Source organism: Tachypleus tridentatus, chromosome 4 (assembly GCF_004210375.1).
Source record: "Tachypleus tridentatus isolate NWPU-2018 chromosome 4, ASM421037v1, whole genome shotgun sequence".
NCBI lineage: Eukaryota > Metazoa > Arthropoda > Merostomata > Xiphosura > Limulidae > Tachypleus > Tachypleus tridentatus.
Genome location: NC_134828.1, coordinates 53,944,568 through 54,088,669, shown reverse-complemented (window position 1 = coordinate 54,088,669; position 144,102 = coordinate 53,944,568). Strand labels below are relative to the sequence as shown.

The following is a 144,102-nucleotide window of genomic DNA, read 5'->3' as shown; positions in this document are numbered from 1 at the left end:
GTTGAAGTGAACGTTATGCAAAAGAAAGATAATTCTTTAATTATCATTATTACAAATGCACCTTATATATAAATGTGAAACATATAACTTTTCTTTTGTATGCTTGTTTTTGAATTTCGCGAAAGCTACACGAGGGCTATCTACGCTATCTATTATAAGACTAGAGAGAAAGCAGCAAGTCATCACGGTCAACTCTTGGGCTACTTTTTTTACCAACGAACAGTGGGACTGACTAGCACATAATAATGATCTCACAGCTGAAAGGACGAGCAAAGGAATTCGAACCCGCGACCATCAGCTTACGAGTCGTGTGCACTAACCACCTGGCTGTACTGGGCTCGTTTAACTTTTCATTGTGTAACGAGAAATACGTATTAAACTCTTGATAGCCATTATTCGATCAATCAATAATAATTCTGTTGTAGAATGGGGAGACAGTCATTTCCTCGAGATAAAATGATAATAATCATTGATTTAAATAGTGTGAGGTGCATCTTTTTGTGTAGTAATAGAAAATAAGTTTAATCTACTGTAGTTAGAGATACATATTTATCTAGGGTTAAGAGAAAATATATTTATTTAAAGTAGTGTGAGATATGGCTAGTCGACTTTAAATTCATCTTGGAAAATGCATTTTCCAAAGGGATTTTGCTTTAACTATTGTAGGGGAAGATCTCTATCTACTGTAGTAGAAACCGTTTCTTCATCTATTGCAGTAGCAGACTTTTCTTCATCTAACGTATTATATCTTTACCTTCTGTAATAGAAGACTTTTATACACTGTAGTAAAACGTATTTGTTTATCTATATATTGTAATGTGAGACCTTTCCTCATCTACTGGTATAGAAAGCCTTTGTCTACTGCAGTAGGAAATATTTCCTTACCTACTGCAGAAAATACGTCTTTACCCACGAGATAAGGAAATACATGTTCGTCAACCGAGTAGGGAGAAAGATATGTCCTTCCTCTATGAAATTGAGATATATATCTTTATTTGTAGAATAGAAAGTGTTCTGAGCTTTATTTAATGAGAGATTCGTGATAGATATAATTCTACGACTTACAGCCAAATGTATCGCTAAAAGCTAAGCGAGCTGTATCCAACTTATGAAACAGTACATTCTAAGCTTTATAAGTAAGAACATGCGAAAAGATGTTTAATTAGGTATAATTATTAAATGGTTAATTTTAATTTTACTCCGAGTAGGTAGCTTACTCTGATCTAAAGTTAATATTAATTAAAGGGAGAGATAAGTTTGGCTTATGAGGTTTCAAGACGCATCTGTAATGTTACTAATGGTAGATAGCTCATTGCCTGCAGCAGTGGAAGACACAAAGGTATAGTAATGTGTACTAGGATGTGAGTTATTGTTTAATTTTCTTTTTCTTGAAAAACATTGCTTAAACCAGTTTTTGAAAAATTTTTTTGCTCGATCATGTATTTGAATTAGTAAAAGTTGTGTTCATACGGATAATAGCTGTAATATAACAGTTCTATATATTAATTACGTTGGTTGGCAAAAATAGCTCTAAGTCGAGTAGATAAAGTTATATAAACCTCACAAAATTAATATATGGTTCAATAAAGTCTCTGACCTCTATTATCAAGCCGTTTATCACGAAATTTTAAAACATTTGTAAATATATGTCTCCCGGTAGAATAAGGGAACAAACGTACGTATAGCACTCTTGCTGATATAGAGAATATTATAGACAAACAGCGCTAACTTATGCTGTTGTTTAGCATTCTCTATCCTGGAGCAAACTCTTACAGCTTGAATAATTTGTATTTAGTTTTGAAATATAAGAGTTCAGTCTGTACAAATCTATTTTCAAATGGTCTCAGTATTATATTAGACTTTATACATATTGTATGGTCTCAGTATCATATAAGACTTTATATATATTGTATGGTTTCATTATTATATAAGACTTTATATATATTGTAAGATACAGTTGTTTACATGTACAGGACAATATAAATCAAAGAATGTGACAGTTATTCGCGAAATGATGAAGCTGCAGCTGTAGTCGCCTAGTTGAACACAAAGTAACACAATAAGCTGTCTGTGTTATGCGTGCAACGGGTATTTAAACGCGATTTTTCGCGTTGTAATACTTCAGTGTTATTACTCAGCCGCTGGCAGAATGGGGGAACCTGGTGACAATCAAGCGAAAATACGATTCATCAGTTGCAAACATAATTACTTTTAATTACATATTGTAAGATTTTCTTCTGAAATCACTTCGTAAGGTGACATGAACATCGGTATATTTACTGCCTGTTTTCCTGTCATCATCCGTTTTTGATTTCTGATCCATGTAAGTTAATAAAAAGTAATGACCAAAAGAACCATGGCTTTCATTTAGTATGTCATTTGTTCAGTTTTTTTTTTAATTTTAATATTGTACGCTCTACTTAAGAAACGACACACACTAATATCGCCATTTTCAATCAGTAAGATACATCACTACGAAGGGCGTGACTTGCCCACATCCCATCGCCTACGATTTGTATTAGGCGGCCAATGAAAAACCTTTTTAGTCATGTGAACTAGAGCGCTGGCGTGTAATCTTTATGGCAAGTATAAAAGTGGAAAACAATAGCGATTTGAAGAACATCGTCAGAGCCTGGAAGAAGAACTCATAACACATTACCGTTGCTCGTTCCTTATTCAGGTAAGATAAAGTGTATTGAATTTATCATCAGTGTTTGATCTGAAATCTTAGTGTATATCACAGTATTGTATGGTCTATTCAGTCAGTTGATTATGTTTAGTTTAACGGAAAAGATGGTCGCGATTCTAATGAAAAACAATCTGTTAACAGCAGCTATCATGCTGAAAAAGAACTGAATTGTCACACATCTTTTTACACGTCGTGAAAAAAGTCACAAAAGTTAAACCCTTCTTTCAAACCCCGAGCAAAACTCGGATACAACTATAAAAAAATGAACAAATTGGATATGTTTACGTAATAAAACAACGTTTACTAAATTTCCCTTAATTAAACACTATTAATAACTTAACACTTAATGATTCATTTGTTGAAAAGTTGTGCATAAGTGTGCTACCCTTTTTCGCTTTTAAACACGAATAATGTACGTTCTGAAACGTTTAATTTCACATTTCAATCATTGCAAGAATTATGCTACAATTATTGATTACCTGAGGATACCCACTTTGTACAGTCGTTGAAACTATATGATATACATAACTATTGATGTGAAGCTTCCTAAAACTTTCTTATTAAAGCATACTATTAGTCTGAGCCTGCATTAACAAGGAATCTTGATGTTTGAACAATTAAAAGAAAGCCCAGGTAAAAATTCAGGGAATGAAGATTATCGAAAAAAGTACATTTAAATAATAATGTGAAAATTAATAAGTTATTTAATTCAGAATAAAATCTCGAAGGCGATGCAAAAAAGCAGTAACTGCTAGGAAAAATAATAATCATTGAAAGAATGGGAAAAATATTTGTGAATTGATTGATAGAAGTAAAAGGAAAAATTTAAGAACTGGAAATTGAAGTAATCTGCTAAGAAGTATGAAAATCAAGAACTTTAAATATATAACTATTACATAAAATTATATCCATATTGGTAACTAGAAGCTTAGATCCCAAGGACTGTAATTACGCGGGCCCAACGTGTCCAGATAGTTCGGGCGCTCGACTTGTAATCTGAGGGTCACGGGTTCGAATCCCTGTCACACCAAACTTACTCGCCCAATCAGTCGTGAGAGCGTTATAACGTGACGTTCAATCCCAATATTTATTGGTAAAAGAGTAGCTCAAGAGTTAGCGTTGGATGGGGAAGATTAGCTGTCTTCCCTCCAGTCTTACATTTCTAAAATATGGACGATTAGCGCAAATAGTCATCGTGTAGTTTTGCGCGAAATTGAAAACGAAAGAAGAAACAAAACTCTAGCTACGCAATAACAATTTTCTTTATTCAGCATAGCTAAATGGTATTATCATTTACTTTATTACGTTTAAGTTAATAATAAAGATTCAGAGTTTGATTTGCTTATTAACAAGAATCTAAAAATGTTAGAAACTCCTGGTTAGCCTGAATTCATAATAACTTAATGACATTTTGAATACTTTTACTGTTTTATTATGACCTGTTGAATTTTAATCCACTGAACTGATGTTTTTTACATTCGGTTCATCAAACAAGCGCCTTTAAAACGTCTTCATTACATGACGTCATTGCAATGTGAAATCGCCAACTTAACATTTTGCCATTGGAGATAAATTATTTGTAACAAACAGTAAATCTTTACTTACATTTAGTGCGTTAATTCATAGTAATTTAATGTTGTTCTAAAAATATTAAATAATGTCCCTAATTATCACGTGTATTTTGGTAGTTTGTATCGAATGTTCAGCAGAAAAATAAGTAACAAATAACTTAATAACATGCACATTTTTGTCTTGTCACATTTTGTTTCTGATAAAAATGTTAAAATATTAAAACTTTCATGAAAACTAGTATCACGCGCCTTAGAACTAATTAAAGTTTAATTACTACTATATTAGATAGATATTTTTTACCTGCTGCTTTCCATGCATTAATCAATATTTCCAAGATATTAACATATATAGTAATAAGCGTTTTAATTAATAATTACAAATTACTTAGTTCCATCAACATTTTGCATGTTTTTCGTGCTTTCTCTTAAGAACCTCTACTTTACCTATTTTAAATACATATAATAATATGTAAGTAAGTACTATGGTATAATCACCGATTTTTTTTTACATTGTTATTCTTACTGGAAATAAAAGACAAAACTGTTTTTTCATTCAACAAACTCTTTTTGTAAAAAAAAGCGTAACATTACATTTCAGTTTTGGAGCCACTGCTTTTTGAGAATAGGAAATTTTAACATGCTATTGTTTACATTTGTGTTAGATACAATAATTAAATACAGAGTTATAGAAATTACATTAGAAAAGAGTACTTGTTTTAGGCCTATTTTTAATAGTAATCACTTGTTTTTTCAAGAGATGTGCACACTTTAACTGCTTTTTGCTCTCTTTTATATTTTTCTAGACCTGGGTATCAGATGAAGTCATAGTAATTACTTATATTGAAGAATATTAAATATACAAGATGCCTAAAGTGAAATATGTGAGATGATAAAAGCATCCATAGTTCAATCGCCTCTGATTAATTTTTCTCCACGCAACGTAACTTGGACACAGCCTCAAGAGATCACTTTCGTCGTTGTAGCATGTGTTTTGAAACCACATATATTTGGAATACTTTTCTAATATCTTATATTTCAGAAATGTCTGATGTTCTCTAAGATTTTTTTTCCTCGCCCAGAGATATGGAGAATCATTTATCACAATCATTTTGATGCTTAATAGTACATATTAAAAATATAATTTTAATAAAATGTAATATGATTAAATCTTTTTAATTATAATAATTCCCTAGTAAGGATTTCGTTAACTAAAAGGATCTGTAGAACATATTTAAAATTGGAGGGTTGACAAAATGTTTATACACATATTGAACTACGTTGTTTTTAATACGTATGAAATATTTAGGCAAAATATTATAAAACTTTTCTAATAGGCTACTCTGCAATAAACTCAACATTATTTTTAACATGTGGTAAAAAGTACTGTGTTTGTTATAATTACATTGACTTTATTTTAGTGATTATCTGAATATTCTCATAAAATATTAAAATGAGAGAAGTTGCTTATATCTTCACCATATGTCTATATGTTAAACTAACCAGTTGTCAGTTTTGTAATATCGTATATTTCGAAACCCAATCTTAATAACGCTTATAAATAAAATGTTTTATAAGAATGTTCTAATTTTCAGAATGTCCCCTAAAAGAGCACGATTTGTTGCTCTGATCTTGCTTGCTGTTGCAGTATGTACTCTGTTCATGAGAGTTCGAGGCCAGCAATTCTACCCTAATGGACGATACGGGCGTCGAGATTCTATACCTCCACTTTCAGGTGAGTCTCAGTCCTTAAATAGTTGTGTGCCCACCTCATGACAATGTGTGAAAATATAATAAGTAGATATTATTTATGTATATAAACGCTGTCTTTAGAAAAAAAAATCAATATAATAGTTTCTGGGCCACATTGAAACATACAACAAAAGTTTTTTCATCCTAAAGAATAATATTTATGAAATATGATTTTTAATTAATAAAAATTAATATGAGTACATTAGTATACTCTAATTGTGAAGAGCAAAACAAATGACTTTATATTATAGACATATTTCTGGAGATCAGTTACATTGGGTTTATGTATTACTATAACATGAAAGATTCGAAATAATTCTGGTGGGTTTATATGCTTGAATAATATACAAGATACGGATCGATATTTCTGGGTTAATATAATAGTAAATAATACACAGTACGGATTAAACTTACTAGTTTTATACTCTGGTATAATGTACCAGGTACTCATCAATATGCCTCTCAGTGGTAAGTCGGCTTAAAATGATATTATCAGGTTTGATACCTGTGGTGGGGCAGTACAGCTTGCTAACCTCAAACAAAGTGGTGTTTTGCACTTGGGTAATACACACAGTATGGTTTAATATTACTAGCTTTATGTGACGGTATAATATATATAATACGGATCAGTTTTACTAGGTTTATACACTAGTATAATATATACGGTACAGTTCAATCTTACTAGGTTTATACACTAGTATAATATATACGGTACAGTTCAATCTTACTAGGTTTATACACTAGTATAACATATACGGTACAGTTCAATCTTACTAGGTTTATACACTAGTATAACATATACGGTACAGTTCAATCTTACTAGGTTTATACACTAGCATAATATATACGGTACAGTTCAATCTTACTAGGTTTATACACTAGTATAATATGTACGGTACAGTTCAATCTTACTAGGTTTATACACTAGCATAATATATACGATAAGGATTTACTGGATTTACAGGCTAGTAAAATACTTCAGCTTCAACTCGCTTGTGTATTTGTATAAACGCTAAGCCTGCAGGCGCGTGCCTGCTGAAGAAAGCGAACTCTGCACGAACTTCTTCAACTCCCCCTTTATCCACCACTTAACGCTTACATATGTAAATATCAGTAATAAATAAAGAATACACAAAAACTGCAAGAAAACATTTCAAAGTATTTCTGTAATAGTTCCCATGTAAACAGTCTAAAATATTAGTTTAGACTGAAACTGGAGGAATGTAATAAAACTTGTAGGCTTTTAGACCAATATGTACTTTACTGAACATCTTCGTTTAAAAGTTATTACATTTTAAAATGTCTACAACTTTTTTTTGTAGGTATTTTTTACTTAAAACACATTTAATCTCATTGGGTATATATATATATATTATGAAGTGGTATAACTTTTATTGTAAGCTTCACTTATATACGGGTGTAGCTATTAAATATTGTTTTAAGTTAACTTTGTATAGCGTTAAAATATTCTAGAATATCAAACCAAAAGGACTCAGGTTCAGTTATACGCAAACAATGCTATGTTTTTCATATCCTACAGAATGTGTCCTTTTCCGGATGCATCATGATATAACTTCTACGCAGGAAATTGTATTATCTTCAACTGCTACTTTGAAAATCTTAACTCGGAATGAGCTTCAGAAGTTGTCCATTCTTTCTGCTTCATGAACGATTCTGTTACTAAAGGCATGTAACTTGTGAGTGCTTGGGTTAATCCCAGTTTTTCAGTCAGTATTTTCCTTTATTTTTCGTGCAAACAATTAGTCTGGATTCAGTGATGTCGAGAAAACCCACTTGTAGAGAAACATATATGTAGAAAGGGCTCGTTTGGGTTAAGAAAATATTTTACGTAAAGGAGCAAACAACGTTTCGACCTTCTTCGGTCATCGTCAGGTTCACAAATGACGATGACCAAAGGTCGAAACGTTGTTCGCTCCTTTACGTAAAATATTTTTTTAACCCAAACGAGCCCTTTTTACATATATAGTTTGGATTGTTAAAGTACTTCTTTTTTTTTTCCCTGAAATTACATACATTGGATAATCTTCATGTTAATCTCACCGCTAATGAACAATATTCGTAAAACTGATCCACAGTAAAACATCAGCCGAAACGTAGCACGGCTAATAATACAAATTTACGACGTCAACCCCTCTAACACACGGTGATGAAGATAGATCTGCCAAATTACTTTCCCAACAGCAAAGATTAAAAAGTGTGTTCTTATTGTAGAAATGTAACCACCGATACTGAGTGAAGGACTCTTTTCAAAAGAACGTAAACCTTTCATTCAATTCAGAGAAATTAAGTGGTTTACATGAATGTCAGTTGTTCATTTTTACAAAATCAAAAACAGCGGACCTTTTAGACTTTTTAGGACACTGGAATGATCGTTTGACCCTCTTTCTTCTGTGGTTATGTTTTTTCGTAGTGTTTATGATAAAATTACATCTATTCCTGAGAGAATCATTGGGTTCCATTGATATATGAATTTGTTCATATGTTCGTGACCCTGCAAGCTCTGACATAGCGTCAACTAGAAACTATGTGCTAAAGCCCATATTACTATAACGTCTTGTATTTTTAAATAAATAAATAAAAACGTCAGAAATCTCGTGCGAATGTCAGTATTCTACGGTGAATTAGTTTTGGATTTTTTCACTGCCTTCAGTCGTGAAATTTGGTTATGACCTTTCACTCCTTATTAATTTAATACAAAACACTTTTTTGAAGCTTTCGTACTTTTAAGTGATTTAACACGTTCCCTGAGTGTTTCTGAACCATTTTGCATTCGACTGTTCTTCAAACGATGAATACCACGTTTGTCAGCATAGCTTTTCCAAACCCTTTGTCTCTGCTTTAAAAGAATATAACATTTAAGTCTTGACAAACCCTTTTGCCTTCGTCTCTGTGTTAGAGAACAATAGCGTTTATCTCCATAACTTTTCTTAACCCTTTTATCTTCGTTTGTGTCTTCAAAAGATACAACACGTTTGTCACCAGTCAGTCAGTGATAAACTGTATAAAAAGTGATCAAATATTTTTAAAAAAGAACAAGAAAATACAACTAGTTGTCTTTGTATTTGACCAGTACAGTTACAATTAAATGAGAGCACAGTTCTAACACTGTGACTCTTCCTAATAGTTCCTGTTATAAAAGCTCATTTGCCGTTTAGCAATGATCATGAATAAGGATATCAAAGTTGTAAAACGTCACGTAGGCTACTGAACTGTGTTGACTTACTAAACCTAATATTTACTATGATATGGTAGTTGCATTATTAGTGTACCTTCCCTTAATATACATCCCATACCCGTTGCTTAGTACAGGTTTTAACCTGAACTAAATAACGTCGTAAACTGACTGCTAATTTAATGCAACTGTAACAGTTTCTGCCCACGACGTGTTTCTGTAATTTAGACGCTCTGTTGTCCCGTTGATACACCTTCTAAAGAGATCTGTAATATTTGCAGTAGACAAACCGTAACTTATCATAAAGATTTGAAAGTGTATTTCGTATTTATGAAAAACTAAGGTTGTCTGTTGCCTTTCCGAGTTGTATCTACCATCAACTACGCACACGAAGAGATTGATTGACAGTTATACTTGTAACATATCCACAGCTGTAAAGTACAGGAAGATTTCGTGATATCACATAAATTAGAACCAGGTTTGCCAGTTCTGTAATTTATAACTCTGCTACAATGTTATGTCTGCAAGGTTTACTCGACTCGTTTCTATGATCTATCAGCTTTTAAACTCGGCCGGAGAGTAAAATTCAATACAATATGTAATATGTTTCTGAAATTATTTCACATGAATGTAGTTTTAATAACTTAATACAAGTTGTGCTATAGGTGACTTTGCTATGTTGACGTTTGCTGTATTTCGAATCCTGTATGCCTGCCTTGAATGTTTATTTTATATCATCAAAACAAACATGTTTAGAACATGTTTAGTTCTCTAAAGGTTCTTGCATCTCCCAGGTGGTCAGTTGTATATGTTTTCCCACATATTACTGGCAGGACAAACAGAAGAATGAACTTACTGTGTGTGTGTGTGAAAAAAAGGACCGAATGAACTTCACTCTCACGAGTCTACAAAGACCAAAATCTCGATAATGCAAGAATACCTCTTTTTAATAAAAGCCAGTGCCCGCTGTTATTATTGGTTCGATCTCCGCGTTAAGCGTAGTGAAAATAGACCATTGTTTAGGTTTTCATTTGACAACAACACAAAACAATTGTGATATTAATTAAAATTATAAATTATGTATAAAAATTAATTTTACGACGACTGTAAAAACAAAACACAGATTATGATTAGACGTAAACTGTCCGTTGTTCATGCAGTATACTCAATGGGCTTTAATAAAAATAGTTAGTATTTCTCTTTAAAGCGTTGAATCTGAGCTTTATTCCAAGGTACTATGTAACATGTATATAAATAGTATGAATGATGGGTTACTACATAATATTATTCTCAAGGTACTGTGTAATATGTATATAAATAGCATGAATGATGGGTTACTACATAATATTATTTTCAAGGTACTGTGTAATATGTATATAAATAGCATGAATGATGGGTTACTACATAATATTATTTTCAAGGTACTGTGTAATATGTATATAAATAGCATGAATGATGGGTTACTACATAATATTATTTTCAAGGTACTGTGTAATATGTATATAAATAGCATGAATGATGGGTTACTACATAATATTATTTTCAAGGTACTGTGTAATATGTATATAATTGGCATGAATGATGGGTTAGTACATAATAGATGGTTGATTGAATAAGATGGATAAATATTGTTTTAATATGATAAGGTGTATTTTCCTCAAATGCCTTAAACTACGAACGAAAGAAACCCTCAATATTTTCGTTTTACGAATTGGATGAATCTGATACAGAGGTAAGATAAGTTAATAACTAATGAATGTCCGCTCAGTTGAGTTAGTTCAGTACAAGGCTGAGAATAGTTGCTTACTAATGAATATTGATTATGAAATTAATTTAAAGCTGCTACGACATTGAAACCAGTGATTACTGATTATCAGAAACAAATTTACAAATCTTTTTTCTTCTTCTAAATTACAATATTTCAAAACACAGATATACCGATAGTCATTAAGAGAAATTTCACCGAAATGAGAAAATTATAATCAACATAATTTGCATTAAAAAAAAAGCATTGTAAATACGCTAATCTGTCGAATCCAGTTTACCACTTGTTGTTGACTGGAAGCTCAAAAAATATTATTATTATTTGTTAATAAGCTCGCTGGGGAAAATATAGAAAAATTAAAATGGGTTGAATTTCGCGCAAAACTACACGAGGGCTATCTCTGCTAGTCTCCCTAATTTAGCAGTGTAAGACTAGAGGGAGTGCAGTTAGTCATCGCCACCCACCGCTAACTCTTGGGGCTACTCTTTTGCCATCGAATAGTGGGATTGACCGTCACTTATAACGCCCCCACGGCTGAAAGGGCGAGCATGTATGGTATGACGGGGATTCGAACCCGTAACACTTGGATTACGAATCGAATGCCTTAACCACCTGGCCATGCTGGGCCTATTAAAATAAAACGAAAGCCTAAAGTTCTTTTAAAAAACATGATTTTTCCAAATAGGTGGTGCTGTGTTATAAAACATGAATCATAGCTAATTTTAATTCTGTGTCTAACTAGGTTCATATCGTTATGATGAAACTAGCAGTTTACTTTCCTTGTAACTCGACATTGCCAAACGATAACACTTACATTCAGCACAGTTGTATTGTGGAAACGTTTGTTTAAAATCCTAGTATTAAGGGCTACTTCCAGTCTCTAAACTATACATATTTGATTATATATAGCATATATGAAACTATAAGCAGTGGTATGTGACGGATGATTATTTTTTAATGCAGTGTTACATGAACTTTTGTTTGTTTAAAGTTAAGTTTAATTAAGCTCTATGCTTAGCTAATGAAGAATAAATCCAGGTTTTATAAGTTGTTTTTAAAGTGCGTGTAGTCGGCAGAGCAATTATCTGTGTTTTGTTTGGTACTTTGAGTTTTGAAACAGTCTCTCGGAAGTCTCAGTAAACTAGTTGATTATTATACCTGTGAAAGTAATGTAGCCATTTATAAGTGTTTCCTTTGGTATCCACATAATATCAGATCCACAACGGGTATTTCAAGCCACCTTATTCTGCTTAACATGTTGCAGATTGTGTCTGAAGAACTTTAAGTAATCACTCCTGTGTTGGAGGAAGTTTTTAACCCTAACCGTATCTCTTGGTAATTTGTTGGGGTTAAGCTTTTATACCCTACAAATGAGAGTTTAAACTAATAAACTTTTAAGTGCTATAACAAGGGTGGCGTTTTTACTGCTTCCGTTTAGTCTCTTTTGCATTTGTAGTATGCTTATACCTCTATAACTCTATTGTTACTAGCGCCTGACAAAAAAATGAACCAGCTGATTTAATATATGGAAGATATTAGAGAAATACGGGAATAATTCCTATCCGACCTCACATTTTCCATTCTTTGAATAATTCAGAAATGGCAAACAACTACACTGCAGTATTACTAGCTGAATTGGTTTTTAAGATAATTTCTTGCCTTAAAATATTCGGGGCTAATTACTATTCTAGATAGATAACTGAAGATCAGGATGATACTAAAGAACATACGCATAATTAGGATAGACTTGGGTTTGAATCTGAATAATACAACTTTCAGCAACGAAAGATGGAGAAATTCTGGGTTCAGCTGATTGGTCCCACGTGGATAAATTTATAAACAAAAGTGTACTGCCTGAAGATGTGCGGGTTCCAATGAGTGCTAAGTGCTAATAAACTGAATAGATTTAACTGATGCTACTCAGTACTGCGATCTTTAACTAATCGTAAACTGCGTATTTTGGCATAATGTGACCTAAATTGTTTCTTATTACAATCTAGAATTAATAACTAGATTTAGCTGAAAATCTGGATACCCCGAATCATTATTTTACGGACAAAGGGCTCTAAATAAGTCATAAGGCCTACGGATGTATAAGGAAAAATCTGACGAAAAAATGTTATCAACAATTGAAGTTAAATCTGAACTGATGACAATGAAAATAATAGTTTTCTCCTACTCGTGGTATAAGAGAAGCTGTAGTTAACATCTTATATGACAGTTGAATATATGTGAAAAAGTGACACAATACATCAGGTACGAATATTTGTTTTTGATTTTCACGCAAAGCTACACGAGGGCTATCTGCTCTAGCCATCCCTACTTAGAAGTGTAAGACTAGAGGGAAGGCAACTAGTTATCACCACCCACCGCCAACTCTTGCGCTACTCTTTTACAAACGAATAGTTGGATTGATTGTAACATTATAACACTCCCACGGGTGAAAGGGCGAGCATGTTTGATGTAACGGAGATTCGAATACGCGATCTTCGGATTACGAGTCGATTGCCTTAACCACCTTGCCATGCCAGCCCCGTATGAAAGTTTAATAATATTTAATGAAAGATTTAAAATATTCAGTAGCACGACTAAAAACGAAGGAAACATCTACTTACACGCTGTAACGTTAACAGCTTAGGGTCATAATCATTAATTACATCTCGTTAGGAATAAAGCTCTTTTTTGGTGATTTTAGATTTTTATTTGAAAAATGTAATTTAAATTCAAGATTTGTTGAAGAATTTACACTATATTCTTTTTCAGTTTTGACTCTGTAGGCAATTTACAAAAATGATTGTTCATAAAACTAAAATTCGAGGCTCAGTCCCTAAAACGAACAAAACAGAAGTAATTTCACTGTATTTTTTACGCTAAAGCAAAAGAAAAAAAAACATATGGCTACAGCTAATATCGCCCTGTAAACTATTTCTACGAGTATTTCACTGCTTTTACATTTCGGATACAGATTGGATTTCTAAACGTGCAAAGCCTTGAGATTTTACATTTTCTAGAAACCCTGAAAGTTAAAAGACTGACAGTCATTCATTGAAATTTTTTATACCGAAATTAAAATAAAGACAACTTATTTTAAATATCTTATTCTCATAAGATTATTGTACACTTGTAAATTTCGTTAAAATGTTCTTGTTATAAAATATAATTTATTAAATGAGTAAGGAAGACATTGCATTTCTATAGTAGCTAACACAACTATTTTGCTTAGTGTACAACTATTTACAGAACCGAGTCAATGCGCAATTAAACAAAATCACTACACACTCCCCAAGAATTAGGAAACAGTCGAAAAGTCTTCTTTGATTAATGAAAAATCTTAAATGTTGCCTAAACAAATATTATATATGCTAATTAAACGAAGTTTTGGGAGAAATTTTAAAAATATGAAGTTATAAATCCGAAAGATTTTTTGTTTTATATAACTAGGATTGTTGTGTTTTCTTCTTTTATCTGGTGACACTTAATTCAGTATATTCTAATCTGAAGAAATATACTTAATATAAATGTAAGGAGAAATTACGAAACGAAAAAAGTGTTTGTTAAACGCATTGTGAAAGAGTTAGGAGACAAAAATATAGTCTGGATTCTGACTCTTTTGACAACCAAAGTGGAAATATCATTGCTTTATTTGACTAGTAAGTTGATTAATGGCTGGATTTAATTAAAGAGCATCAAATAATGACATTTTACTTCACTTTTGAGCCAGCAGTTTTTGCTTAGTTTCTGGCTACTGTTTACTGTAAATAGTTTATAATTTCATAAGATTTTTTTCGTTTCCCTAGGTGGCACGAGAGAAATGATCCTGTCGTATTTTGGAGACGGCAGTGTTCGTTGTGTGTACACAGGCTATGCTGATTATTATAGATGTGGAAGGTAAAAATATTTATAAACAACATTTTTACTGTTATAAACACATATACAAAAAAAAGATAGAAATATTTGTAATTTTTAGTTTAAATCTTTATTTTAATTACAACAATATGATAATGAATTACTATTTAATTGTACTTTGTAATATTTTTAATTTTACGATACGTTTCATCATTAGTTACAAACAACCTGAGACAGAATGCAATGATTACTTATGTAGAATGTAGTTTTTTATGACAGTTCTTAGTTATAAATGCACTTTTTTAGAACAATTACTTAAAAGATCTTTGTTTTCTTCCTTGATATTTTATACCAAATTCAATGGATATATAGATTGATATCCTTTGAGGACTTCGTTTATCGTTCTGCACTATACAAGCACTTTTTATTGTTAGAGTTTCAAAACTAGTTAAAGTGGGTATTGGTCTACGTTTATTAACTACTCTTGTAGGAATTGTAATTGTATCGTGTCTTATCTTCCTTTCCGTGAGTTGATTAATGAAGCAATGCTTACAGTTAAGTACTCAGAGAAATGTTCCACAGTATATATATGAAAAAAATCAAAACGGTGTAATTTATATTCGTCTGTATTTATGTTAGTTAGGTATCCAAGTCTAATTTGACAAGTAGTTACTAATTTATGTCACTGTAGATGGTTGAGTGCTATCCAGTATTTGTTATCTATCTAACCATATAGGTTTTCATGTGCTAGTTACCAGTTTACGCATCTGTAAATGGTTGAGTGCTATCCAATTAGAAGTGTTTATTTATCTAACTATATAGATTGACAGCCGTTAGACAGATATCAAATTATAGGTCGTTAACTGTTGGGCAAAAATCCAAATATAAGTTGTCAGATGCTAGTAGTGTTTATAGGTTGATATATTTAAGATAACTTTTCATGGCTGTTACGTAGTTACACAAATTCGTAGACTGGTAAGTGTATAAGTAAAAAATTATCGGTAGGAAAACATAAATAGTTTCTAAAAACATACTAGTAATATTCAGGTTACCACCCAAATTTAAATTAATAAATGTTATACATCTACCCGGATATATGCTGTTATTTATTTTTATGAGTAAACATTTATCTAGGCATAAAGAGCATGACATGTTTCGAGATATTTATGCAGGAAACTATTAATTGATAGAAAATAGGAATTAGATAGTTGTCAAAACTTTACCAGATATAAGTAATACGACCGTTCTCAGATCATAGATAAACTCATACTCAGCAATCGTCCAATCAAAATGGTAGATGTTAGGCAATTACCCAATAGGAATAATTATGTTGATTCTAGTGATCTCAAGATATTCTAGATTCACAAACTCATCAGTACCAGACAGTCATCTAGGGCTGAAGTCAGTTAGCTATTTATTCACAAAGATGCAGATATCAGTCTAATAACCAATAAAAAAAAAAACTGATCAAATCGCACATCCATACAATTATAAGGTAGATAATACAAAGCAGTTATTATTTAATAACATCAGCTGGCAATCCCATAACCAGTTCAGTCTACACTGGTTAACGTCAAACAACTATTTTGTATTTGAGTAAATGTTAAGTACATAGAATATTTTTGTGTTAAGCAAGCACCCGTATATATCTAGTTGTTGTTAGGTAACCACTTATGTATAATTCGGTTGGTGCTAAGTAATTATTGATATTGGTAATTAGTGCTAAGTACATATTCATGTACAGCTAGCTGGTGATAAGTAATCATTCATGTATAGTACGTTAGTGTTTAGTAGTCACCTGTATATAGATGGTTGATGTTAAGTAGGCACCCGGATATTGCTGTTTGGTGCTAAATAGCCATTTGTGTGTTGTTTAATGGGTGTAACGCAGAAGTCTGTATATAGCCGGTTGTTGTTAATTAGCTGTCAGTTCATAGTTTGGTATGTTTTATTCAGTTATAGGTTTACATTTTAGTCGGTGTTGTCAAATATAAGTGGACTAACTTCGGTTTTTGGAGGAAGTTAAGCATGTTTTAACCTATAGTTTCTTAGGTATTTACAACAATGTAACATGGTTGTTTAATTCTAATAGATCAAGAGATGCAATACATAAACATATATATATATATATAATATTATTCCGACTCATTTTGCTTTATAATGTTTGGAATAGAACTATGGGATTATGTTTTTAATTTAGTGTGGCCTGGAATGGCCAAATGGTTAGGGCGTTCGACTTGCAATCTGTAGAACGCTTGTTCGAGTTCCATCACTGAACATACTTGCTCTTTCAACCGTGGGTCATTATTACATGAGGGTCAATCCCACTATTCAATTAGTGTGATCCAAACTTTGACGGTGGGTAGTATTGACTAGTTACCTTCAGTGTTTAACCTACCACGGGTCTTGAAACCCGATTTATAGCGTTATAAAACCACAGACCTCTAACCCACCAGAAGGCGAATAAAGGAAAATGTTTCTGCCGTAAATAAATGGAATATAGATATTATATGTTAGGTTTAAGATAGACATAACATTTGAAAGATTTGTTTCAAGCTGAATATGTGGGCTGTTTTTAATAGGAGTTTGATAGAGGATCGAAATGTAAATATAATATCTTTATCAACTTTATCCATCTGTTTGAGTATTCTTAATGATTACCTGTCCATATTGCAAGCGCAGGTTTCTTATCAGTAAATACCCACATGATTAATAATTTGGTTATATCTGTAGTCTAGTGGAGAAAAATTTGTACTTTAAAAGACGGCACACCTCTCTTATATCAGGTGATTATTACACATATTTGATATAGTTAAGGAGCTTACTTTAGATAAGCTCTCTTCCAATGGCTCAGCTCTAAGCCTTAAAACTTATAATGTTAAAAACAGGGTTTCGATACCTGTGATAGGAACGGCACAAATAGCACAAAACTAACAATATGCTTAACTACAAACAAATCTTTAGGTATAGCTAATGTTGGGTTTACACTTAAGGTAATGGTGTATTACCAGTTCTTCTATGTATTTATTAATATTATTCTTGAAATAAAAGGATTTGCATGTGTAATGCGAGTTTACAAATGCAAATATATTGCATATAAACTACTGTGATTCTTCATCTAGTGAATCCTTCTTCCTACATATTCAGATATTTATTGTGGTATTTCTATTCAGTCTTCTGATGACTAAATTTTTAATGCTATCTGCTGTTGCTGCAATTCTTATCAACCCAAAATTTTCCAAGTTTTTCAAGCAAAACTACACACTATTGCACTATATGTATGCTAATATCCATAGATCAATGAAAAAGTACCACAATCTCAGAAAATATCCAAACCCACTCCTTCCGTGCCTTCGCAACAGTAGAATATATGGGGGGGGGATGTATAATTGGATTTGTTCATGGAGACCTACTTTTCTCGTTCATCATATCTGTTTTTTCCTTTGTCTTATATTGACAGTCAAGGGAAATTTTTAACAAACTATGAAGCAAATTTACATATCAGTTAAAAACGTTCTCCGCTTCCTTAGACATAATAGTTTTAATTGTTAAGAATGATTTGCAAATTGCGGGTCGCTCCCTCTCGCATTTACTGTTGTCTTAATTCTGCCGTTTCGGAAATGCAAACTAAATTCGATCTAATTTTTAATATTTTACATTTACAAATATGTTTTGCAGCTTTCATAACTTCAGAATGTTTGACTTAGTTTTATAGACTAAAATATTCACTGAATTCATAACCATCTTTGCAACTGTTTGTCTTTTTTAAGTGTGTTCTGATATCTCGTGATTATATTCTATTTTTGTTCGACATTAAATCAAAGCGCTTTACTATTCGTAACCAGCATTAAATTTTGTTTTGTAAGTTTGTTGTTCAGTGCAAGGCCACTCAATGGGGTATCTGTACTCTGCCCACCGCAGTTACCGAAACATAATATTTAGCATTATAAGTTCTCAGACTCACCGATGAGCCATTAGGGTGTAGAAATATTAAATATTCTGCTTTTATTCTTTTATAATCCATTCATTCCCTATGCTATTTTGTATACACAATTAGTTTATAATTACTAGCAAAAAGTGTCTTTGATTTCTTTATGATAAAACTTTGATTAAACACCACAATGCTTCTGTGATTGTCACCGTCACATAAGAAATAAAAATATTCAACATAACAAGTTAAAATGCCCGCTACAAGGATTTGTTGTAACAGCTTAATTTTATCACAACATGAGTAATGGTGTCTGCTTATTAAGGTTTAGCACGAACGATACGAAGCGCTTAAAAATTCTCACTACAGCTAAGTATGTTATACTTAGTATAAATGTGTACCGTAAAATACTTCGTAGTGTTAATACCAAATAGTACTAAGTACGCAGGGGTTCTCATTACGGCTTATAACAGTAGAATATGATGTACGATGTCTGCCACGGGGATTCTTATTGCAGCTTAACACGACATAATACGAAGTATTGTGTCTGGCTCAGGGATTCTTATCCTATTAGTGCAAAATCAGTGTTATAGGAAATTTTTCTTGGTAGTTTTTTTTTAAACTTAAAACGCCAAATTAACGCTTTCAACTGTTCTTAATGTTTTATGTGCAAAGTAAAATACTTAACTAACGTATATTATACATCACGATAATATATTTACCATTAAAAATCGATAGGTATTTTTTTAGATACGATATTAGATTCAAATGTTTAAACATTCTTTGAAAACATCTACGAAAAATAAATGAATATAAAAAATAAAGAATACATTATTATTATAGTGTATTGTTTCTCAATACTAGATGTTTAGTCGTAATTTGATATAAGACTAAAATTCGATATCTGATAAATGTAATGGCTAAAGCCCGCAAATCTATTCTGAAATTTCTAGCTTAACAACAAACAAACAAGGGCTTTTAATTAAAGGTATTAAAACCAATGTAGAATAGTATTTTAGAAAAATGGTATCCATATTTGAAAATATTTATCGACGTTACGTACTGCAAAAAGTAAACAACAATAAAGCGATTTATATTAAAACTGTCAGAAATTATCTACTTGATTATTGTTCAATCACCAATTATTCAAAACTAATCGCGACCAGCTAAACATTCGCAGTAGCTTTCACGCTCTTTGCTTGAATATTCCTTTTTCTATAATTTTTACGCACACCGTTTAAGCTTCGCTTTCTTGGAGACATTATGTGTCAGATCGATAAATCCTGGTCTGTTTGGATAAAAACACTTTACTCAGTCAGACAAACAAACTCTCGAAGAAGTAACTTTATTTAATAAAACTACAAGTAAAGTATACAATAAAACAAAGTATTGATATTTATGATAGTGTAAAGAGTATGAAATAGCTATGAACATTCAGTGTATGACACGATTTTACGAGTTCAAACGAAGAAACTCACAAAAACGAAAAATAAACCCCGTATTAAAGAAGAATTGGCTAAAAGGTCTTTATAGCATTTTATGAAACAAACCGAAACTAAATTATTGTAATGTAAAGTTGTAATGAAAGCGTACTTTAAAGAAAGCCCGTAATAATTGTGCTAAGTGTAACGTTCATTTTAGTTCAGGACATTACACGCGAGCTAAGTGTTGTTTGTGTTGAAATCGTGATGATAACGACATTGTGCTATCGCGTATTTTATTCGGTGCTCTAAAAAGTTTGGCTAAGCAAAAACTGGTAAGGTAATTCTGAATTGAAAAGCCAACATAGAATGAAACTCTTTGGAAAAAGCCCTTTCTAACAATATGACATTTGTGGTGTTTGATTGAGAAATTTGCAAGTTCTGGAAAGAATCGCAAGCGTATTGTTCATACAGATGGCAATTTAGAATCTTTCAAAAGCTTGTTTGTTTGTTTTTGAATTTTGCACAAAGCTATTCGAGGGCTATCTGTGCTAACCGTCCCTAATTTAGCAGTGTAAGACTAGAGGAAAGGCAGCTAGTCATCATCACCCACCGCCAACTCTTGGGCTACTCTTTTACCAACGAATAGTGGGATTGACCGGCACGTTATAACGCCCCCACGGCTGAAAGGGCGAGCATGTTTGGCGCCACGGGGATGCGAACACGCGACCCTCAGATTACGAGTCGCGCGCCTTAACACGCTTGGCCATGCCGGATTATTTCAAAAGCCGAAAATAATTTAACACTGTTATCTTAGTACTCTGAATTTGTTAATTTAATTAATATTACATTGTTTGTTACAGTTTAATTTAAAATGAATGCATTTTTTTGATAAATTGGTTTTTGATTTTCCTAGGTCTTTCGATAAAACTGACCCTCAGCTGACCGACTAAATCTACTGAGGAAAACTTATCTGACAAGTTTCATGATTTTAACGTCAAAATTACGTGAAATTCTTTAATTACATGAAAAAAAATATTTATTTGATGTAGAAATAAAAGAATAAAACGTAAAGAATTCAGTCTGTCAGTTATGTTTTCTGATTTGTCATGTAATTATTTTTCTTGTTTAAAATCTTGAAAATAAATTTTCTTAATATTTTTGAATGAAATAAGCTACACATTTACTGCTGTTTAATGAGTTATTAAAGAGAATATAACATATTTACTGCAGTTTAATGTGTATTATTTTCGTTACGTACTTCAATTTCGATGTTTGGTAGCTTCTAAAAGAAATCTATTCTTTCAAATTAATTTATAATTCAAACTATTAATCCCGCTAACTCATTATCTTACTACCAAAGCCCGATGTTTTTATTTGTTCTCTAACATGCTATTATGTGTCACAAACTGTGTGTACAGTAAGTTTCAAAATTACAGTTAAAGAATTTGTACGATTAAAGTTATATTAACACTTGAATCGGTTATAGTATTAGCCTATAAAATTTTAGAGCTAGTTCGTTACTACAGAGTACCATGTTAATTTCAGGATACATAAGTAGTTTCTTGCCTTGTAAATTTCTAACTTTTGTGACCTAAATTATGATCGCATTTTTCTCTCACCAGTGTTTTTTTTCTATTTACCAGTTATTAAATGCTAATTCAAATAAACATCCGCTCTCACAACCTCCACTTTATAAATACGTGGCTTTAACGATTCAACTCAAACATATATTAGTTTATTTACATTATATCGAACACGCCTAATCGCTAAATTAATCTCGTAGGTAAAACAACTATTTTACGTTCTGCCTTTGTCAAAGTAACTAATCTGTCATTAATCTCTCTCTCTCTCTCTCTCTCTTTTTAACATTCTGTAAAAGCACTAAACATTATATAAAATGTCTAACATAGCTGTGGTAATTTTAAAAAAGTCCAATTACCGGTTTCATCTTTGGATCCTCTGATGGCTATAATTATATGTTCTATTGTGTTGAAAAACATACGATTTTGATTTTTTTTTAAATATAGAGAAACCAGTTTCTAGCTCTGGCATGTGAACCTTGGCAAAATTAATTATTATATTTTGATTTATAATAATTTTGGTGATTTAAATCATAAATTGCCTTAATAGGAAAGTACACAAATGAACTAAATATCGTATATATACAGATAACGAATATGATTTATTAAAAAATACACTCGTAGAGAACCCTAAAGGAATATTTTGTATTCAGGATGATAAAAATGTTAAGTGTTAGTCAAACTAACATTAAAAATCTTTAATATTTAGACACAATCAGAAAGGTTATATGAGTGTTGTAATTGCAAAGTTAGGTACACCATTTTACGTATCAGCTATCTACAAAATTATACTTATTCTACGAACAAGAGGCTTAGGCTTATAATAAAGCGGTACTGCGTCTGAATATTAGAATATTTTTAAATTTTAATGACATATAAAGAAAAATTATTTTACACAGTTGAGACTGTGTGTGAAAGGAAATTATAGAGTCACTGGAGTCGGAAGTAATTTGATTCTTATATAGCTTATAAAGTACATTTATACATTTATAGTATGGATTCCATAGGTAATTCTAGAGTTTAAAAAATTGGTAATTTTCTTGCTAAGGGTACCCCTGGAATATGTTGTTAGTGGACTAGATCTGTCTAGGAAGATTCGAGCCTCTAGCGTCGGAGTCACAGGTTCCCCTTCTTCGTCAAATATTAAAATACCTCGCCAACATACTATGATTTCTGAAAAATACTATTGAAACCAATGTAATCAATTTTGCTACTACAGTTGAACAAATATTCCTACTACCATAAGACAGGTTCGTGAGCTTAAACGTCGCGAATATGTTCGCCAGTATTCACAACAGTAAAAAGAAGTATCGCTGAAGACATCATCCTAGATCGTCGACCTGTATTCAGTTTTAATTTCATCACAGAGGTATTATTGCATTGCACAAATAATAATTACTTTCAATTTCAAGATGTCTTCTTTTACAAACTTATGGTCTGTATGTGGGTTGCTCTGTCTTATCTACCCAATGCGAAGTCTACTTGGAAGAATTTAAAGTCAGAGAATTAAACCTTTCCTCCAAAACAAACATACTTATAGAAAAGATGCGTTGATAAATATTTGTCATCTAGTCACATAGTTTAGGCTTCTGGAATCTCTCGATTCTACAGACCAGAACATACACTTCACTAAAAAAATTGAAAAAATAACTACCTTCCCTTCTTAGATATTTTCTTCCACAAACAAGATCATTGTCTCACAACTCCACGAAAAACCTTCTACTTCCGACTGTTGACCACAAACTAAAACAAGTACCTGAAATAAGCAGACTCAAGTCAATATGCTCACAGATCAACTAACAAGAAAAACATCGTCAGTCCACCACAGTTTCCAGCTAACCATTAGAAAAAAAGAACGAAAAACATCCAAGCAGTCATTCCAAAAGAACGTAAATCTACACATTCTGAATCCAAAGAAGATGACTGTTTTGTTTGTTTTTCAATTTCGCACAAAGCTACTCGAGGGCTATCTGCGCTAGCCATCCCTAATTTAGCAGTGTAAGACTAGAGGGAAGGCAGCTAGTCATCCCCACCCACCGCCAACTCTTGGGCTACTCTTTTACCAACGAATAGTGGGAGTAATCGTCACATTATAACGCCCCCACGGCTGAAAGGGCGAGCATGTTTGGTGCGAGCAGGATTCGAACCCGCGACCCTCGGATTACGAGTCGAACGCCTTAACACACTTGGCCATGCCGGGCCCCAAAGAAGATGAAGAAATGAAATCACACAATACGTTTATAATTAGCTTTGGATCTCTACAAATGAAATTCGCCAAAAGTTCGTTGATCTCCTGAAGGATATTACTAAAGATGCTCATATCATTAAAGCACTTCGTTTGTTTGTTTTTAATTTCGCACAAAGCTACTCGAGGGCTATCTGTGCTAGCCATCCCTAACTTAGCAGTGTAAGACTAGAGGAAAAGCAGCCAGTCATCACCACCCACCGCCAACTCTTGGGCTACTCTTTTACCAACCAATAGTGGGATTGACCGTCACACTATAACGCCCCGACGGCTGAAAGGGCGAGCATGTTTGGCGCGATGAGGATGCGAACACGCGGACCCTCAGATTACGAGTCGCACGCCTTAACACGCTTGGCCATGCCGGGTCTAAAGCACTTCGAAGCCACTTACCTGTTTTATAGGAACATATGAATTTCCTGACCAACTTGTTAGCTTACTGTCACCTCGCTAATTTCCGATAGGTAATTATCGAGTCATTTCTTTTACGTATATTTTTTCCTAGCGTGAATTTATTTCCAAATGTATATATTAGTCTGGGCAATGTGAATTAAATATCTTTTATCCACTTTTAATTTGGTTACATTCTATGATTCCCGTTTGTCTGTTTTTATAGGATTAGAATTTACTCAGAGTAGAGAAGATTCACATGAAGAACGAAAATTCTTCTCAGCTGTCTGAATTTTTCTAGCAATTGTCTAAATGAGGATGGCTTGGAGAAACGTTTTTCTACATGAAGATCTCTTACAAGATCCTCTACGCCTCGAACATTTTTTGTTTATTTCTTAATACGTCTGGTTTTAATTTCCTGACTATCTGCCACAGTGAATCAAAAAATGAAATTCTGAGCAGTTTTTACTGAAAGTACACAGTGAATAAAAGAAGAAGTAGGTGGTAGACGATATATAAACACTTCTAAACACCGAATTTTCACAGCCAAGTAAGAGGCACCGATTATTCTAATAATTTTGACCTGAGGAAGATTTGCGATAGCAACTCGAGACATCGTTATGAGTTTCTTGGCAGATGCAGTCCAATACTAACGCCTTTCAAACGGATAATTTGGGGACTCTTCCACATTTCATTTACCTTTACACTAAATAACTTTTTACATAAGCATAAAAGTCATCTTACATTTGTATTTCCTAGTGGTATTTTAAGGTACGTTTTGACCAGTAACAAAGTGTAAATATTTGTATCCCTTAGCGACTTCTGTTTAGTTCATGATTTTCGCACAAAGTTAATCAGAAGGTTACCTGCTCATGGCCTTTCTTAAACACTTTGCTAATGGACAAGAAGGGAAAGCAGCCAATCACAAGCACCAACTGCCAACTCTTGAGATTCTTTTCTCTCACTGAGTAGTGGAATTTGGCTGCCACTCTGGTGTTATTTACATCCCCAACATACGAAACGTGTTTATACAACAATGAAACGCAAACCATAAAACCGTGAAGTTACAACTGGACACGCTGACCACAAGACCACATTTGACTTTTCAAAAAGGAATAAAAATAAGCAAAATGCATACAATAAATTCATATTAAATGTGTATACTCTAACGGATTTACTGTTATACGTGTGTTTTCATATATACTTTTATTTCAGTAACGTACATTGTTAAATGTGTATTGCGTAAGTCTCTCCTGTTCTATAAGTTTGTGAAAAATTCTCGAGTGTAAGAATCAACAAGATATATATTTTACGAAAACACTAGCATTTCTTTGAATATTGTTGAACTTTCGAAAATCTCGCCTGATGAGTATAAAAACTTGGCATCGCAAGATGCCAAGAGAGTGTTTTAAAATATTGTTTGGTCGCTACAGTCACTATACTCTAAGCTTCAAAAGCTAAAATTGTGATTAACACTTATTAATCGGAAAACTACAGATATATGACAAGGAATATTTATCAATTTCGAACATTAAAATCCATTTAACTTTAGTGAATTAACTTGAGAAGCTAGTATTTTTACGAGGACATTAAATATCTTCGTAAGTAAAAAGTCAGCTTGTAAGTGGTGTGAGGCCAGCCAAGAAAAAAAAAGTTTCTTTGTTTTGAATTTTGCGCAAAGCAAGAAAAGGGTATCTGTGCTAGCCGTCCCTAATTTAGCAGCGTAAAACTAGAGGGAAGGTAACTGATCATCACTACCCCTACCAGTTCTTGGGCTAATAGTTTACTAACGAATAGTGGGATTGACCATAATTTTATAACCCCTCCACAGCTGACAGGGTGAACATGTTTGATTGCCATTCAAGTGCCTTATCTACCTCGCCATGTCGGGCCTCAGTAAAATAGCTAGCTAACTAGCTTGAGAAAAGGGAATTAATTCGCTCGCGTGGACTCGGACTGTCGATAAAATATTCAGTTCCAGTCTAGATAGAATGCTTAATATTATTTATGAACTTGTAAAAGTTTTGTATATAAATCATAATTATAAATTGTATTGTTTGTTGTATGTTAAAATATATTTGTGCAAAGAAAGAAAATTGTGTGTATCAATCTTGTTGGTAAATATCATAAATTTGATGCATTTCGACATTTAATTAACTTCTAAATTAGAATTCAAATATCTGGTTATTTGAAATATTAATACATAGCGTTTGTAACATAATAAATTGGAGACTAGTCCGAGATAAATTATAATACGTTACAATACTTTTTGTCGTGTATCTTCTCCATCAATACTTCATTTTTTTCTTTAGAATTCTATTACAAAGCAGTATTAGTACAGTTACAAATAGGTACACGGTGAAGTATCTGTGCTCTGTCCACTGCGAGTAATCGAACACATTAATTCTAGTTGTGGATTCTACCTCGTAACAGCATAATTTCGTGTGTCACTTTAATTATAGATGTATACTTCACCTGGTAACACCTTTATGTAGTATCACACATTAATTATAGGTATGTATTATACGTAATATATGCTTAATGTGGTGTGACACGTTAATTATAGATTGTACTCTACTTGGTAAGAATGAATTATAGTGTCACACATTGATTCAAGGCAGGTATGTCGCCCAATAACAATTACGTATAGTCCAGCACATTAATTTGAGATATATTTCACCCGATAATAGCTTTATTTAATATAATAGGTAAATCTAAGACCGTTAATTCATTCGAAATATTGGTTATAAAATAATTTATTCAAAGCAATTTTTCACTTCTAGAACCGAACTGTTCAGAGTAATCTGTCTCTCTGTCGGTGACTTGACTTCACAAATTCTCAATATGTATTGTAATCGTTTATAAAACAAAATCTTCGCATGAACATAATATACAATAGTTGTGAAAAAAACAGACCGGTTGAAAGAGCAGCAATAAAAAAGTCATGTCATGTGTGTGTTTTTAAACTTCACTGCTAACGTTCAAAAGCTACTTTCATTTTGTATAGTTTGTTTTCTTTTTTTTTAATTTGAAATCGGGAATCCTCATTAGTTTAGTTTTGTAACAAAAACATGAACAGTGAATGTTACAGGGCTAGAAACGAGCACAGGGCAACAAAGTCAAGACCGACAGTATGTATAATTCATTATATGTATTGGAAAAACTAACTTTTTATATGATTGAACAAGACATGTAATTCGACTTAAACTTCTGAAGTCTTATAAGCTATATATGTAGTTGACTTGCTTGTAAGTCGGTACAGTTATAAGCTAGAAAAGAGGATCAAGTCAAAACCATTATACTCGTAGAATTTGTTGGGTGTATTTTAACGAAAGGTAAAATTAAATCACCATTTGATATTCAGTTTTATTCTTTTCTTCATTTGTATTTGAATTTTTGTTTCTTCTGTGAACTTTTAGAAAGATAAAAAACTTTCTCAATTGACACGTGAAATTTATTATCGTGCCAGTTAAAATCGTGGATGTCTAATTATAAAAAGTTCTGAATATTAGATTGAATTATTAAGTCTTATGTTATTTTGAACTGTTCTATAAGATTTTCCTTTACTAAACAAATATGAAAATTATTTATTAACAATAACTTAATATAGAGATACACGAATAAATAAGATAATTCTACTTTGCAGAAAAAAAGAAACAAGAATTTCCAAGATTTCTGTTTGTTTTTTCATTCGATATGGCTATTTCTATTTGTTGTTAAGCATAAAACTAGGCTTTTTATGTTATGCATACTATACGTATCGAAGAAATTAAACTTTTATATTGTGTAGACTTATAAGGAAACAAATAATCAAAATTAAATTATTAAGTTATGAACAAAAACATTGATGTGAAATTGGAATAGTTTTTTTTTGTTGTTTACCATACGAATATTATGATATAGTAAGAAATGTTTAATTTCTGTAAATTCAGCATATTTTTCAAAGTTAAGTTTAATCCACACAGTCTGAAAGCAACAATAAAACTTGCACCAACCGGTTTACCGCAATTGGAGAACTTTTAAGTTCTTTTCAGCTAAATCATATCAGAGCTTTAAGATTTTCTAGTCTTTAATTCTGAAAGAGGAAAATAATGGTTTGTAGTAACGGTTTAACTTTTATAAAATTTGAATTAAGTCGAAGGAAAATGACGTTCATTGACTAGAATGCAGCTAGAAGAAAATATATTTAAAGTTGGACTTTAAAAAAACTAGCCAAAAATCGTCAATTACAAATAATAAAATAAGAATTAAAAAAGTAATTAGACCCATTTTTAAGGGAACATCCAGCGAGTTCCTTTTTTCCATAAAATGGGATTTTAAATCGTCTACTCTAGGTATTTTTGAAAGCTCTACCTTACTGGAAATGTTAAATCATTACTCACAGTGATAACACGCATCCTGTCTTACTGGAAATGTTAAATCATTACTCACAGTGATAACACGCATCCTGTCTTACTGTAAAGGTTAAATCATTACTCACAGTGATAACACGCATCCTGTCTTACTGTAAAGGTTAAATCATTACTCACAGTGATAACACGCATCCTGTCTTACTGTAAAGGTTAAATCATTACTCACAGTGATAACACGCATCCTGTCTTACTGTAAAGGTTAAATCATTACTCACAGTGATAACACGCATCCTGTCTTACTGTAAAGATTAAATCATTACTCACAGTGATAACACGCATCCTGTCTTACTGTAAAGGTTAAATCATTACTCACAGTGATAACACGCATCCTGTCTTACTGTAAAGGTTAAATCATTACTCACAGTGATAACACGCATCCTGTCTTACTGGAAATGTTAAATCATTACTCACAGTGATAACACGCATCCTGTCTTACTGTAAATGTTAAATCATTACTCACAGTGATAACACGCATCCTGTCTTACTGTAAGGGTTAAATCATTACTCACAGTGATAACACGCATCCTGTCTTACTGTAAAGGTTAAATCATTACTTACAGTGATAACACGCATCCTGTCTTACTGTAAAGGTTAAATCATTACTCACAGTGATAACACGCATCCTGTCTTACTGTAAAGGTTAAATCATTACTCACAGTGATAACACGCATCCTGTCTTACTGGAAATGTTAAATCATTACTCACAGTGATAACACGCATCCTGTCTTACTGTAAAGGTTAAATCATTACTCACAGTGATAACACGCATCCTGTCTTACTGTAAAGGTTAAATCATTACTCACAGTGATAACACGCATCCTGTCTTACTGTAAAGGTTAAATCATTACTCACAGTGATAACACGCATCCTGTCTTACTGTAAAGGTTAAATCATTACTCACAGTGATAACACGCATCCTGTCTTACTGGAAATGTTAAATCATTACTCACAGTGATAACACGCATCCTGTCTTACTGTAAATGTTAAATCATTACTCACAGTGATAACACGCATCCTGTCTTACTGTAAAGGTTAAATCATTACTCACAGTGATAACACGCATCCTGTCTTACTGTAAATGTTAAATCATTACTCACAGTGATAACACGCATCCTGTCTTACTGTAAATGTTAAATCATTACTCACAGTGATAACACGCATCCTGTCTTACTGTAAATGTTAAATCATTACTCACAGTGATAACACGCATCCTGTCTTACTGTAAATGTTAAATCATTACTCACAGTGATAACACGCATCCTGTCTTACTGTAAAGGTTAAATCATTACTCACAGTGATAACACGCATCCTGTCTTACTGTAAAGGTTAAATCATTACTCACAGTGATAACACGCATCCTGTCTTACTGTAAATGTTAAATCATTACTCACAGTGATAACACGCATCCTGTCTTACTGTAAAGGTTAAATCATTACTCACAGTGATAACACGCATCCTGTCTTACTGTAAAGGTTAAATCATTACTCACAGTGATAACACGCATCCTGTCTTACTGTAAAGGTTAAATTACCTGAGCTTATCATTCAATGATGTTCTTATTATTTGGTTTATTAATTATTACTCATGTCCTAAAATAAACTTATTATGTTTTTGTTTTCTAAAATAATGATATAAATATCTGATTAAATTTGTTTTTTTTTGCAAACACTTTGGTAATTTTAAAGCAAATCAACACTGGTGTGTTTACTGTGGGGTATTGAACCCTGGATTTTAGCAGATGTTCACCAAAGCCCTTACTTTTCAGTTATTGATTGACCAGAATAGAATTAAGGCTCTAATATTTGTATTTATATATTCTTGGGCTTAAGTGAAAAATATAGTTTTGAATTTATATTTGAGGAGAGGGTTCAAGATGCAAATTATTCAAGTTTGTTACAAGTGGGCCCGACGAAATAATGAGATTTTAGATACATGTTCCCCCCCCCACAAAGATTTGTAATTGTAGTGTCAATCTGGGCCATTTTTATGCAGTAGGACAAAGATATGATGGAAGAATAGAAAAAAAATAGTGATGCTAATAAGAAAATAAATATTTTAATGATCAACTTACATCACCTTCTACTTTTTACCTTAAGATCCTTTTTTGTTTTGTTTTCGATTATTTATGTGTATTTATCAAATTGATTTTAAAATATTTATATTATTGTGATGAGTCATTATATTTAGGGCCAAAGTTTCAGTTGTTTAATTAGAGATCTCTTGTCTTAAGATAACGGAGAATACTATGTCTTTCTCTATAGCTTTACAGTGCATTTATCATAATTAACTCGATGAAAATGGCCGTGTAAGACACCCAGATCAGCTGCACCTGAAAACTGTACATATTGTTATACCATACCTTCTAATTTTTTCATAACCTTAAATTAAGTTCTCACATGGATTAACTTCTGATCCAAGTTCGTATTCGATGAGAATAGTTTACGAGTTAGCGGTGATGATGTTGAACTAGCTCTTTTCCCTCTATTTTACCATTGAAAAGTCGCTACGGCTAACACAGATAGCCCTTGAGTAGATCTTCGTGAACTTCAACAAAAACTTATCTTTAAACTTGTTATAAATTTCATTCTTACACAGTCAGAATAGAAGTTTTTATATATTATTGTTTAACTGAAGAGCAAAGGCAATTAAAATGGTGAGTGAAATTTCAATCCAGATACAAGCGAAATAGATGTGGGGATAAGTATGTATAACTAATGAAAATAGATGTGGGGATAAGTACGTATAACTAATGAAAAAAGAAACAATTGTGGGAATCTACCAAAAAATGTAGAAATCTAATCCAGCTTAAAAGAAAACAACTGTAGGAATCTTAACTTCGGTACAAATAATTAACCGTAGAAATCCGACTGAGGTGCGAAGAGTAGTTGTTTGAATACAACTCTGGTACAAAAAACAGGTAAAAGAATCTAATTATGATACAAACAAGTTGGTGTGGAAACCTAACCTAGGTACAAAAAAGCGGAATTTGGAGTCCAATCCATGTACAAAGAAGCAGTTTGGGGAATCTAACCCAGGTGCAAAGAAATAATATGGAAAATCTAATCCAGGTGCAAAGAAATAATATGGAAATATAATCCAGATACAAATAACTAGTTGTGAAAATAGAGTTTATGTACAGAAAAACAAGTTTGAGAATGTTACTCAGCTACTACAGATAATCAAATTAGTGACGTAGCCAAAGTGCAATATATTCAACTTGAAGATTTAACCCAGATATGTAATTAGGGCAAGACCCTGGACACACCTGAGCTGATTAGCTGCCTCATAGTTAGGGGGAAAAAAAAAAAGAAAAAAAGAGTAGAGACGATGACGTCATAGTTTCACTCACACTTTAATTAAAAAGTTACGTTGTAAATAGTAAATGCATTATCACGTGGGTGTTGCTAGACATATGCACGTGCGTACCAGTCAAGGTACAAAGTTTATCAGAAATATAATCTTAACGTGTTTCCTCACAACAATATTTCATACCAGTCATCATAAAGTTAACGTCTGCCTCATAGTTCAGCCTGTAATGCTGAAGTCTTGTAGTATCAGAATACATCATTTCAGGTTTAAATTTTCGAAGCGAAATTCGAAATCAAACCAAAATTCTTTACAAAAATAGAGTTTGTTTTAATTTTATGCAAAGTTACATTGGGGTTATCTGCGCTAGCCATCCTCAGTTTAGTAGTATACGAATCGAGGGAAGGCATAGTTTCACGAGAGCATTGGTAGGATCGCGTTGTAGGCCACCATAACAACTGACAGGTGGAAGTTGTTATGCCGCCATGACAGTTGTCGATGGAATTTGTATATTGACAAAGAACGCGTTGCTAAGAGATGTCATGGATGATGATCGTCCAGAAAGTTGGCGAGTGAGGGTGATATAGATCAACTTATCTGAACATTGTCATTAATATCATAGTAATATGGCCAGCTGGTTAGGGCGCTTACCTCCTAGTCTGAGGGTCGCGGGTTCGAATCATCATCATACCAAACACTTCATGTGGGTGTTTAATGTGACAATCCAACTATTCTTTGGTAAAAGAATAGCTCAAGAGTTAGCTGTGGGTTTATCTAGGTTGCTAGTGTTATTAAATATACTCTTTGAATAAGGAGTGAAGTAATTATAGAGAGATAGTTCAACCGGATGACGAACTTACCGTATAGTGTTTCAATACGTCGTCAACGTCTATATTTTTATAAGCAAATCTAATACATTTTTTTCATTATATTTCGATACATTGTGTATAAAATAAATGAGTTGTTGACAAAATATATCATAGGAAAGTTGAACATTGCGGATAATGCTACTAACGACGATGTTACCATAGTTCGCAGGATGATCCATTTTATTAATAGTATTTTTACCTTATTTGCATAACATGCTTTTTACTAACATCTGTGCAATAATTTAACCTACAATCTTACTGTTTCACTTTATATACATGTTTTATTAGTTTGATTTTATGGATTAAATTTATTCTTATACTGTTCCTCTATTTATGATTTTTATTGTGTACATCTGTAAATGATTACTGACAAAATATTTCATTATACACATGTTCACAGTTGCTTGATAGTTTTCACTTACGTATTAAAAGTAGTTTACAAAGGCTGACAGTGTTTCTATTACAAGATCTTACTGGAGACATTATTAATTTAGGCGGACGGTATTTCTATATACGGACAGTATTATGATACAACCGTAGAACTGCCTAGAGATTTCAGCTCGTCTCGACTAATGCTTATAGTTTTCATTTATATATTGCATGTGTTTTATAAAGATGTATGGTGTTACTAAGGTTCTATGTGCAGGTGGAAACTTGTATTACTAAGGGTGATGCTGCTAAGAAAGATAGTGTTTGTATAGATGAGTATTTCCAAAGGATGATGAAGTCATTGTAGGGTGTCTAAACATGTGATAACGCCATCAATGTCTAGATTTAATTGTTATGTTCTAAAAACTTGCAAGTAAAACTATAATTTTAACATGACATCTATTGTAGCACACTGTACTACGTATGTCAGTTTTTATCACACATACTAAAATAACTTATCCATTACTTGAATGAGACAAATATTTCAGCCAATAATTTACTTTACATACTTTGACAATTATGTCTTGAAAGGATTTTATTATACGTAACGTTTCGTTTTGTGAATATAGAACAAAACAATTACTTTTTATTCTACAGCCGATTGTGTTTTTCATAGTTTAATACACGTTTAACTTTCTGTAGTATAGTTTTCGCTTCTATATTTAATTTACATAAAATAATTTTAAAGCTATTGTTATATTTTAGTAAATAATAAGCAGTTTCTGTTTTTGTCTCACACTGTAATCAGCGCCTTTCGTGGTGAGGTCGAAAATTAATATGAATAGTTAACCCGTAAGAGGTAGCAAGAAGAATATTCATTAAAATCCAAAGTAATTATTAATTTAAAAGTCTATTCAAAACTATTAACAATGAAAACTTTATTAAATAAAGTTACTTATGTTTTTAATCTTTATCGTCTTCCATTCGGTTTACTTAAATCACGAAATCCATCCGTTTTTCTTCATTAGAACTGACAGTTATTAATATTACCTTCTGAATTATAGTGCACGATCCCTTCCTCCTATAAATTTCGTTAAATATCCAGTGGTGTGATCAGTAAAATAGTTTAGAATTCATTTGTTTTTTCTAAATTAGTTCTTGAATTACAAAATTATTTTGACTATTATTAAAAAAAAAAAATTATGTATTTATTTGAAATAGATCCACCAAATAAGTTAAATTGAATTTAAACGCATGTATAAAAACAATTGATTATATTGATGAAAATAGCATTAATTGTAGCATGTAAATCAAATTATTAATTCTTCATTTCTACGTATGCTAAACCGTAATTATGTTTAAAAAGTTTTAAGTTCCGAATAAATGTTAATCAATAAATGGAAGAAACACGAGAAGAATGAAGACTACGTTCAGTTAACTTTACGCGATGCACGTCCAAAGAGAAAATAAAAGTAAAAATTAATAATTTAAACTTCCAGGGGAAAGTTTAAAAATACAGATAATATTTTCACTATCAATGAGGCGTATAAAGAAATATTATGAAACAAAAATGTGAATAGAATTGATAGTAATCTCTACAGAGTTTTCTTAACACCCGCCATTTTTTACAGGCTATATCACTAGTATATATATACATCCTTGTGCAAATTAATTGAAGCAAACAATCATTTTACAATATTTTCAGCATGGCGGCCGTTGTAGGCTCGCTGGACCCGCTGATTTCCTTTAATAGTCATTTTTTCACAAAGACGGTGTCATTAGCTGTGTTTTGCAGTATGGTTGATCTATTTTTGGGATATATGACGAAATTTTGAGGAATATTACGTCATTCGAAATTGCGTTAGAAGGGCAAGGAGACCAGTCAAAAAACAACATCTTACCAACTCAATGAAGAAAAAACGGTATCAATGGGGTCTGAAATACAAGAACTGGACGCAAGAACAATGGAGGAAGGTGTTATTCAGTGACGAGACTTATTTCTTCGTACAGGGTCAAAGAAGTCTGCTTGTTTGCAGATCTCCAGGTGAGAAACTTCGAGAATCTCACATCAATCAGTTCGTAAAACATCCCTTGAAGAATATATTTTGGGGCTTTTTCAGCTACTATGGCGTAGGAGGCTTACATATCGTAGAAGGTATGATGCGAGGACCACAGTACATCGAAGTTTTGCAGAGAAGAGTCGTTCCACAATTGAAAAAGAGATTTACAGATGGATCTGGCATTTTTCAGCAAGATCTGGCTACGTGCCACACATCAAAACTTGTGAAGAATTTTATAACTACAACGCGAATAAAGGTGCCAGACTTAAATCCTATTGAAAATCTTTGGGTGATTTATAAAGAAAGACTTCGGGGAAAAGACTACTACAAAAATAAGCTAATTGAGGCCATAATTGAGGTGTGGTACCGCGATCCAAAAATTAGTAAAGATTGCAGTCAACTCGTGGACTCGATGCCAAATCGGGTTAATGATCTTCTAAAAAATAAAGGCGGTCATATCGTGTATTAATTTGTGAGTAATGTTTGAATTCTCAGAAATAAAACGCAAAAAAAATGAAAAAAATCGTAATTTTCCGTCTTGTTTCAATTAATTTGCACATATAGCATGTTTCACTAGTTATAATATTTGGTTAATAAACTCGGTACTAGATCATTTTGCTACAACTAAGTATGATAAATGAATGGCTTGCTGTTCAACCAATCACTTTAGTATAACAGAAACTATTTATAATAGCAACATTTGTCATTTCTCATAGAACGTTCAAAACATATACAATTAAATTTCATAAAACCTTATAGCTGAAGATGACCGCTTAAAACAAATCTTACTCATGCGTGAGTCAAAAAGATCTGAAACCAAACACCATAAGCTTACTTTAACTATTTCTTATCACCCAGTTGTGTCCCCTCAGATTACCAAAATTATCAGGGACAGTTTCACATTCTTCACACTAATACCAAAACTAAGGGTATTTTACTGAAAAACCTGTTATTCGTTTTAGACACAGTCAACACCTCCAATATACCCTTGTTCATATTAAATTAACGAGTTATATTCATCCCGACACCTCTCCTGCAACAGATCACGTTGCGTAACTTGTCAGTCGAGTTTCAGTGACCTTTCCTAAAATCGTTTTTATATTAGAAATGCTTTGACATGTTTAACAGAATCCATTAAACAGTGCAATGTTTGTAACCTTTATAACTTGCTGTATATTGGTAAAACTGGTTGCGAAATCAGAGAGAGATTTCACGGACACATATGACGCGTATTAAATGTAGTCTCGACTTACCAGTCTCAAGAAGTTTTTCAAACGACAAACACGACTTGGTACATCCCTGAAACGTTGTTCTAAGATCTACACCAATAGACCGTTATTTATATGAACGCAAAATCATCGTCTTATTTATACTTTAGGTACAATTTCTCTACTTTGTTTAAACGAACAATTTTATGTTTTGTAATTTTACTTTGAAATTTCCTGACTTTTTCAACATGATATTGTACTTTATTGGTATCCATGGGGAGATATACATAAATTTTCAGATTTGCATTTTACGGTCTTTATGAGAATTTCTACATTTTCACGGTTTTTACCATTACTTTGCCTCTGTTGATGAGTCTTCACCAAGTTTGGCATGAAAGTTTGTTGAGTCCATCTGAAGGTACATCCAAACTTGAGGGTCACATTTTGTGCTTAGCACTCTATAATTTTATTAGCGTTTTTGCGTTCTTTTACAATTACACATAAGGAATGCTACTTTTCTTGTCCTAAGATAACATTTCATTTACATAACTTCCGTCCATGGGACGAATTCTCCAACTAGTACACGGACGAAGCAGGGGTAAAAAATGTAAAACTGAAATTTTGTATGCATCTCCTCCATGCACACCAATGAATCTTTATACCAAATTTGGTGAATATCCATCCATAGAAGGTGAGGTAGTGGTAAGAAACGCAAAAACACCCATAAAAACAGCAAACTACAAAATGCAAAACTGAAAATTTGTAGGTACCATTACATGGACCAGTTGAACCTTCATATCCATTTGGACATACAACAGACAATAGACAATGTTAATATATTTATATATACTAGCTGGAGCACTCGTCTCCTTCACAGAATTATTTAAATTTGTGATTAATAAAAGACTATCTAAGGACAAGAAATGTTGCTTCCCTTGTAAGTAATTGTAAACAACCCCTATAAAAACTGCAAAACATAAAATATAAAACCATAAGTTTATATTTATCTTCGCATAGACCCAATAAATCTTCATGTCAAAGTTGGTGAAAATCCATTTATAGCAGGCGAAGTAGTGGTGAAAAACGTCCATAAAAACCGTATGCACTTTTCAGGTGCAGCCGATCTAGGTGTGTTCTAAAGAAATATTAACTGAAGTAATAGTGATAAGTGTACTGTAAAATTTATAAAGAACGATATAATATACTCCGTTCACTTAATGCAAGAGAGTTCTAACTAAACCACTGAGAATTAGGCCTTTAATATAGTGACTGGTTGAAAGAACATAAATATTTTGAAACCAGTTTGGTAAATGCACATAAATATTCGAAAACAGAAGAGAAAAAAACGAATCTTAAGGTAAAAAATAAAAAGTGATGTAAGTTGGTCATTAAACCTTTATTTTCTTATCAGCTTCAATATTTTGTTTCTATTCTTCCATCTTAGTCCTACTACATAAGAAAGGCCCAAATTGACACTATGATTACATATATTTGTGGGAGGGGGCATGTACCTAGAATTTTACCCATTTCGTTAGGCACAGCTCAAACAAACGTGAATCACTTGCAATTTGGGCTCCCTTCACAAACGATTCTTTACAAAGCTTTGGTTTTCACTCAAGCACGCGAACATACAAGTGCAATTATTAGGTCCTCAAATATATCCAATTTAATTTATTCAATAGTAAACTAAAAAGTAATGGCTTTGATGAATATGGTTTTAAGTATTTTTAGCTTAAATGGGAGTACTTATTATATACTCGGAAGAACAAAAAATAATGTACGTGATTGTTATATAGTCCATGGGCACATTATAACATCCTTAACTTGAAAACGTATTAGTAGAGAACTGTAATATTTGATAGATGAGTTTTTGTCAATAAGAAAAGTGATTTCAGGGCCAAAACTAATTTTTATAAGGAAAGCAAAAATTAGTAGTAAAATTTGTATACTAAGACTGTATAAAACGTTATTAAATCTGCGAAGTTTTATTACAAACAGTTAAAGAAACCGGTCCTTCTTAAGCCATATAATTGCTGCTACACTTCAGAGAATACTGAATTAAACAGTTTTTCGTGCATGGGTCTAAACCCCACATTTCTCGAATTATCAAATGCTGCCCGGATCGAATAATTAGATAGAAGCATTGTCTTCAAATTTTATTAGTGCTAATGTTTGGGCCTAGAGTCATGACAAATCCTATCACACGGATACACGTGATTGCTACCTTAACAGAAACGTACAAAACATAGAATTTCTTGAGTAAATATTTTCCCACAAAAAATGAAAAGAGACAATTTAGATAAATGAACAAGTTAGCGTAGACGTGTTACAGAGAAGAGTTAAATAATAACATAATATTTAATACATAACCTGTTCTTTATGTTGTACAAAAACCTGAGAGTGTTAGTTCTGTCTCGTCAGAAACATCAACATATCACATTTTTTTTCAACACTAAAGCAGATAAAGATTATGATTTTCATAAAACATAAATAAATGGCAATACACCATATTAATATCTTTATTGATATAAATATTATAACATTTGCATGTTCTCACTATCTGCATGAGAAAAATATTTACAGATATAGTCAACGTCTTTGTTTTGTAATATATCAAACAAAATGCGTTGATTATTGTTTTCATTATTTTATAAATTTTCATGACAATAGAATAGGTTGGTTTTGAAATGGCAGTCATTGACAGCTAATGAACAAAGATCAGAAAGAAATTTTAACAGAGTAGAAAGTATACAAAAATTGTATGAGAACTGAAATGTACTAGACTTGTAAGAAAGTTGATATAATCTTGGTAATCCAAGTCTGTTTGTATTATTCCTAAATATAAAAAATATCGATCTGTCAGCAGAATATGCTCCTTGGATATGCTTGAAGAACACAACCCATCTTGTGAGATAGAATATACCGATATTTATTTACCTGTCTAACCAACTACACTGTAAACAAGTAAGAATATGTATAGATCTTTGTAAGTTATAGTTGAAGACAATGGTACTTTTAAGCTACAAATACATAAGTTTTAGATAGAAAAACAGAAAATTACTTGTTAATATCCTCTCACATCTTTAGAATGTTATGAACATATATTTAACTTCCTGTGTCATTATCTAATGTGGAAAAATACATAAATTATTTCTTTCACTGACTGTCAAGTTAGCAATATACAACTTAATTTGGATTTAAAGTATGTTCTGTAATGATAAACAGTAAATATGGTGTATTTATTAAATGTGAAAGGATCGTCTTTCTTTTTTTCGTGGACCATATCTTTTATTGCAAGAAACAAGAAAATAGAATATCTTGTAAAGAACTTTTACAGATTTAGTTCTGAAAATCTTCAAGAGTGGAATGTGCACTTATTGTTTTTATAAGTTATAGATAAAGTTGTCTTTTTTTAAGTTAAAGTTTTGTTAATAACTGATTAAGTATTGGTGATACTTGTTACGTCTGTGCTTTTACTTACATACATCAATGATAGCTTATTGAACTATGATAAAACGTGGAGACTTGTATTAGTTCTTGAAACATACTGTCAGGACTGATATTCATGAGTGTAATTTATCATTAAAGACCAAGCTAGACATGCGTAGATCAGTATTTTATGAACTAAGATGTTTGAAGTTTTCGTAAATAATATATTAATATATCTTAAAGTTCTGTTAAAAATGTTTCAGTATGTTTAATACTTATTAAGTCTAAGATTTTATTCACACATATATTAATATCTGCTTAAAACATATAGAGCTATGATGAAAAAAAAATGAAACTCACAGAACATTGATTTGGAACTTATAATTATCATATATGTAAATCTTTCTATATAGAATAAGTAAAATACAATATATCACATGTTACAGTATCATCCTTCAAAATCTATGTAAGGAAACATCTGTTTTAAAGTGGACAATAAACTAGTTTTTCTGGGTCTACTAGCTAAACTTTTACAAGTTTGGTTTGCATTGAATCGTTTATTTATTTACTTCTGTAGTTATATGTCTTTAAAATATACTAAAATACCTCGTGATATATTTAGTGTTTGTTTTAACATATTGTTATACAAATGAAAAATATAGACTTTAACCGAAACAGTAATATGAGCATCATGTACAAAATGTGTTTCAAAGCTAATCCTGTATTTGTGATGTCAAGAAAACCCACTTGTTGAGAAATATATATGTAAAAACGGCTCGTTTGGGTTGAGAAAAATATTTTACGTAGAGGAGCGAACAACGTTTCGACCTTCTTCGGTGATCGTCAGGTTTACAAAGAAAAAAAGAGGTAACTGACCGGAAGGTGACCAAATATTTTCTCAACCCAAACGAGCCGTTTTTGCATATACATAATCCTGTATTTGATAAGTTAAGATGCATGTAGTATATTAATGCATCTGGAAATTTTATTAATAGGTGTTTCAGTGTGCAAGTCAAGTCTGTGATTTTACATTGTTGTTATAATAATAAACAGTAAATATGTAGGATTCATAAATTCTGAAAGAATAATCATTTGATTTATAATTAACGGTCATTTTAATATTAAGGTTGTCAGGTTTTATTCGTTTTTCAGTTATAAATTATGTTCATTTGTGAAAACGTATTTGATGTTTTGGGAACTAATAAGATTGAACATTATAATGTAAAATAATTTCTTGTATGTTAACAAATATTTAATATATATGTTTAAACTATCATAAAATGATACAACTTTAGTTCAGTACATATCATTGCAAATTAGGAATAATGTATTTTGTCAAGAACGGTGTAATTTTGTGTGTTACAAAATTTTCTGATTCCTGATTATTACTTTCAATTCAACTGACTTTTTAATCTGCCAGGTTTAAGAGTGGACCGGTTGTTTGGCCATGTGACAACCTCTCCTGCCCTTTGTATTTCCAAAGAGGAAAGTTTATCAATGCTATCTGAGTCGGGCGTCTTAAACAGTATTAGTGTGATTTAGAAATTTGTGCAACACAATCGTTTGTACTTCAAGTGGATGTTTTAAAGAAAGTGGTAAGAGTTACTCTTTTAAATATTTTCTATGCTATTCTAGAAACTGTTTTAAGCGCAAGTCATTCATTTATCATGTTTAGTTGTAAGAAAATGATTTACTATCGAGTTTATTAACCATTTGCTAAAATTAGCGATACAAATTGAAACAGAAAAATATATTCATAGAGAGTTAGCATAAGAATATGTTTTAACCCAAACAGCACAACTAGAAAAAAAAAAATTCATTAACTATGTATATATACTTATATAAGTGAAAGAGTAAGCTTTTGTGCTAAATGAATCTGTGCTAACGAAAGTACTCAGCTTTGCTCAGGTTAGGTTGATATATTATAGTTCACATTATATAACCTATGTAAAAGCCAGCGTGTGTGTGTGTGCTTTACTTCACATCATTCTTGATTTTAAATGTATGTGATATAACTGTAAACAAACTTTTTGATCAATGGAGACATCTAAATTAAAAAATAATTTTCCAATTTTGTAGTTTCTGCATTTTAATTTATGCTTTCAGTAAACAGGTTAACAACAATATCAAGTTATACTTTTGTGGCTAAGTAACATGACATAAAAATCATTGTTGGAATTCATTGTTACCAAAACTCACAGACTTTTCTATGTATTAAATGTTTTTGTTATATAAGAAACCACTTCTTTTCTACGTGATGAGGATTTACAATACTAAAATCAGGGGTTTGATTCCCCTCGGTGGACTCAGCAGATAGATTGATGTGGCTTTGCTAAAAAAAACAAAGAAATCTTTGTGGCGTTTTGCAAACTTGCCTCATTAAAAAACGTGCTCAAAGCAGATAAATAATACTCAAATACTTAATAGTATGAGTGCAAAGTTTCAGATTTTTAAGTTCTTTCCTCTTGGAGCTGCAGTAAAGCGTGTGTATAAACTGGTTTGGTTTGTTTTGAATTTCCCGCAAAGCTACATGAAGGCTATCTGCGCTAGCCGTCCCTAATTGTGTAGTGTAGGACTAGAGGGAAGGCGGCTAGTCATCACCACTCACCGCCACCTCTTGGGCTACTCTTTTACCAACGAATAGTGGGATTGACCGTCACATTATAACACCTCCACGGCTGAAAGGGTAAGCATGTTTGGTGTGACGTGGATTCGAACCCACGACCCTTTGAGTGTATAAAATGAAAGAGTAAGACTGTATATTAATTTCTTGCACAATATTTAGAGATGATATGATGAAAAATCTGTCACTTTCAAAAAATGTATTTGTAAAAGTATGCTATAAAATATGATAAAATACTATTGGTTAATTCACCATTCTACGAACTACGACAACATTGTCCTTAGTAGTATCTTTCGAAATAGTCAACTATCCTATGAGATATTTTGTTAATAACTCATTTATTGTTACGCATAATACATATAGATATAATCAGTAAAAACTAATAGTTTTATTTTAAAATACATATGTTAATGACATATTGAGACACCCTGCTATGGACTCATTATCTCATTGAACCGTCTGCTTATAATAATACCACCCGCCTATACAAAGGTTATACTTAATAATACTATCCGCCTATAGAAACCTCCTTCGTCTTTTAAAAACGTGTGCAATTAAATATGTAAGTTAAAATTATAAAGTTTATAAGATTAAAATTTAAGACTTAATATATTACTTATAATGTGAAACTGTGATTCTGATAAAAAAAACAATTTAGTTCTGATGTGTGTAAACACGTTATGCAAACCAGATATTTTTTTTTTATTTTAAGACTTTCATTCTTACTGCAATATTAATGACAAAGTTGAAACGAGTTGATCTGCATCACCCTTTGATGGTTCGTTTTTAAACTGTCTAGGCAATTATCTTCCGTGACGTCTGCTAGCAACGAAGTCTCTGATAGGAAACAACTTCTTTCGGCATTGTCATGGGGACATAACATCTTCCATCTGAGACAACCAGTCAACATGTGTGTTCAGGTTCTCCCTAACTACTTAAGCTTCAAGTAGAAGGTTTTCTCAATTTAAATCAAGTATAACAAAAATTGTCATGAAAATTCAGGCTAGATACAAAATAAGCTATTTAGAAGTCTAAGTTATGAGTAAAAGAAATAGCTGTGTAATTTTACTAGAGTGGTGAAGAAGCAGCAAGAGAAATCTAACTCAAGTATACCCAAAACAACTAGAGTATAAACAGAGTACATGAAAACAGCCGGACGACCCAGATATATCAAAAGACCTATGAGAATCCCATCTGAGTACAATATGAACATCTTAAAACAAAATCTGTTAGAAAAATAAGCATTGAAAATGCTTGATGGTTTTCGTGTTTTGAAATTATGCAATTGCACTACAACGACCAAAGTTTTATAACCACTACTTCAAACAACACTATACCTTGGAAATATATTTATGGAACTTAGTATTTTGACTTCTTCGTAAAATCCAATTTTCCATATATATATATATCTTCAACTACTTGTCATTTTCAATAGAATATTCCAGTGAAACTGTCTGTTCCAATATTCTGTGTGAACAGAGCCTCTGAATGGTCTACTGAGAGTTTCGTTTTATTTCTAAAAACTGTTTAGAATTGATTCAAGTGATATTTTACTTCAATAGTCTAAATCTACCTTAAACCTCTATTTACGAGGGATGAAGCCTCATGTCAATTGTATGTAAATTAAATAGTTCGAATTGTTCCATTTATATACTTTACTTGGGAGAACTAAAATGCCAGTAATTGAAACATAATTTATAAAAGCGACACATCCAATGTATTGGTTTAGTGCAAACCCATGCCTTACTTTCTTGATACCTTTTCATAAAGGGAAAAAAGTAACTTATTGTACAACTTTTATATCAGTTTCTATATATATATAGTGAAAGAGAGAGAAACGAAATTAAAGTATTTCCGTTTGTAGTACTTTTTTCGATTTTTATAACGTTGTTTGAGCAACTAAATGGATCAGTTACAGGTAGAGAAAATAACCAATTAGGCATAGTTTATCATCTTACAATATTAACTATATTAAACAGTTTTGTTTTGCGTTTGCTTTTTGATTAAGTATGTTTTACTACAAGTTACTGCTTTTACAATAAGTAAGATTTGTATTTAAAACTGTATCAGTTATGTACTTGAGAATGATCGACACGTCGTTCCTGTTCTAAACACAAATTCTAAATACTATACAAGCTGCAACTTATCTATATACATATAACAGTACTGTCTATTGTATATCCGTGTAACTACTTTACATGATGTGGATGGATCTTCACCCAAAACGGTATGGAGGTTCATTGAGATACGTTCAAACTTACGGTTTCATATTTTGTGTTTTGCAGCTTTTATGGGCGTTTGTGCTTTTTTTACAATTACATATAAAGGAAGCAACTTTTCATATTCTAAGCTAACCTTTCATTAATAATAGCTTTACATAACTTTCGTCCACTGGACTGGTATTTCAGCTAGTAATAAAATATATTAAACAGGGATAAATGCTAGGGTAATTCTCATTAGAATGTTCTGTAAAAATCTGAATAATAAAGAACAAAAGTATATAATGCAGCATATAGCGACGCATGATTATTATTGTCAAATGTGTAATTACTTTTTATGGGAAATAAAATGTATTTTACTGTGGAACTTGTTGATGGTTCTAAAATTATTTTGAGTGTTCAGTTAGCTTTTGATACCTATGACCATCTGAGTAAAAAGCACAATAAATTCCCTGTGATTTTAACACACGAAAAATAATATTCCCATTCCTGCTTGCAATGATTTATGACCAGACGGTGATAATTTTCTTCCCTGTTCACATTAAAATAACATTGAAAGTAATGATTACATGGCGCCTTGATCAATCATAATTTTCGGAAAACTTTCTCAGTCTATGCTACCACCAAATTTTTAGCTACAAAACTATCAATAAATCGTTCAAAGCAAAGCTTTATATTTACAGCATATCTTAGTCATTATTTTATCTTTAAACATCTCTGATAATCAATAACAACTATAAAAGGGAGCTTTAAAAAACAACTCTTTAAACTTTTTTGTGCTTTTAATATTAAATAGTTTCTTCTACTCTCTTTATTTCTTATATATTTTATCCCCATGTGGTACGACGAGATACGCGATTTTGAGCCATTGCATGTTAACTTTATTTAATATGTTTTGGTACAAACATGCATCTCAAGCGACTTCACAATCTCTGCCTTGTTAGGTTATGGTATAATGAAGAACAGCGTGATTACATGAACTAAATAACTATAATATTTTTAAACATTTTGAGTAAACTTTAAGTAATTTCCAAGAAGATATTTATTCCATTTTATTTCATTATCTTTATGGAATCTGAGTCTGACAAATACTTACAAATGCTTATCTATTCATCATCTATAAATGTACTCCAAACTAGTATTTAGTTCGTTTCACCAACTTTATAAAACTGTGATACTTTTCGAAGTTGATGTTTTAAATTTCTACCTAAAAGTAAAATTATGGAACAATATTATAAATTTTCTTTAATAGTTTTTGGTTATGATACGTTCCGATAAAAGCCACACGGTTTGAAGATTTAGGATTAACCATTATTTTAATGTATCTTGATTTCAAAAATAATTTCAGCATATTTACCCCAAGGTATCATGCTAGCTATTTTAAGCATAATAATAATGTTTTCTCAGAGATACATTATTTTACCCTTATTTTTTTTCTGTCAAACACTTTTTAATCGATACCATTCCTTCTTTTGTCGGCGGATGTATTTGATAGAAATACACTTTATTAGAATGCGCCAGATACATTTTTTATTTTTTTGGTTTAGGCTTTTTCTTCAAGATTTTTTATGAGGTCATGAGGTCAAAAACCAAACAGTAGAATAATACATTTTGGACTCCTGTTATTCTTAAAGCAATGAAGATAAAAGCGAAAATAACTGTATTTTTTATGCATTCAAGATACTAACATGAAAAAACATTGGATTTGCCCATTTTGTGTTATTTTAAGTGGGTCAGAGCTCACAAAAAAGCTCTATTTTAGGTTTTTTTGACAATTACTCTGCCATATTTCGCCCAATGTACATGATATTTGGTAAAAAGATGTTTATTACAGGCCTCATATAAATGCATACAAAAACACGGGATATTTCCATTTTTAGTTACTTTAAAGATGAGGTCAAAACGTTAAATAAACCAATAATTTAAGGGATTTTGGTCAATTACCTAGCCTCATTTCGACTAATATACGTATAATTTTGTACAAAGATACTCTTCTACAAGCTCTATACATTCACAAATAACAAAGTTCGATGATTTTCTTTATCAAAATTGGCCACATTGCTATTGCGTAACGGAGGCCCCCCAGCGGCACAGCGGTATGTCTGAGGACTTACAACGCTAAAATCCGGGTTTCGATACACGTGGTGGGCAGAGCAGCTTTGTGCTTAATTCAAAACAACAACAACAACATAGCAGAGACATGTTGCATTCGCTCGCGAATGTTGTCCTCTTTGATTAACAATTTGTTTATTTGAAGCGTGTAAAATCTAAGGTCGAATTTAATTTGAATCTCAAATCTTGAATTCAAAAGTTACTTATTATTCTTACTTCATAAATTAAATCTAATAAGCTTAAAATAGTTGGAAAGTAATTCATAAATATTCTCACTTTATTAGCTTTTAAAAAAGAACTACCAAACTTTTCAAAGGATGAAGTGGATGTGGTTTCTACGTTGGCCCATTTTAGTTTCATACTTAAAATTAGTTACTTACAGTATGTCTCTAAATAAAGTGTCTACGTGAGAAAATTCATGTATGTAGTTTGACAAAGAATAAAGATTTGTTAACTTAACAAAGTAGCTTCAATGAAATCAACAAAATTAAAAAACTTAAAATAACTTTTATTATTTTTTTATTTTCACATCCAACAAAAATAACGTTTGTAAACAATAAATAAAATTACACCAAAAACACAACAAAACGACAAAAATTGATTACTTCTATGTAAAATATGGTTCGATTTCACTAAAGTTAATACAATTTTAGAAAAGTCAATAAAAACGCTATAAAATTAGGAGAAAATGTGCGGGTATATTCGGATGATTTTTAAGGATTTCTTTCTGGGTTCTTTCTGCTTCTGTTATACACTTTTGTATATTTTTGTTCCTTGTTAAAGACATATGTATGTTTTTGTTGTTTTCAATACTTCTCTACATCTTGATCAAAATATTTAAGAGAATGTCTGTAATGCTGTAAATAGCTTTTAAATAGTTGATCACTAAAGGAAACACATTATAATAACAACATTTAGTAACACAGTACTAAATATAATCTATAACAAACTGATATTTATCTACGAGTTTCAGAAAATACAAGCTTTAAACTTACAGAGTCTCATTAATATTTGTGTGGGTAATTTTATGCGAATGTCCAACGCCATTACCAGAACATTTAAATGGATATAAATCTACTTCGTTAAATATTGTACTTCTGTATCAAAAACATGTATTTTTTCTTATTTCTTTATATTTTTATGTTGTCTTTTAGGGAGATAACACGATATTAATTCTAAAAGAATCTTTGTTTAGAATTCCCTGGAATCTGTTATGGTTTTTAATAAATGTTTGCTTTAAAACCTTACAAGGAAAAAATGAGACGTCATAAAATAGTCTATTAATGCCTCAAGGAAAGTGAATAGCAAATATTTTAAAGAATAATTTAAAAACAAAATAGATACAGTAAATGTTCTAATTAGATGCGTATTAATTAGAAAACACTAATTCTTTAAAGGATAAAAATTAAAAAGACTCGCATGAAAAGTCAGTTGAAATTCAATTCAACAGATTCTGTTTCAACAGATTATGCGATTTTCTAAAAATATCTGTTATTAGCTCTTGTATTTTTTAAGCCTGAACTTTTTCATTCTGTTTCTCAGATATACGTTTAGAAAACTGTACATAACTCTGTGTGTACATGTGTTTCTACACCATTTTTTAGCGCTTCTCACAACCTAGATTCCTTTTTGTTACCTGAAAATTAAAATTTCACAAAACATAGATGATGTATTCTTGGCAGGTTTTCTTAAGCTGCAGCAATCTCATTTTATACAGTTTTATACAATTTGTTTTGGAAAAAATAGTCTAATTCTTTTTTCAAAATAATAATGAAAAGATATAGGAACAGATAATATATATATTTATTTTACAGAAACAACTATTTTCTGCGATAATCCAATAGCTTAACTTCAACTAATATTCTATAAGACAGTTTTTTAGCAGGGCGATGGAAATGCATAAGGAAATCAAATGATGCCCACATGTAAATATATCTATCATTTCATATCTGTGGTAATTTTTCATCATCATTCCAAAAGTGTATGCAAATACAATGTGTGATAATTAAGCATGAACCTCAGAAAATTTCAAAACACAGCAATTTTTTTATGTTCTCACAGTAAAAAAACCTAAGCACTAGCCTACTGCTACTGAATTTGACATAACATTATGTTATTAACACGAAATTGATTGCTAAGTTCTGGCTTTCTATAAAATAATCAAGACATTTTCAGTAAAAAACATTATGACAAATATATAGAAAAGAACTTAAGAAACTAAATGTTATAAAAACACATAACAGTATTTTTTATCACAAAAAGATGACACAAAAAATGCTAAATGAAAAATCTAGAACACAATGAAAAGAAAAATTTATATATTGTAATGATTATTTGAACACACTTTCAGAACAAGATCAGATTCAAAAACGAAACTGTCCTAACATCTGTTTCGATAACAGTTCCATGTGTCTTGTAAAAATTCTCAACAACAGTTATATTGCCTTGCACTATTTTCTCGTTTTTATATTTATCATAAGACATTTTGATCTCTTTTAGTGCACATTCATTGTGTTGGATAACCAATGCATTGTATCTATAAATTATTTAATCTTAATTTTAAAACGATTTCAAACAACGAAAAAAATTGAACACTCACTAATGTCATAAATGAAATCAGTATGCAAAATATAAATTAGATTTAAAGTGCCATTGTTAAAAATGCTTGTGGACAAACCTGGAGATTATAGTATTTGGTTAATTGTTTCTACATAATACTCTTGTTGTTGTTTCTCAAGCATGTTCCCCACTGGTACCATTGCTGGTGTCACCAAAAGAATGTGGTCCAGCACTTAAAGGGGCACATACGTCTTGATTGGAAAAATCTGCAGAGGGCGTTCCACCACTTGCACCATCTGGTTGGTGTACAAACCCTAATTTCCCGTTACGGTAGTCTTCGATTGCCTAGAATGATTTGAAAAGATATATAATTTTCAGAACATTAATAAATTTAAATATAAGAAATATTACAATACAATAAGTACATCATACCTTAATATATTCGACTGACAACATTTGTGCTTACATTTAATAAAAATCATACTAACGTTTCCAATGGCACAATAATTTTATATGTATAATGCTTAATAAAAAAGGTTTTCCCGCCAGCCTCTCAGCTGGAATAAAGTAATACATAAAAACACGTTTTGTTTTTTTTATTTTTTTAATATTTCGGTGGACAATATTATTTAACATCATCAGAAGACGAAGAAGAACACATGAAACATGTTTATGTACAAGAGTAAATATATATGTACAAATAGCATTTGTACAATGACACCATTTGTAAGATAAAAAATTCAGAAATTCATTTACACGGCGTTAATGCTTAAATCTCTATTCAAAATCAACATTTTGTTTTTAAAATGTTTGAATGCCTCTCTTCTATTTAATTCGTTCTTTAAATCCAACTGTTTAAGTAATTTCACTTTGTCCCAATCATGCCATATGAAGAATTCGCCATATGTTCAGTCGAAGTCGAAACATTTATTTTTATGTTCAAGATGCTATGAAAGTTTATTGCTGGAATTCTAACTTGTAAACTGTGCCATTGAAATAAACATGATAGTTCTACACGTACACCTAGTCTAGTATACAAATGAACCTCGTGTGTCTTTGTCTCCTGAAGATGTTGAAATTGCTGTCCACTGAAACAAAGAGGATGTTTGGTCGTTGTTGTTTACTTTTGACATTATACAAATAAAATTATTGTGTATATGCAAACGTTTATGTTGTGGTTTTCGTTATTATTTTATTACAAGTTACAACTTTCACAGTAAGGGAAATTTATTTCATAACAGGTACGACCTTTCGATAATTTTCAAGTGCACACGTTTTGGTACTTCAGAATAATCATACAAATTATTGAAACGTCGTACTCTTGTAAAAACAAGCCTTTCTTACTGTAAATTGTGTCATTTGTAACAAAGCAATACCTAATTGGTAAGTGAACTCAAAACTTAACTACACACGACATCTGTAAAGAAAACTGCAGACGTACTGTGAAATATTAACTATTTTTCAAACATATAGTAGAGAAAAGACTATTTAATGTTTATGAATATTAAAGAGTAAATAATGTCGTCTATGAAAAGTGGTAATGAAATTAATACCATGGTGTGATTTCTTAACAGAAGATTTTTTTTTCAAACTGAAATAATGTCGTGAAACAAAATTTAAAACGTGAAGAAAATTATGGTTCTTATTTCCACACAACATCCAATATTTCCTCGTTAAGTTATTTCTATATTTCAATCTCTTAATATGTCATGTTTTCTTTCTAAACTCTAACACTTGACCAGACACACGATTAGAATTTTAACTATACGAAGTATTCTGTTTCACATGGAAGAAATCGAAATATCATCAAAATTCTTTCTCATTTTGTTAATTTCGACCTGATTAAAAATTGATTCGAATTCACACAAGCTCACAAGAACAGCAGTCCTGAATGTGATGGAAATTAGGAATTAATGAAATACTCTACTTGTCATTTGATTGTAAAACTCATACATAACGTATTAACTTTACCTTATTCACTGCAAGTACATGATTTTAACAAATTATCCATGATTTCACTGACGATTTAATTTACTAATACTAGTTTTCTCAATTGTTTGAATGTATGAGAATATGGGGAAAGCGCATATTGTGACTTTATTTTAATTTAATTATATGATGAAACTATTTTTTACATTCTACCAAGGACCACGTAAAAATTCCAAAACTCTTACATCTATAATTCTAAATGTCAGGTACACAGAGCACGATGTAGCAGATATTACAACAGAAAATAAACCCAGGAATAATGATTTCAGTCAACATTAGAAGTCGGTACATATAAATATATATATGTTTGTAGTTTTTAACATTAAACAAGAGATATAGATCTTATTTTTCTTTTAATAAAAGTATATCTAACTTACTACAACTTCAGCATTAAATGCATTAGAAACCATTACATGACAAGTATTAACGATAGCTTAATACACCATTAATTACAGATAGAAAAACAAAGCATAGCATAAACACCAACAGTTATTTATTATATACGTTTAATAATATAAATGTTTCTATTCGGTATTGTAAAAGAGGATGAAACTTAAAAATAATATTTAACAAAATATATACATTTTCATTCAACTTTTATATTATTGTTCTGAACCACATCACCAGGTTCAATTAATCAAAGCTTGTTTTGTGTATTTGTGAAAAACTAAAATATGTACGAAAATAAACTGATTAGTAAAGAGAATGGTAAAACACACAGAAAAAGAGACATAAGTAATTAGGTAGACTAGTGTAACACTCAGGCAACCCCATAGACAGTTAATGGATGGCTAAAGGACATAAATAAGAAAAAACAGCATAAATTAACAAGATAAATAGATAAGTAGAAAGACTGGCAAAGCAGATAGAAAAAGGAGACAAAATAATATATTCTGGATTTAATAAAAGATATATCTCTGAAGATAATCCGTATTACATATTAAATAATCAAATCTAGTTTAGGATAAAAAATTAATTTAACTTATAGTTCTAGTTCGTGTTCTGAACGCCAGAATAAATAAATCACATTGAACGTTTCGTTTTCTATATCATAATACTATAAAAATACATTTAATCCTGTCAAGGGAAGATATAGATAGGTAAATATAATCTTTAATCATAAATTATTTCATCAAAATACCTCAAATGTATATATATATGCAACTCAGCATTTCTTCCTAGAAACAGTTTTTATAATACCCAAAAATCATATTTAAAAAAATGCTATCATGCAGTTACAAGTAAAAAAGATTGGATTGAGTTTGAAAGTTATTTTAAAGAACCATAGATTCTTACTGTATGAATTACAAATGAAAAAGGTACAGAAGAAGAAAGACAAGGAATCAATTTAAAAATGGAAAGTCATATATTGTATAATAACGGTCTAAACTTTCATCGAATACAATAAAAGGGAATTGTTCGATATTAAAAAAAAAGATATTTTCATCGATATGAAATGTTAATCAGAATTCTTTTTTATTCCGCATAATTTCGTATTAATATAATTTAATATTATAACCTGAGCATAAGAAGATGAGTGAAATAGATAGTATAAATCTAGACTTTCTTATTGTACTTATTATTTCAAAATAATGAAATAGCAAATCTGATGAATTTGATCCACTGCAGTTTGATAGAAACCAAAATATATTACAGTTCTTACCTGTTGAATTTCTTCGTCTGTGGTCATTACGAAAGGACCATATCGAACAACAGGTTCATCCAAAGGTTGTCCTGCCACCAAGAGGACATTACATTCTGGAAAACAAAATTACTGTAAGAAAACATATATAAACAATTACAACTACATATCGTTCAAAAGATTCATTTAAACTATTTTTAGTCTATATCTCGTCAAAGGCACAGTTAGCTATATTAACGACATTATGTATTATAAAGTATTATTAAGCTTGAAAATTGGTTAACTATTTGGCAGGCATCATACCCTTCATGACGTCACCGCTTTAAAGTTAGAAGTGGTGTAGGTATCGCATCTAAACACACAATAAAACAGAAATCGCAAAATCAAACGGGATTAGCGATATTAGTTAAATGTTGAATTCAAAACATTTATTCTAAGAAAATTGACTTTCTCTGTGCAAAGCGACCAAATAGACTACACTTTGTCCACATTTAAAAAAAGAGGCAGAGGAAGAGGTTAATGTTTTACTCTATTTAAATTTGGAACTAATAAACATACAAAACTGTGATTATGATATAAAGTGTAAATTCTAAAAGATTTTATTGTGACTGAACTAACCTTGAAGATGTCAGATTCAGAAGTTATTAAAAGCAGTCTTACATGCTTTACATTATCTGTACTTAACACATACCCTCATTTTCTTCTGCCTTCATGAGAAACACGCTTCCTTCTTGTGTTAATACTCCAACAGTTCCAGTTTTAGCCAGTTGAAAGTCGTGGCCCAGGTGTCCAGTACCCCTCCAAACGTAAGCAAATCCATTGTAAGATGGCGGGATTTCATGAGTGAATGAACTTCCAGGTTTCAAATGAATATCAAGAAAGAGAATAGGAGAGTGTGTGGTTATAGCCCCTTTGGTTCCTGCAAACAAGTAGAAAAATTAAATCAGAAACGATATGATGTCTATATACAGCCAACTAAGGATTTTTTATTAGTTTATAAGATAAAAAAATGTTGTATAATAAATTATATTTATTTGTCTTGCTCCATTAAATCGTATTCGTTTGAAAAATACAATCACATTAAGTGAATCACTAGATGCTGAAATGAAACACTCCATTACTTCTAGATTGATGAAAAATAAAACCACAATCTCTACTATTTCTAAAGTTGTGCCCCTTTTTTTTTAAATTATTTCAAATAATATGCTAGAATCTGAATATCTCACAGAGAAAAATAAACACCAAACTGTTTAAAATCAGAAAATGAACATAATAACACAATCACTTTGAGAAATCGGACTTTTCTTCATCATTTGCCGTTTGTATCTGAAGAAAACCCTTGGTTGATTAGTTGTTTTTCTAAATCCTTCCTTTTGCTGTTAATCCTGTATGTTTTCCAATATCAAGAAACTGTTTTTACCTCATGACGAAACTTCAATAAGTATCTCAATCTAATGAGGCTTGGTGTGTTTAGCTTCCTTCTTATTGTGGACAAAGAAAGCCTACATTGAGATAAAAATACACAGACCTGCGGTGGTTTTATTGCCTTGAATTTTTTTACACGTTTACACGTTCTACAGTAATTCCTGTACGCTGAATCTGACAGTGATGTCCATTTTTTATCCACCACGCATATTTTTTTCACAAAAGTCATATGTACTTTTACATAAATAAATAATAATTTCCATTAAAATTGGATCACGTTTTAATATCTTTAAAATTTTTGCAACCACTGGCTATGCATTTACCAAACCTATTCGTTACGTAAGAGTCCTACCGATTGTTCTAGAACCCACGATAAATGCACCATTAAAATAGAAACGGTTAACAGACCTCATGACATGTCATTTTGGATAGTATTTGTTTCTACGTGCACTTTGAGATTATATATTTTTCAATGCTATTTATTCGTTACTATAGCAACAAGAGATTTTGTAAATGACTCAAAAATATTAATAAATATTACCTGAAACTAAAACCTATCAATAAGTTACTATGCAAAATATGAGAACACGATGTTTACAAAATAAATAAATGACAATCATGACGAATATTTTGATGGGATGGAATCAAGAATTCGTGTTATTAATAGTGCTTTGTTGTACTTAAGTGTGTTTTAATGACTTGGCATAACCTTAATTTGCAAAATAAAAGTTATGTAACGTCATTACAACACATCACATTTTAACATCACATTTTATAAATAGTCTGTAATGAGACACTGATTTAAGAATAACTAAGGAAACTTATTCTCAAACAATTTTTATGACATAAAATAATTAAGATATTGTACACCTACATCAAAGTAGCCAACTTAATTTTAATTGTCAACGTTTTCACACATTGGAAGATTAATTCAATCACATAACTAAGGACACAACCCGCCAAAGGTTTCGGCTCAAATAATTTCGAACTAATTTCCGTTTTGGGTTGAGAGAACTTGCACAAATAAAAAATGATACTAAAAACGTAATACGACTTAAAATCGATAATATCTTAGTCATGAAGTTTCACTATGCTTTGTTTATTGTTAAGCACAAATTTACGCAATGGGTTACCTGTGGTCTACCCACCGCAGATATCGAAACCTAATTTTTTTAGCGTTATAAGCCGTCAGACAAAGTTTCATTGAGAGTCCACTTCCGTTCAGACAAAGTTTCATTGAGAGTCCACTTCCGTATTTTGAGCGGTCCATCATGGCCAGGTGGTTAGGGCACTCGACTCGTAATTTGAGGGTCACGGATTTGAATCTCCGTTACACCAAACGTGCTCGCCCTTTCAACCGTGGGAGCGTTAAAATGTGACGGACAATCCCACTAGTCGGTGGTAAAAGAGTAGCCCAAAAGTTGGTGGTGGGTGGTGGTGACTAGCTACTTCCTCTCTTCTCTTACACTGCTAAATTAGGGATGGCTAGCGCAGAAAGTTCTCGTGTAGCTTTGAGTTAAAATTGAAAACGAACAAACAAACCTCATTTTGAAATTTTGCTCAAGACTATACAAGGGATGTTAACGTGTAGCTGTCCTTAATTTTGAGCCCATAGACCAGTAGGAAGTATACAATAACTACTTGAATTACCCTTGTCTAACTTAATAGTGGGATTTGACTAACTCACCCTTTTAACGGATCCGCAGCCTCAAAATACGTTTGTTGCTGCAATCGCAAACAATAAATCCTTTGTCTAAGTACAATTTAAATTGTGTATTAATAGAACCTGAATTACCTCATACAAACAAAAGATTTGAATAGACATCGAAATTCATGGTATTACGTTTCCAATGAATTGTTTGTTTGTTTTTCAACAAAACAAACATAAATACTTAAATTAATATATAAATATATGTCAAAAAATTATTACTTCTTGTATTGTGCAATGTATAGTCTTAAGACCAATTGGTTCATTCTAAGAAAATTTCTATCCAGTGGCACAATGGCAAGTCAGCAGACTTAAAATGCTAAAAGCGTTTCAATACTTTGTGCTGAATTACCAACAAACAAATAAAGAAAATAACATGCAAACTACGTAGTAAAAGTAGTGTATAAGGTGGTATATACACATAGTTTTCTCAATTTTTTTCATTAAAAAGTAAGATAATACAAAATAAAATTCAACTTCAAATTTTATTAACAGTAAGTAAGACAGAAAAATAATTCTTACTAAGATGCAGTTTCTGTTGCTTGATGAAAATAAGTTTTCTCATCTTTAATCTAGATCGTCACATACCGTAAAGATAAATGTAACCGAGAGGGGATACTCAATAACCTTAGCACCTGAAAATCTTTTAAGCTGGATTAGAGTAAATTAATCTATGGAACCTTTACTTTTATTGGCTATATTTTTGTATCATCAATAGCGAGCGTGGGGTGCGTATATACCCAATTAGATTCTATAACTTATCAGAATCTCTACTTCCCTATCCTCAAATTAAAATTCTTTAGAAGATTATTAGAGCAGGATTTATTGTTCAGTGCTTAACTTTAAAGCTAATAGGTTTATTATAATAAATAAATTGATTATTTATATTCGTCAGTAAATATAAGCACATCTGCTAACGAACAGCGAGAAATGTTTAATATAGTTATTCATAAGTAGACTTACGTTGCGAGAATTATGTGTAATTAGAATATATAACACTAATTAAGTTATGCATTATAAAACTTGAGAAATATGAGCCAGCCTTAAAGCATGAAATTGTGGAAATCGAATCAGAAATAAATAGATACCCCTCGTACATCGAAACGTTACTTCCCGTTTGCTTTCCACAGTTTATTATTATAATATCGTTTCCTCAGATCTATGACAAAGATTAAAACATTTTATATAGGATAACTATGATGTTCTATAGCGTCGATGATTTGATTATTTTAAGATTCGGAAAACTGTATACTATTCTAATTTATAATAAAACGAATGGATGGTTTAACTAATATGCGTTTGAGATATTTTCAAAATGTACTTTGGTAATTTTTCTTTACAGCACTCATTTGGAGGATTTTTCTCTAATCCATAGCTTAACGGATGTCACTTAAATTCACATAATAGTTCAATATGAGTAAAAAGCTACAAATATTGTGGACGTTGAATTTATGGTATGAATAATGATTTAGATGAAATTATGATAGAGGGTTAGAGAAGATATTTGTGACAGTTTTGTCACCAACACTATAGTCAACAAGATCCGAAAATGAAATATCTCAAATGAGTCTGTTATTAATCGAATATATCTATTTAAAAGTTCAGAGAACATAACTATAATCCCACGCTATATTTTCTTATACTACAAACACATCTAAGATATATATATAGCATGAATACTTTGTATATTAATGATTATAAAGTACTATGAACTTGATAAATATAATTTTTTCTGCTAGGATAGGCTGAATTTTCGTCTTATGTGCGACTAAAGTGCACATATTTCAGGTGAAATTAACGTAGTAGCTTCTATCTCTCTCTCATTTTGTGTTATTACAGGACTGCATGCATATCAGTTAGGTCTTAATTTTTCAAATGTTTGCTACTACTATTCAAAGAATGCCATTTTAATACTTTTAAACAACCGAAAAAATAGAGCTTTCAGTCAAGGAAAAGTAACCGAAAATAATAATAAAAACGAATATTAGATTTCAGTGAAAAAAATTATAATTCCCAGAATTTTGTGTTAAAATACTTTTAATTTATAATACATTTTCTTTATTACAGGATAGCTTTTAATTGGCTCGTTACATATGCTGTAATTTTAAGTTATTCCCACATTATTTTAATAAAGTATAGAAATGTGAATTCATCGTTCCTTTTTTATATCAACATCTGTATTCATTTCTTGGAATCACCAAAAACCAACTTATCAGCTCTCAAATTTGTGTGTGTGTAAAGCATTTCCTGTTGTGACGCTGCGCAAAATATCAAGAATTCGAAAATCTATTGTCAGGAAAAACGTTTCAAATTTTAAAAGACAATAACTTTTTTCTTTAGCTTCGTGAAAACTATAAATACTTATCATCACAATTCCTATATTTCATAAGTGTCACTGAAGTCTTCAGTTTCATCTCTTACATCTCCCTGATTTAGCTTTGTATTTCTTCAGATAAACAAACCATACCTGTTTAAATATATTTTGTTTGGGTTGTTTGGAATTTCACTCAAAATTACACGAGGACTATCTGCGCTAACCATCCCTAATTTGCAACTGTAAGACTAAAGGGAAGGCTAGTCATCAACACCCACCGCTAACTCTTGAGCTACTCTTTCACCAACATATAGTGGGATTGACCGTCTCATTATAATTCCCCACGGCTGAAAAAGTGAGCATGTTTTATGTGAGATGGATTCGAACCTGCGAATATTAAATTATGAGTTCACCACCATAAGCCATCACGCGAGTTTCCAGAACGTTCAACAATGCTCGAACACGCTAGCGTGTTTGTAAAACAAATATTGCTGATTCTTGCTCTCAAGAATCTTTTACAAATTTAGCGAACAGTCGAGACTTGTGCAATACACATTCAACAATATACGTCACATGCATCAAACAGGAACAAACGTAGGTATTAAAATAAACGTACAATGATAAATTAGTTACATCTCCCTTGTTAGAGTATTAGAAATTGGTGTTAGACAATTTTAACTAAATTACTACACACTCACATATGGAAACGTGAATGAATTATACAACTTCAATAATCATGAAAATATATAACACACTCGGTACACATAACCTGATGGTAGTAAAAATCACGTGAAAGTTCTTCAACACAAATGTCATCTTTTTCGGCTTAACATACTCAATAATCACACAACCGAGGCATTCTTGGATAGTTAGAACACGTTTCAAAGGAATAACAGGCGTTTTTGTGGTTAGGTGGTTCAGCCAAGTGTCAAGTATGACAAGATTTAAAAAACTGAAAAATATCTTGCCTAATGTTTGACCAAAACAAATGTCTCGTAATTTTATCACACGTCTTTTTGACACATATGGGGAGTTCATGAGCAATCCTCAAAATTTTGGAATAATATGCTTCCAGAACAACGATTTATTAAGTCACAGCCAAATTTTCTGTAGCTTGTACATTTGGTAGCATCGTGAGCACACCATTTTTAAAGAAGTAACTACTTGGAACTTTCTCTAGTTCATCCTTTGGAATAGCATATTTAAAAGTGATGAGATCAGTGGATTCTTTTCTAGCTCATGCTTCTAGCAAATGAAATTTCACCAGTTAAATTAGATCCCTCGCGTTCATCATTGTCACTCACCAATGAATTGTCAGTAGGATAATTATTCACAAGATCCTTGTCAGGTCAAAAAAATGTCTGAGACCAATTCCATAATATCGTCCTCTGAACAAGTGTCTATTATTTGTTTTTGGCTTAAATTTTTAGCCTGAGCTCGAGTCACAGCATACGAAGAAAACACTTTTGAATTCTCCTCAACAACAACTTCATCCTTAGATGAAACGGTGATCGACTTGCTACTTATTTTAGGCTCAGTAACAGCTTTTACCTCGGCCAAATCATTTCCCATCAATAATGATACACCCTTAACTGGCAGGTTAGGCCTTACTTCAACCACTACTGATCCTGAAACTAGGTCTGATACTAAATAAGTGTTATGAAGAGGAACATTAACAAAGCCACGCTTAATACCCTGAGTAATAACAGACTCACCACTGGCAGAATTCGAATCTAAAGGCAATACACCTTCTAGTAACAATGATTGATTTGCCCCGATATCATGTGAAATACGTATGGGTAGAGAATTAGCAGTGTCAATTGTCAAAGACGCGGAACCAACAGACACAAAAGGTCTAAATTCCTTTCTAACTACATCAGCTTTTTTATCAGTGGCCAAATCAACATTGGGTGATCTGGTAAAACTACGTCCACGTGTGAACACAAACACACTGGATATTGCCTCTTTTTCTTTTTCAAACTCCAACAATTGGCCTTGATGAAGTTTTATTTGTAATATTATTTCAAACTAGAGAAGTTCGATTTCTCAAAAGAATCCTCAACTTTAGTGTATTTAACAGGTACAGGTTTTGCTGGGCTGACAGGAATCTCTTTTTATAAAAAGTGGTTTTATGTGTTAAAGTGTAATCAACGGAAAGAGCAGCTACTTCCTGTAGTGTTTTAACTTTCTTTTTATCCAAGTAAGTTTTGAGGTCATCATTTGCACAACGTTTAAATTTTTAAATTAAACGTAATTGTTTCAGTTTGTCGAAGCTGCGGTCACCATGCATAGAATTATACCATTGATCAAAATAAAACTTTTTTCCATGAGCCAATTCCATATAAGTTTGGCTATCTTGCTTGCGATGAGCTCGAAACTTTTGGAGATAAGCCTCCGGTACTAATTCGTATGCTTTGAAGACAGCTGCATTAATCATACCATAATTGGTACAGTCTTCTAGAAAGAGAGCAGCATGATCTTCTTGTGCTTTACTAGTCAAAACACATTAAAATAATAATGACCATTTGTCGGTGGGCTGTTACATTTTTTGGGCAATTTTCTCAAAATGTTTCAAATATTTATCAACTTCATTTTCATTAAATGGTGGTACTCTAATATGTCAATTGATTTCAAAATTGTCATTTTGCATTGGTCAATCAAAGTCTAAATTTTATTTCTTCCAGCACAATTTCTCTCTCGGGTTCCATACGGGCTTGTTTGTTCTCGAAACATTTATTCCCTTGTTTAGTTTCGATACGGGCTTGCTCTTTCTCTTTTTTAGTTTCAATATGGGCTTGTTCTTTTTCCTTTTCGGCTTTGATACGGGCTTGCTCTTTCTAGGCTTCGATGAGGGTTTGTCCAAGCACAATTTCTTTGGGTTCTAATTAAATTTCTAACTTATCTTTATCATTCAACTCTGACTGGCTAATGGAGACACTAGAGTATTCTCCTAACGCCTCCTCAACAATACACTTTTTTAGTTGATAAAAAAGATTAAACCTACGCTGGGATAGCGGTAAGTCTATGAATTTACAACGCTAAAATCAGGGATTCGATTCCCCTCGGTGGACACAGCAGATAGCCCCATGTGGCTTTGCTATAAGAAAACACACAGCATGTCATTGCGCTATCTGTGTTTTTTGCATATTATACATTCCATGGGTCATTAATTTAAGTCCGATTATCATAAAGTGCAATAACATATATCCTTATAAAAATTAAAACGCTAATTATATTACTTTTTAAATACTAAATATTTTTCAATGTACATTATGATTATTCACAAAAATTAGAACACATGTTAAAGGAACTAGTCCTTCTTTAAACACACTAAAAATATTCAAAATCTTGAGAAATTTATCCATACAGAAGAACCTCGTTTTCAAAAGCGATAAATTCATCAGTCGACGTGAATCAAGTCACTAAAAGATGTATATACGAATCTCTGTAAAGTGGGTCTTAAATAAGAAACTAACACTACCGGAATATTAAGAAGAATTAAAATATAAAATAAAAACAACGAAAGTTGGAAATAGTTACAGAGAAAAAATTAAAAATATGGTATTTTTTGAATTTCGGACAAATCTACTCGAGGGCTATCTGTGCTAGCCGTCCCTCATTTAGTAGTGTAAGACTAGAGGGAAGGCAGCTAGTCATCACCACTCACCGCCAACTCTTGGGCTACACTTTTACCAACGAATAAGGGGATTGACCGTCACATTATAACGACCCCACGGCTGAAAGGGCGAGCATGTTTGACGCGATGGGGATGCGAACCCGCGACCTTTAGATTACGAGTCGCACGCCTCAACACGCTTGGCCATGCCGGGCTGAGAAATAAGTAGGTAGAACAAACTTTCAGGAAGCATAATAGTAATAAAAAGTACGTCCCATTAACTTATTTTTGTACTCGTTGGAATAATTTCTGATACATGATTTCCCTAATGGAGTCAAGTTCCCAGATATCTTGTCATCCATATGTTCATCTATTTATTTAACCAATTATTGTACTATAAGCCTGTTGTACACGGAGAATGCTTGTTGATGCAGAACACAATCGAATCACAATGTATGTATTAAAAATAATGTATCAAATTTACCTTCATTTATAAAATTAAAAGAAATATTGATCATTATTCTTTGTATTGTAACATATGTAACGTTGTTATTTTATTTATTCTTTCGTATTCTCATCATGATTATAATTTCTCTTCTTTTGGTGTATATCTCTATGGCTTTCCATCATTCGTTCCTTTGCTCAAAATATACCTTATCAATCTTTATACGTAAACCTGAATGTCTCTCTCTGTTAGTCTATTTCTTGTGCACCGCTATATCTTTAAAGTTAATAAACTCCAAACCTGGAGTACTGATACAGCGTTGCGCGGGAAGTAACTTAGATTATGTGGCCGATTGATCTCAGAATGAAAAGGTCAGATTTTTTTATGATAATGTGTGATAAAGAAAGCTATTATTTATGTTTCTTCTCTGTGTGAAGACTTCTCATAATCGTTCTATTCACGATCAACTATGTGTTAGAACGATTTAAAAACTTCGCTGAGTCTTCATTTGTACTATTTCCATCTCTCCCTCTTTCTTCTACACTTACATACCTACTCTCTAGTTACCCTTAAATGAAAAAGGCTGGTGCTATCGTTCGAAAATGGGCTCACACTACCACAACTAAATAGTCTTACTTCGGATACATCTTTTGCTTTTATTGCGTGTAATCGCTAGAATCAACTATACGATTACTTCACTGAAACGTTTGGTATCGGCAAATTTTTATTTACCATGAGTTACAACGAGAAACTAATAAACCAATTCTTGAATAAATAGAACGATAGCAAAGTCAGAACACGCTGCAAACAACACTTGACCACGCAATAATAATCAGTACACAAGAAGTTAAGGAAATGTGTTTTTGGAAACTTGAACTATCATAAAAAGCACATACATGAAGCAGGAGCAATATATCCAGTTTTGTTTTTATTAAAATAGCTTTAGCAAATCTTTATTTTTTCGCACGTTTTTATTTTTATTGATTTTAATCAGAATATTTATTTGTCACCGATAGACTCGGTTTTATCCATGGGAAATATGTGAAAGAAACCACAGTAACGATAATGGTAGCAACATGTAGCATTTACATCCGCATTAAACTCTTGATAATCCTACGCAATATTACCTTTCTGTGTCATACCGTTTGAAATATAGCACGTAAAACTGCGAAACTTACTAATTATCCTGTGTATGACCTGTATATATTAATTTTCACATGCTAATTAACATTTTTGTACAGAAACTAGTTTACAAGGTAACCTTCCTTCACAGTTACACATATAATATATTAAGCATATTTGTTTAATAAAGATGTTTGAAGTTAAGCACAAAGCTACACAATGGGCTATTTGTGTTCTGCCCACCACCCATATTGAAACCCGGCTTCTAGCGTTGTAAGTCCGCAGACATTCCGTTGTACCACTAGGGGCATAAGATATTAACGAAGTCAATACTTTTAAAAGTTCTAAAGTATATTTTCACGCACTCTATAAATAAAAATAATTTAACAGAAGCTCAGATGACCGAGAATAGTTCATCTTAACATGCATTTAATCAAACATATCACTATCATGTGGAACATAACTATGGAGACCGTTATTTTGATTTTAAATCCTTCGTAAATCCTTGGGTTTTTAATTTTCCTTGCACGATTTATTAGCCATATATCCTTCTCTCCAAACTTAATAAAATGGAGCTGTCAAAATGAACCATGATATACGTTTTTGGTTAACTTTTTTTTAATATTTCAAAGGAACTAAACTTAGGCTAGCGTTAAAGAATGAAATTTATTAAAATAAATGTGAATTTTTTCGTTGCATGAAAACACGTTGTCTCAAGGGGCATTTGCATCAGCTACGTATTGTATTAAAATCTGAGCGCTTTGGACAATTATAAACAAATAATTACGACTAACATCTCTCTGTCACGTTGACGGCAAGATATTATATGCACGTTGACAACAAGATGTTCTGTACAAACAACATTCGCTTTCAAAAATGATGTTCCTTCAGGGAGATTATTCTAATAAAATATATTATGAATACATATAGTTGTTAAATAATATTATTCCATAAATAAATATTCCAAATTTTTGAAAAGAAACAATGCGAGAATGTTATTTAAATTAAGCTGATTTGTACTATATCTTCCACATATAAAACAAGTTTTTCCCTTCGAAAATAGGACAAAAATATAATTGAAAAGGTACTTATCGCTTTTTACTGTTTTCTCATACTTTGGAGCTTACAAATAATACTGTCGTTGGGTAACTTAACAAAACAATGCGTAAAGTTCAAATTTCAAATAAAGTTTCAACTTGTTGACGAGAAACCTACTTTCTTAACCTGAAAATGATCTAGGAAGGTCGAAACGTTGTTCTCTCCTTATCAATAAAAGTTTAATACCCATATCAGCCGTTTTGAGATACAAAATTTGAACTTGTTTGTTTATTACCAGTTTAATAAACGAATGATAAACAACTTTATTTTGACGTTACAGCTATAAGGTGCTTCCAAATAATGGTTGTTGGTAATATGTAAAACCTGCATAAAAACTGTTAATTTTTCTGAAATTGACCCTTTAAGCTCAAATTTCAGACTATACATTAAATAAATTATCTTGCTGGCATCTTTATCAACGGTTCTTAATGGTGATTCAGTATCGAAAATTTAAATAACAGAAATAATTATGCATTGTCGTGCATTATACACCTAAAAGTAATTAAACATAAATCCACTAAAAAAAAGGTTATATTTGAGAGCAAAAGTTTGTCATTACAGCATTATTCGGAGCTGTGCCAATGCGTGAAAGAATCGTACATTATTGTTTCTTTCGTTCAGCGCCTATACTTCTTTGATGTGAAATCTTCAGGTACCTCTGAGTAACTTCCCTTTCCTAGACCATAATCTCGTTAAATAAAGCTACGGTTGATGCAAAATGAAATATTGAAAATATGTTATGTTCTAGTCGAAACGTTAATTTTTCGCTTCTTTTAACATAATCCAAAATAAAATGTTTGGTACAGTAGCTTCTTTGCGAGGCACTAATTGACTGAATGACGTCTTAAGAACCCGTTATGACAACCTTTTAACGGTACGTTCTCTTAATTACTTCCTATCCAGCTTTCGAATTAAACACTACTGGTTTACTTCAACTACCATCATAAATATCAATTTTCCATTGTATGTGACGTTGTAATAATATCTCATCTCTTCTTTATCTAACATTTACTGAATTTAAAGTACTTAGTTAACTTCAACCGAACGATCAGCTGACTGTTAATCTTTCCCGCAAGAGCAGTGATACGTTGTACTAAAAACAAAAAAAAACCAACTATATATTTACATGGATAATCCAATTACCTTGGAAATGAGACTAATTTAAATGTATAATGAAGTTCGCCAAGTAAACGATATTTTAAACCTCTTGAAGAACAAGAGCTTTAACAGTTCGGGACTAGTTGAAACCTACTAGCTAAAACCTACCAGCAGACACTTCGAGAACTTCGTGATTCTTCTAAAGACAGCAACTGTAATCGTCATTTAATGTACATAAATCCTACTTGAAAATCACGTTCGGCTCTATCTTCCTACTTCATAATTGACTCAACTTGCTCACGGCAATACTCCCTCATAACAGTAGTGATGACGACTTATACAAGAGCCACAAGTCCACTATATATTTTATTTCATACTGTTCCAATAAACCCTTCAGTCCATATTGAAGAGGGGTAATAGCACCAGCACTTCTACTTAAAGTAAATCCAAAAGTCACCTCAAACTGTATTGAAGAAGGATATAAACTCCAGCACTCGTAGTTAAAGTAAATCCAGAGGTCACCTCATTCTGTATTGAAAGATATTAGCACCAGCACTCGTACTTAAAGTAAATCCAAACTTCACCTCAATCTGTACTGAAGAATGATATAAGGGCTAGCACTTCTACTTAAACCCAGGCTTCTTCTCAATCCGTACTGAAGAAGGATTTAAGATCCAGAATTTCTACTTAAAGTAAGTCCATATGTCACCTCAATCCATATAGAAGAATATCATGCCAGCACTCCTACTTAATGTAAACTCAGATTTCACTTCAATCTGTCTTTTAAAAGAACATAAGCCCCAACACTCCAACTTAATGTAAAACTAGGCTTCACTTCAATCCGTATTCAAAGAGAATATATGTGCCAGAACTCTTACATTAGCGTAAACTCAGAGTCCACTTCAATCCGTCTTGAAGAAGGATGCAAGACCCAGCCCTCTTACTTAATGTAAACTTAAACTTAACTTTATTTACAATGTCCGTAACCATTTTACACTAGTTCTGACACTTCCACGCAACAGAATCTCGTATAAAACTATGTGAACTAAGAAAAGTGTGGAAAATGTTGTGTGATGCAATAAACTCTCCACCACTGTACATTTACTCGGAAAAAGGAAAATTTTTCATAGATATAAAACGATTTTATAAAATAGATATTTGCTTGTAGCTTCATTGCATGTAAAAATATTTGATACAATAACCTTTGTATACGTGATAAAATATTACGCTAGACTGTATACGCTCTTCTATCACTGTCCTCTTAATGAAACCATTAGGTATTTAAAATCAACAGTATATAAAAAATGTTTTTATTAGCTACAAGACATTGCTTCGGATGCTTGAGGTTCGAAGAGAAATTTCATTTGTTAGTTTGGGCCTATAGAGACCAAAAATCTCTCTGAAATACTATTTAAATACAGTATCGACAGTTTAATATTAGATGTAAAAGTTCTTTAGGCCGTTAATGGTGCAAAACTTCTTTGTCTTGTCAACCATCTTTTTTCTTTTAAGTAAATTCCAGATGTGTAGACCATTTCCAATTTCAAGTAAGAGGGAATATAAACTTAGTATTCCTGTTCTTTTTTTTCACTACTCGAAATGGTCTTCAGACATCGAAGGTTTACTTAAAACATTGCTAGTGGTTTTAATACATAATTCAATACGTTGCAAATGGTTTGACTCCTCAACATTATCAGAGAAATTCTTTGTCATAACTTATTTTGTTTTTCTCTGTCTATTCAGTAACCGGTATTACGTTGAGAGAAACTTATTTAATATAGATGTAAAAGAACGTAAGAATTTTAAAGAAATATAGTAAACGCCATAGCAGAAAATTAAATATTTTTAAACAAGAATTACTCAGAGCGTTTCATTTTACTGTTCAGTATGGAAGAGTAAGTTGTTTTTTGTTTGTTTTTTTCATTTTTTTGCTGTTATCATTTTGCGTTTCTGATTATATTAATATTACGATCTCAAGCATAGAAACTTCATAACAAAACCTAAAATTACGAAAGATATTCAGCCTTCCAAACAGTTTGAAGAACTTTTCTAATTTCTCTTCACGAGCTTTTCTCATACTCATGAGCTATTCAGAAGAAGATATATTGTATTTGTAGGGTTAATAAGTATTTTAATATTTCATTACGAATCTCATAAAAATATTATTATCTTTTTAATGAATCCATGGAAATTAAAACAAAATTCTGACTCTTTGTTAAATTTGAAATGCTAATCGTTCATGTTCTAGACTCGGCTTTATTGATTTACGTCTAATCCGGTCATAAAAACATACTTTAAATTTCCGAGACTTAAATATTTCACCATAATAAACTGACGGTATAAGCCCGTCTGTTCTGAAATAATTATTAACCTTAAAACTAACCAATTACAGGCAATAATGATTTTGTCGGTTAGCTTCGATAACAGTCATTTTGATCACGTGATCTCATCTCTCAGAAACGGCAAAATCATTGGTTAATAAGAATATATTAAAGTTTTATCATCCCTTTAATTATATCTTGATAGTTGACAGGAATCAATGTTTAATTTCGAAACTTAACAAATAAGTTTAAAAATTTATACAACTGGTACTTGATTCTTTATAAATAATAATATATTTGTCGTTGTATTTAAGAAATATTCTCGCTCTTATACGAATGCTCAAATTATATACATGTACAGTTGGGTATCTGTTTTGTTTTTCTTACGACCCATAAAGAATAACTCAATGTTTTGTAAATGACCGATGTAAACAAAACTTCAACCTAGCTGAACTTTGGCGTTTAAAGAAAGGTCTTGTCGTCAGATTTTAACTTAAATCTTATACACTCTTCTTACTGAGTCTGGCTAACAGAGAAAAATGTGTTTAATACTATTATCAGTGTCATTGTGCTGTAATAACATACTTACTATCACTTGTTTTTGTTTGTTGGAAATAGATTGGTTTAGTAATGATGGTGTGCATTACGTATTATTATATATACATACCGATACATTATTATTATATATATACATACCGATACATTATTATTATATATATAATACCGATACATTATTATTATATATACATACCGATACGTTATTATTATATTTACATACCGATACGTTATTATTATATATATACATACCGATACATTATTATTATATATATACATACCGATACATTATTATTATGTATACATACCGATACGTTATTATTATATATATACATACCGATACATTATTATTATATATATACATACCGATACATTATTATTATATATACATACCAATACGTTATTATTATATATATACATACCGATACGTTATTATTATATATACATACCGATACGTTATTATTATATATACATACCGATACGTTATTTTATAAAGTTATCAAGAATATCGTAGAATTTAAACTTAAATTTGTGATCATTTGAAATATTAAGATTAAAAATATTTAAATGACAAATTTAGTTTATTTTTAATTAAAAATACCACTATATTATATTACAGTTTACAGACTTACCGTAAAAGGAATAACATTTTACCTTTACATTCGCCGGCGATTACTTTCACGGTAGCTCCACCTTGTGGGTCTTCTACTACAGGTATTGACTCAGGCGGAATATCTTTGTAGCTCGGCGGAATCATTTTGTCCTAATTATTAAAAACATTCAACAGAAAGTTCTTTATCAAATGATAGAGTATTCAATTGTAGGAATGCTTATTCATTGTTCAGAAACAACTAAAAAACTATTACCGTCACGATTTTAACTAAAATCGTTATTTACAGAAACATGAAATAATTCATCGCTTCTTCTTTTCAAATTAAACTAAAAAGTGTTTTACTATTAAAAATATAATTAAGAAGTGATAAAAGCCTTATAACCTGAGCGAATTGGAAAGAGTAACTTTTCGAAGTATTTGGGTTATAGAGTTTTATCTCTTTGTGTCAGGACTTCTTGAACCTACGTGTTTTTCTGACATCATGAAAAACGTAATTATGAAATATATATCGCAATTTTCTATCTTGAATTCATAATGAATTAAAACGTTTTGATTTTAATGTCGCTAATCTATGTGAATTATTAAACATATTATTACGAAATCGCCCACTTTTTAAAATATTTATCTATCTTTGTTAACCTTTGAAGGTAGATTAATCCACAGTTGAAATCCCTCCCACGTTCCTCCGTCACGAATCAAATCTTCGGTTGGCATCTCGCTGTGGACCAATCCACTTCCAGCTCTCATCCACTGCACCCATCCACTTCGTAGTTCTCCTTAAGTCGAAAAGAAACACAAGTGTAGTTTTTAAATTGTCCATTATGGGTAAATGGTGCGTTTCACGACAGCAGCATTTTTCGACAAAAAAGGTTGCAAAATGCACAACAATTAGGTCAAATCCATTTACGGTGTTAAAAGATGTACGTCAACGTGTCCGAAAATGGTTTTCAGTTTTCTTTCAATACAACACTGCCTAATAAATATATGTCTGCCAGCTTAATCTCTACCTAAAACCTCTTGAACAAAGATATCTTCTAGTGATGTTTTTGTGACATAAAATATGTTTCCTTTAAACAATGATATATTTCTACAATAATATTGTAACACTTGCATTTTAGAAACTCTTAAAATTATTTTATGATATCTTTGCGTTAAACACATTTCCTCTATATAGTTCAACGTCTTCCGATAAATTAGTTTCACATTACTATTTTCTTCTTGGATTTTAAAAGGCTTGAAGATTTTGATATTATTGTGACGTTTCAACTAGAATGAAAAAACAAATAAAAGGTATTAATTTGTTCCATCGAATATAGCTTCAGTTCATCTTAAATAAATTATTATTCCAAGCTGAAAAGTGCATTATATATACACACCAAGTTTGGCATTCCTGGGTTAAATAAGAACATGTGTAGTTGACAAAGAAAGCTTAAATTAGTACAAACTATTTGCCGTTTTATTTTTAAATGTAATGATAAGGTAGCACAACGTTTGGGCTATTTCTTTTCCATATTTAAAACAGAATACAGAAGAAATATGCGACTTTTCACACCCATTCTAAACGTAAAATAATCATGGTTTTGAAAATCTTAGTGTTATTTCTATGAGGACCGGCATGGCCAGGTGGGTTCAGGCGTTCGACTCATAATCTGAGAATCGCGGGTTCTAATTCCCGTTGCACCAAACATGCTTGCCCTTTCAGCCGTGGGGACGTTATAATGTGACGGTCAGTCCCAGTATTCGTTGATAAAAGAGTAGCCCAAGAGTTGGCGGTGGGCGGTGATGACTAGCTACCTTCCCTCTTGTCTTACACTGCTAAATTAGGGACGGCTAGTGCAGATAGTCCTCGAATAGCTTTGCGCGAAATTCAAAAATAAAAACAAACATTTCTATGATTGAACTCCGTTTATTCTAAATTTTAGAAATTATTTTCCAAATTACCTTTATTTCCAGCTGAATCTTCATGTTTGACTCCTCCTTGAATGACGTATGTGACAGTCTCAAAGCCCCTGTGGGGATGATCGGGAGCTCCTAGAGCTTCTCCAGGCTTGTATGTCACTGGGCCTGAAGAAGAGAATGACTCCCGTTCAAAAACCAACACAAGAAGTCTGATCTTTCTGTTATCTACGTTGTCATAATTATCATTGTTAGCTCTCAAAAGATAAAAAGGTATTAAAATGTGCAAAACTGAAGTATAGCTTGCATATTCTTATTTAGTTATTAAGCACAAAGATATATTTGTGTTCTGTTTATCACGGGTATCCAAACTCGATTTCTAGCGGTTATAAGTCCACAGACATGCTACTGTGCCACGTGTTCTGAAAATGATGAAATAACAATGATAAAAGAATAATTTTCCGATAGAAATTTTTGTTTCGAGATAAAGGAAAAAAAATGTTGTTGTTTTTTTTGTATCTGATTTAGTCAGTGACTAAAAAGTTTCATGAGAGTAACGTCGTCTTTTGTTTTTTACCAGTTACTCACTCAGTGATAAATGTGCCTTAATATATCACAGTAATTTAGATGACATGCACGAAATCTGCTACCAATAGATTCGTTAATCATCTTGTCTGGTCTATAAGGTTTTCTGATAGTTTCTGCCTTCATTTTAGGTGAGAAAAAATCTTATTGCACAACTTGACACTAATTTCCTTTGACTTGAAATCCTCCACACAACATCGGTTGTAAAAAGTTCCGATATTAGTAATTCAGTATTCTCATAGCGAGTATAATTAATTCCAAATAATTACTGTAATATAAAAGTGTATCTGTGATAAAAAGAAATAAAGCTTAAAAGAAACACCATTCATGATAATTAAAATCAGTGGTTTATGTAAGACTTCCTCTTGGCTTTTATTTGGCCATCTTTCTGGTGGCTCAGTGGTAAGTCTGAAGAGTTATAACACTAGAAATCCAGTTTCAGTACTCAAGATTGATAGAGCACATTGCGCAGCTTTGTGCTGAACAACAAACAAATAAAAACTTTTACTTTGCTGAGCTTAACTTTCTTGATAAGACACATTACACCTTTAAAATGTTCTAACTCGGAGGAATGATCCCACATAAAAGACAAGCCCTCTAGGATTTTTTTTAATCTAATTTGAAAATCCTAAAAATCATATCAGCAAATTTACGGCATAAGAAAATGACTAAAAACACTCATATAAAGCAATATCTAATGTCCTTTTTTTCTCCTGCTTCTTTTTACACTAAGCCTAACAACATTTTATAATATTTTTGAAATCTGATCGAGTCCACAAAGTCAACAAAAATAATAGATCACGCCATCAACAACGTCTGTTTCAACAGAAACTATTGAAGCACGTTTTATTGATTAAAACTATGTATAAGATATTCCAAGATAGAATCGCTGTAACATTTCACGAAATTTATTAATTAACTGCTGAAAACGTTACACAACTTTCACTATAACACAATTTATTTTACATTATGGTAATTAAATTCTTGTGTCTTGTAATTTGTTAACAATCGAATATCTATTCTATATGACGTCAAACACAACATCTCTCAGTGCTATAAAATTACTTTTTGTGTTTGTTCCAAGAAACACAAAACAGTATTGGGTTACTTCTTACCAATGTGGTCAAGAAGTAAGAATGGGTCACAACTATCAATGACGCCTCCAATGACCTTTCGGACCAAAAATCCTCCTCCTTCCTTTTGAACACGTAAGGAAGCAGTCCTGGACACTGTACGGTGCACGATGTGTGGCATTGTATTGTAGTTACTAGAACTCAAAAAAAGTCAGCTATTCAGTCTGGAAAACACATAACACACTGTCAGATCTTTACTAGAAGACACCAAAATATTTTATGACAATAAGAAAAAGTGTTAAATAATAATTAAATGGCATGACAAGGTAGCAATATTTTGTTCCATTCAGCATCAGGAAAATAGATTTTAAAAAAATTGAAAGATGTTTCTATGACAAACTTTCATAACAACAAAATTTAAAACCAATACAAATGAGTTTCTGATGCATCTTATACTTAAGGCGGGTTTACAACGCTAGAAACCGATAGTTTATTATGTAGCTTTGTGCTTAAACTAAAAACAAACAAACTTATACATAAGCCGCGATTCCATCTATTCAAACTTGATAAGAATAACTGAATATGATCTATGGAAAATATTGTATTCAAAGATATCTAAGTTAAAACTGGCACTGCTACAAAATATAAGAAAAATATAAGTTCAGTAACGTCCATCCATATCATCGTATAATGTGTTAAAGGGTCTGTGCAAAAAGTACTTTGAATAAGTTTGGTTTTTCCTCAGTTAGTTAGTTAATAACCTTAAAAATATCTCAAAATTGTGAAAAAAATCAATGAAAACTATCGGAGGAAATCAGCTATAATAAGATATTAAAATACAATGGTAAGAGAAGTGTCATATCAAGTTTCTTAGTAGAGCTGTTTACAGACTATTGTTTTAGAACTGAGTAGTTTCTAAAAAGAATGGAAAAAACAGCTACTAAAGCTTACTAGTCCAGTTTGCTGAGAAATAAAAACTAGATGCACATTCTTTGTATCTGAAATATTAATGTTCGACCACCACCCCCAAAAAAAAGTTACTACATAGAACAACGATGCAGATATTGCTACCAATGAAGGTTAAGAGTATTTAAAGATTTGTTGAATCACGACCTATAGTCAGCTTGAGAGTCGATATTCCCATTATAATTACTACAAAATTCATTTTATAGTTTTAAGAAACTGAAACTACAGAGGTTTGGAGTAATTAAGCAGTACTCTCAGTTTAAGTAATACTCAAAACAGACACCAGGGAAAAAAAAGCATACGTATGATCACCATTTAATTAAGGGACTTCAAGCTGTAAGTATAAATGTATTGTACGTAGAAATTCTATACGTTGAAAAGCCTAGAGCCAATAAAACCCTTAATCTGGTCCTGATCAGAAACCACAACTCTAGAATACACAGACCGACAGAGCAGTTGTAAAAAAAAAAATATTTCGACAAATGGCTGATCCTCTGTTCATAAGTACCTTCATTAGGTGTTCCTTGGATAAACGATCGGAGATCAAGTTACAGTAGGTCCAGTATAAGTTCCTCGAACCGGAGCTCGGAGATCAAATTATAGTAGACTCAGTAGACGTTCCTTTGACAAATGATCAGAAATCAAGCTACAGTTGGTTCAGTAACGTTCACTAGACAAATTATTGGAGATCAATTTATATGCAAAAACGGCTCGTTTGGGCTGAGAAAACACTTTACATAGAAGAGCGAACAACGTTTCGACCTTCTTCGGTCATCGTCAGGTTCACAAAGAAAGAGGTAACTGACCGGAAGCTGACCACATGTTTGAAAGGGGGGTTGTGTAACTGTGTGTCGAAATGTAGACGGCGGTATTAGATGTTTGAATATATAATTTTATTTAGTATATTAATATAGGTATAAAGGCGTTCCTTTATATTGGTTTATTTTGGGTTTAAGTTGTTGTATAAGTAAGGCTTCTTTAATTTTACGTTTGTTTATGTTTGTTTCTTTATTTAGTATTTGAGTGTTTTCTATGGTTATGTTGTGTTTATTTGACTTGCAGTGTTCGAAAACGTGTGAAGGTGACTTTTTATGTTCTTTGAATCTGGTTTCCATTTTTCTACTTGTTTCTCCAATATAGAAGTCGTGGCAGTTATCACATTGTATTTTATAAATAATGTTGGTGTGGTGTTTGTCAGTGTAGTTTTTACATAGTATAGACCTCAGTTTTGTGCCGGGTTTTTGAATAAATTTGGTATTAATTGGAATGTCATATTTTGTTACTAATTTTTTGCCAAATGTTGGTTATTTGTTTGCTGATGTCGGGAATATATGGTATACAGCAGTATATGGTTTCGTGGTTTTTTGATTCGTGAGCTGTATTTACTTTAGTTGGTTGATTTTGCTTTCTGTGTAGGTGTGTGCGTATAATGTTTTCTACGGTTTGTGGAGGAAACTTATTGATGTTGGTGAAGTATTGTTTTATTTTGTCTAATTCATCGTTAATTTTATCTGGTGAGCATAGTTTTATGGCTGTGTTTTAAGTAGATTCAGTAAACGTTCTTTGGCCAAGAGCTCGAAAATCAAGTTACATTAGGTTCAGTGGTTGTTCCTTGAACAAGTAATCGAAGATTAAGTTACAGTAGGTTCAGTAGATCTTTCTCGAACAAGTGATCGGAGATCAAGTTATAGTAGGTTCTCATATTAGGTAACAACCCCAAATAATTAAAATAACTCAAATATTTGATAACTTATTTCTAAAAGATACTCTAATACCTGTAGAAATAAAAATCAAAACACTTTAGACAAATATTATCTAGTGTGTGATTATCTGTAACGTGTTCAAACATCGTTAATTATGGCCTGGCATGACCAGATGGTTAGGGTGTTCGACTCATAATCTGAGGGTTGCGGGTCTAAATCCCCGTCGCATGAAACATGTTTGGCCTTTCAGCCGTGAAGGCATTATAAGTGACGGTCAATTCCACTATCCGTTGGTAAAAGAGAAGCCCAAGAGTAAGTGGTGGCTAGCTGTCTTCCCTCTGGTCTTATACTGCTAAATTAGGGACAGCTGGTATAGATAGCCCTCGTGCAGTTTTACGCGAAATTCAAAACCAACCAACCAAACAAACAGTCGTTAATTAAAGTCGCATTTCTGACTAAAGAAAGCGTAAATGTGTATACATACACACACACACACATATATATATATATATACTGCTGTAATGGTCTGTTCATGACATGATGAAGATTGTAACAGTTGACAAAAAATTTGCTTTTAATCCAAATATTTTGTTTTGCATTGAGTTAAAAACAGTTTGGTATGGAAAGATTGCATTTATGGTACCAAGATAATGGAATGCACACATCAAAGTCTACTTTTTAGTAGTTCTATCAGAATGAATACAAATTCTTATGGGCAAAATATGTATTACGGGTGTCTGAATAAATTACGTAGTATGAAGTGGTAGACGTCTATGCACGATATTAGAAAACGCTTGCTAAGACACCATAATCGTTGTTCTTATAAACCAGCAGTATCCATGTGTCACGCTCTTTACAGCAGGCACAGTGGAATGTAGAAAAAATAATTATTAACGACCATTGCTTTTCATGATCTTAGGCACACGCTAAGTTATGGGGAATTGAAGGTAAAAATCTCTCAGTCGTAAGAAATAGACCTGTGATTGTCTAAATTCGTGCTTCATATTGCATTAATTACTTCATGCGCCAGAAAGAAATTGCAATAGAATATTTTTCTGCACGCTAGTAGCTTTGCTATAAATATAAGTTTTTGTTTGTTTTTACAGGATCTGTGACCAAAAGTAATTACGAAGCTACTGAGATTATTGCCTAAATAAAGCAGGCTTTAGCAACCTGAATTACAATTCAGAGAGACACAAAATCAAAGCCACATAGGAACGAATTTATCACGTAATAACGGAAAGAAGAAACTAAAACACACAAAACACAGAAAAGGCACTTGGTCGTTTAAAATAACTACAGTTTCGTCCATTAAGTCTTCTGATCACCTGACCACTAGTGTTATCACAGAGATGTGAAATATTCACATTGGATTTTCCAAGATTTAGAAATAAAATATAACAAAATGGATATTACAATAAGAATAGCATTAGAGGCAGTGAAAGCCCGTAGGTTAATGCGACATACAGCTGATTACTGAATTATGTATATTACGAAATTTTTTATATAACGAATTGCCATTAAACGAAACTAAACTACACGTAACACAACGAATATTTCTTCGTCATTAAGTTCTACTTGTATTCAAAGTGACCAAACTCTTTTCGCATAAACTACAATACACAATGAAAGTCCTTGGTATCTTTACTGGCGTTCGTTACGATTCACCCTTTATAATAATATATTTCATATAATTTAAACTGCAACAGAGGTTTTGCTATCAAATCTCTCATTCTGAATTATGGCCAATTTTATACCGTATGAAGATAGTAACAAAACTGAAGAGTTCAACCTGGTTCTGTCTATCAGATGCAGATTCTGACTGTTTTCATCTTCAATCCTCCACCTTCACTAAATCATGTATAACTTGTGAATACGTTCAGATTCACTTAAGTCACACTTGGCATAGAATAGTTAGTAATTTTGTACTATATTGAGCACTGTATATGTTACTATGATTAGCATAAGTGCAAACTATATACATTGTGAAGTCTTAAATGGTAACCACTAGCCACATTTTTCCTGGAGAGAAGAGACTTAATGATGTGCTTATTAAAAGTGCCCCCTCTCACCTGACAATACAAATTATAATACCACAAATCATTCTTTTAAGACTGAAACTTGGTGTGCTAACAAAAGCAATGGTATTGTCTCCTTGACTCACAAGATAAGTTTTCGTTCATACCACATGCTAGTTTGTTTACAGCCAGATACACCCATGAAAAAGTTTTTTGTTTGTTGCTAAGCACAAAGTTATGCAATGGGCAATCTACGTTACAACCACCATGGGTATCGAAACCCGGTTTTTACGGTTATAAACCCAGTGTCTCATCACGTGAAAAAATAAAAGTTTAAACATTGATAATTATTCAGAAACATTTTTACTTTATTAACCAATATTCGTCTTTGATTTGAGATCTTTATCTCACGAAACATCTAAACTCATACTACAACACATTCGTGTCTTCCAAATCTAATATGATTAGCATAGTGGAAGTCAGGAATTTAATATTTTTTTTATGTTTTGAAGTTGCTTCTAGTATAAGAAACTGGATATCATTAAGACATTGTTTAAATTTAAATAGTTAAAATCTGTATAGGAATCTTGTTTTCTCCTCTTTAGAGTTATCTTATATAACCATAATTTAAATTCCTCACTGAATTTTTTTTCTTATTTAGGAAGAATCCTAGCTCTGGGTCAGAGTTGCAAATTCTTTTTCTTGAAAATATTTCTAATTCGCAATGTTTCATTCTTTAGAAAAAAAAAGGTTTCACCTCTGTTCTCTCTCTCAAATCTTTGTACCCTTTCTTTCAATCTTTTTCAATATCTGATCGATTTCTTTTTGCATGAGGTATGCAAGTTTGACAACCCGATGGTTCAACGGTACGTATGCAAAGTTACAACGCTAAAATCTGGGTTTCGATCCCTTTGGTAGACAGAAGGTAATACATATACTTAGCCTGTTGTGTAGCTTTGAGCTAAATACAAATGCATATTTGTCCTGGGAAATGCTGCTGCTTCCATCTCTTGGCAATATTAAAAACTATTTCATCATAGTCTTCAATTTTTGGACTGGGTGTTTTATCAGCATTTTTATATTTATCATAATTTTTACATGTATGATCTAGATTTCGCAAAGAGTATGTTTATCGCAATTTTAAACATTTTTTTAAAATGGAAATGAACTAAAACATGTTTAAGCAACTGGTCTTTTTAGACTGAGCCTATACGCTGAAAATATCTAGGCCAAGAATTTTTACTTTTCAGTTAAAACTGTATATATATACATATTGCTAGTTTTTAAAGTATAATTCGAACCTTTTTTTTTTCTCTAGCCAGTGCCAGTTTTCAGTGTTTAAGCTTAGCCCATGATTCATTTCAATGATGCAACTAATACTTGTCTAGCCTGATTCAACCAGTTTCGCCCTATATTTTGAAGTGTTTAAGGACAATCATTACTCTCCACTAGTCATAAAAGGTCAGCTGCAGCCAAAATAAGAATTCGCTTTATGGTTAAACACCAGGTGAATTTATCAGTGGAGCAAAGGATACCAAACCAGAGTTAACCTGTTGTTTTAATTATTAAAGCACATTAAATGTCTTATTGAAATGGGTAAAAAACAGTTTCCAACAGATTATTTATATGTTCTTAAGCTTAATACTAAATACCAGTATTCTAGGTCCAATATATTTCTGTGTAGGTATTTAAGAGTGTTATTTATTCAGAAAAAAATACAATACCTGGTTAAAATCTTTAAAAATTACAAAGATGCTTTTTTTGAGAAAACGTTTCATATACCATTTAGTATATCAGTTTGTTACTTTACAACGTAAAAAAAATAAGTTTATTTTGTTTAGTTTTAGAATATTACACCACTTTATGGGCTTCTACTAAAGTTAATATCATAGTTTTCTGTTTATCGATTCTACTTACTTAGAAAATCATATATCTCCTGATTAATTTTAATTCGTTAGTTCTAACAACTTACTGTAAAATAACAAGTGCTATTTTACTCATTTTACTTCCTGACAATATCGTAATTAACTAACCAGTTTATCTAAATCTTCAAAGAATAACCTGTATTCCATTAAAACGATAAATATTAAGATTTTTCGTTAAATTTATGCATTAAATAGACATCTCTATGTGTATCTTTCCTAGAGCCCTTTCAATTATAGGCTTGTTTTAGAGATATTAGTACTTATTTATTTATGTTTCATATATTTAAATAAGACAGTCATGAAATAATAACAAATATGCAAAATTGTCTCATATCAAACTTACTATTCTTTTGTGTCTACTTGCTTTAGTTTTTATATATATATAACTTAAAAGCTTTTTATCAAAGCAAATTAAGTACGTAGATCAGAACTCAAAGTTAACTCAGTAAATAATGGAGTTAATTACATACACCGATGTAGATAAATGCATGTTAAGTTTACAAAGATATCAAAAAACTCATGATGATTGCAATGCTGTGACTATGAATTAATTTAAGTATTGGAAAACTTCCAAGAAAAATCTTATCATATACTATGTACAGAGTAGCCTTTACGTTTGTAAAAACACAAAAAGTAGCTACAGCATTTCTAGGATATTATTTACTGTTAATACTAATGAAGATAATAATTAAACCACAAGTACCATGATATTACAAGATAATTTTTAAAAACCCTTTACTTACTTAGTACTTTATACGTTCTTAATAGAGTTAGGTAATAGAAACGGTTAATTAAAATGTGGTCCTTTAAGAAGGGCCTGACATGGCCTAACGCGTTAAGGCGTGCGCTTCGTAATCTGAGGGTCGCGGGTTCGCGCCCGAGTCGCGCCAAAACATGCTTGCCCTCCCAGCCGTGGGGGCGTTATAATGTTACGGTCAATCCCACTATTCGTTGGTAAAAGAGTAGCCCAAGAGTTGGCGGTGGGTGGTGATAACTAGCTGCCTTCCCTCTAGTCTTAATGCTAAATTAGGGACGGCTAGCACAGATAGCCCTCGAGTAGCTTTGTGCGAAATTCAAAAACAAACAATGGTCCTTTAAGCAAGAAAGTTAGAAAACAAAGCTAAAGCAAATAAACAACAACTTGCTTTTAGTTTACAACATATGTTTGTTATTATTGATTTATCTCTATGTTATTAATAACTCTGAATATGATAAAATTATGTAATTATATTTATCCCAATCCTGTCTTATTTAATGATCATGTTGATAAGGTATTTAAGATTATTTATAAAACATATACATAGGGAGTGCACAAGAGAGCAGTTTAAAATACCTCATGTGTAATTGTCGATTAGATTGAGTACTGTATAGTTAAAACACCTTATTAATTAAAGCATTCTAAAATTTATGAATGTTAAATTGAATATTCATGATGTTCCCCGCTAGTACAGCGGTAAGTTTACAAATTTACAACGTTAAAATAAGGGGTTCGATTCATTTCGGTGGGCTCAGCAGATAGCTCGATGTGGCTTTACTGAAAGAAAACACACCCCCACATTCATGATTTGCGAATATTTCTAAGTACTCGAACATAAAACTATCATAATTCAGTTTCTATTTGCACTCAGAATTATAGAACCCATGGTACCATAAACAAATGATTTTAAACTGTAATAGAAAAGAAGTCATTGAAATTTTAATTTACGGAGATTACAAGGTGCATTAATTACAGCTGTAAAAAATTACTTTATTGCCCACACGAAACCGAATTTTACATAAAACGTAGTTTTTCCTTTTTTGCTTTTCTCTTTTTATTTTTGTTTATTTTTTGGCTCAACAACTTGAACTAAGAGGCATAAAAATTTTGATAAAAGTCGAGTAAATTAAAATCCTTACCTTGACATTTTTCAAATATTATTTTTACACATTTGTGTTTCTAAATCCAAAATGGACAAAATAGGAGGACTGTGAGGCAAATCAATCAGACTTTTTCGTATCTGTATCAAATTTTAGATCTATTTGTTTTGAAGACTATCCCAGCTTTCGGTGTTTAAACCAAAAATTCTGAATTAATGCTTCAAATGTTTTTAGGAAAACAAAATTTCTCATGGTTATGGAAGCTAACAACGCAGTTTAAAATTAGATGAATCTGGAGTAGCGTTAGGACTTTCAACATACATTGTTCTAGAGAGTTGATAAATAATCATTCCATCTTATAGAATATTTCACCAAAAATATCGTAGATTATTTAAAATCTGTTAAGAGAGTGTATCGGAATGAAATTACTATTATACTCCTGCCTTTATCTTTATCCTTTACAAAAATGTTCACAGTCATCAGATCGAATAAATAAAGGAATTTTCTGATATTGTACTCTTAGGGCAATGCCCTAATTGTCATATAACAAAACAACCTACGTTGATTCGTTAGTCAACTGTCGTCACATTAACATAAAATAAGAACTAATAAGAAAACAACTGGCCTGATTATAGAGCTTGATTTTAGTTTCATATTTATATATGGTTTCACAGAGATGAACAACGATATAATATATAATAACCGACCTGACTTATGGCGTTAAGTTTAATGCATATAATCTGTAGGTAACTGACCTATATGTTGATGTTAAGTTTTATATAGTGGATTGCATGATACCAGTTGCCTCGGTTTGTAAGCAGCAGCTTACAGCCAAGAACACAGTTTAGTCTAGCACCATGGAAACAGTAAACATATCATAACCAACTGAACACTTAATTGTTATGTTTACTTAATCCTACATTTGTATTTCTTAAGCCGAATTTGTAAACAGTTTACTCTTTTAGTGCAGAAAAATGGAGAAACTAATCTATTAAATGTAAAGTATACCTTTCGTTCAGGAAACTGTCACAAATATCACTTAGGAAGAAGATCAGCCATTAAGAACTTGCACTTGGTATAAATCAATATTAGCAAAGAATTATATTGTGCTGCCATCTTTTGATTACTATATAACATTATAAAGTCGAAAAATTAAACTATTATAATAGATGTACGTCTAATTTCAGAAAATAGAAAGATAAATTGCGGTTAAAAGACTAAATCTAATGTTTTTCAAGTATGTATAGCAACCGTACGTACACTTGTAACAACTTGTATTTCTTTTACTTTCAAAGGCAATTGTAGACAAAAGGGAAATTCCAAAACGAGACCCCCAATGGCTCAGCGACAAATCAATTGGTTTATCTCGTTAAAAATCAGGTTTCGATACTCGTGATAGGAAGCGTACAAGAAGTTAATTGTGTAGCTTTGTGGTTTACAACCGACCAAAGAACTAACCTGAGTAAAAAGTTAAACCAACTAGTATCGAATTATTTTGTATTTGTATTTATAGCGAAACTAGTAAGGCTATCTGACGCCATCTTCAACTTTGACGTACTTATTGACCAAAGAGAAAACAACTGGTCAAATTTACCCTATTACTAGAAAAGTTAATTTGAATTTTATTATTGAAAATTGCTTTCTAAGGAATGAAACATAAAAGAACCTAACAATCATACCATCAAGCAGTTTGTGAAACGGCCTGGTATGGCCAGGTGGTTAAGGCACTCGACTCGTAATCCGAAGGTCTCGGGCTCGAATTCCAGCACCAACCAAATATGCGCGCCCTTTCAGCCATAGGGGCGTATTATAATATGACGTCTAATCCCACTATTCGTTGGTAAAAGAGTAGCCCAAGAGTCGGCGGTGGGTGGTGATACCTAGCTGCCTTCCCTCTGGTCTTACACTGGAAAATTAAGGACGGTTAGCGCATATAGCCCTCATGTAGCTTTGTGTGAAATTCAGAAATAGACAAACAAACAAACCAAGTTTGTAAAATTTACCTTTTATGCATTTTTGTTTCGAAACAATCGAGTTTAACTTGTGTAAATGTTTTGTTTTACTTCTCCAACAATGAGCCAGCAATATGTTTACGGAAATACAGAGTTCGATTCCCATCAGAGCTTAGAGAGTCCATTAAAATAAATCATATAGCTTTAAAACGCCTTCTGCGCCACATGACACAATTTTTAGCGTGGATTAAATAAAAAGTTATAACAAATCTAACTTCTGAAACATTTTAATTGTAAAGAAATTAAATTAAATATTTATTGAAAACATTTAAATGCATTAGGCTTGTTTGTTTCTTTCAGTACAAAGCCACTTAAATAATGCACCACCAGATCTATAAAGCTATTCTAACGTTATAAAATAAAACTCCTGGATAAAACAGTATTAACACAGTTTTTCATAACAGTATTTTCCGGTTAAACCGATTTCTTGACAAGAATAAGCTAAGAAAACCCGAAAATAATAGTAGATTCGAGCAAGAAATAATAGGAGTATCTTATAGTTGTTAGCTTAATTGAGTTTAATATTGTATAAGAAATAGTAATATTGAACACATTTCAAGCACTGTGAAAACAGTTTTTACTTGGACGCATACAAACACACACAAGAAAAAAAACAGAATATGTACCTGTGTAGAACAGTGAAGTAAGCAATCGCCTCTAGTAGTCAGTAAATGGCTTGTAAGCTTTCTGTTCATTAAGGTGAAGTTCTGCCGAATTAGTCGCGATGAAAACCAACTAGAACTTGCTTCAGAAAGCGAAAGTAAATTAGCAGGCAAACTTATCTTATTTGTTCTATCGAAAGTATGATATAATAACTTTTCTTCTACCATTGTATTGGTCGTCTATTCAACGTCATACTCAGCCATCCAATGATATTTCAATGCCAATCCTTTGAACCCAAATGATATATGTTGCTGTAATATTCTCTTGGGCTAAATAGACATTATCTACTATAGCGAACAAAGAAACAAAACAACTAGATCAAGATAACCTAAAAGATTTTCTGGATCAAGTGTTGTTACCATTACAGGACAGAAAACAAAAAACGAATTTTTGTAACTAAAATAGGTAGAAAGCATATGATATACGTGCCTACTACACTAAATGATTTTACTCCTTTACAATTCATAGATAGCAAAAAATATCAATTTATATATTGATACACATATATGAGTTGTTATTGTTGTATTAGTGTGAACTTAAATATTTTATCTAAGTATATGAATTTCGTAATTCGCTTGATTTAACTGAATTTGAAACAGTAAAATAATATAGTTTTTCTAAGTAAAAGAAACATTATAACCACGTTTGTTATTCAAATATTTTTGTTACGTTTCACTGAATGTTTTAGCTATATTTTAACAAATGTTATTGCGGGCATTGAATACAAACGAAAATCAGAAGCAAAACACTTTTAATTATGTTGAACTTAATAACGTATTAGAAACATAAACGCAATTAAATACGTTATTGCCGGTAAACAGTTAACTGTCTATTTATCAGAGTTCCTACGTGATGGGCCCGGCATGGCCAGGTGGGTTAAGACGTCCGACTCTTCATCTGAGGGTCGCGGGTTCGCATCCCCGTCGCGCCAAACATACTCGCCCTTTCAGCCGTGGGCGCGTTATAATGTGACGGTCAATCCCACTATTCGTTGGTAAAAGAGTAGACCAAGAGTTGGCGGTGGGTGGTGATGACTAGCTGCCTTCCCTCTAGTCTTACACTGCAAAATTAGGGACGGCTAGCGCAGATAGCCCTCGAGTAGCTTTGCGCGAAATTCAAAAATAAAACAAACATCTTCTGAACTAAAAATTTATAACAAACTGTCTTGCTGCTTAATATAAATAAAATTAATCAAACGCATTTACTGAAAAAGTAACATTATAACTAACCATAACATTATAACGCCCCCACTGAAAGGGCGAACATGTTTAGTGTGATGGGGCTTCGAACACGCGCACCTCAGAGAGGGGCGTCGAGAGACAGGTCAGGGCCTGGACAGTTTATGTGCCCTAACCCCAACTCTCGTCAGCCCTGCCTTCAGATTACGAGTCAAGTACCATAACCACCTGGTCATCCGGTCCTAGCTTGTGTTTTTTCAGAATTTGTATCTTGCTTGGGTCGCCATTAACAATCAGTACGGCTTGATACATGATCTATAAAAAATTATTTATAACAGTCACTGTTTATGAAAATTGCTTATCTAACGAGCACATAAACCAGATTTCCTTATCACCGGCTCACATGGAGATTTCAGCCAGTTGGTAAAGCGGTTGAAAACAAAATTGTGTTTTAAAATACAAATGCTGAAGTCTATTGTTTCACAATGTAATGATAAAATGCTTTAAAAACTAATATTGTACAACGCTCTATACGAAATTTTGAGATTAAAGTTAGCTGGTTCTCAGTTGGAAAAGGTTGAGAGCCATTGACCCAGACCACAACTATATTCACTGTATCTCAGCCAGCCTGATGAGCACTGGTATTAAGTGAAAGACGTTGTCGGAACTGGATGCGACAAATATAGTGTTGTTGAGATGTTATAATATATTCTTTGTTTTCTCTCATTTGTAATTAGGACATATAAATTATGATTTTACATTCCTATTGACATCCCTCTCCTCCAGTGGCTTAAACACTAAAAACCGGATTTTATTACTGATGTTAAGCATAACACAGATAGCTCATGGTGTAGCTTTCTGTTTAACTACAAATAAACAAAAGTTATCACCAAAAAATTTCAAGACCTCTGTCGGCAAAATGTGTTAACAATATTTTCGTTATCATTATTTATTTTAATTTATAATTGATAAAATTTAGTGTAGTTTAATAAACTGTATAGTGATTACAAAACTGTGTGGGCATTTCTCCAGTAATAACTAAAAATGTTCATGCTGTTATTACGTTTTTAAAGCAGTCACAGCGCGTAATCACGTGACAAATTTGGCGCGAAAAAATTCTATCAATTGTTAACAAATGTGACATAATTTTCTAATAGTCGTGTTACTATTATTAGAAGTCGTGGTATTTAACTTGAGAAAGTAATAACAAGATGGATGTTGCTGAACAAAGTATTGGGCAAGTTCATGTAAAAGATGATGTTGGAGATCGTTGTCAAAAGTTGTTCCAAGATTTTCTTGAAGAGTAAGTGCTATTACTAGTAGTAGTGGTATTGTTACTATTAGTATACTAAACAATATTAATTTACAATTAAGTTTCAAAAAGTAACAAGTGGTTAGTACATGTTTTATTGACATTTTTTAAAATATGTTTGGAAACAGAAACGAAAAATGATATTCAAATACTATTTTGTTATACGTGTGAGTCAACATCTTTGTTATTTCTTGTCTTCTGTCTTAATAACGATTATAAAGCCGAGAACCATGAGTTACTGCAGTTGGTTGTATTAATTTTTGATTGATGGGTAAATGAGACATCACACTACTTTAGTAATGTTGGAAGTTCTCGTATCTTTTACTCTCGTTACATTTTATTCCGCCTGACTTTTTTTTTTATTATTATTATGAATCATCACAAGAATATTTGATTGTTTAACATTAATGTACAACACATTAATAGAATATTCGTAAGATTTTAACGTGCCATTTCTCAGTTTTAATTGGCGATGAAAAAAAATGTCATGATTAATTTTATATTACACAAATTAGAACGGATCTCAAGCGTAAAATGGGTTGGTAATGCTTCAGATTTGGAACAATTCACTTAGAATGTGTTAACAGCAGATGATGATACAATTAGCTTTTTTGAACAACTGTTAATAACTTAAATGCAGTGATAGGATTTTGAAGTGCAAAATTCTACCTTAATATATTATTAATATTTGAACAAATTAAAATTTTGCAATTATTTAAAATATTCTGATAACTTGGATTATTTGAATGTAATTCTAATTATTTGATAAGCAAATGCTCACTGTTTCTGTGGAGATCATTTGATGATCTCATTAATATGAATTACTGCATCATTAATATCAGTTTTATTCCATCATTTAAAAACAGTAGAAGAGATATAATTCCTTCAATATAATGAAATGTGGGTCTAATAATCATGAAAAGTTTTATGTTCTTATCCTATGATTCAGAGTTTAGCATTAGGTTCTGTGAATTAGTTTACTAAGACATGTCATTTTGAATGAGTTAGGTTATTTTATATATTGTTTGAAAATATGACATTTCCATTTGTTCATAGTGTGTGATAACTAATGCAAAATGGGTTACAGCAATAGATTGCCAATGTACATCAGACTCTGGTTCTTATAAAATACATTTATGCAGTACTGGTTTATGTCTTGTGAGAATATCTAGTATTTTAGGATTACAGCATGCTACTAAAACAATATTTTATTCTGAAGAAGAATATTGAACTATTTAAGTGTTCAAGTTTTGGGTCTTGTTTGAAAACCATTGTTTGATCTGTGAGTATTTAATGGATTTCCAACAGCCCATGTCGAGTTTATGATATAGCTGATACAATAAAATGATTAGGTTATTACATACTCAGTTTTATTTTTATTATATTTTCATCAAATTAAAATAGCATTCAGTTACTACACATCTTAATGTGCTATGCTGGATAAAAAATTTTGAGTTTTTGATATTTTCCATGATACTAGTACAGATTTGTGAAGTTTGGAGACCCTAATACTTTTTTAAAATGATGCATATACCATACCAGCAAGAATAAGGATATTGATTTGTTTAACGTAGGATCACACAGCAATTTAAAGGAATGACTATGCCTTTTCTGTACTTATTCTACAGATAAAAAGTACATTCTTACTCAATGCAGTTAACTTAAGATTGTTAATTATCATGATAGTTATAAAATAGAAATCAGTAAGTGAATTCATATAGTCCATTAAAGTAGTTGTATGCTTATTATTTTTTATCAAAGTTATTTTTTGTTCTAAAGTTAGTTGCTTTTAATTGTTTCTCACTTTCTGGGAATCATTTCAGTGCTTTAATCCATACTCTGGTTATTTCATTATTTATGAAGGTACCAAAATGAAGCTCATGAGCTAAAATATTTGAAAGATGCAAAGCAGTTAGTGAAGCCTGAAAGAAATACACTTCAGATTAATTTTCAAGATGTTGAAAAGTTTAACCAAAATTTGGCAACTACTATTCAAGAAGAATATTATAGGTATGTTTTGAAATTTTAAATTAAGAATTACTGCTTTTAATTAATAGTGTAATTAATCCATGTCAGTTTTGGATATTGTGTAAGACCAAGAATGGGTAGTTAGTATAACCCTATGGAAATCATAAAATCATTAAATTTGTTTTTGATTTGTAAGAAGACGATGAGTTTGATTAGTGTGTGCCCTTGGTTTTTAATAAACTAAATGGACAGTCAGTTGTGTTTCTGTAGGGTTGGTTTGGAAAGATCATGGCTCCATTTTATTGACTAATAGAGTAAGTTAATTATGGACTCACAGTTAACAAAGTTATATGAAATCTGTACAACCTCGTCTAAAATTAATATTAATTCTATATGTGACAGCCTGTCACACATGCTGGAGTAGTTCTGCAGACTTATAGGATACAATGTTCATAATTTTAGAGACTTCTATGTGTTTCTGTAAGCTTTTTTATGCTGGACTAATATTTTCTTCCATGCAACTATAGTTTTACAATAATTACAACAATGCGAAATTCGTTAAAGTTACTTTATTGATTTTTAGAATTATGTGTCACACAAGAGTATATTAGTGTCCTAACACATGAGAATTCAGTTAAATAATGTTTGCAACTGTTCTGCAAGGTTCTTGATGTAAATGTGAAATGCAATTCAGATTATATAGTTTCCAAGTGATAATTTGGTAATTATTGTCATATGTTAGTGTTATAGGAGAAAGGATTGCTAATTTAACCCTTCCATATTTTGTATTGAATGTGTCTTATGTATTTAGATAGATTTAGATAATTTTTCTAAACTTTTTAGCAGCTTTTCTGCATGCAGTTAGCATCTTTCCGGTGAACAGGACATACATAATCTTGTAGTAATTCTTTCAATATGATTATTATTCTATATGGCTTATACCTGTTTGTCCCTATTTCTGTATTGCCTCCTCCCTAGAGTGAGGTTATGCTTCTATCTTTGGATGATACAGAGACTTGTAAAACATACTGTTTAATTTGAAGGTTCTCTTATACATGTTTTTTTGAAGTGATTATTGATGTAGATAACGTCCTTAGTCATACTTTAAAGTGTGGTATTTCATTATTCTTGATTCTGACTATCTAGAGTAGATTTTTGTTTTTGGAATTTTTCTGTATTCATCATTAGCCAGTTTGAATTAAAATTAATACAAAAGCTAGCCAATCATTAAAAAAACTCATTTACACAGTTGTGAACAACAATTATTTTGTTTTCACACGTTATTTTAATTTGTCATCTTTGTTCATTAATTTAAATAAATTTGTAATTTTTTTCTTAGTTTCTACAGAATTTTTCATGATATTGTGCTATTTTACAATAAATTTTGTATAAAGCTATAAAATATTCACTGTTCAAGTTTTCAGAAAATGTTACTTTTTCAGGGTATATCCATATTTATGTCGAGCTGTTAGAAACTTTGTCAAGGACCAAGCACAAGTGAATGTACTGAAAGATTTCTATGTTAGTTTTACAGATGTATTTTCAAGACACAAGTAAGTTTTGCAAAACATTACAGATCTTAAAATGAGTAATTATGTGTCATTGGATTACATTTTAAAAAGAACAAATTTTATAAATTATATTACATTATGTAATTATATTCTGATATTTCTAGATATGAAAAATCCAAAAAGTAAATGCAGTAGCATTTTAAATGACATAAATATCTATTATAGCATTATATCCAGCAAGAAAAAATGGGCATTGGCATGCACACAACCTACTAACTTTAGGATATGTGTCATACTTTACTTTATGTGCATTATTTTGAATATGTAAAAGTTAATTTCATTATTTGTATACATGTAAATGTATGTTTTTTAATAAAAAGAAACATCTACAACTTTATTTTATTGATTGTTTTTCATTAATCAGCAAGTCATTACTCTTTGTGAAAGACAAGAAACCCACTTTAAGTAAAAATGTATCTCAGGACAGCTGGTATGGATATTAACACTTTTATTAATAATGCAGAGAACAACGTTGTTCACCTGAAGATGACCTAAGAAAGTTGAAATATTTTATGCTTTATTAGTAAAAGTGTTAATACCATAACCAGTTATTCCTGAGATACAAGTCATTACTCTGTCTGAATTCACTGAGTTTCTCATATTCCTGCAAACATTTGTTAATTAATGTTGTGACAAAGTCTTAAAAGCCTTAATCATTCTTTCCATAATATCAGTATCATTTGAGTTGGGTAAAGTATGTCACATAATCTTTTCTGCAGTTGCTTCTCATGCTTTTTACATTCTTAACAGTAGCAGCATTATCCTCATTCAATTTTAACAAACAGTAAAATGAACCTAGACCTTCTAAATGCTTTCATGAGCTTTTGACTTAGTGTTATAGTTACAGGAGTTTGTATTTTTTGCCTTTTCCTTGGTAAAAAGTGATCTACAGCTATGCTACTTTTTAACACAGAATTCTTAATTCATCTTAACATACACCAAAGTACAGTATGCTGGGACTTCTGCAAATGCCCTCTCTTAATCACTCTCATAGTCTGCATATTTGTCAGACTTTCTAATCAGTAATAATTTATGGACAGTTTAATCTTCCAAGTAGTTTCCTGTGACTGTGATTTAGCAGTGCTAAATGGAAAAATTGACAGTTGTTTTAAGTTGTTGAATTAGTGGATAGAAATTTCCAAATGTTTTGTCCCATTGTGTGATTGTCTATAGGAGAGCATAATATGATTCTTTCTTGCTCTTGTCAGTGTCTTTGATCACTTCCTTCAGCAAGTTCCACTGGGCAAGGCTGTGGTGAAGGGTGAGCATTTCCTGTCGTAGCATCAGTGCTACTCATGACAAATACAGAGAAACTGTCAAAGATGGCAGTGTTCTCTAGCTGCTTTTAAATATTTTCAATTACATTGTCAATGTATGAATGCTCAGCTTTTGTCAAACAGTCAGTTTCATGTTCAGTTGATTGGATGTTGAACTTTTAACACCTTTGATGGCTTTCCTTAGACTACCTCCTTCAATAATTTTCAATTTTCTCAGAGAACTGATTATATCCATCTTGGGCTTGATCACTAAGAGATCTACATTGTTTTCTCAGAGGTTGGAGTAAACTGGGTGATGGGTCTTAGGACACTGCGTAAGAAGTGAATGATATGAACTATGGATTATGATTTCAGCTTTTTTGTGAGTTAATTGGTAGATAGTTCCAAGCTCAGTCTCACTTTCTCATAACCAGCATCTGTGTTTTCAAGATCCATGATAACTGTTGAGAAGGTATCTCAGAGAGGAAACAGCATTCAGATGGGGATAGCCATCTGGTGTGAGATGCCTGTTTCAATCACTTTGTTTTGCCATCACCAAGCCAAGTCTGAAGTTTTTCAAGGAATTTTGTGCATTGCCAGAAACCTTGTAGAACTTTTATACACTACTTAGGACTTCATCATTGTCTTGGAACCCTTAGATGTTTTCAAAACTGTATCTTTATATTTTAATTTTGTTATCACATAGTTACTCAGGTCTTCATAGATTGTTGAGTGTGGAGTGTTATGTTTCACTAGAAAGTGTAGTAGTTTGCCAGTACATAAAACAGTACTAAATTCCTTGTAGTTCAGAAAAATTCTGTCTGAGAATTATTTCTATCTGTTCATCTGAATGTCACTTTAAGTTCATTGCATTTGTATGTTGTTTAATTATTGATGGATTACAAGTTTCAAAGTTTTGCAACCTTTTTGTGTCCTCACACTACCACCAGTCAAATCAGTTGTATTATGTTTTTGGCACAGTTTAAAAAGCATCACTACCACATTACAACCATCTGTGTCTTCAATTTTGTGGTGTAACTGTGGTCTGTTTACAGTCTACTGGGGGTCAAACCAGGTTTTGTGTTTTGCTTTGTTGGTGAAAGTTTTGGTAACTTTATGAGGTGTAGAATTTGGTTTTTCTGCATTAGAAGGCTGTTTTCCAAGTGCAAGAAGCATAAAGTCTAAGGACTGTTCTACAGAGATGATCTGGAATCATGACTTGGATGGAGGCACGTCAGAGGTACTCACAGCTGGGTTTCTGTCACTGCAAATAGACATCAATAAATGTTAATTGCAAACAAATTTTATTTTCTAATGAAAATGTGGGTTTTTCAAAATTGCAACCTTCCCTAACACAGATTTCCATTCAGCATCTGTACATATTTCCATGAAACAAAATATAAAAGGTGTACAGATGTATACATTGGGACACATTCAGGTAGATAAAATTATACAGACAATTTTTCTTGTATTTTTGCATTTTTTAACATAGGTAATTAAAAAATGAGATAGTTTGCATTTCATTAAAAGCATCTGTCCATTTCAGTTTAAATGATAGAAACTCTTTCAAGTATTCAAATAATTTTTTTAATGTGTAAAAATATATTTTTTTTATAGTGACTTACAATTCAAGTGTTTAAATTATTTATATATGGATGGTTTTTTTTTACCAGTCTTACTGTGCTACGCTATGTCTGTCTAGTACTTCAGCATACAATGTTTGTGGTAAGCCCATCTTAAAAAAAAATTTTCTTTTTACTGACCAACTAACTAAAATGTCTGGACTTTATTTTTTATTTCTTTTTAGAATTAAAGTTATTGGGAATCAACAAAAAATCTCAACCTTCCTTCCCACCTCAAAAATTCTGGATGGAGGAAACAAAACATATTCAGAGTGACCTAGATTTATTCTGATTTAACAAAATATATTTTACTCAGTGTATGACAATTAGATGTAGATTTTACACAGCAAATTATTGTTTTTTCATCCTGTTGATGTAAATATAGCTGAAAGTGGTCTCAAAAAATTTATTTGCTTTTTTAAACGCTAAAATTGTTGTAGCTAATAAAGATAATTCACGTACAATCTTGCCAAAGTATGACAGCAAGAAAAAATTTTAAATAATTAAAAATTATTTTGTTTTTCCTTTGAGAAAGGATTGGATACAGTTGTTTGATTTAGCAATCTTAGCTCTCTCATTTTCAAACTGCTTTCACTTTTGTTTAACAAATAACATGATGTCTTACCAACACTTACGATTTTTATGATTACAATTAGTAGGCATTTCAACATCTTTGGCTCGGTACACTCTGTTAAGTCAAATAACCAGATGCTTAAAGAGATTTCACTTTTGACATAATTGACATCTTTAGTTCCACTTTCATGATACATAACCACTTTTAAATTCCTTTTGTCTTTGGCAGATGAACTAAGAAGGTCAATATGTTGTTACTTCTTTCCTCAGTTACATAAAAGTTTTTATACCCACCCCAGCCATCTGTTCTTTATATAAACAACTCATGCCTAACAGATTACATAATGGACTAGAAAGCTGGCATGGCAGAACAAAATGGGGGTAACTCTGTATTAATAAATGCAATTTATAAGTAAATAAAACTCACCATAAATTGTTTTAACTATTTAGGTACGAGTCAGTAAGCATAATTGAATGAGTTTTACACTCTTATTCATTTAAGGGTTAGAAAATACTTAACTCTAAGAATGAGCATAAGTAAGTGTGAAAATGCTATTTCTATTCATAAAAATGTTTTGTGACATAGATGCACAATATAATGCTTCCTTACAAAGAGAATATACAGTGTTTTGAAAGAATAACAAAAGTGAAGTAATTTTTTTTTTTTATATTATAAATATATAAGCTTTTATAGTATTTTTCTCATGTAGAAAGAGCTGAAAAAAGACATGATCCAAAAGTCTAACAAAACATGCTAAGAAATTCAAGGATTTCAATCATCTATGTGACGTCTCAATTAAGTTTCTTTGAGAAATTAATTAGTTTATTAATTTCAGTAAATGTCCATTTTTCTAGTTTTCATTGTTTAATTTCTTTCCAGGGTTAGAGAGCTAACTACAGCAAAAATAGGCAGTCTTCTGCGCATAACTGGTCAAGTTGTTCGAACCCACCCTGTCCATCCTGAACTAGTTAGTGGAACATTCACTTGTCTTGACTGTCAGACTGTTATTAAAGATGTTTTACAACAGTTCAAATATACACAGGTATTTGGCTATTTTATTGCATGGCCATAAATAAAAAAATAAAATAAAATTAGGAATGTGTGGAAAAAAATATAAATATTGTATATAGTATTTCCTTAAATTCTAGTCAGTTCAATTTGTTTTATTAAGGGCTACAGAGTTTCTTTCAATAAGTATAAAATTCATAGAAAAGCCAGTGTAAAACTTGCATCTGCTATAGGTGGTTCAGAAATGCTCTTTCTGAATTTCTGTATTCTACTACGAACAAATTACATGTCAAAATTACTCATTCTAATTTTCAAGCAGTCCACTTTTTATATTTTTTTTAAGCTTGTAGAATCAGTGTAAGTGCTATTTAAATATATTTAGTAGATATAATCATTGATTTAAGCAAGTCAAGATATTATGAAACAGTTTTATACAAATTAATTATTTATATGCATGAAACTTGTATTATGTGGTGTAATGTTTATAATTTAGCTTAAAGTATTACTCTGTCTCATACAAAAGAATCAATGTTTTCCACATAAGTAGTTTTAGCATAAGAATTTTATATGAAAATGTCTGGTTTGATTTCAGCCAACAATTTGTCGAAATCCAGTTTGCAACAACCGTACAAGATTCATGTTGGATATAAATCATTCTAGATTTGTAGATTTCCAGAAAATTCGTATTCAAGAAACGCAAGCAGAACTTCCTCGGGGCAGTATTCCAAGAAGGTATTTAAAGCTCCTAACCTACAGTTTGATATAAAATTGTCTTATATTCACAATAATGTGAAAAGTGTAAACATTTATGAAATACAAAATGTATATAACTAAATGACTGTCTGTTAGTAAGTATTACTTTTAGTTTAAGAAGTGTGGAAGTTTGGTATCGGTTTTAAATTTAAGTTTGATCTTCCATCGTCATAAGTTTTCTTAGTGCTAGCACATAATAATCAGACCAAAATTCTATGCTGTTCCTGCATTTTTTGCTAGTTTGTGATCACCTTTAAATCTAATGAAATGTTCATCACATGCATTTATTGAATACAATACCTGTATGGTGTGAAAATCATGAACCAGTCAGGCACTGCTCCTATTATGTCTTGATTCTCTGCCGTGCATCCAAATATTCCTGAGTTCATTATGCTGTTCATCTTTGTGCTTGAAATTACAAATGTTTAGTTGAGGCTTTATTTTTGTTTCTTTAATGTTTTGTTATTTAAGTATTGTTTCCTAGTTGTTTTACTGCTTGACCACATACGTTTTTTATTGACATTTTATCTTTTACATTTCTCTTAGTACGTACAGAATATTTTGATTCAAATTAGGGAACTTTTGTACAGTTAAAGAAATTGCAAATTTTCTTTCATCTTAGGTTGCTTTGTATTGAAGTGCTTTGTTGCTAATAGTAAAACTGATAGGATTTTAGGTTGTATTTATAGATTTGTGTGTTAGTAGTAAAAAGAGGTAATTACTTCCATACAAATCATTACTTAGGCCTCATTTGGAATACTATGTGCAGTTTTGGTCTCCTTATCTTAAAAAGCATAATAGTGTATTGTAAAATTCAGAATAGGGCTACTAAGACAATTCTGGGGATAAAATGTTTAAGTTATATGGATAGGTTAAGAGCTTTTTAACTTTTTCTATTAAGAAGGGTAAAAGGTGATATTGAAGTTTACAAGATTATCCAAATGACTGTTTTAATAAAGGACTCTGGTTTGCATTATTGAATTATTAAAACAATAGGCCAAGAAAACACATGTTTAAGATTTGGAAAAGACAATATAAGGTCCAGTTGTAACAACGTTTTTTTATAACAGTTTGACTGGCTACAGTATAAGTTGCAATGAGCAGTAGATGGGGAGCTATTGCTTTACAAGAATGTAAGAAGAAAATTGATGATTTTTTGATAAGTATAATATGAGTTAAAATTTTAGTCATTTAAAAGTGAGTGTGTAAAGATAACTTTAAAAGCTCAGGTGGTTTCTTGTCAACATGTTATGGTAGTAGTGATTGTACAAGTATAAGGTCAACTATACCACTTATAAAAACCACTGGTTTTTAATACTGAACGTTTTAAAAGGATCAAATTAATATAGCTTCTCACTGTAAAACAACTACAAATAATCATTTGCTATAAGTGTTTTAATAACATTCTGTTCAAAGAATCTTATGTTTTTGTAACTACACTTATAAAAATGTACAAATTGCATTACCATACACTTGATTATTACAGTATATGTATAAAATAGAACTAATAACCAACTAGAAAACAAAAACTTGTTAAATGTGTATTTACTGTGTATGCTTAGTTGCTATATTTTTGTTAAATCTAAAACATTTCTAATATTTTACAAAGATATTTTTTCCATGCTGAACTGTTATTTTTACAAAATATAAAGAATTCATTTGCCATTATATTTTCATTAGTAATAAGCACAGTTGTAAGCTTTGAACTTGTTTATTTTCTCTTAAGTGTTGAGGTCATTTTGAGAGCTGAAGCAGTTGAAAATGCTCAGGCTGGAGATCGATGTGACTTCACTGGAACATTAGTGGTTGTGCCTGACATTAGTCAGCTGGCAACACCAGGTAAAGAGAGATGTGAAATTTTGTCTTTAAACTGCTTTTTGAGGAAAATTATACATTTAATATTCGACCTGTTAAAGTATGCTGTGTAGTTTCTAGAAGCATTTATCAAGCAAACACTTTTCAGTACCATCAGTGGTTCATGTACAAAAAGACATTTTATAAAACTAGGAGATAAAGTACACATATGACACTTCACAAAATTGATCGTTGATGTGCAAAGAGATCCCTGGCTATTTAATATCCAGAGATGATACAGAACACCAGTGGTTAAGGTATAAAGACGAATATACTTGATAATGGCACTGGTAGTTAAAGCACAAACAGAACACTTGATAACAGCTCTAATGATTAAGGTAGAAAAAACTATAACACTTGGTAACAGTAGTGGTTAACTCTCATCATGATCTTGATTAATTTGACTCTCCACATGACCTATTTGTACTCATTTAAATTCTTTTTAAATTTGATATTTATAACTTTTAATATAATGTGTATATCTTCCTAAATTTAGCAATCTTTCAGTAAATATAAATCTTTCATAAACAGCTCCCAAATTTTTAGTGGAGTATTTTAAATAAACTAAAAAAAAATAATCTGTCTGTGAATATATCTAGTAATTGTTTTGAACAGTCTGTGTGCAAAGTGACTTTTCAAGTTAAGATCAAAAATACTTTTCTTCAACTCAGAAATCTCTGGTTTGATTCATGTAATGTTTGTTTCCAATAAAACTTTATATTTTATCTGTTATTTTCTCTATCATAACCGACCTCATCATCATAAAAAAAAAAATGTAAAATACATCTAAATTACTCTTTTTCTTTCTATAGTGACTTCAGATTTTTACATTAATTTATAACTTATAATTACATTTTATTGTTTTATTGCTCTTTGAATTGTAATTACTATTTGCACCTCTATAAGTTGTAAATCACTTAGGGAATGTGGAGCTCATGCAGTTGCGTAGCTAGGGTTTTCAGCACCCGGGGACAAAGTCAGTTTTTGTGCCCCCTTGTGACAAAATGTAAGCCATAATTCCTAATTGTGTAGCATCAATTTGGCCCCCCAACCCCTGATGCTGCACCTGGAAACAGATGTACCCCCTTTCTCCCCTAGCTATGCCACTGAGCTCATGCCATGCTGTCAAATTACTTTACTCATGAGCTACTTCCATACGTTCCTTGTGAAACATTTTTATTATTTTATTTTTTATCTTACATAATTGAACCTTAAATAACCTAAAGAAATTCCTTTTTTTTACATCTTAGTATATTTTATAAAAATAAATAAAGAATAAACATGAAAAAAGTAGAAATGAAGTATTTATTATTCTTTTTTTCTGTCAATGACTTAATTTTACTTTTTTTTATACTAATTGTAGTAATGCACTAAATAATTTTTGTTTAATTGAATAATGCATCAAAGAACAAGAATAATAACTTGCAAAAAGCAGTCAATTTCCTCTAACACAATTCTTCTGGCTTTCTAACTAGCAACAAGAGCTGTAACAAATTCAAGCTAGTCATCATCTTTCATATGGGAACAAAGTCTGTATTAACAGAGAAAGTGGTAGTTCTTGTTTCTGAAAACAATGTAATATAATCTATCATTTGATAGGTGAAAAACTTTGCTTTCTATTACTTTTGATAATAAAGAATTAAAAATGAGATACAACTATTAAAAGAGGGTGTGGCAAGGGGTTATGAATTTCTATGTGATGGCTCTGTAATTAAGCAAATCTGAAGGCTATAAAAATTATGGTTTGTCTGAGCAATGAGGATATGATGATGTGTAATTTGTGTTTAATTTCATATTTACTGGAGTGGTGGTGAATAAAATATAAAAAAGGAGGTGCCTAGAGAAAATGTATCACATGGGGAGAAATTCAGGAATTTTGAAAAATATACCTTTTAAAATTAAGAACATAAACTTATATACTATTAAAGTATAGATTATTAGCAAAGATTTTGTTATACCATTTCGTATGACATGCATAAAACAATTAGTCTACTAAAAGTTTAAATATAGGTCACTAAAATCTCATGGCATGTACAGTAAATGTTACCCAAGCAGCTAGGGTTAAGATACAAAGAAAATACTTGTCAACATTGTTGACTAAAGTATAAAGACAACACTTGTCAATATTGGTGAGTAAGGTACAAAGACAACACTTGTCTTCTAACATAAGTTATGATTTATTTTGAATTTAGAGAGCTTTAATATAATAATGTTTGGAAATTAATTTAGGCTAAAAATCAAAATAAAAATTAGAGTATTAGCTAATCAGCATTATTAGGTTTACAGACTCACTTTATATCTAAAAATCTAATAAGCTTTTGAAACAAAATAAACAATTGGTATTATCTTCACAGTTATAATATTCATAATTTTACATAAATATTTTGGTTATTAGGATTGCAGTTTAGATGCAACATTAAAAATATTACAATACAGCTGCCATATGAACTGTGAAATAACAATAGATTTGGAATGATAGAACAAAGTGGAATATAATGTTAATTTTACTTTTTCAATGTGACAAATAATTGGATCACAAATAATTAGACTTAATAAAACAATTGCTCTTTTCTACAGTTTTCTAATCGTGTATTGTATACTTGCATTTTCTTTTATATTGTAAAACAATTTAATGTATCACAAATGCTCAGATTTAATAAAATAATAAGTTATCATTCTGTTAGTATGTTAAAATATCTCACTGTGATATTTAAAAATATTTAGTTGAAAAGGTATTTTCTCTAGAAGTTTTGTTGTATTGATTATCAGCACCTTGTGAAAGTAAATTTTATTCTAGAAAGTTTATTAAATATAAATATTAAAGCAGTAAAGGTGTAGCTTTCATAAATACTGAATCTTATTGCTTTCACCAAATATTTTTATGCAAACTAGTAAACATATCCCAATTATAGGTGTACGCACAGAAAGTAGTGTACGACATAAAGGGATGGAAGGATTTGAAACGGAAGGAGTTAGAGGTTTGAAAGCTTTGGGAGTAAGGGAACTGTCTTACAGACTTGCATTTCTAGCATGTGCTGTCACTTCTACAAATCTAAGGGTATGGCTTTTTATTGGTTAGGTAGATCACAAAATTATATAAAGAAGCAATATAAGAAAATAAAAACACTATGAACTAACAGCTGAAATTCTTTTGTAAAATTATTTAATAACTGAGATTATAGTGATAAAATTAGTATTGCTGAACCATGCATAAATAGTTTTTGCTAAAGTTATTTTCTATATCAAGAAAAATATTTACTTTGTAGATCTGGAATATATTCATTAGTTTTTCATTGTATATATGCATTGCTTATGAATGTTAAATCATTGTATTTATGCATTGCTTATGAATGTTAAATCATTGTATTTATACATTGCTTATGAATGTTAAACCAGTATGAATATGTTATATTTGTCAGTCATATTAAGAAAAATAGACAAACTTTAGTTGTAATTTACTTAACGTTTGGGAGCAACTACATAGTGCTATTATAATTTATAATACATGTAGCAACTTGTTTTTGTCTGTTTGTCTTTAATGAAATTTTATCTTTTCCAACCCTTTATCATCAAGACATGGTGAACAGTGTGAAATATTTGGGTAGTATACATTTTAGTATTGGGAAGACTTTGCACAGCAATTGCCTGGAATCTCTGGTGGGTTTCATTCAGATATAAAAGACAGGAGAATTGAACTTTGAAAAATATCATTATTATAGTTTTAATAAAAGAACCAGTACTATGTTATTGTTTCTTATTCTTTTACTTCAAAACAACCAAATTTCTTGGTTTTCAGCAGAATCACTTAATTCCTAAATTAGAGGCCCAACAGTACATTTTCAACATTTCACAAAGTGTCCTGTTCTTTTTATTGTTTATTTGTTTTTATTTTAATACAAAGTGTACAGAGTTTCTGTACATTATATTACAGTAATTTTGCAGCCTCTATGTTGTTACAGAACATGCTGCTCTGTTTGATAACCATAAATCCTTACAATAATCCTGCTGCAAGGTTTCCATTGCAAAAGTCTGATATAAAACTGTTATGTTTAAAGTACGCCACTCTTCTTTGTGGGGTTTCCATAATGCAACTTATGTATAGGAATGGCAATTTGCACAAACAACCATAGTGCTGTCTGGTAGTTTGACTAGGATGTTTGCATATGGTGTAGCATAAATATTCCTTTCATTCTTCAACTGCCTGATGCGTGTAATGGCTTAATAGAAGATTTATCTTGGTGAAACCACATTCCTGTTCGCCTTGTTTCTGTACAAAACCAGCATTTCTTTGTTGTACAAAAGGTCTAGAACATTAGTCTGATAATAAGTGTAGTTATTGACATTTGTAATTACTCTCCTTTTCCTCACTTTCTTTTGACACAGTATATAGAATTTGTTATGGATCATCTTGAAAAATTTTATTTGGAATATGTTTCAACATTGAGGAGTAGAAAATGATATGATACTTGTTGCCATTTTTAAAATTCATATATTCTTTGTTGAGGATCACCACATACTGCTATTTTAATCCAGGTAAACAATGATTGTACAGTTCTCTACAGTTAGTTTTCCTTTCCACTATATTGAGGAAGCAACTTATTATTCACATATGATTTCTTTTGGTTTTCTAGATGAAGATTTTCTTTGTTTAGGTCATGTTCCTTTGCCACTGGCCTTTGTGTTCATGAATTCTCACTCATTACAAGACCCAGCAATTTCCTTACCGTGGCTGGGATGCAAGTTTTTGCAGTCTCTTTTTGGATAGTTTTGGTTCCCCAAGTTGATCCATATTTCTTTATCGTCTATTGCTATTAAGTTTAAGGTATATTTTATCTTGGAAATTCTTATTCCCTAATTTTACCACCTCTTTCTGAGTGTATGAATCTTATTTCATAAGGGTTGTTACATACCTTATCCAAAATAATAAATTTTCAGTGGAGTTGCACAAACTATGAAACACTTAACAGTATTAAAATGTTCAGATACATGATGCTGTACCTTGTCTTTCCATTAGCTGTTGTTGTTATTTAATTTGCTGATAGTATATTCAAAATTGTTCAATACAATGTACTTGAACCTTAGTTTGTAAAAAGATAACATACACATAAACATTTCAGCTGTTTTTACAGTCACACTTATCTGTGGCATAATCATCAGAAAAAAAACTGGTTTTTGTGTAAATTGGCTAGCTGTGGCAAGCCTATCTCAACAATTGCAACTTTGTTAGGTATTTTTCATGTCCTGATGTCTTTGGTTATGTATTTATAATCAACTGTTTTATACATTTTGAAATATTTTACTACAATCCAAAGTTTCATTATAAGGCTCATTTACCTTTAATGGCTAATCTGTTTGTAAATATTTTTTAAGTGAGATGTTGATGTATTAAGTACTAAATACATTATCTTTCTCTAATTGTATATGTAGGAGAATTTTTAATAAACAAAAATATAAGTACTTAGAATTAGGGTATTATTGTTTTGTATTGATCTCATTCATATAAAGAATATAATAGAGTATATATGTTCATATTTGAAGCATTATAAAAGTACTAAAGTATTTAACTTTCTTACATGGGCTTGATTTATTCAGCCCAGTCTGTGACCCCAAATTGACCTTTAGCAGGGGAAATTCTCAAGAAAGAAGTAGAGGTATTGAACAGGATGAAGTGGACCTGTTTTTGAGAAAAAGAATCTTTTTTGTGTAACTATAAAAAGACAAAGCTACTCAAATGAGAATAAAAATACATTAGAAAAGTTATTCACAAATTGTAAGTTACAGTACTTATGAATATTTCAGATATTGAATAAAAAGGCAGTAGGAAAGGTAAGGAATAAATGCTAGAAAACTTAATTTAAAATTTTGGGCTGGTAGACAACTTTGGAATTGTATAATATACAGAACATGTTGATTATAATTATGATTTATATGAGGAAGACTATACCACCCAGTAAACAGCACAAAATAATACTGTTAATATGAACAGATTTTATATTAAAAATTGGTAAATAAATGAATTAATGCACAATAATAGTTCTAGTAATGGCAGAATTTTCCCCCTAACCTTTTTAGAATTTCCATACAATAACTTTTTAATGTGATTTGTGTTTCTTCAAAAAATATCAAAAGGTTTCAGTAAATATTAGTTATTTTGTAGAAAGAAAAAACTTGAACTGTTTTTACCAAACATTTCTCCAGGAATAAGTATGGAGTTGAAATGTTGAAGATTGCTTCAAGTGCAAAGTGATTTTCATGTTAGGATAAAAATACTTTTCTTCATCTGAAAACTCAAATTTCATTTGCCTAATAATGAACATTTTCTTTTCAATAAAACTTCCTATTTTATCTTCTTTCTTTTTTTTTAATGCAACCTAGCTCCATATGCATTTGGTTCATTTGACTGATGTGATAAACACCATAAAAAAAATGATTATATATATACCTTTATTTTTTTATAAAATGACTGCACATTTTAACAGGACACAGGTTGTTTATTCTAAATAGCCTAAAGGTCATAACACCTGCTTCTACTTAAATGTTATTGTTTTATTGCCTTTTAAACTATTCTAAATAATACCACCACACAAGTTGTAAATTATGTGACAGATATGCAACTTGCATAATGCACAAGATGGTTATAAACATTCATCATGAAAAAATTTTCTTTTTCTTACCTGATATAACCTAATATGTTTCTAATTTTTATATTTTAGTTACTTTTATAATAGTAAATAAGACAAGAAATATAATACCTTGATCTTTTTTTCTTTGCTGTCAAGTGTTAATAAAACTTCAGTCTGCTTTTTTATATTAATAGTACTAATACACTAAATAACTTTATTTAATTAAGTACTGCATCTAAAGTCACAGAATAACTATGTGATAAGAGCCATTAAAAATTTGGCTAAACTCTGATAAGTTTCTCATTGGTATAGGAAGTGATAGAGACAAACCACTACAGAAAACATTGTAATATAATACGTCATTTGATAGACTAAAACTTTGTTGTTGTTTTTTTATTAGTTATGTCAGAGAGAACTATTAGCAACTTATGAAGAGAGGATGTAACAGGTGGATGGAGCAAATGTGTCTAATTTTCACTTTATGGCTCTGTAAACAAATAAGATTGAAGGCTATAGACATTGTGCTTTGCCTGAATAATACCTGTGTTATAACGAGTAGATTACATTAAGTATTTTTATTGGAAGGAGTGGTAAGTAAATAAGAGAAGAGGAAAGGCCTAGAGAGAAATGCCACAATTCTCGTACTAGAGTAGGTTGAGGATTTTATTTTGCAAAATATTTCCTTTTAAAATTAAAACTTTTATATAATATTAACATTTGTTTTATTAACTATGTTCTGATGCCAACTCTATTTGTATACCATGATAGTCAAGTAGTTTAATTAAATTTTGAATGTAATGCTAAAAAGGCTATAACATGCACTTTGACCAGCTCATTGCCAGAAGGTTAAACATTCATGTCAGGCATAAGTGACTAGAAAAATGAGAAAGTAAAATTTTCTGTAGTACCATAGATTTCAGTTAATGTTTTCAATACTTAAGATTTAGTAGCAGTATTATGTGTTAAAATTTCTTCATGATAATTTTTATTTTACATGTTCTTTTGCTGCAGTTGGCTTTTTCTTTGTTACATCCAATTATGTATTTGTTTCTCATCCCAAGTTCTGAAGACAAGTAGAAGGGGAGAATTGATGTTTATGTATTGGTTTTTGAACTTCTATCAGTTTTGCATCTATTGCTTTGTAAATTTACCTACAATTTTAAGATAGATTAAATATTTGTTACTATCTTTTAAGTAAATTGTAAACATTTGGACTTAGTTAGATTTTATAGTATTGTAGCTTATGATGAGAATAATAGAAAAAAATATTTTCAGTTTGGGGGAATTAATTTTAATCCTGAAGAAATAAGTGCAGAATCTGTAAAAAAGCAAATGACACCTCAAGAATGGGAGAAAGTCTACAACATGAGTAGAGATAAAAATCTGTATCACAATCTCACATCTAGCCTGTTTCCTACTGTTCATGGTATGTTGAATTAACATGAGTTTACTGAGATTATACTCTAATTTTTTTTTTTAAAGCTGTTATAAAAATTGAAATATTTCTTATTTTAGTAACTTTTTTTTGGTTTCTGAAATATCTGTACAAAATTTGAAATTACCTGTTACTTAAGTCTTATAATTTATGAATTTCAATAAGTGTGTAATTTTCATGTTATGGTATTTAGATAGTGTCATTTTTTCTTTAAAAACAAAATTTTCAATTTATTTTTGAAGGAAAGACTATGAACTATAGTATTTTCCTACTATTATTAGCTGTAATCTGTGTGTGCCTTACAAATAAGACCTTAGTAAAAACTTTACATAAAAAAATTGCTGCACACTTTGAATGTTTGACACATATACACTGAATGGAACATTATTTATTACAATATTATATAGTTCTGACTGCAGATGTCTGTGTAAGTCCTGTAATGTACATTATAATTCTTGATATTCTTTGTTTATTCAGTAATTTTACATATGCCTAAAAACTTGGAAAAATTATTTTTTGAGGGAAAAATAATGTTTATACTTTCCATTTAAAACTTTGAATTATAAACCAAGAAAATGGAACATTATTTTGAAGATAGAGTTCCATAAGTACAACCATAATAAATTTAGTTTTTTTTTACATTAGTTTGTTTTCTTTTATGTTTGAGAAAGAAAAAAATAATAGTTTTTAAAAAAGACATTTTAGAATACTATGTAAATAATGAAAGTAGATCACATTGTTATATTTATATCAAATTTTTGAAAACCTTTAAATTACCTTAAAAATCAATATTTGCAAATGTCTCTTGAACACAAACATTTTGTGTTTACCTTAATTATAAACAGTTGTATGTTAGAATAACAATAATACTAGTAAGGTAAAAAATTATTTTGAATTTAGTAGTCTTATCTACTCTTTCACTTTTGAATCTAATTTATTGTAGTAAATTTAATGTTATTTAGTAATTTTTCTACATATGTATTTTGAATTCTTAATACTTTGTTTTACCGCTAGTTTACAATTATTAAAATGACGGGAACTGACTTGCACTAAAGACACAATTAAATGATATCATGTGTCTTTGTTCTTATATTTCAAGGAAATGATGAAGTAAAGCGAGGTGTTTTGTTAATGTTGTTTGGAGGTGTGCCTAAAAGCACTGTGGAGAGAACGTCTCTAAGAGGTGACATTAATGTTTGTATAGTAGGAGACCCAAGTACTGCTAAGAGCCAATTTCTCAAGTAAGATTCTTGAAATTGCAAAATACTTAAAGATTTTTCTGTAATATTTTTTAACTTTATGCACTTTTAAAGTTCTATGTTTTAAATTAAGCAACTGGTTTTAAATTTTATTTACTAGCAAGTTCTTTCCTGTTCTTATACAGTTAAATAATTGTGTATGTGCTGTAACTCGTGTTTAAATCATTTTGTTTGTATATTTAATAATTGTGTATATTTTGCCATGCTTGCAAATTTTGGAATATTGTATCATTTATGAAGTTGCTCTATTAAATGAAATGAAAAGGTAGTATTTGTATGTTAATATGATGTCTAGTAGTATTTAAAATTTGGTACTTGCATGTTATCAGGGGCCATTAAAATCATTTGAATGTATGAGAAATTTAAAACATTAATACAATATTGAATATATAGTTTATTTAGATTAATTTGTTGTTTTTTTTCTTTTCACAGCAACAAAAAAAAGCTTAATATCTTGTGACTTTTTTGCATATACATTCAGCAGGGAGAATTCCTTTGCCTTCCAAAAAAAGACTGCATCTTCTTCACTTTTGGGTAGATCCCAAATTTTAATCATCTTTGGGGCAAGAGACAAACATGGCTTAACTAGAAAAATTTTTTAAAAATTGTTACGTTAAATCTAATCACATTACATTTATATTAAATCTAATAAAAAATAATAACAGTTAAGAAATTAATGGCCCTCTGTTAATATGCAAGTAGCAAAATTTTTCTTTCCATGTCTTTTATGTAGCTAGAACGAAGTGTGCAGTTTTTGTTGTTGGTTTTCAACCTCATACTAGAAAGATTTCTGCCCATTCCCACTGACCCTTTGGTTGACTAAATCATAGCTGATCTGGTTTTCAAAACAGGAACATGTAGACACCTCTTGCACTTTCTCCTGTGTGATATTTTTTCAGGCTCCTTGCAACATTTACTCCTTCCCCTTTTTTTTTTTCTTCCAGTGAAGTAAGGGAATCCTTAGCAGCCCTCAGTCACTGGGGTGGAGAAACATGCAGGTTTCCTCCTTAGTGCTCTGTAGAATTTTAATTTGCCATAAATACTCATGATTTTCCACTCAGTGAGAAGAAGGTAAAGCTAGCTTTCCTCTTTTCATTTACCCTGGATACTTCTTCCCATATAGAGAACTGTTGGTTGGAGTAGGATCACTTGTTGTAGTAGGGGGTTTCATATGACACCACCCTTTTTCTACAGTTAAATTTAGGTATTTTGCCTTGTAATACCAGCTATGAAATGTATGTACACTATTCGTATAGCTTAGGGAATGTTCCATGTCTTCCTCATTCTGCATACAAGATGTCTCTTCCCTGCATTTATGTTGGAGTGCATTATGATTTCTGCTCATAATACCAGTTACTGTTCTTACAGTTGAGTTGAGACAATACCATGATCTTCTTGCTTCTATGATGGTTTGGGAAGTTTGTCTAGAAATTGCTGACTTCTATCTCCAGTTCATAATTGTAGTTGCTTGATGTATGGCATTATGTTTACTTATAGTTGGGGTTAATGGGTACATGGAATGTGGTCCACATTTCTTAACTATTATGTTTGTGCCAAGGATGAGTTATGGAACTCTGTCTGTCCTGTTGAGGTAGGATATCTATATAGCTCATTCCATTTATATTTTACTTTGGGTTGTACCTCTTCATAAACTTGCTCTTGTGTGCCTTTTTTTTTTTCACTTGTGTCTTTCCTTTCCTGCTTCAAGGGTGAAGAGCATACCTGTTCCAGATGTAGTGCAATACCATACATGTGCTTTTGTTTGATTTCAGGGGAGCACATATGCTTATTCTAGCTAGTTGCTTTCTGCTTGGTTTCAGTACTGAAGGCCTATATTGGCCCCTCCACCCTAGCAGTGTGTGATTCTAGCTTTGTGAGAGAAGTAAGACCACCACATAAATTAAATATTTTTACATTGAAAATCCATTTCTGATAAGTACTTACCTCCCCAACACACATTTTCTACCCTTCCTCTTCACTGCTTGTGTTCTTTTAGAGCCTGTCACTTCTTGAAAGTGATGATCTGTCATGAAAAGTACAGAGATAACTGCATAAATATAGGTGGTGTTGTAGTGTTAATGGAGGGTAGTCACATGCTATGTATATGTTCAGTGGTGGTGTGAAATTGGTGTGGTATATAAACTGGTGTGCTGAGAATGAAAATGTTTTAATAGTATGGAGAGGGCAGATAGAATACTGAAATAGCTTTGTGTTGGAGGAAGTAAGTATCTATCTGAAACACATTTTCAGTGTGAGAAAATGTTAACATTGATGTGAAAAAATGTCACAATACCCATACAAGGGGAGATTAAGAAGTTATTTAAATATTTCCTTTTAAAATTAAGAAATTACAATTTAAGTAATGTTAAGATTTGACTTAATAACTAGATTTTAATGGCAAGATTATTCCAGTGCATTGATAATAAAGTAGCATAATTTAATTTTGAATGTAACTGAAAGTAAATCGTGACATGCACACTTTTGGCCTACCTGTTACAAGAGGTTTAATTCACTTATGCTGGATTAGTAGTTTTAAGATCATGTATTCATTATCAGCAATTTTTGAAAATACATATAAAGTATCTTTATTTTATTATAATAATAAACTGTGTAGGAAAAAAAACAAACTGTTTAATATCTTATGTGTTACCTTTTTAGTTCTCCCAAGTTTTATTCAGTTTGTTTACAGCATTTTCAAAGTTCTTACTGCAAGGCTTGATAACTCAACCCTTGATGTTGTTTGATAAACCTTTAAATTACTATTGGTTTTATGTCGTATCTTAAAACCAAGAACACCTACCTGTCATGGATTGAAGAGTCATCAAAGTATTTATAACATTTATACTTTTAGTTAAAAGTTAAACCTAGGTGTTTTTACTTATCATTTGAAAGTTCATTTGTATTAGTAAGTTTTAAATGGAGAAAAACAAATAATGAGGAGCTATCCTGTTTTGTTTGCAATCATAATCAAACTTTCTTTGCTTAGAAGATGACTGGAAGTCTCTACTGTTCTCCCCTTATTGTCTTTTGTAAATTGATTCTGCAATAATTGTGAAGTTTGTTTGTATCAATATCTAAATTTCTGCCTTGAATAGGATAATTTAAGTTTGTAATTTCTGTGTATATACAGGCATGTTGCAGATTTTTCCCCTAGAGCTGTGTACACCAGCGGGAAGGCATCATCCGCTGCTGGTCTCACTGCTGCTGTTGTGAAAGATGAAGAATCAGGTGAATTTGTCATTGAAGCTGGAGCTTTAATGCTAGCTGACAATGTAAGTAGACTTCATTTTTGATGTAACTAGATAAGCAGAAGAACCTGTGAGTATGAATATATATATATATACAGATTAAAACATAGGTGTCATCATATATTTTGCTCAGTTGGTATGCAAAACCTGACTTATGTTAATTGCCTAATATTTTCAGAATGCTTTATACAGTTAAGGGCAGAGTTGTGTATTTAAATAAGAACCTTGGCAAAGTTCACCTTTCATAGTTATAGCAAACATGAGAATTTTGAAACACTTAGTGAATTTTCTTTCTGTGATTTTATTTTCATATATCTTTTTGTAAGACTTCTGAAATTAAATTGTCTACCAGTACTTTATCCCATAATTTACTTCATGTAAATGAAGTGTTTGCTGTAAGTTAGTATGTGCCAGATGCATTTATAGTTTTTTTTATAATAGGCAACTAATGTCACAATAATCTTTGCAATTTTGTTTAAAAATAAGTTTGAAAAACGTTTTTGTTTTGTTTTTTACCTTTCCCTGTGATCTTGAGATCTACCTATGTTGTAAGTGGATCTATTACAAATAGTTAATGAGCTATTTAATTTACTATTTGTTTGTTTTTAACCTTCAAGTAAAATATTCCTCTAATAAAGAGTATAAATTATTTGTCAAGCAAGCAGTCATACTAATACTGGACTAGTAGTTTTAATATCATGTATTAATTATCAGCCATTATAAAAATGCATATGAAGTATCTTGAATTTATTATAAGAATAAATCATATCTAGGAAAAATAAAAATTCAGAAATTGCCTGTAGAAATTCCATTCCTAGAACATTTAACTTGTTAAGTATTAAAATTTCCTTTTATGACCTAGCCTGTACTCCACTGGTACAGCGGTAAGTCTACAGATTTGCAATGCCAAAATCGGGGGTTTGATTCCCCTCGGTGGACTCAGCAGATAGCCCAATATGGCTTTGCTATAAGAAAACATACAAACCATACACATTTATAACCTAACCAGCATTAGTGAATTTCAGAGAAGAATTATGCAAAAAAATAAATTGCTTTTAAAGAAGATAAATATGCTTTCATTATATACAGTTTTACAAGGATGGGTTGTGTATAACAATCTAGACTGACATCATTGTAAAGGCCATGTGTTAATTTTCTCTTTTTATTCAGATATAATATTTTTTGATTTCAATATTGTTGCTTAATGGATAATGTTCAGGATCTTTTCTTGGTAAAACAAGAAAGTCAAAATTATTATTCTTTGCCTTTTCTTCTCCTTGTCTTCCTATCAATAATAGGAGTCAAATATTTAAATTGTTTTATGTAGTATCATTTTGTAAATTCACTTTAATATTCCAACTGCCAACAGTTTAGCCATTGTAAAACCTCTTGTCCATGTTGTTGTGGTATGTACTTCCAAGTCTTCTGTATATAGTCAGGACCTGCATCTTTTGTGTTCTCAATATTGGCCTATTTATGGAAGAATGAGAAAAAAGTACACAGTTCCATTTGTTTTGGAGTGTATAAAAGCTAAGTGATAGCCTAACTGTATCATCTGTGTTGACTGACTGCTGTTTAAAGACCCAAAATGGCTTGTCATTGTTTTCACCTAGTTCTCTTGGAAATTCACAGAAATCTGATATACTTAATGTTCTCATCTGTATTCATCCAGTTTTTCTGTTTCCTGGTCATGTTGATACTTTATGGAACAAGATATTTGACACTGTAGTGAAATTAACTTCCACTGGTAACATCATTTGTTTGACTATTCTAATCATGTATTTCTGATACAGTACATTACCTCTTCTCACATAAATAGCTATTGAATTATGTGCTGCCCTCTGCTAGCATAATTTTTGTTTGCATACTAATAAGCTTTGATCTCCCATGCATCTCACAACCATCTGATTCAAATGCATCTCTCATGCAAATCATCATGCAACAACCCTCCAACAATAAGAATGTTGCACATTCCTGATGCATGTGACCCCTCTATTTGATTCTACCAAACTATCACTTTTTTTTGGTAGAACTTGTGTCAAGACATTTTTTTGCTCTTTGATTTTAATCAACTTCATTTTTTTTCTTCAACAAGTAATGGCTTTTCAGATAATTTATTTTCACAGTTTTTTGCCTTTCTTTCATCAAACATTTCTCTTTGATTTTTAGTTTTAAACAATAAATTCCAAAGCTTAAGTTACCACTTCGAATATCACACCTTCTACTAGCACACTCACACAAGTTACAGGAGGTTGGGGTGACTCATCTTTGGATTTATTGGCTATCACTCCTTTGCAATTGATCCTTATCTGAATCAACCTCCTTCTTCTGAATATGCCAAACCTTTTGGTATTGACATGAATTTTGACAGCTTTTTTCTTGCATCTGATTTTGGCATGTCTTCCTATGCCCCTATTGCAGAATCAGCTAGACCTACTATGGGCTTTTTAGATGTGATTTCTTAAGTATGTTCTATTTCATCCATTTCCATGATTTTGTATGACCCCTGTACATCTTTCTTACATGATACCTCCTCCTCTAAGTATTTAGTTTCTCCCCTGTTCCTGGAGGTTTGGGTTCATGCTGAATGTTTTGTTTCTCAGATGGTTGAGGGTACCAGCATGCCTCACTGTCCATGGGCTTCAGATCATTTTGTTTTGGCTTACCATCAGGATGAATGTCCATTTTTCAACTCACAACAGTTATAATCGATTTTACTCAATTGCAGATGGGGATGTTTGTTTATCTCATGCCCACTTTTCCCACCTGTCAACAATCCTATGATTACCTCTACCTTTTCATGTTTGTCTTGTTCAACTCTAGCTTTAAACATATGATTTTTCTTTAATTTGAATCTCCTTAGGAGTGATGCAATCTTGTTCCAGGTTTGTCTTGGAGACTTGTGTGTGGCCCCTGTTCTTTAGTGAAACATTTCTAGTAATATTCCTGAGACTTTGGAAGTCAGTGTGACAGTATACTACTCTTTCTTTTTTATTAATAATTTATTGCATTGTGAGACTATACATGCCCCTGTTACTGTTTCCTGTCCAACTACTTCTAAGCCTTTACCTGTTCTATCCTCCAGGGATTTCTCAGCTTGTCAGTTTATTCAATTCATATGAACACATTGACTATTTGGTTGAATTCCAGTTCAGTGAGAGATCACTTCTCTGATTTTGTTCCCTTTTGGTGACCTTTCACCACAAATTTATTCAGGTTTTATCTGAAAGACTTGTCCTACAGTTTGATTCCCTTTCTCTATTATCTCCTGATAGATACCCATTTCCATTACCTCAGGATCCTACCACCAGTCGTCATCTGTCCAAAGTGGTACAAGATCTCTACCAGCAAGCAGTCAAACCTCAATCATCCTTTTACAGGTTTTCCTTCTTGGCTGTTTGTAGTATCCAAGAAAAACCAGACTGGCCTGTGATCAATATGTCCCATCTCAACAATTTGTATTTCTACCCCAGTTTACTATTCAGTCTTCTCTCACCCTGTGGTGGGCTTTTTCTCTGGGTTTGTGAATGACCAAGGTAGATGTCATGAATGCTTACCTGCATATCTTTATCTCATTAGTTGAGGTGCTATCTTCAGTTCCTTCATCATGGGGTGATTTAATGATTTCCCATCCTGCCCTTTGGACTTGCTTCGGTTGTGTATGTTTTATATATGGTGGTCAAAATGTATGCCCGACATTCACATGCCATAACAAAAACGTGCATTTTTTTGGGCTAGTATTGGAAAACAAAAAAAGAAAGATGAACACTTAGGCTTTTTATCTAATTCCTAGTTCTCTGCTTTAGCAACACTTTTCAATGATATGAGGAGTCTCACAAGTTGTGAAACACTCATGAGGTTCTATTGCTTTTGAAGGTGTGGTTTTCCATTGAAGAGACTGCATGTGTACTCAACCCAAGGAGATAAGGGCTTCCATGGAAAACCACACCTTCAAAAGCAATAGAACCTCATGAGTGTTTCACAACTTGTGAGACTCCCCATATCATTAAGAAGTGTTGCTTTTCATTAGTGGTTGGACAAAGCTCACATCTTGGCAGGTTTTCCACTTCCTCGCCTTCATAAAGATATACATATCTTCATGGGTGCTTCTCTTCAAGGCTGGAAGGCATAGGATCAGTCAAAAGGAAGCTTCAAGTCTTTGACCAAAAGACCTTATCATGTCAACATTCTGGAGCTTCTTGCTGTACATCCTGCCTTGGATCATTTTCTTTATCTTGCTAGGATTTGTCTGGTCATGATCCATTTCAACAATTCTACAATGGTGGTTGTTCTTAAACACTAAGGTGGCACTCATTCTCATTCCCTATATAATCAGACCTTGGATCTTCTTTATTTTTTTTAACCCACGTGCTCATTATTTGTATCATTGCTAGGTGCATTCAGTTTTGTTTTGGATTGTCTTTCCTGTTCAGACAAAGTTTATGTGATTAAATGGTCTCTCGATCCTCTTGTTTTTCTGTTTCTATACCTTCAGTGGATCATTTGACATATCTCTCATTATCAAATTATTTGTGTTTTGGTCTCTGGTTATTCTCTTGCTCTGACTGTCATTGCTTTCAAGCAAGATTGAACCAACAAATACATGTATTTTATCCTCCCATTCGTCTTTTTAACAGGGTGATCTCGATCATCCTGCCAATCTGTATCAAGTCCTTCTGATTGTTTCTTACTGGCTGACACATCCATGGTTCCTACAAACGTTACAGCTCCAGTCTGACCCTCTGTTACCTCTTTCTCTTACTCCATCCCTCCTAAGTCAACCTGAGTCACCAGCTTTTCACCCAGCCCATCATATACTGCATCTTCATGCCTAGTTTTTCTCTGACCCTGGCAAAGAGATCTGGTTTGTCCTGAAGAATAGCTTTTTCTTAGCTTGTACTATTCCTCTAGGGATGTTTATTGATCCAAGTTGGATATTTTCTGCTGTTGGTCTTTGGGTCAGGGGTTTTTACCTCCTAGGCCAAAGGTTCCTCATATTATGAATTTTTTCACTTGGTTTTCTTTCTTCCCAATTACAGGTTATCAAGCTGCTTTGTCCCACACTTTTCTTTTTCCCATTACCATCAGTTCTATCTCTCCTACCCTTTCCCAATTTTTATATTCCTTTCAGATCTGCCTTGGTATGGATTCTTGTACGTGGTGAGGGGACCTCCCAGGAAAGGTTCTGTTCTTTTAGATTACCTTTTCTGGGATCTAAACATCCACCCATGTTTCTGCCTTGTGTGGTGATCTGTGAAGGTGAGGAAAGAATCCTGGTGGTTAAGGAGTCCAACTCTAACACACCACTTTGGCCTTGAATTCCTGTAGACGGGCAGCCTTGGAGTGGCACCCTTAGGTCAATCAGCTGGTCCTCTTGGGCTAGGGTCAACCAAGTACCAGTGTTGGATGTTCTCAACACATGTGAACATTGTTTCTGATACTGGTATTTGGGTATAGTGCTAACAAAACCCTGGCGTTGCTGCAGTGCCCTTGTTTGGCATTGTAGTGCGTCCCCTCATAGGGCTCCATGGTGGGTGTGGTCAGTGACCAATAAATAATCCTTTTATTTACTATGGATCCTCCAAATATAAACGTAAATAAAATAGCAAAAAAACAGCCCATAGGTAAATGGCCATGTCTTGAAGATTCTGAGCAGCAATCTTCAACATCTGTAACACCTCTTGTACCTCATTTTCTTATATTACATTCCCTTTCAGACAAACCTTTAGGGCAGATGTTTCCCTTCTTCATTCAGAAAGGACTAGAGGGACTTGCTGGCTCTCCAAAGTCAGCAAAGAAGCTTTCCTCTGGTAACATATTGGTGGAAACATCCACATCTCAACACAGTGAACTCCTCTTGCATTCAAAGGTGATTGGGGATATGCCTGTTGAGGTTATGCCTCATGCTACTTTGAATTCATCATGGGGAGTTATTGTTGAAAGGGTTTTGAAGAACATCCCTGAGCTTGAGATACTTGCTGGTTTCTCCACCCAAGGAGTTTCTGCAGTGAGGCTTATCTCTACTTGCATAGATGGAATTACAATGCCGACAGGTGTCCTCATTTTAACAGTTACATTACCACGTTCATCTGTTACTATCAAGGCAGGTTATCTTAATTGCAAGGTACAGCCATACATTCCAAACCCTCCTAAATGTTTCCAGTGTCAGCTGTTTGGTTACTTGAAGAAAGATGAATCATGAATGTCATGGTTCCTTGATGTGTGCTTGTTGCAGTGGCAAGGACCACAATGCCTATGAAAGTGAAACGGACTTTCATTGCATCAAATGAAATGGCTCTCACCCATTCTATTTTCCTTCTTGCCCTAAATAGTTGGAAAAAAAAACAGTTGCAGCATTTGAAAACGATTCAAAACATTACTTACCTTGAGGCTCGACAGTTGTTGTCTACCACTTCATCTCAATCATATGCTGTTGCATTTTGTTCCACTACTACATTGAGAGTGCGTGTGGATCTCTCTGTGCCTCTAAAAGAATCATTCTCAAACCATATGAAATGTCTTTCAACTCCATGGTTAAAAAAGTTGAGTAATCAACGTCAACACACATCTCTATCTCTAACATTCATTCCAGCAAACCCCCATATCCACTTCCTTTGGTTCCGGGTATGGACATTTCCTCAGATACATCTTATCCCACCCCAAGGTTCAAAACGATCATTCATTCACATCCTCAGTCACTGGAATCCTCTTCCAACAACAAAGACCTGCCCAATCAACCCAGGGCAGGATCCATGTATGTTGACAGACTTTCCTCAAATGAAGACAGTAAAGAAAAAAGACGTGGTCATAAGCAGGAGGGCTTTCCACCCAAATCGCCTACATGTAAATAAAAATGGCCATATTGGTACAATGGAACTGTCGAGGTTTACGTTCTAATCTACATGACATTAAAGCACTGATTGCTTCCTACTATCTTGTATGTCTTTCCTTACAGGAAGCATTTCTGAAACCTGCCAACACAGTCAGCTTTTGACAGTTTTTTGTACAGAAATGACAGGCTGTGTGATGGACGAGTGCATGGAAGAGTGGCACTGTTGGTTGATCAGCATGTGCCCACCCTGTCTTTGCTACTCGACACACCCTTGAGGGTCATAGCCATCTGTGTTTTCTTTAATCATTCCATCACTGTTTGTTCTCTCTACATGTTGCATGGAGAGACCTATGATCAATCAGGCCTTGATGCTGTCATTGAACTGTTACTGTTTCCTTTTTAAGCCTGGGGAACTTTAATGGGCATCATCCCCTCTGGGGAGGTGCTGATATTGATGAGAGGGGTCAGTCTGTAGAGTGTATACTCTCTGATCACAACCTTTCTCTTTTCAATACTGGTTCTTATACTTATTTTCATGCACCTAGTCAGTTTATTTCTGCTATTGATCTGTGAATTTGCTCCCCTTCACTATTCTCCCACTTTTCGTGGAGAGTTGACAATAACCCATGAGGCAGTGATCATTTTCCTCTATTTTTGAGAGAGGCTGGCCGTGGTTAGTGCCACCTGACCTGCATGCCCTGATATAAGCTCAATCAAACAAACTGGCCCTATTTCACGGCCCTTGCAGAACTTGATCCTGCCGTTGTCTGTAAGCCATCTGTAGATGTCTGTGTGCAATAATAACTGAGTGTATTATACAGGCATCTGCTCATTGTATTCCTAAAACCTCAACACGTTTTCCACGATGATGGAATCCTACCTGCCACATGGCACAGAAGGCTCAAAAATGGATATGGAGATACTTTTCATAGGTATCCCACACTCTTGCACCACATTGCTTTCCATTAGGCCCGTGCACATTCTAGGTGGGTAAGACATCAAAGCCAGACTCTTGGATTAAGTTCACAACCAGCATATCTTCTATCACTAGATCCACAGTCATATGGGACAAGATTTGAAAAGTCAGTGGGCAATATAATTCTGTCCCCTTCTTGATCTTGCTCTCTGATAGCCAGGAAGTGGCTGATGTCCAGAGCATCGCCGATACTCCAGGTGAAAGCTTTTGCCAGGTAGCTTGCTCTTCTGCTTCTTCCTTCACCTTCTTAGCTATCAAGACTCAAGCAGAGAGATCATTTTTTTCCTTTCAAGCTGATTGTCTCTGTGAATATAATCATACTTTTACACTGGTATAACTCAAATTGGGCCTTACATTGGGCAGTACATTGATTGGATCTGATGATGTACACTATAAAATGCTGCACAATCTATCTCCTGCTTCTCTTGCTATTCTTCTGATTGTTTTTAACTGAATCTGACAGGAGAATGTTTTTCCTGATGCCTGGCACTTGGCTATTGTCCTACCTTTCTCTAAGTGTGAGAAGGATCCCAAGATTCCTTTAAACTACCATCCCATTGCTTTGATGAGCTGTCACTGTAAGACCTTAGAGAGTATGGTTAATACTCATCTCATTTGGTTCCTGGAATCAAACAACCTCCTCTTGCCCACCCAGTGTGGGTTCCGATGACAGCACTCCAGCATGAACCACCTGATTCGACTTGAAACGTCAGTCAGAGAAACCTTTCTCAAATGACATCTTGTATCAATATTCTTTGTCATTGAGAAGGCTTATGATACAACCTGGAAGTATGGCATTTTGCGAGATCTCCATTTATATGGGTCATGTTTTCATTTGCCCAATTTTATTATAAAATGTTTGGTCAGGCAATTCCAAGTTCATGTGGGTTCAACACTTTTCAATTCTTTTCTACAAGAACTTGGCGTCCCTGCTGCATTTTGAGTGTCATATATTTCAGTGTAAAGATTAATGCCATTACTGAACAACTCCCTCTTACTGTTGCAAACGGGCTCTATGTCGACGACTTTCACATCTCATGTCAGTTGTCGAATGTGAGGTATATTGAGAGACAGCTATAGATTGCCATCAATGGTTTACTAAAGTGGACCACAGCTAATGGTTTTAACTTATATCTCTCTAAAACTGTTTGCATGCACTTTTGCTGCCAACAGGGTATTCACCTTGATTCTGAACTCCGTATCGGTGACGTCGTGGTACCTGTGGTCACTGAGACAAAGTTCTTGGGGCTTATCTTTGACCGTAAGCTGACCTTTATACCATACATCGAACAGCTACTGGTCAAATGTACAAGAACCCTGAACATTCTCCGTGTCCTCTCTTCCACCACTTTGGGAGTGGATTGATGTTCTGCGCTAAAGATATATTGTGCTCTTATTCAATCAAAACTAGACTATGGGTCACTGGTCTATGGCTCTGCCAGGACCTCAGCCTTGAAGATGCTGGACCCCATTCATCATCAGGGACTTTAGCTCTGTGCTGAGCTTATACACACACTCTCATGAACTTCCTCTACACCTCTGCAGTTTGAAACTGTCTTTACTGTATACTTCAAAACTTTGATCCTTACCACAGCATCCCACCTGGGGTTGAGTATTCCTTCCTTGGTGGGCCATGTTTTTTCAGAACAGATGATCTGCCATTGCTCTTTTTGGTATCTATTCAGGCACAGGTGGATGAATTGTGTTTTTCCTTCGATAACAATGGTCATCTCATCCCTCCATGGGTTATTACAGTCCCCAAATGTGACCTTTAAGTCATCTGAGAAAAGTTGATACTCCTGATTGGAAATACTGTCTGTTATTTGCTGAACATCATTCAAATCATCCTTTCATTCCTATTTATATGAATGGTTCAAAATCAAGTGACTCTGTGGGCTCTGTCATGGTTTATTGTGGTTCATTGGTTGTGCACAGAATCTTCTCTACAGTTTCTGTGCTCACTGCTGAACTTTGTGCCATTTTTATTGCCCTGGATCACATAGAAGCTAAGCAATACTCAAAGTGCACTATTTATACTGACTCGCGTAGTTCTCTACTGGCCCTGAAATCGCTTCATGTTAGTTCTCACCCTGTTCTTGCTGATATTCAAAACCAACTGGCCCATTTCTCTTTAACATCTACTTCTATCCAGTTTTTCTGAATACCAGGCCACATTGGTATTTGCAGGAATGACTCGCCAACACCGGAGCTAAATCTATCTGCTCTGGCACTATCACCACTGTGCCTATTCCATACATGGACTATGGTCCTGTATTCAAGGCTCATCTCCATGCCAGATGGCAGTCGACTTGGAGTGAGCAACATGAAAATGAGCTTTTCCAAATAAAACCCTCTATTGGCCATCTTGCTTCCATAAGGATCGGAAAGAGGAAGTTGTCCTGACTAGACACAGTTTTTTAACTCACCATTTTCTTTCGTCTGGGACTGATACCACCAATGTGTTGTCTGTTTAACAATCAGGTCACAATAAGCCACATCTTACTGTCTTGCCATCATTACAACTCTCAATGACGATGCCATTTTAAACATGTTTTGTCTCGAGGTTTATCCACATCATTAGATAGTGTTATTGGTGATGGTGACACTGTCCACCTTAGAAATATTTTTAGTCTTTTAAAGGCCATTAATCTTTTTAATGATATTTAAGTTTTTTGATTTATAAATTAAACCTTTTTTTGATGTGATTCTGTCTTAAGAATCAAAGTACATCTAGTTAAGTTTGAAATTAGAAAATTGCCATAATATCAAATAACATGAAAACAGGACTGGAATGGTGAACTTCAAGTGTCTAATGCTAATGTTTGAGCTACTTGTTAGTCATCCCAGAAAGTTATAATAATTAAAATTTTGCTACAAGTCTTTTAAAACTTGTATTACTTTACTTTCTGAAAATGGCCATAACATCAAATAACTCAAAACCAGAGCTAGAAAAGCCAACTTCAGGTGACTAATGCTGATTTTTGATGTTACCCGTTAGTTATCCTGGCAAGTTATAATAATTACAATTATGCTACAGAAAGTCCTTTACAATTTGTATTACTGTAGTTTTCTCTTACTGCTGTAGACTAGATGTAAAAATTGGATTTTATGCTATTTACGTTTTTAATTCAAACATTAAATTTTGTTTTGTTTTGTTAATTTCCTTTCATGAATTTTAATAATTTTACTTTAATTTTAACTTTTTACTGGATATTTGGCACAAATAGCCTAGTTCCTTTGTGCCATGAAGCACTAAACCAACCAACCTTTGAAATTACTCATCCACCTTGGCATGCTGTCCTTCCTGATTGTGATGGAATGTTAATGTGGTTCTTTACAGTCTCTGTTTGAACCTCTATCTTCATGTTAAATTTTCCACTTATCCCTTCCTTCCAGTTCCCACCTTTATCCCTAGTCGGATCTGGGTAGACTACTATTACTATGTTCTGACCATGCTTTTCATTGTCATGTTACCCATTTGGCTCTCTTCTGGGGTTCCTATTCCCACCTGTTCACTCCTTTGCTGTCATCTGCTGTTAATGACCTTTTTTCCTTCCAGCCTGAATCAGTTTGATTCAGCTTTTTATTTGGTTGGCTTACTCTTCCTTAATATCTTTTTCCCAAACTTTGTTCCAGGTGTTTTCTTATCACATCAGGTATCTTACCCTTTTCCCTGGTGTCTTATCTCAGTAGTTCTTTGGACGAAGTTCTTCATTCAGACATGTGGATACTTCACATACATTCATTTCTCACTATCTACTTTGGAATGTTATAACTTTATCTTCAGGTTATTGTCTTCTTCCTGTAGTCATTGTTTTTTACCACAGCACCAATCCTTCCACCTGTTGTTTATAGGATTTTAGCTATTCATGTGAGAATATCATGTACTTTATCTGAATTTATAATTTTCCTCAACTGAAAATATATTTCTAATAGGTATTCACCTCTCCTCACCCTTCCTCTCCACTGAAAACCTGTTCTTCCATTTTCTGACAAAACTTGATTTGATAGTTCGGTAGTCACATGCATCAGGAGCATGCGTTGCACTGTTATTGGTGAAGGGTTGTTGCATGACTGTTTGCCTGTGAGATGCAGTTGAATCAATCAGTGTAAGGTGCATGAGGAGCTCTAGGTTTGCGGTATGCAAAAAAAACATATTTGCATATAGATGGCAGCACTGAATTAGAATAGCTATTTATATAAGTGGGTAAGTACCTATCAGAAATATAATTTCAGTATACAAAAATTATAACTTCAAGCTAAGGCATTGTGACAGTTAGTAAACAACAAGCTTTTTCAGTTCAAACTTACCATTACTGATTGACCACCTAATTCATTCAGTATTAAGCTGGAGGAAGAAGCTCTGACAAGGTTTTAGACTTGTTTTGTTTTTTTTCCACCAAAGGATCAACTCTCCAATAGTGTTAAGTATAACACTCATGTTTTATTTCATATTGTTGAAGTTGGCTTTCAAGTAGCAGCATTATCTTAAAGATAATTTATCTTGCAGTGTCACTTTTGCATAAAGTTGTGTTATTTTATTGAAATTATGGCACTCTCCAGATTTATTTTTAATTCTTTTTCTACTCTTAAACTTGTACATTCTTTAAATTCTTGTTTTTTAATTTGCAGGTTTGCCATGTAATTTTAAATAATATTGTTATACCTCTCTTTTAGATAACAAAAAATACAGTTATTTGTCATAGATGGCCTATTCAGTTTTGTGCCAAATACCCTCAAACCTGTGAAACCAGTAATTTTAAACTTCTATAACTTTTATATAGGGAGAACATTTTCACCAAAGTGTTAATACTAATAGTATTTATATCAATTCACAATTGTTACTTGAATTTTCTGTTTCCATAGGGTGTGTGTTGTATTGATGAATTTGACAAAATGGAACAAAGAGACCAAATTGCTATTCACGAAGCTATGGAACAACAGACAATCTCTATTACAAAAGCAGGTGTTAAAGTAAGTTAAAATAGAGAGCAAGAAGTAACAAAATTTAAGCAGAAGAAAAATAATTTTGCATTATTTATTGGCAAGTTTTTAGAATTATTAGTTTATTTTGAAAAACTGATACTGGCAACTGTTTGTCATAACAAGGAAAATTTTGATAATGGTTTACTTTAAACCTACAACTAAAAAAGTTAAGCAATTGGGGGGGGATGCATTTAAATCAACAAAAAATTTATTTTACATTTCTTGCACTTTGTTTAGTTCACATGGAAATATTCTGAAATCAAAACTAATTTATATAAGAGTGTTCATTTTGTAGTATTTACTATAAAAACTAAGCTCCTATTCCAAATTAAGTCAACAATTTTAACTTCAGCTTAATATCTACTGTGTGCAATTAAAAAATAGGACCAGAGCATACCCATACCCTTCTTTTGGCATTGTGAACATTGCAGCATTATTAAAGGAATCTGTTGTGATTTTAACTTAATATTAATTTGTGTACTTAATATAACTTGTCATAAAGCACTTCCTCTATGATCTTCTTTTAAATGAGATTATTAAAGAATAGAAATTAAATAATAAATGTTGTAAAAGTTGTTGACATTCATCAAGACTTGGTTCAGGTGATTTTAGTGCTACCAAATTAAAATTATTTAATATTTTAAAATTTTTGAGACTTCTTATAATAAAAAGGAACATAAATTTGAAATAAAACTAAGCATTAAGCATGTAATTATGCAGATTGTTTATTTAATCATGCAAAATATGTGAGAAATCAAACTTTGGTTTTGATAATTGTATTTGATTGGCAACTAAATTAAAAATTAAATTTTTTAATGATGTTGATTTGCTAAAGCATTTATTATACTTAATTTATTGGTCATGTATAACCACTTGGCTTAGATAAATGTGGTGGTCATGTGAGTTATAAATTTGCTGCTGCTTAAAAAAGAAGCTACCAAAGATTTACATTTTTACAATATTGTTTGTTGAAAGAACGACTTTTTGCAACTTTTTCAGATCATTTTGTATTAGGTGTATGATGCATCAAATTATTTTGTGAGAACTTTTATTTCCTTATCATTAAATATTTTACTGATATATACTGATTGAAATAATTTTGATTTTTTTGTTTTTGGATACTTCTAGTACAAGATAACTTTGCCATCTCCTCACTGGTTATTTTATGTTTGAAATTTTTTAGGCTACTCTGAATGCCAGAACATCTATACTGGCTGCAGCAAACCCTGTAGGTGGACGTTATGATCGAACAAAATCTCTAAAACAAAACATTAGTCTATCAGCTCCAATAATGTCACGTTTTGATCTCTTCTTTATTTTGATCGACGAGTGTAATGAGGTAATGGTTTTTCATACAATGCAGATTTTCTTTAGATAATGAATTCCTGTATTAAATGAAAAGCCTTCTAGCAGTAACTTTTGAAAGACATGAAATACTATTTTTAAACATATACGATTTTAAATTCATAATGGACAACTTATAAGGAATGTGAAAAATTAATCTACAGATTAACACAGTCTTTAATGTTTCTGTATTCAAATGTATGTCTGTTATTCTAGCTTTAAGTAATAAAGTATGTATGTATGCATGTATTATTTTTGATAAACGTTTTTTTTAAACTATGTTTCAAACCATTTTGTTTTATTTAAGTTTTTTTTCAGATTTGTATTGCAGGATTTTATTGTTTTTTAATATGTATTTGTACACACATTTATTTAATTTTTGTTGTGTTTGTAAAGCTTTTTTGAGTTTTAACAGTTGTTCACTTTATTTGCAGTTTATTCTCTTTAGTATAGTTTAGATATAATTTTGTTGTTACTCATACTAGAAATTTTATTTGTTGTTTTGTATGTACGTGTGAATGAGTAACTTTCTCAAGTTCATCTTCTAACCTTTATTGAGGTATGTGGTAGTATGATTTAATAGACTTCTCATAGTACTTAAAACAGTATTTTTTTACAGCCAAGTAGAAAAACAATAAACTTTCAAACACAATGAAGCTTTTTTTCAGGTAACTGATTATGCTATTGCTCGTCGCATTGTGGACTTGCACAGCAATAATGACTTATCTATAGATAGAGTATATACAGTTGAAGAGATACAGCGTTACATGACTTTTGCTCGACAGTTCAAACCAAAGGTAATAGCTTTTGTGCTTGAGTGAATAGCATTATATATAGTATTTTTGTACAAGTAAATTCAGTTATAAACAATATTTTGTATTGAAATATATATGTATATATTGTGTTTGTGAAAGAAAAGTTAGGCCTGAAGCATAATTTTGGGCTTTGTTTTTCACAGATTAATAAGGATTCTGAAGAGTACTTAGTGGAACAGTATCGACACCTGAGACAAAGAGACACAGCTGGCTTGTCGAAGTCTTCCTGGAGAATCACTGTAAGGCAGTTAGAGAGTATGATCCGACTGTCTGAAGCAATGGCTCGAATGCACTGCTCTGATGTGGTAATGTTTATGCTTTTTGACTGCTTAAAATGTCTTTTAGGGTTTGTAGGGGTATTTAAAATCTAAAAAGACCTATGTGATTTTTAAACCTGAAAATTTTTGCATTCATGTGTGTTGGAACTGGTAGTGCCAGAAAAGTTACATTTTTTTTAACTTTCCATTCTTTATAATCCACATACATTTACCTTTGTTTTTTGCTTAGTTTTCTTAGAAAAAAATAACATTCATATATACATTTATATACAATTAATACATTTCTGTATAAATGGTAGCCTGGCATCACCTGATGGTTGTGGAGCTTGACTTGTAACTTACATGCTATGGTTCAAACCTTTTCACTGAAAATGTTTGCTCTTTCAGCTATGTGGGTATCATAATCTGATGATCAGTTCCAGTTTTTATTGGTGAATAGTATCCAAGAGTTGGTAGTGAGTGGTGTTGATTAGTTGTTTTCCCTCCAGGAAAGGCTGATGTAACTAGCCCCTAACAGGCTTTGCATGAAATTCATTAAACAAACAAATTTTTATAAATGTTAATTACACTAGAAAAGTAAATTTATGTTTAGACTTGTAAAAACTGAAACTGGTATTTCAATTAAACTGAACAAAAATTTTAAACCTAACTTTTGATGATGAATTTGAGAAAATTATATTTCTAAAGATACTTAATTCAACACTAACTACTGTAATAATGTCAGGATGAATGTATGTAGATAGGTGAGTAGATAACAGTGTTTTGTTCATTGTAGTAAAATTTGCCACCTTCAAAAAATATTGTACATTTGAAATGTATAAATTTTTCCAATTTAAACTTGTGTTTAGAAACAATTAATTAGAATCCATCCATCCTAAAGGTACATCCCAAGCATGCTAAAGAAGCTTTTAGACTTTTGAACAAGTCTATTATACGAGTTGAACAGCCTGATATACACCTGTATGAAGAACATGATGATGATGGGCAAGTAGATGAAAATAGTATCAATGGTTAGTGCTGTATTTAAATAGTTACTCAAATTTTATCTCCTTAAAAAAATGTGTATGTTTTACAACTAAACATTTCCATAAATTAAACAATTTATTGATTTTCATTTTAATCTGTAGAAAACAGATAATCTATATGCTGTTTTCTTTAACAAGCATTGAAAATTCTGTTTAAACAATATTGAAAAATATTAATGCTTAGTACCAGTTAAATTTGTTATATATAAATTGGTATTTTACAGAAAACTGATTCATTGTACACTCAGTCTTAGGTGTTAAGAGATAGTGAATTCTTGTTTTCTTTTCAAAATACTGATTTATTAATAATGCAATATTTTAAAATGTTGCAGAAACAATTGTTAAAGGAGATGATTATTTTTATGAAGTTTTTATATATAGGACAATATATTATTTTGCCATTTTTTTCCATTTTATGAGGCTCATTCTTCCATGCCATTACAGAATGTAAATTTCAACTCTGGTAATGCTTCACAGATCCCTGTTGATAATTAAATGAGCCAAGGTGAGAATACTTAACGTTATTTCGAATTCCCATGTAGTTATACCAAGGGCATATCATAAGGGTTCTGCTTGAATGAACATACTAATCAAATTTAGGATCTGAAATGACTGTCATGGTACCCTATGCAGTGTCTTAACTGTATAGAAAGAAGCTAGCATATGGTACCAGTATGTGCTATAAGAAATCAATTTAATAGTACTACACAAATAAACCTTGATAAAAACAGTGTTTGACAATATAGTTTTGTTGTCAAGTCACAGCCCAAAAAACATATAATTGTCATTCAACTGAAGAGTTTGCATAAAAGCTTGACATGATACTGGTTGGGCTATAATAAATTGATGCAGTCTTGAAATGGTTCCCAACGCTGTCAAATACGTGCTAGATTGTGAGACTAAGGCAGGTAAGTTTGAAAATGGAAAAGGAATAGGCAAAACACCTAAACTTAGTGGCACATATGTTAAGTATTTTCATTTATGCAGCATTTGGGACAGAAGAAAGACTGCCACTGTTCTCAAACATGAAATGAACAACCATGTACCAAAACTATCCAGATCTACAGTATCAAGAAGACTCAGTGAGAGTGGAATATTTGGCCATGTAGCATTTAGAAAACCTTCACTTTGATCCCTAAATGTTGTAAGAGGCTAAATTTTACTGAAAAGGGCAAAACTGGACTATTTGTGACTGAAAAGGATGTTATAGATGGATAAGTTTAAGTTTGAAATAATTGGTTCAAAGCACAGGGCAAAAGAGAGGTGAAAGATACTTGTATCAATGCATAGCACCTGTCATAAAACATAGGGGAGGCAATATGATAGTTTGAGAGTTGTTTTTCTACTGATGCGACAGGAGATATTTCCAAAATATATGGAATAATAGATCAGTGAAAGTTCATCAGATATTGATATATCATGGTATACCCAATGGTTTGCATATTATTCGTAAAGGATTCTACTACCAAGAAGATAATGACTCCAAACACTCATCCAACCTATGCAAAAATTACTTGGCTAAAAAAGAAGCTGCTGGAGTCTTCGGATGATGAAGTGGTCTCCATAGAGTCCTGATCTCAACCAAATTGAGCAGATCTGGGATATTGATAGATAAAAAACTTGTCAAATCAACATTTACTTCCAAAGAAACTTTATGGGAATGTAGTAGAGACAATTGTTATAAAATTCCAAGGTACACTTCAATTAAATATGTTGCAACATTGCCTGAAAGACTGTCTGCAGTTACTAAAGCAAAAAGGGGTCACAAAAAATATAACTGTTTGCTGACTCAAACACTTTGACTGAGTTTCTGTTGTACTAAGTATGAAGATTAATAAAATGTCGATGTATCACTTGTGATTTACCTTCCATTGTTCTTTGAAAGTAGTATGAAAGCTAATTTTTGACTTTGTCATAATACTTTGCACAGTACTGTATAGCTCTCCTAAATATTATTTATTTGTTATAAAATTAGTTATTTTCTTTTTTCTTAAAATTGTCAGTAAGAATTTAATGATAAAAATTCAAACACAAGATATAATCACTTTGGAAATTAATTTCTGAAAGTTTTCATCCTGAAACACCTAACCATAAACTTTGTGAATGAGTACTGGTCATAAATTAAAAACGTTGGATTAGAAACTGTAAAAAGAAAAGAAACACCTTTTATATTAGCTTTGTAATATCTGATTAGTTTATCTCTGAATGCTGTTTTTTTTTTTTTTTTAAAGCAAATGTTTATCTTTGACCTGTTTCATTTGCTAGGCATTGTGAATGGTGATACTCATAAAACTATAGAGGATATTGATGCAGAAAAGGAGGTGCAACCACAGAAAAAGGGACTGAAGCTATCATATGAACAGTACAAAGCTATGTCAAACATGTTAGTCCTGCATCTACGGCAAGAAGAGACAAGAATTGAAGGTTAGTAAAACAAAACAAAACTTTGAACAAATCTACATACTAATACTAAATTAACTGATTCACTTGTTAAAATATGGTATTTCAAAAATAGAATTTCTTAAATGTTACTTTTTGTATTGATAATTTAAAAAGATAGTGATATTAGCAACTTTTAGGTTATCATCCTTGTTGACAAAAACTTCTATGCCAGATTTTAGCACATTCATTTTAATTTCCCCTTCAGGTGATTCTTGTGTGGGGTGAACAGACCTCCAGGAAAGGTTCTGTTTTCTTGGTTTAACTCCTCTGGGATCTAAACATCATGGACATGTTTACCATAAATAGCAAACCATGAATGAGAGAGGATCCCAGTGGTTAAGTGGTGTCTGGGGCACTTCGACACACTACTTTGCCCTGGAATTTCTGTAGACAGGTGTCCCCTCCATCCTAGGGTCAGTCATCTGGTCTTGTTGGGTTAGGGTCAACTAAGTGCCAGTATTTGGCATTTTCAGTAGATGTGGACATTATGTTTTTCATGTTTGGGTACAGTGCTTACAAAGCCCTGGCATTGCTAAATTGTCCTTGTTTGGTGTTGTAGTGCATCCTCTCATAGGACACTGTGGTTTGTAGGATCAGTAAGCACTGAATCTTTTTCTCTTTCTATATGGATTATCTATCTCCAAATGAAAAATATCTTTAAAAAATAATTAATTGGTAAGTGACCACATATGGAGGACTTTGTGCCACTCAATACATTCTTGGTGGTCATAGCCATCTGTATCTCCTTGTGTCATACCATCACTCTTTGTTCGCATTACCTGTCTACTAGAAAGATTTGAAATCAGTCAAACCTTCATGCACTTATAGAACAATTGCCTTTTTCATCTTGGGTGACCTTGATGAACACAATTCATTCTGGGCTGATTTTCTTTATGGTTATAATTGCTCCTTTACACTGGTGGAATTTAAGCTCACTCTTCATCAGTCTGTCAGTACATCTCTCTTCTGCTTCTCTTGCTTTTCTTCTGGTTTTTAACCAAATATTGCAAGAGAATATTTTTTCTTATGTTTGCTTTAAGGATATTGCCCTTCCTTTTTCTAAGCCTGGGAAGGATTTCAACAATCCTTGTAATTATTGTCAAATTGCTTTGACTAGCTCTCTTAGAAAAAAATGGTTAATGATCATCTTAATAGGTTCCTGGAATTAAAAAGCATCCTCTTGCCCACCCAGTGTAGTTCTGTTGACTGTGCTTCATCATGGACCACCTGGTTTGACTTGAAACCTCAATTAGAGAAGTCTTCCTCAAGGGAAAAACGTCTTGTTTCTGTCTCCTTTGACCTTAAGAAGGTTTATGACACTTCTTGGATGTACATTTCACAGGACCTCCCTTTGTATGGGTTGTATGGCTATTTGCCTATTTTTGTTGTAATTTGTTAAATAATTGGCAATTCCATGTGGATTCAAGCCTTTTTTGTTTTTTTACACAGTAACTTGGATTCCCTCAGGGTTTTGTCTTGAGTATCATTCTTTTCAATGTGCAATTCAATGTTATTACTTGACAAATTCTGCATCTTGTGTTGGTCATTGAACGTCAGGTTTATTTAGTGGCTACTTCAAACTGCTCTGTCACTTGTTGAAGTAGGCCAAAGCAAACAGTTTTACCATTTGTATGTACTTTTGCCACCAAAGGGCTTTACTCCCCAATCCTGAGCTCTGTTTTGGTGATGTTGTATTTCCTTTTATTCCTGAGGCAAAGTTCTTTGGGCTTATGGGTTATGGTTCTGCTAGGATCTTAGCCTTGAATATGTTGGACACCATTCACCCTCAGGGGTTTTGGCTCTGCACAGGGGCTTTCTATGCTACTTCAGTACAGAGTTTGTACATAGTCCTACCAACCTCCTAATGATCTCTGCCATTTGCAACATAGTATACTACTTAGCTTCAGTCCTTACCAAAGCATCCCAACTATGGTTGTGTCTTTCTTCCTCAGTGGACCATGCTCTTTTAGATTAGAAAGTCTTCAGTTTCTTCTTTTGGTCTTTGTATCCAGGTGGAGCTGGAAGAATATGGTCTTGGATTGCATGACATTGCTGTTCCCAGTGATCAGCCTATTTCACTGTGGCTTATTACCATTTCCTGATGTGACCTTTTCTTGAGTCATCTGAAGAAAGCAGATACTTTCAATTGAAAGTGCTGTCTTCTCTTTGCTGAACATCTTTTGAACTTTTTTCACGTTTATATGGATGATTTGAAATCGGGTAATTCAGTGGGCTCTGCCATGGTTTGTTGTGACTCGGTGTTTATTCACAGGATCCTCTCTGCAGTTTCTATGTTCACTGCCAAGTTGTATGCCATTTCTCTTACCCTGGAACGCATAGAAGATATGCAGTACACTGACTATTCAGCTGTCTACTGCCTCTGGAATCACTTAACATTAGTTCTTACCCTGTTCTCCATGATATTCAACTATGACTGGCCCATTTCTTTCTCTCTTCTACATCAATCCAGTTTTTCTGAATATGTAACCACGTCAGTATTCGTGAGAATGGACTTGCTGGTACCACAACTATGCCCATTTGCTCTGGTATCATCATGGCCATGCCTGTTCCATATAAAGACTATAGTCTTCTATTCAAATCTCAGTTTTGTGCCATTTGGCAGTCAACTTGGTAACAAGATTTTCCAAATTAAATCTTTTCTTGTCCTTTGGCCATCTTGTTTTTATAAGGATTCTTTTATCTGTTATTGACCCACCGATGTGTTGCCTTTGTGACACTAAAGTAACAGTTGTACACACATTTTACTGTCTTGTTTTTATGAATGTGAGCAGCACCAACATTTTAGATGTGTTTTCTAATAATTTATCCTTAACATTGGATGGTGTCATAGTCGATGGTAACACTGTTCAACATGATCATGTTTTTAGTTTTTTCAGGTCAGACTTTTTTAATTCTATTTAAGTTTTTAACTTGATATTATTTTTTATTGTATTTAATATTCTTCAGATGTACTTTTAAGTATGCACACATTAAACGGGTGTGTGTCAGTGGTGCTCGTATTATATACCTTTGGTAATTTCCAAACACTTTAAAATGTTTAGAATTTTTTCACCTCCAAAATCAGAACAATATTTTACCAAGATCAAATTTAGGTATCAATCTACAACTTTCACTTGTGTTTGTGTGTATGTTATGGCCTGGAAGCATTCAATTATTAATATTTTGTGATAAAAATAATTGTTTTTTTATAGTAATTTAACCTACTTTGTTCTCACTATTAACATTTTATTTCTTGTTCAAGTCTAGTAAACTGGCATAAAATTAAAATTTGCCAGCATAAAAAAAGGTTTATTCTCTAAACATTTCTTGGTTTTAATTGACTGTATTGTGACAGTTTTTAAAATGCCTAAAATACATTTTTTGTAGCTATAGGATGCTTTTCTTGTATGTTTTATTTGTTATTCTTGTAAAATAATTCACCCACAGTACTCTTCTGTTATGATAATTCAATTTTTGTTGTTTTAAAAGCAAATAATTTCATATAATCTTTATTATATGTTATGGTGCACTATATTATCATTCTGTGATTTTATAGGGGAAAATGTGCATCATAAATATGTAATTTGTGTGTTTATGTTAAAAATTATGTTATTTTTTAATAGTGAGATTGTATGGACATATGAGTGATTTAAAGTATTGTTTTTCACTTGTATTAAATAGAAGAGGATGGTAAAGGGTACAGAAGAACAGATCTTATAAACTGGTATCTTAAAGAGATTGAAAGTGATATTGAAAATGAGCAAGAACTGTGTGAAAAGAAGACGTTGGTTGAAAAAGTCATAGACAGACTTACTTTCCATGTGAGTTTCTGTTTAGTTTGAGACTTCGTAGTTGACGAAATAAAGTACTAAAAATAATGACCAAAAAAAAGGCCTTGAACTGACAAGTTTCAAAATTTCATGACTTTTATTTTGAAAACTGTCAAAAGTATATCCTAAGGTGTTTTTTTTTAACCCATAAATCAATATGTACTAGTAGGATAATAGGCTTGTATGTTTTCAGTAGAAACGCAGAGTTAATTTTACACCATCAACCAGAATTTTTTTAAATAGTCCTTTTTTACCTAGCAGTTTGTTAATTTATTGCTCACATTCCTCAGTCTTATTAAAATGTTATTAAAAGGGTGTTTCATAAGTGTAGTTTGAGAAACGTGACATTAATATGATTAATTAACACACTGAGTAATATTTTCAAGTCTTTCTCAAGTATGATTAATTAACACACTGAGTAATATTTTCAAGTCTTTCTCAAGTAATTACCAAATTATTCATGTCTCAAGTTCTGAATAATAAGAATATCAGCAAATAGTTGTCCCTTATTGTTGAAAAGCAATTTCTATTGAACCTGTCTGGCCCCTCGGTGTGGATTCCTGTACGTGGTGAAGGGACCTCCCAGGGAAGGTTCTGTTCTATCTGGTTACCTTCTCTGGGATCTAAACATCCACCCACGTGTTTGCCGTGCGTGGCGACCCGTGAGGGGGAGGAGAGGATCCTGGTGGTTGAGGGGTCCAACCCTAACACACCACTTTGGCCTCAATTCCTGTAGGCGGGCGGCCTTTGGGTGGCCCCTGGGTCAATCGGCTGGTCCACTTGGGCTAGAGTCAACCAAGTACCAGTGTTGGAAGTTCTCAACGGGTGTTGTGGACATTGTGCCTGATGCTGGTGTTTGGGTATCGTGCTCACGAAACCCTGGCGTTGCTGCATTGTCCTTGCGTGACTTTGTAGTGCGTCCCCTCGTAGGGCTCCATGGTGGGTGGGGTCAGTGGGTACCGAAATTTTTTCTTTTTCCTATGGATCCTCTAAAAAATTTAAATAAAATTGTAAAAAAACAGTCAATGGGTCAGCGACCACGTCTTGAATACTCAGAACAGCAATCTTCAACATCAGTAACACACGTACCTCATTTTCTTATATTACATTCTCTTTGGGAAAAACCTTTAGGGCAAATGTCCCCTTTTTTTATTCAAAAGGGACTAGAGGGACTTGCTGGCTCTCCAAAATCAGTAAAGAAACTTCGATCTGGTGACATATTGGTTGAAACATCCACATCCCAACACAGTGAACCCCTCTTGAATTCAAAGGCAATTGGGGATATACCTATTGAGGTTGCACCCCATGCTACCTTGAATTCTTCACGAGGAGTTATTGTTGAAAGGGATTTGAAGAACGTTTCCGAGTCAGAGATTCTCGCTGGTCTCTCCACTCAAGGAGTTTCCGCAGTAAGGCGCATCTCCACTCGCAAAGATGGAGTTACACTGCCAACAAATACCCTCGTTTTAACATTTACTTCACCAGGTGCACCTGCCACCATCAAGGCAGGTTATCTCATTTGCAGGGTTCGGCCATACATACCAAACCCTCTTCGATGTTTCCAATGTCAGAGATTCGGCCGCTCAAAGACATCTTGTCATGGTTCCCTGACATGTGCTCGTTGTGGAGGCAAGGACCACGATGCCTATGACTGTGACATGAACCCACATTGCGTAAACTGCAATGGTTCTCACCCCTCTTACTTTCATTCTTGCCCAAAATGGTTGGAGGAAAAGAGGTGCAGCATTTGAAAACGACACATAACATTAGTTATCCTGAGGCTCGAAATTGCTGTCCACAACTCCATCTCGGACATATGCTGCTGCACTTCATTCCACAACTACAGTGGGAGTGCAGACAGATCTCTCTGTGCCAAGAGAATCGTTTTCAAAACAAATGAAAAGCCTTTTGACCTTCGTGGTTAAAAAGGTTGATGAATCGACTTCCACACCCATCTCTGTTCCTCCCATACCTTCCAACAAACCCCAAGATCCACATCCTTCAGTTTCAAATACAGGCATTTCTTCTGATAAATCTTTTTCTCCCACCACAAGAGACAAAACAATTATTCGTTCGCATCCTCAGTCACTGGATTCCCTTCCACAACAAAACCTGCCCACCCGACCCAGAGCAGGATCCATGGAGGTTGATAGACCTCCTCCGACTAAAGACAGTAAAGAAAAAAGACGTGGTCGTAAACCGAAGGGTTCTCCAGCCACTTCACCTACCCGTTCTTAAAAATGGCCACCTTTTTACAATGGAACTGTTGAGGTTTACGTTCTAATCTGGATGATATTAAAACACTGATTGCTTCCTACCATCCTGTTTGTCTTTCTTTACAAGAAACATTTCTCAAAACTGCTGATACTGTCTCCATTCGGCAGTTTTCTCTGTACAGAAATGACAGGTTGTGTGATGGTCGAGTACATGGAGGGTGGCACTGTTGGTTGATCAACACGCGCCCACCCTGTCTTTGTCACTCAACACACCCTTGGAGGCTGTAGCCATCCGTGTTTCCTTGGGTCATACCATCACTGTTTGTTCTCCGTACCTGTCCCTGGAGAGACATGTGATCAATCAGATCTTGATGCTCTTGTTGAACAATTGCCATCTCCATTTCTAATCCTAGGGGATTTTAATGGACATCATCCCCTCTGGGGAAGTGATATTATTGATGGGAGGGGCCGATCTGTAGAGCGGATGCTCTCTGATCACAATCTTTCTCTTTTCAATACTGGTTCTTCCACTTACTTTCATGCACCTAGTCAGTCCTTTACTGCTATTGATCTCTCAATTTGCTCCCCTTCATTATTCTCCCATTTTTCATGGAGGGTTGACAGTAATCCACTAGGCAGTGATCATTTTCCGATCCGTTTGAGAGAGACTGGCCGTGGTCGATGCCACCCTACCCGCGTGCCCCGGTGGAAGCTGGATCAGGCAGACTGGTCCACTTTCACTGCTCTCGCAGAACTTGATCCTGCCATCGTAAATCAGCCATCAATAGACGACTGTGTAGCAGCGGTAACTGACTGTATTACACATGCAGCTGCTCAGTGTATTCCTAAAACCTCGACACGTTTTCTACGATATCCTTGTCCGTGGTGGAATCCTGCTTGCCATATAGTACGGAAGGCTCAAAAGCGGGCCTGGGATACTTTTCGTAGATATCCCACACTTTCAAACCGGGTTGCTTTCCAACGGGCCCGTGCACATGCTAGGTGAGTAAGACGTCAAAGTCAGAAGGAATCTTGGATTAAGTTCACAACCAGCATATCTTCTACCACCAGTTCGAAGATCATATGGGACAGGATTCGGAAAGGTTAATGGACACTACAATTCTATCCCCCTCTCGATCTTACTCTCTGATGGTCAGGAGGTGACTGATGTTCGGAACATCGCTAACACTCTAGGTGAAAGCTTTTGCTGGGTATCTAGCACTTCTGCTTGTTCCTCCACCTTCCTGGCCATCAAGACTCGGGCAGAGCGATCACCTCTTTCCTTTCGAACTGACTGTTTCTTTGACTATAATTGTCCCTTTACCCTGGTGGAACTAAAAAATGGCCCTTCATCGGTCTGCCAGTACGTCTGTTGGACCTGATGATATTCATTATGACATGCTGCACCATCTATCTCCTGCTTCTCTTGATGTTTTTCTGATTGTTTTCAACCGGATCTGGCAGGAGAATGTTTTTCCTGATGCCTGGTGCCAGGCTATTATTTTACCTTTCTCTAAGCCAGGGAAAGATCCCAAGATTCCTTCAAACTACCGTCCAATTGCTTTGACGAGCTGTCTCTCTAAGACATTAGAAAGGATGGTTAATGCTCGTCTTGTTTGGTTCCTCGAATCAAACAACCTCCTCTAGCCCACCCAGTGTGGGTTCCGTCAACAGCACTCCACCACAGACCACCTAATTTGTCTTGAAACATCTATCAGAGAAGCCTTTTTCAACTGCCAACATCTTGTATCAATATTCTTTGACATAGAGAAGGCTTACGACACAACATGGAGGTATGGCGTTTTGCGAGACCTCCATACATATGGGTTACGTGGCCATCTACCCATGTTTATTAAAAATTTTTTAATGGACAGTAGATTCCAAGTTCGTGTGGGTTCGACACTTTCCCGTTCTTTTGTACAGGAACTTGGAGTCCCTCAAGGCTGTGTATTGAGTGTTACACTCTTCAGTATAAAGATAAATGCCATCACTGAACAACTCCCTCTCACTGTTGCGAATGGGCTGTATGTCGACGACTTTCACATCTCATGTCAGTCGTCAAACACGAGATATATTGAGCGGCAACTACAAACCGCCCTCAATTGTGTACGGAAGTGGACTCTGGCGAACGGTTTTAATTTCTCTCTCTCCAAAACTGTATGCATGCACTTTCGCCGACGACGGGGTATTCACTCTGATCCTGAACTTCATATCAGTGAAGTTTTGCTGCCAGTGGTCCCGGAGACCAAGTTCTTGGGGCTTATCTTTGATCGTAAACTGACCTTTATACCACACTTAAAGCAGCTTTGGGTCAAATGCACAAGAGCACTGAACATCCTCCATGTTCTCTCTTCTACCAGTTGGGGGGCAGATCGCTGTTCAATGTTAAAGGTATATCGTGCTCTTATTAGATCGAAACTCGATTATGGATCAATGGTCTATGGCTCTGCCAGACCCTCGGCTTCAAAGATGCTGGACCCCATTCATCACCAAGGACTTCGACTCTGCACTGGGGCTTTTCGTGCCTCTCCAGTTCAAAGTATATACATTGAATCTCATGAACCTTCTCTACATCTTTGCCGTTTGCAACTATCTTTACAATATACTTTGAAACTTCATTCCTTACCAAAGCATCCCACCTGGAAATGTGTTTTCCTTCCTCGGTGGGCAGTACTTTTTCAGAACAGACGATCTGTCATTGCTCCGTTTGGCTTTTGCATCCGGGCGCAATTGGATGAATTGGGTCTGTCCTTGGATAACATTGCAGATTCCATAGGTCGGCCCATCCCAGCATGGCTTATTACAGCCCCCAAATGTCACCTTTCTTTCAATCACCTAAAAAAGGCAGATACTCCAGATTGAAAGTACAGTCTTTTATTCAATGAATATCTTTCAAACAATCATTCAGTTCCCATTTATACAGATGGTTCCAAATCAGGTAATTCAATGGGCTCTGCTATGGTTTGCTTTGGTTCCGTAGTTGCGGGCAGAATCCCTTCTACAGCTTCTGGGTTCACTGCTGAACTGTATGCCATATCTCTTGCCCTAGATCATATTGCAGCTGAGCAGTACTTTAACTGCACTATTTATACTGATTCGCTTAGTTCTATACTTGCCTTAGAATCGCTACACGTTAGCTCACATCCTATTCTCGCTGATATTCGAAACCGACTGGCCCATTTCTCATTAGCAGCTACTTCAATCCAATTTTTCTGGATACCAGGCGATGTTGGTATTCGCGGGAACAAGCTTGCAGACATGGCAGCTAAATATGTCTGCTTCAGCACCATCACTCCTATGCCTATTCCGTACATGGACTATGGTGTTGTCTTCAAGGCTCGGCTCCGTGCCAGCTAGCAGTCCACTTGGAGTGAGCAACGTGACAACAAACTTTTTCAAATCAAACCCGAAATTGGACTTTGGCCATCTAGCTTCCGTAAAGTTCGGAAGGAGGAAGTTGTTCTCACTAGGCTACGCATTGGTCACAGTTTTTTAACTCATCATTTTCTTTTATCTGGAACTGATGCACCAATGTGTAGTTTGTGTAACACTCAAATCACTATCAGCCACGTTTTACTTTCTTGCCATCGTTACAATTCTCAACGACGGCAATATTTTAAACATATTTTTTCCCGGGGTCAGTCTGTAACATTGGACAGAGTTATTGGTGATGGTGACTCTGTCCACCTTGATAATGTTTTTAATTTTTTAATGGCCATTAATCTTTTTAATCTCATTTAAGTGTTGCATATTTATTCATTACACCTTTTTAATTGTGGTTTCTTTTTTACAGTTTTAATCTCTCTCCTTCAATTTGACATTGGACAATGGCCAGAACATTAAATAACTTGACACCAGGACTGGAAAGGCCAACTTCAGGTGACTAACGCTACTGTTTGAACTACTCGTTAGTCGTCCTGGCGAGTTGTTGTTATACTTTTGCTGCATATCATTTCACACTTTTACTGCTTAACTTTTTTGTACTGGCCATATTGACTCATAACCCGGAACCAGGACTGGAAAGACCAACTTCAGGTGACTGACGGTGGTTTTTATACTTACCTGTTGGTCTTCCTGGCGGGTTATGATCATTACCATTCTGCTACAGGTAGTCCTTTACAACTTTGAAGACTGGATGTCACCATTGGTTTTTACACCATTATCTGTTTTAATTGCTGTTTTGTTTTTACCTTCATTTACTTTTACAAATTTTACTCCATTTACTTGACTTTATCTTTTTACTGGACATTTGGCTACTCATTATTACGATTTTGTGGAGTGTCTCTTAAAACTTTTATTCTTTTACATTTTGATAATAGCTGCTATGACACATAATCCGGAACCAGGACTGGAAAGGCCAACTTCAGGTGATTGACGGTGGTTCTTGAACTTACCTGTTAGTCTTCCTGGCAGGTTATGATCATTACCATTTTGCTAGAGTAAATATTTTACAACTTTGAAGACTGGATGCCACCATTGGTTTTTACACCATTTTCTGTTTTAATAGCTGTTTTGTTTTTACCTTTATTTACTTTTACAAATTTTACTCCATTTACTTGACTTTATCTTTTTACTGGACATTTGGCTACTCATTGTTACAATTTTGCTATTGACCATTACCTTTTTGCTAGAGTAAATACCTTACAACTTCTTATTCTCTGCCTTCTATCTTAACATAGGTGTTGACTAGGTGTCAACGTTGGTTTTATACTTTTTTATTTTACCTTCATTTCCATTTATGTCTATTACTACATTTATTTATTTTTTATTTTTATTTTTTTTTACATTTTTACCGAATGTCTGGCACAGATAGCCTTGCTGCTTTGTGCCATAAAACACTAAATCAATCAATCAATCAATCAATGAACCTGTCTGGAGCTTTTGTTAAGGCAAATCCAAAATCTTTCTTAGCTTTTCAAAATAAACTATATGTAATGTTCAACTAAAATAAAATGTCTTATGAAAGTTAGTACATTATATTATTGAGTAAGGAAACAAATCACAAAATACTCTGGACACAACCAGATAATATTTATTTACAATTGTAATAGACATTCATTTTACATTTTGCACCATATTTTTCGTTAATAAATTTTAAAATGTTTTCCAATGACTTTTTAGGTCAATGTTTTATTCTGTCATTTTAGTTGGTTTTATTTGTGCTCAAGTTTTTAATGGAAAAATTCTTACATTAATCATGTAGAGTATCATGAACAGTGAAAATAGTTTAGTTTTGTTTCCAATTCATAGTTATGCGCATTTTGCTCTTACTTAATAACTAACCATATTTGAAAAAGTTAAGATGTTCCCTATTTAAATCAGTATTGTATAATTTTACTTCACAAGAGGATGTAATACTAGCATCAGCTGATTTGTTTTTATCAATTTTATTGTTGTTAATGATGTATTGTTAAATAGCAGGATTCTTACATTCATGCATAATATGACTGCAGGGCACTTATCAGCACTGAATGCACAGTTATGTCCATTGTGATTAACTTCATAGTAAATAGTATTAAGTAACATACATTCACATTGAAAAATTCACACCTACTTCAGTAAATATTTTCTCTGTTTATTAGCATAGAAGGTTATATATAAAGGTTAAATCTGTTCTTTCTTACGTGTACATTTTACTTTTTCAGTTATCTGTATGTTCAGGGAATTTGGCTTTTCCTGTGTTTACATGATGTGCATTTCAATTATATAAAACCTGGTTTTCAAAATTCTAAATTTCATGTTATTAAATCATAAATATATGGAGTTTCTTTTTAAAATATCTTACTTTTAGGACCAGGTAATCATTCCACTATCTAAAGTTGGTCTAAAGGGTGAGGAAGAAATGGAAGATGATGATCCAATTCTTGTTGTGCATCCAAACTATGTTCCTGAAGATTTTTAATTATAAAAAGTACACACACATACATGTATATAAATTTTTTTATTTTTTTTTAACTTTGAGAACAGAAGTCTTTGAATTTTTATGATGTGAACAGCTCTTTTGATCTGGCAAAATGCAATTGTTATCAGTCATATTTGTCATGAGATAATAGTATCAGACTTATTGTACTATTAAAAATACTATTGCCTAATGACAGATATATCTGCTTAAAATCCACCTTATAATTTTTCCATCATTAGCCATTTTTGTATGTCTTTTGAAAGATTAAAATGACAACTTTATATAATATAGTTCACCTGTATTTCATATGTTGAAAAAACAATTTGAACATTTATAGCTTGTTAACCTACTTATGTTCTTTTTATTATGGAAAATTAATTTTTCTAGTTCATTAATCAAAGGTTAATTTTATTGAGTAAGTATACTGAAAATAGAACTAAATTATTATATAAACCCATGAAACCAAAAAACAGTTTTGCAGACATATTTCAATTTCATTGATAATTATGTCTCTTAGTGCTTTTTGAAAGCATTGAACTTTTTTACTGTATATGGATATGTGTTAGTTATTTAGAGAAATTGATATGCAGTAGCTACTCGTAAATATTACCCCATAATTGTATTAGATGGTTTTATAATTTTAATCAGTTGTGTTGGCAGATTACTTTTTAGTTACACAAAGATAAATTAAGTAAAGTAACCTTCAGTACCAGCTAAAAATTTTAAAATCTTAATTATCTTTATTGAAATAAAAGATATTTGAAAACTTGAGGTATCATTACTATGAGCAGTTTTATTTATTTATAAAAATGCTTAAAGTTTCTTTTTCAAACCAGTCATAATTCTACACAGTCAAATCTAGTTGTAATAAACATTGTACAAGTTAAACAATGAACTAAAAATTTAAAATTATGGAAAAAATTGAAATTTTAGTTAAAAAATAAATGCAGTAGAAATTCAGTTTGTTTTTCTTAAGTATTAAAATCACAGCACATTTATGTTAAGTAAAATACAAGATAAAAATAGAATTTTTGTGAAAATAAGTTGTTTGGAAACTGAGCTTTGAAATATTAATAAAAATCTCAGATTATGATATTCATATTGTTGCTATTTTCTTTAAATTCATCTGATACATATAATTATTTAAAAGTTTTCATGTTGCTCACTCTTGTTTTTATAAAAATGGTAGCTATTAAGCCATTTTTAAAGTTCAAATGTACAAGAAAACTACACTCACTCACTTATTGGAATGGGGTTACGGTGATGCCATTACTTTTATAATTTTGAAATTTTTTGATAAGTAATTAGTACAAAATTGTACAACTCAGTTTATATAATTATACTATCAAAGAACTCCACCAGTTAATTTTTCTTTTCACTTTACCACTATAGTTTCAAGTATCAAGCATTAACAAATTTATAAAACAAAAAGTGGCAAAAAAGAAATTCAATAATAATATGAAAGTCTGTTCTAATAAATTTTAATTTACAAATATGAGATTATTTCTTAGCAATGAAAGTATAAAGATATTATATACAACTCTAGAAATTTAGGAGACACAGATGTATCTCTTTGTGTATTTTTAAAGACTTATCTGCACAAGCCTGTATTAGTGAAGTATTATGTATTTTTTATGGAAATTTCCTATCGCCTAAATGACAGCAGATAGCCCATTGTGTAATTTTATACACCTGAAAAGTCTGATATGTCTGCATTCTATTTACCATATCTATCCTTTATTAGAACTTCATGCTATCATTAAATTTGTTTTGGTACAAAAGTTTATTACATCCTAGGATCATACATTATACTCTTGTTTATTCATTACAGTACTTCAACTCATCTTTATGTAAATTATAGAAAGTGACAGTATTTTTCAGGTATAATAAACATTGAGATTCACTTTAAAAGTTTCTCAAAAACTAATCCATTGGAAAGTAATTAAAGTTTATCTTATGGAAAATTATTACATTTGTTGGGAAAATATGCCACTTGTCCCAACAGTATATAATTGAAAATTTTCCTTTAAACTGGGGCCATTCCGTTGGATTTTCCATTGGAAGATTTGAGTAATTATTTCACACAGTTTAGTCAATACCAATTCAATATATATGTATATTTTTTTATAGGAATATTTTATCATGCCTACATCTTTTGTACTTTACTTTTTTCACATTGACTCATGTCATGTTAGTTGAATATATTATGACTCACCATTATGATTTAACACTCAAGACTAACCTTTCCACCTCAGCAAAGTCTTTGTTTTTTTTATAAAGACTGTCCTTCAGTTATATCACTGTTCTTGTGTAGAAGCATCATTTGTTTATAAATCAATTATAGGAGTCTTGTGAAAATATATAAACACTTTGGAGATCTAAATGTTCTTTAGATTTTATCATGCTTTTGATATTTATTTATTTGTTGTTTTGTCCTGGTATTGTTCATTTTATATTTATTTAGATCACTACTGAATTAACTATATGGTTATATTAACATTGGTTTACCAGTTTGTCAGCATTATATGTATTGGTCACATTTTGTATGTGTAATACTACTTATATAACTCATTATTTATAATATACAGAAAGTAGTGAATTTTTTTATTAGAACATCAAGGCACATCAGTTACACTTTATCATAATATCCTTTTTGAATCTCATGCCACGTCTTCTGAGTTTTTAGGGATACTCTAAATTAGAAATTATCTTCATATCATGATCTCATGGTAACAATGCATCAGTTACTTCAAAACTTTGTATTTTCAATGCAAAATGTTCAATAGGTTTAACTTGAAAAAATAATAATAATAATCTGCACTGTTTAAGTTTTATGAGCTGTATACTTTCAAATTTTCCATGTCTGCAGTAGATAAAATTATATGACTGTGTTTTGAGTTAGAAGAAAGTCAGATATACATGCAATACAGATTTAAGGATCTGTATATGTATTTATATCACTTAAGCTTTATTTTTTTGGATGAAACTAAATATTGGCAGTAATAGTAGCTTGGGTTAGGTAATAGAATGTAGTAATATACTATGGTGAAACAATGATTTACCAACTTTTAAACTTTCTAGCATAAAGCACCACAATGAAAGTTTCAGCTGATGTGCTAGCTCTTGTGTATTCTGTGATAATTTGTTGAATCAAATATATATATATATATATATTATAACATTTCAAGGTACATAACTGGACTAATTTTTGAATGTGTAGTGACAAGAAGACTTGCATCAGAAAATGTTATCGTTTACATACGCTGAAAATGTCTGTTAGGTAATAACCTTCTTTCACCCAAAGCTATCTGAATCCTGGACTGCCCTCTAAGCACTGGTAATTTTTTTTGCTAACAGACCACCAGTCTTTTATGCCCTATCAGTTTTCTGCCATTTCCGAATGTGATTATTGTGTGACTACCTTCCTCCAGTCATACTGTGCCTGCTATACTAGTAATCCTCACTTTGAAAGATTGGCAGGTATAAACCAGAAACCTCAACATGTCAGTAGGAAAGGGGAGATACGTACCTATCAGAAATACATTTTCAGTGTAAGAAAGTGTTAACTTCTGAAATGGTCATATCTCCTTTAACCCAAAACTAATATC

At 32.4% G+C, this 144,102-nt stretch overlaps 3 protein-coding genes across 5 annotated transcripts; 2 read left to right on the top strand and 1 right to left on the bottom strand.

Moving 5' to 3' along the window:
- The first annotated feature begins 2,565 nt into the window (after positions 1 to 2,565).
- LOC143248337 (uncharacterized) lies at positions 2,566 to 21,258 on the top strand. Its single transcript, XM_076496707.1, has 4 exons — positions 2,566 to 2,680; positions 5,853 to 5,992; positions 14,765 to 14,855; positions 21,079 to 21,258. Exons 2-4 carry the CDS (start codon positions 5,854 to 5,856, stop codon positions 21,113 to 21,115), a joined length of 267 nt encoding a protein of 88 aa, XP_076352822.1. The 5' UTR covers positions 2,566 to 2,680; position 5,853; the 3' UTR covers positions 21,116 to 21,258.
- Positions 21,259 to 48,767: 27,509 nt separating this feature from the next.
- LOC143249161 (uncharacterized) lies at positions 48,768 to 82,599 on the bottom strand. Of its 2 annotated transcripts, none has more exons than XM_076498598.1 (8): positions 82,521 to 82,599; positions 73,086 to 73,267; positions 71,431 to 71,553; positions 70,129 to 70,265; positions 69,531 to 69,639; positions 53,866 to 54,093; positions 53,196 to 53,290; positions 48,768 to 49,888 (listed from the first exon to the last, which is right to left on the bottom strand). In XM_076498598.1, the coding sequence occupies exons 2-8, from the start codon at positions 73,222 to 73,224 to the stop codon at positions 49,718 to 49,720; spliced, it is 1,002 nt and encodes a 333-aa protein (XP_076354713.1). In that variant the 5' UTR covers positions 73,225 to 73,267; positions 82,521 to 82,599; the 3' UTR covers positions 48,768 to 49,717. The 2 variants fall into 2 exon arrangements, with proteins under 2 accessions (XP_076354713.1, XP_076354714.1); XM_076498599.1 differs by having other exon boundaries at positions 73,086 to 73,237; positions 82,521 to 82,587.
- Positions 82,600 to 86,453: 3,854 nt separating this feature from the next.
- On the top strand, positions 86,454 to 141,587 carry Mcm6 (minichromosome maintenance 6). 2 transcript variants are annotated; one of them, XM_076498597.1, is made up of 18 exons: positions 86,454 to 86,668; positions 88,541 to 88,687; positions 90,088 to 90,198; positions 94,548 to 94,710; positions 95,269 to 95,408; positions 97,156 to 97,268; positions 100,196 to 100,341; positions 105,182 to 105,332; positions 106,441 to 106,582; positions 109,731 to 109,872; positions 122,523 to 122,630; positions 123,826 to 123,981; positions 124,655 to 124,783; positions 124,945 to 125,106; positions 125,960 to 126,089; positions 128,370 to 128,528; positions 132,228 to 132,367; positions 138,386 to 138,472. In XM_076498597.1, exons 1-18 carry the CDS (start codon positions 86,577 to 86,579, stop codon positions 138,389 to 138,391), a joined length of 2,337 nt encoding a protein of 778 aa, XP_076354712.1. In that variant the 5' UTR covers positions 86,454 to 86,576; the 3' UTR covers positions 138,392 to 138,472. The 2 variants fall into 2 exon arrangements, with proteins under 2 accessions (XP_076354712.1, XP_076354711.1); XM_076498596.1 differs by lacking the exon at positions 138,386 to 138,472 and adding an exon at positions 140,384 to 141,587 and having other exon boundaries at positions 86,455 to 86,668.
- Positions 141,588 to 144,102: the final 2,515 nt, after the last annotated feature.

Bases quoted from the DNA above. Each gene is read 5' to 3' on its own strand.
- LOC143248337 (XM_076496707.1), top strand. From the start codon at position 5,854: ATGTCCCCTAAAAGAGCACGATTTGTTGCTCTGATCTTGCTTGCTGTT. The intron at 5,993-14,764 runs GTGAGTCTCAGT...TCGTTTCCCTAG, and splicing joins TTCTATACCTCCACTTTCAG to GTGGCACGAGAGAAATGATC. The intron at 14,856-21,078 runs GTAAAAATATTT...TGATTTTCCTAG, and splicing joins GATTATTATAGATGTGGAAG to GTCTTTCGATAAAACTGACC.
- LOC143249161 (XM_076498598.1), bottom strand. From the start codon at position 73,224: ATGCCACACATCGTGCACCGTACAGTGTCCAGGACTGCTTCCTTACGT. The intron at 71,554-73,085 runs GTAAGAAGTAAC...TCTCTTCTTCAG, and splicing joins CTTACTTCTTGACCACATTG to GCCCAGTGACATACAAGCCT. The intron at 54,094-69,530 runs GTAAAATGTTAT...ACTTGTTTGCAG, and splicing joins AATCGCCGGCGAATGTAAAG to GAACCAAAGGGGCTATAACC.
- Mcm6 (XM_076498596.1), top strand. From the start codon at position 86,577: ATGGATGTTGCTGAACAAAGTATTGGGCAAGTTCATGTAAAAGATGAT. The intron at 105,333-106,440 runs GTATGTTGAATT...TTATATTTCAAG, and splicing joins CCTGTTTCCTACTGTTCATG to GAAATGATGAAGTAAAGCGA. The intron at 128,529-132,227 runs GTTAGTAAAACA...TGTATTAAATAG, and splicing joins AGAAGAGACAAGAATTGAAG to AAGAGGATGGTAAAGGGTAC.